This window comes from Pseudorasbora parva, chromosome 4 (assembly GCF_024679245.1).
Source record: "Pseudorasbora parva isolate DD20220531a chromosome 4, ASM2467924v1, whole genome shotgun sequence".
Lineage (NCBI taxonomy): Eukaryota > Metazoa > Chordata > Actinopteri > Cypriniformes > Gobionidae > Pseudorasbora > Pseudorasbora parva.
The window spans coordinates 12079819-12203444 of NC_090175.1; the positions used below are offsets into that span (position 1 = coordinate 12079819).

Sequence of the window (123626 nt, forward strand, 5' to 3'; positions counted from 1 at the left end):
GATATGGAACGACAACAGGGCGGCAGAGGAAGAGTGATGGGAAATATTCTGCTGGGAAACCCTGGGTCTGGCCATTCATGTGGACGTAAACTAAACACTGTTGCAGACCATGACAATGGTGTTCCCTGGTGGAAGTGGCCTCTTTCAGCAGGATAAAGCACCCTGCCATATGTTTGAGGAACACAATGAAGACTTCAAAGTGTTGTCCTGGCCTCCAAATTCCCCAAATATCAATCTAAGTGAGCATCTGTGGGATGTCCTGGACAAACAGGTTCGATCCATGTGGGCTCCACCTCACAATCTACAGGATTTGAAGGATCGGCTGCTAACATCTTAGTGCAAGGGACCACGTGTCACCTTCAGGGGTACTGTAGAGTCCATGCCTCAGCAGGTCGGTGCTGTTTTGGCAGCACGTGGAGGACCAACAGCATATTAGACATGTCATAATGTTTTGGCTCATCACTGGTTTACATTGTGTCTAGATAAAGACAATTTAAAAGATATTTTAAATAAATGACACAAACCATTGACATTAGTTCCAAGTTATTTCATGTGCACGGCTATTGAATATTGCACTGATTTTACAATAAAATGAATAAATAAAACTGGACAAGAACATTACATGTTATATCCCATCCTGAATTATTCATCCCTTCACTGGCTCCTTGACAGTTTTTGTGATGGGATTCCATTAATGTCTGCAGCTCTTGAGTAAACATTAATACATATTTTACAGCAAAACCACATGTGGTCCAAATAAAACAGACAAGATATTTCCCTTGTGGCCAAATAATCAGGAGACCCTTACCAAAGGATCTTACAAGAAAGAGCTGTAGCCTATATATTGCGTTTGAGATTATAAATTAAGAAAATAAGATCTCCAGTCTTACAGTAGGAGCATATACAACAATGAGAATACAAATACAACATGAGGCAAATACATCATAAGAATAATGCAAAATAATCTATATAAACTACCCTATGTATACAGTTATATATGAGTGATTGATAAGAGTGTGGATCAGCTGTCTAAAATACAGCTGATCCACAATCTTTTATCAATTATAAAATGTATGTAATTTTAGATATTAACTGTGTCTGTGTGTGTCCATGTGTGTGAGTGGAAATATTAGACTTCCCCCAAGCTAAGGCATGGGTTCCTGGTTTAGTTTAGATGAAATCTGTTATTTTTTCATTGACTGGCAATATGTTCCTTTGAACAGTGTTTAAGTGTTAAGAGGGTGGATTGTCCACCTGACAAAGACAACAGTGTCAAACTAGATGGTAGAACGTGCCGTATCCTAGAAACATGTCACACATAGAAATGAGTAAAAACAGCTGCTATTCTTTCTCTCTGAGCAAAGTCCATTATGGTGCTTCACACAACCACTTTGCTGGATCACGGTGGGAATATCACAAACCCCGTCAAACATGTGCCATATTTCACCCCAAATTCAAAATAATGTCATGCAGAAAGAAAATGACCCGTTTGTTAAAACAAATAAGAAATGTGACATTTATTTTATTGGATAATGATATAATATACTGTATACCAACGTACGTATGTGTGGTCCTGGTAAATCCTATATGTTGTGGGGACCAGTCATTTTTATAGAAGTAAAATAGTGCCAAATATTTTTTAAGCAAAAAAATCTTGTTGAATTACACTACTTGGAAAAAAATATGTGCATTGCATTTACCATGCTTGCATTTTAATGCATTGTATTTTGAGGGCTTGCATTTTTATGGGCTGAAATTTAACATGGTGGTAAATTTAAGCTGTGAATATTTCAATTCAAAACATTTCACACACATTTTCACTATTAAAAATTCAATAATCCATCTTTACATCTCAGATTTCACTTCCAAAATATTAGTTCTGTTTAAACATACAACCTATAATATTCGACAGGCAAATTTCGGTCCATTTTATTTGCAAAGTGAATTTGTAAAGCGAAATAAGATGGACCGATGGGGGCTGTGATGGTGGCAGTTTTTTGTCACAGCCCTACCAAAAATTCCCAGTCGAATATTAAAGGTTCCACACAGTGCATGATCGCCATTAAGAATGATAACGCCTAATGTCTATCTACAGTGCATCCAGAAAGTATTCACAGCACTTCCCTTTTTCCATGTTTTGTTATGTTTCAACCTTTTCTCCCATTCCTCTTTGCAGGACCTCTCAAGCTCCATCAGGTTGGATGGGGAGCATCAGTGCACAGCCATTTTTAGGTCTCTCCAAAGATGTTAATTTGGGTTTAAGCCTGGGCTCTGGCTGGACCACTCAAGGACATTCACAGAGTTGTCCCGTAGCCACTCCTTTGTTACCTTGGCTGTGTGCTAAGGGTCATTGTCCTGTTGGAAGGTGAACCTTCTCCAGTCTGAGGTCCAGAGTGCTCTGGAACAGGTTTTCATTAAGGATGTCTCTGTATATCGCTGCATTCATCTTTCCCTAAATCCTGACTAGTCTCCCAGTTCCTGCTGCTGAAAAACATCCCCACAGCATGATGTTGCCACCACCATGCTTCACCGTAGGGATGGTATTGGCCAGGTGATGAGCTACTCCCTGACTAAGGCCCTTCTCCTCTGATTGCTCAGTTTGGCCAGGCAGCCAGCTCTAGGAAGAGTCCTGGTGGTTCAAAACGTCTTCCATTTACGGATAAAGGAGGCCACTGTACTAATCGGGACCTTCAATGCTGCAGAACCTTTTTTGTACCCCTCCCCAGATCTGTGCCTCGATACAATCCTGTCTACAGACAATTCCTTGAAATGTATGGCTTGGTTTGTGCTCTGACATGCACTCTTAACTGTGGGACCTTATATAGACAGGTGTGTGCCTTTCCAGTCAAGTTGTAGAAACATCTCAAGGATGATCAGTGGAAACTGGATCCCATCCATCCATCCAACCATCCATCCAGGCTCAGACTATGTAAATACTTAACTGAAAATGACTCAGTGTGTTAATTTGCATGTGTTTCTTTTAACATTAAATGGCACACTGGTTTTCTCACACATATTCTGTCACTTTCACACACACACGTTCAAAAGCTACAGGCAAACAATGCATTCAGCCATAGAAGAAAAGATTCACCCGCGAGGAATCTGTAATCAAAGCTCTGCTGCTGTAGAAACCATTACATGAGCAAAAGACAAACACAGGAAACTATATCAAATAATCCACAAACACTGAGAACCAGTCAATTTATAATGCATTTCACAACATTTTATATCAGCACCGCTGCTCTCTCTATATAAGAACAGAGTTATGAACTCACTTGGTATACTTCTCTGGTGGGTTGCAACCCAAAAATGGACCGCATATCTGTTATAGCAGGGTTATAGAGAGAATGCTAAATACAAATAATAAAATAATACTTAGGGAATAGCAGGCTTTTCAAAACAGAGGAGAATACAAATTTTGAAAAAATTAATTAAAAAAAAAAGAGTGTACCTTCATAAATAGTCAATACATCATTAATCCTTCTTCCAAAACGTGATCTGTCTTATGCTGATTTACTATGGTAAGCCCAGTGCCCAAAATAATTTTTTTGCCACACCTGCCAATGGGCAGTGAAAAAAATTTCTGGCCAAAAATATTTTTTACCAGCCATGTCACAAAAACAGGCAGTTATGACACCGAATTGTTAAATACTAGTGAAAATTCACTATCCTCTTATTCCAATTTCAAATTGAGAATTGGAACCACATCCAAAACTACTAGCTTAACAAATATAAATGGAATAGCCTATATTTTTAAAGACAAGAAAACAGTCAGTAATAAAATAAGAACAATCAAATTACACAAGCATAGCACAAAAAAAATACAATTCAACAAAGATACAAATGAAAAAATAAACAGGCAGGTCTTATAGTTTTCAGGCACCACAATTAACCCTCTATATCTTCATATCCTTTTTTAAGTTATTTTCCCTTTGTTGTTTGATTAACATTAAAACTCATACAGTAGCAGGATAATTAGGATGCTGTCACTTTAAGAAGGAATGCCCACACGGATCATGCATTTTGTAAGCCTGACAAGCCAGACCCACATCAAGATGTTTGGTCTGGAAACTCACCATTGACAGCTCAATCCGAGGGGCGGGATAAATGGCTGTCTTTCAAACTCCCTCTGCACGCGATAGGATAGCGCTACAACCAACCAGAGCAACGAAGGTGAAGCAGAGCTCGTTGATAGATTAATCTTTTCGCCGTATCCGGTCGGCAAAACTCGAACACATCTTCTTTTCTCAGAGCTTAACTCCAAGTCTTCCAGAGTCGCGGTCAAAGCTGATTCGAAAGACCGCCGTTCGCCAGTTTCTGTGTTTACTAAGCACGCAAACGCAACTCGGCCGTCATCATTATGTTAAGCCCCGCCCACCAACTCTATACACGATGTGATTGGCCCGGCAAGAGTTTGCCGTTTACAGCTCAGAAGGGTATTGAGAGTTGCTAGACGACACTTGCGGCAGATTAGATTTACTGCCGCTAGGGTGCGTCTAGATTTCTAGGCTAGCATTTTGTTTTACGCTCACTTAAAGGGTTAGTTCATCCAAATATTAAATTGATGTCATTAATGACTCACCCTAACGTCATGACGTTTTATTGAACAGATAAAATGCCATATGTATCTTTCTCACAGAGTTGATTGTAAAGCATTATCTATTGTGAAGGGTCCTTATGGTTGTTGTAACCTGTGCTGGAGTTTATTTTCAAGGACGTACCTACTGTGTCTATTAATGGGTAAAGCTACAGTCATGTTTTCAGCTAGTCAGCTTGAGATCCTTTCCATCGAAACTGGTTATATCTCTTAAGTCTAGTAGTTATGTTTTATGAGCAGTATGATGAGCATATTCATCTTTATAAGTACTAATAAATAGCCAATATCCTAGTAATATGCATACTAATAAGCAACTAGTTAATAGTGGGAATTGAACCATAAACTAAAATATTATTTTAATATTTTTTAAAGATGCTGACAGGACACATCAACATAAATGCACACATATTACAGAGCCTTCACAAGCATGCAAGCCTGGCTTACCATCAGGTGAAAGAATTAACATCGACATCTGTTGGTAGACTGTGGAAAGACATTCTCTCTGGTCTCTGTCACTTGAGCCCCATTTAAAAAACAAAACAAAATACAACAAAGCAAAATATAACAATATTATTGTATTAGTGATATTGTAATGAGTAGAATTGAAGGACACTATTCTGAACAAAGCCAAGTGCACTTTGAGAGTCAATTACGGATTAAATTTAATTTTTTGTAATAAATAATGTTTGGAGTATGTTTTTCTTCCTGAACTAAAAGCCATAAATTACTGATTATCAAATTGTAAAGTAATCCTAATGAATGCAAAGAAGTGTCTTTCCGTCACTAAATTCTGTGTCATGCAATGAATTGTTCTTGAAGTGAGTTGGCGGCGCAATAATGCCTAAACCCGTGAGTGCCAAGGACAGTCTGCACTCCTCAGCCTCGGCTGGTGTGATTTACTGAGATAGATCATTAGGTTTGTCACAGGTAAATTATAGCTTAATCAAAAGATTAATGTGCTTTCTCCATTAAGACTTCATAAAGAATGGGTTTAAACATGAAACCTAATTAATTTAGTTTTTTTTTTAAATTACAAAATTGATGTACATGATTTGTAGATGAATCTCCAGTAATACTTCTGGAGAGAGCTATCCATTGACATTCCCATTCCTGTTTACTACAATAAAAAATGTTTTGTTATAATGCACAGATGAGTGATGGAAAAAAACAGTTATCCAGTTAGTATTGATTGTGAGAAGTGGGTCTCAGTGCATCAACGGCAAACAGGATTAAGGGTTTAATGGGGACTCGTGTGTTTCCTGGGTCACCTGATTATTTACAGCAGCACAGCCTCGACTGACATCAGCTGTTAATGTCCTCAGTCAGATCAATCAGGCGTGAAGTATTTAAAGAATGTACATATAATGAGTCAATCCTAAAGATTACAAACTTGATTTAATGCATGTAAATAGTTCTGTAGAAAAAATCTAGATTTGTAATTTTTTTTTGTTGTTGTCACATTTCACATTTATTTGATTGATGTCTAGTTGTGCCTTTTACTATTTACTTTCTTTTGCTTAATTTTTTTTTTTTTTTAATGGATCAGTTGGACAGGATAATGAGCTTTTCTTTTACTATACAAAAAGTATCCCAGGAATCAAGTTATTTAGTAGAAAAATATAATTTATGTTTATTCATTTAGTAAATTGGATGCACTATGTAAAATAATTTCAGTAAAATATCCAAAAACCACTAGGCCAGTGTTATACTGTATATTTTGTTCAACTGAGTCCTTACAATATCCCAAATGTTTCCAAATATTTGTAAATCGTGAGAAAATTGCTATTTTAACCAATGAACCGGGACATCTAGGGAGTCGCCTGTCAATTGTGTTATATCTGCATTACCCTTGGTTTCCGAATGCACAGAGTAACGTCATAACATAATTTTCAACACTCCGATGTATCTTATATGATGAACAGAGCTGCGTTACCTCATACTCATGGAAAAGCGGAAATGTCTCCGGCGACTGTGGCATAATCAAAATCCCGCTGCTCGCGAGGCGTGTGTCGTTCATCTCATTAACAATCGCTCCAGCGGCCTTGCTCAGCTCCTCAACACTCGGTCCTGCTCTGCTTCACTACAGAAACATTAATAATCACATCCATCAACATGATTTTCTGTCATATTCTTTTCTCACCGGCTGTGAGGTGAAGACAGCATGTCCCAAGATTCTGCGCTCAAACTTACCGTCATCAAACTACGCCTTTGTTTTGAATAGGCGACCTCTAGCAGACAAAAAAAATTACATCATGCACATTTAACTCATCACAAAGCGTTCACATTGGCATTTTGAATGCAGAACCCAGGGATATGCTCACAACCTATGCATTCATATTTCATTCGAACCACACAAGAGTTAGTTTGGACCTTCTTTTGCTTCATTATTTTGGACTTTCTTTCTTTTTCAAATGAACCAAGCGAACTGGACTTCAGAGTAAGGTCTAACACAACACAATAGAAACTACCAGTCATACAAATCTACGCTGATCCTTGGGGTTTAACATGGAGTTGGCCCACCCTTTGCAGCTATAACAGCTTCAACTTTTCTGTAAAGCCTTCCACAAGGTTTAGCAACAAGAACAGGAAGGGGCCATTTCCAAACTGTTCCCACAAAGTTGGGATATGAAATGATGCAAACATGTCTTGTTATGCTGACGCATTAAGAGTTTATTTTACTGAAACTAAGGGGCCAAGCCCAACTCCTGGGAAAAAGCCCACACCGTAATCCCCCCTTCACCAAACTTTACACTTGTAGAACACGTCTCCACTGCTCTAGAGTCCAGTGGCAGTGTGCTTTACATAATTGCATCCCATGCTTTGCATTCCAATTGGTGCTGTAAGGCTTGGTTGAGCTGCTTGGTCATGTAAACTCATTCCCTGAAGCTCTCTAGCCAATGTTCTTGAGCTAATCTGAAGGCCACATGAAGTTTGGAGGTCTGTATTTATTGACTCGAAAGTGACTTTCGCACTTTCGAAGGCGACTTTGCACCTCAGCATGTGCTGACCCCGCTCTGTGATTTTACGTGGCCTACCACTTTGTGACTGAGTTGCTGTTGTTCCCAATGGCCTCCACTTTGTTATAATACCACTAACAGTTGACCATGTGATATTTAGTAGTGAGGAAATTTCATGAATGGACTTTATGGATTGAACAACATATCAAAGTACCCCGCTTGAGTTCACTGAGCTCCTGAGAGCGACCCATTCTTCACAAATGTTTGTAGAAGCGTCTGCATGACTTGTGCTTGATTTTATACACCTGTGGCCATAGAAGTGATTGTAAAACCTGAATTCAATGATTTGGAGGGGTGTCACAATACTTTTTCCAATATAGTGTATGTTCGTATGTCATACGAAGCAGCACTCGGCATTCTTAAAATGCAGTGTAAATACAGTTTATACTTACTCCATGAACAAGGAAAACAACGATAGGTGGACCTTTACGCTACAGAGTTGTTTGAAGTTGTTGAATGTTGTGCTTAAATGACGTCACTGTCGACCAGCTTACATTACTTCAGAGTTACTACTGGCGGTCCGGATGAAATCAGGAAAAGGGCCCTATTGGGGGAAATGTAGTTCTTGGGGGACCTATAACATTAGTTCATATAACCACCCGGAGCAAAAGCCCCTTAATAGAGTTAGTGTGAGACTTCCCATCGTTCAAATCCCTTCTCTGTCTTACAGAACCTACTTTGGACTCTTCTAATAGAATTAAACTCAGACGTCTCTGACTGTGCGATCCTGGTTTAGCTGACCTCTGTTGGGCTATCTGTGCCACATCCATTGACGCACACAGATGCTGGGCTAATTTAGGGATTTAGAACGTGTCATGAGGCCGGGACGGTGCAAGCATTATAAAGGAAGGAACGGATCAAACGGCAGCCTTCATGAATGGACGTGTGTCTCAGTGGAGCCTGAAACTTGACTGATACAAAACCTGTTATGTTCAGCTCAAGCCTGTGAAGCTACTTCAACTTCTGTACCTTCAACTCTCCCGAAGAAGAGCCGAGTCGGGAATCATGGAATCTGTGTCGCACACGTTACCTCGCGCAGAAGGATCCGTTCCACGGAGAGCCATAAAGGTCCCGGTTCGTGGGGCCTCCTCACATTTTGTGGGCTCCACTATTGTCATCCTCTCCTCTTACGCTGTAGCGACACTGGCTATGAACTGTGGGAAAAAAATCCAGGATCAGCGAATGGGCACTTTAAAAAACTAAAGCAACAACAGTTATGTGGGACTCAAGAGCACTTTAGCTCTAATGGCTCATAATGCAATTGCCTTATAACTCTGTAAACTCAGTTCATGCGTATGAGCCGGTGTTAAGAGGGTCTGCAGGCTCTGTCGGTGCTACTGAAGAAAATGAACAACTAATGGAGCTGATATTACCATCCTGTTGTAAGTTAAAGCCACGGGACAACATGAACGGATTTAGGACGGCATCCGAGGACGAAGCATCGCTCCTGTGGATGGTCAGCGGGGAAAAGCAACAACATGTTTCCCTAAATAATTTCACAGTTTTATTGTTTTTTTATCTGAATGTAACATCTGGAGACATCCATTACCAAAGAATCCATAAAGTTAATGTTTTATTTGCAAGTTAGAAAATAAAATAATTTAATGTCTTTATTTTTGTCTGCCCTTGTTATTTTAGAATTATTTATATACTAACATTATATTTTATTGTATATAATGCTATTGTAGTATTTATTTAATACTTTGAATTAGCTTTTATTTTTATACTTTCAGTTTTCAAATTAAATTTTAGTTTTGAGTGTTGTTATGTGCTTTTGATAATTGTATTCTTTAATATTTTGCTTTATTTTGATTACAGGTTTAGTATTTTAACTTTTTCATTTTAGTTTTTATTTCACATGTTCAGTTGTATTTAAGTCTTTCTTCCAATATTTATATTTTATTTTAGCTTTCAATATACCGTACTTTTAATAGAATTAGTTAACAATAACAATGGTGATACACATTTAATTAATCAGTGATTGTGTGTTCAAAATATCTTATTAATTGAATGCCTCATTAAAAGAGTGTACCCTCAATGAATAAAGTTAGAGAACAGAGGCATCCGGTCTTTTTGATCTTATTTAACAGAGGTTTAGAATAGAATAGAATAGAATAGAATAGAATAGAATAGAATAGAATAGAATAGAATAGAATAGAATAGAATAGAATAGAATAGAATCAAGGTTTTCAGCCTAAGGGTCAGTGATGGTATAATATAATTCCGACATTAACTACACTGTAAAAAAAATATATGTTCAATAAGTTATGATAACATATGTTTTTACATTGTTTTAACTCATCAAAATAAGTTAAGAAATGTTCAACTTTTTTATTAGTTAAGATGTAACTCATTTTTTAAAGTCAGTTTAACATAATTTAAGTTAAAAAATAACTTAAACATCCAAGTCGATTGTACGGCAAAAGTTCAAAATTTGTCTTTTTTTTTTACAGTGTAGAAGATGTGACCTGACGTGGCATAAATAATAGATTAGAGCAAATGAAAGGAAATGCAGGTTGGCGGTTGCTATTGGTCTAATTACATGAAAGGTCCACACAGCCTATAATGAACACACTGTTATTATTGGATTAAATGCAAACCTGTAAAGACTAAAGTAGAATAGACTAGAACATAAAAGATTATAGTATCAAATGACCATATAGACAAAAGCAGATAGCCTATTTGCCACATGTATGCAACAATGTAGTGTTTATTATATTGTTAAATTATTGTTTTATTTTTATAGTTTTTCCTTTTAATGTATTAATACAGTCTGTACTAATGTAGTCTGTGTTATTCTAATAATAAACATATATTTTGTAATGTTAATGTGCTGATATAGGCCTACCGCATATTTGTATTTTATTCGTGTGCATTATTTGTATTATTATACCAGCAGGTGATTTACATTTATCATCACATTTTATCATCTTGTCTACCTTCATCTGATGGATTATTGAAGGCAGCATAGGCGTATCCTTCGCTGCTTTTGATATCCCACAATCCTGTGCTTTCTGTTTCAGTGAAGCTAACTAACCCTGCGTCTCAATCAGCTCCCTAGTTCACTAGTCAGGGCACTGATCAGGACATAAGTCAATGGGCTGACTCCCTGATCAGTGCCCTGACAACTGAACTAGAGGGCTGACTGAGACGCACCCTAATAAGTAAACAAATGTGGCCTCTGAAAGCTGCGCTTTGTGGTCAGTCGCAGTTTGTTGTCATTACTAGCCAGAAATCACTATTGTAGTAATTAAATATTAAATTAAAAATATAAAAATCAGTTCAAGTAATTTTCCTGATAAGGGAGCGAGCCAACAAGTCACAATATGGATCTGGAAAAAAATTGGACGCGGCCCATGTTATTGTTCCCGGCCTAACCGTGATATTTCCAGGCCGACAGGTGGCAGTATCGCGTCTGCTTTGTGTTCTGTATGCCGCACTACAGCCAGCAAAGAGCAGGACGTTGTGAACCACTCCGGGAAAATAACACGACCTAAACAACGGTGTCCTGGACAAATTCGACTTTTTACATGATGACTGTTGAGTGAACACTAGACGAGCTCTTATCGGCTCCTCTCACGGACAAATCGACCTGTTTTACGCGGATACGGTGTCATCATCCGGAGCCGGTTACAGTTGTGTCAGTCACCGATGAGAAGAGTGAAGTGAGTGTGTGGTTCTGGTCCTCAGGGATGTGTCATGGCATCGGTTCGGGTGGCAGTGCGGGTCCGGCCCATGAACAGACGGTGAGTGGGTGTTAAACACACACATAAACTAATAAACTAACACGTCATAAACATGTCCGCGTGAACAGCTGCCGAGTGAAATACCTGGCAGTAGTAAAGCACAAATATTAAACCTGCCTAAGAATTACTATTTATTATTTGAGTCATTCTATATTTAGGGTAACTTACATTTCATGTCAGGCGAAAGTCAGGAAATCAGTGTTATTTTTTTAGTCAATAATATTTGCTCTTAATGTGCTAAATTAATTGTTTGGCAAGGTTTAGTTCTAATTACTGTTTAAATATGTTAATTAAAATAAACTTTTGATTCATTATTTTGTCAACTGTGAACATTACAGACAAATACTGTGTCATAAATCCACAGTATGCTGAATTTAGTATTATTCACCAACCATTTTCAGAGATATCTCTATCTATTTTTCTGACAGTGTAGTTCACACATTTAAAATATTTTTGAAATAAAAACCAAGCATAACACAGAAAAGTAAAACAGTTGACAGAGGAGTAACACCGTTGACAGGACACTAGAAGGCAAAGAGAACACTCTTTAAAATTATAGCTTTCTTTTTATTCATCAAATTTAAGTACAAGCAATTAATTATTTTAATATTGAATTGCCAACATTAGCCCTATTCGGACGGTAATTGTTTCTCATGGGGTCGTAAGGTATTTTCCTCATTTACAGGGGCTAGTCTGTGATTTTATTGTCGTCAGAATCCAAAATGTCAGTGTTTTTCTCCCACCATGCGTGAAAATCCCCGGCTGAATTACCTACAGTTTTTTGACAAATATCAAGGTTAAATGAAATATGATTTTATACGTATTATTACAAGCACATGCCATTTTTACAGCAGACGGTAATAGACTGACCACGCGGTAGCGTTCCCAGGTGTGGAGGATCACATAACTTCGCTCCTCCACCGGGAATAAATCACCATCCGAATGCATGAGTTTTATTACTGAGGTGGCAAACAAATGTATTTTTACGGACGTCCTGAGACATGAGAAACAATTACCGTCTGAATAGGGCTATTGTCAACCATGTGAATCCTTGTCAACTGTTACAGTTGATGGGTAACAGTTGACAGGTAACACAGGTGACATTTTGGCCATTTTAGGGCCTTGTGCAAACTGCTGGCCTTGGACTAGTTAGTAGTTGACCTTGATTAACTTATGTTTTTAAATTATTTCCCTACACATTTAAAAATATAAATATCCCCAGAACATGTTGATAACACAGTTCAACGGTCAATTAATCTACTCTATGTGCAGACAATAATATAGATCATATATTGAAGAGGAGAAGTTATGCATTAGCACACTGTCTTTAAAAGTCCCTCCAAAAAAGGAATGACATCAAGTGTTGTTGGACATGTGACTTTAGAACAAACCATTGGTGATTTATAGTTTTTTTATAAGGAATAACACAGTTGACACTGATTTCTCGGACATACACAAAATGGATGATTTAATGGATGGACTGCATTTATATAATACTTTTAACAGACCCATAGCCATCCAAAGCGCTTTACATCTTGCCTCACATTCACCCATTCACTCTCTCATTCGCCGTCGGTGTGTGAATGAAAGAGGGTGAATGTGAGGCAAAATGTAAAGCGCTTTGGATGGCTATGGGTCTGTTAAAGCACTATTTAAATGCAGTCCATTTACCATTTAATGTAGCCTGACATGGTCATACTCAATTCTAGTCAGAATATGAGTCTGAAACTGCTCCATTGGGCTGTGATTATGGGGCGTGTTTCAACCAAACCAGGAAAGACATCAATTGGATAGAGCTACAACCAATCAGAGCAACGAAGCGACGCATCGTCAAATGTCAACAGATCTCAACTGCACTGTGTTGCTAAGTCCGCAATTTTTTCCCCGCGGGTTGCTTTCTATGTCCGCGGGTTGAAGCGACTATTATGTGATATATAGACCCATGAGTGTGAATTTTAGCAGGCAACCTTGCCAAAATAACACACATTTTACCCCCCAAACGCCATTTTTCCCCCGGAGAACCCCCCGAGAAGCTATTGTTTAGGGATAGTAGTTGGCGGGGTTTGTTGTAAAAACTTGGCAACCCTGTCTGCACACGAGCTGAAATCAGGCTGGAAGACACGATCTTTGCCAGTGTTGTAAATAAAATAAAATAATTTAATAATACACAGAGTACTTACCCAACATGATCATCATTTCTGAGAGAAATTGTGAAGTTGAATGCAGATACAAACAAGCTCTCCGTTTAGGATTCGAAAAAAAAAATATCCAAGCCCCTTTGATGAAGTGATGATTACGTTCCTGTTGATCATCTGTCCGTCATCGTCTAAAGCCCGCCCTGATGATTTCATTGGTCCGAACAGTTTCTGTTCGGGGATTATTACTCCTCTATGCCGCAAGGCCAGACCGAACTGCCCGACCTAAACATTTTGTGGGCGGGGCTAAGTTCGGCTGGCATCCAGGCTACATTTAATGTGGATGCATGAGCAAAATATTTTTTAAAGGACCTTCTCATAATTTTATGTTTTCAAATTGTATGCAAATTCATTTTGCACAGCACTAAATTTATTAACGCGCGTTAACGCAGCGCGCATTTTCTGTTTGATCCGTGGCATAGCCCGTAGTTGGAAAAAGTGAAAGCAGCCAGATGCAAAGGATGCAGCAGCAAACATTAACAGAGAAAGAAAATGGTCGACATTAACATTACAATGCGAAAACCAAAAGTGCAGTTATTGCCTACATAAGCTACCATATTTTCTGTTGAACTTTTATTAGACTCCAGGTCTATAAGAAAGAAAAGTGTGTTTTTTCACTGAGCACATTCTCTGGAGTCCGAGCGCGACGCACTGAAGCTCACTCTCACTCATGTCTGAGCCTCTGAGGTAAATCATTTTATTGAACTAAATACATTACAATCGGCTAAAACGAATGCAGAGGTTACTTTTCTGAACAAGCACGCTCCCGAGTCCATGTTACTCACAATGTTCAGGTGAATCGCGGCACAGTTCGGCGCGCACACGCAAAATACCGGCAGTTCAATAGGGAACGCAGATCTCTTAAAGGGGCCACACTATATTCCTACTGGTGGAATACAGGCCTCCTCCAGGTATGGTGTGGTTCTGGTGCGCTCAGGTCCGCATGACAGCTTTCACATTACCAATTTTTCATACGAACTGTGCCCTGCTCCGAATTAAACTGCCAGTGTAAAAACTCCCTTATATTCTTAAAATGAGAGAAATCACTGCTTATTCTTAATTTTTAAATTTGGGCTTAAGAGACATGAACAATTTCTTTGGTAAACATCTATGACCTTTGATACGTCTAGTCTTCATGGTGTATTATTGATTATTATTGACTAAGTATTGTTTCACTATTAATAAATGTACATTTGCTTAAAGCATGCATATTTGTCTATACCCATGTTGATAAAGTATTAAAAACTTAATTAAAGATACATTTACAATTGCTAAAAATGTGTTTAAATTGCGATTAATCGCGAGTTAACTCATGACAATCATGCGATTAATCGCGATTAAATATTTTCGCCGATTGACAGCCCTAATATATATATATATATAGTGACTCCAACCTCATGTTGATCGCCATAGGCACGTTCAGTGTCAGCATAATGCTGTCTAAATAGGCAGATAGGTGTGATTTGTCAGTGGAGTGTACTTAAGACACGGATAAACATTTTCACATATGGCTTTGTGTCAGAAGAATACTCCATTGTTTATATGAAGGACAGACGGTTATTTTAATTTTCACTTCCTCTGCATCAGTTGTTTTCCTCAAGAACGTCAGGTCCCTTAACAAAAGTACACACACACATTGGTGGAAAACTTCGCCATTTGTCCCATCCATCCAGATCCAGATTCTCGCCTTCAGTGGAAGCTAGAGAGGATGATGAGGGTGCCACAACAAAATCAGGATCTGACTCTCTCGAGTCTGTGGTGTCAGAGGGAAAAGGCAATACATCCTACTGCTCGCTGGAGAAGTCAGGCTGCATAATCATTTCTAAAACTTCGGTACAATTCATGTTGCTCGTCTCACCATCAAATGACCAGCAGGAAGGCATGCAAGTGGTTAAATCCACTTATCTTTTTTTGTTGTTAAGTCTGCCATCAAAAGGCAGCAGGTGTATAAATACATTTACTTTGTTTTGGTTTACTCCATGTAGTTCTGAGAGCTGAGGTGCGTATTTTGATTTTCTCAGACTCTGTGCAAAGGACACACACACACACACACACACACACACACACACACACACACACACACACACACACACACACACACACACACACACACTGATACATATCTTCTTCAAGGTTGGATTTGATTGAGCTCTAGCTCTGTCCAGGAAACTTTCCCAAAACATACTTATTAGATATACTTTCTCAGTATATTACAGACACAGTATATTTCTCGGTAAGAGGTTCAGGCAATATTCTGCATTATTATTCTCTAGTGATTGAAGAAGAAATGTGAAGTAAATCTTTTAACTGAAATAGTCAGTAGGCACAAGCCTGAACGACCCCCAGTGACCTAGGCTCAAAGGATAACCCTGAAATATATACATTTTATATATTTACAAACTTTTATGTTATATGTGATTAACCGTGATTAATCGATTTGACAGCATAATTATGATAATGAATGGAACATTATTATGACATGAAAATATCTCATTCATTTAAAGGGTACTTCAGCGCTGGGAAGATGAATGTGTATTCAAACTGGGTCATTACATTTTTTACATTTGCTGCCTTCTAGACTGAAAAAAGCATGATCATTTGAATGTACTCCCTGGTTTCTACTGATACAAAGTTTAATGCTAAATCGCTGAAGTAACCCTTTAAGTATCTCAATATTAAATTGTAAAGTGTTTATTGTTGGTTAATTTATTATAATTTATAAACTCCTTCATTAACCAGCTTTAATTCAGCTCTTAAATCCTAGTTGTTCTCTCTGGCTTTTGATTAGATTACTAAAGGATTTAAGTATTTTTTTAATTAAAAAAATATATATATTGTATTTATTTTTATATACACACTTTGGTGCAAATCTGTTGCTTTTAAATGTGCTATAGAAATACATTTTGACTTTATTTGACTTGGTGTAATTTCTAGTTAGCTAGGTGTGATTTCACTAGTCTATTTAAAGTCTATTTAAAATAATGAAATTATTCAGATCAAAAGTGAGCCAAATGAAAAATGGCCCAGTTCTCTTTGGTTTTATACTGGCCCTGGCCTTTTCAGCCACTCTTTTTATTAAACTGTTGCTTTCATGATCCCAGACCAAATATTTATTATCATATTTTTATAATAACAACACACAATGATTATATATTATTATTAATAATTATAATATTTAAATTGTAAAGTATTTATAATATTATTGGTTTATACTTGAAGGATACTGATTTTAATGAACGTATTAAAGTAATGTGAACGTAAAGCTATCATTAATGAGAATTATAAATAATCTGTGAAGCTAGACTGTGAATTTGTGGTACTATAATATGCCAATAAACCTGTGCGTGCAGTTATACAGCTCATTCTCTCCCGATCATCTCCTGATCCCAGAGGCGCTGCATCTGTATTGTAGAAGAGCATAAATATGTCTCATATAGCTTTCATTTTATTTCATATTTTGTTCCTGTTTCATTCGGATGGTACAATAGTGTTCAAAAGTTTAACTAAAACGATACTAAGATCTGAAAATCTCTGAAAAAATTTCAAATATTTACTCTTAATTGTTGTGCTGATAATATGATTTGCAATTAAAAACTTTTTTGTCAGCAAAAAAAACCTAGTGGTCCTTATATATTCTGCTTTCCATCTTAAACCGCTCATAAAAGCATCAAGTAGACAATAGACACCTGCTTTGATCTGTTGATTGGTCTAAATTAAATCGCTTTTGAAGATTAAATCGAAAACTTGGAGATTTACACTGTGTGTCAATAATAAATGAAGTGCATAAATATGTTTTATTCATGTATTATTGATTTTTGACCCAGGGAGAAAGACCTGTCTGCCAAATGCATCATCGAAATGGAAGGCAACAAGACCACCATCACCAACTTAAAAGTATGTTGTATTAAGCGACTCTAAATGATTGAGTTCCTCAGAAACGGTCATTTTTAAGGCTTATTGTGTTGTTTTTTATGTCAGATACCAGATGGAGTGACTGGAGACTCTGTAAGAGAGAGAGCAAAGACTTTCACATATGATTTCTCTTACGATTCGTCGGACTGTAAGAACACCAGCTTTGTCTCACAGGAGAAGGTCAGTGGAAAGTGAACGCACTGTCTGCTGAACATTGTATAATTAACTGTTGTTAATTAACTGCAGGCAGGGCTCTAGACTAAGTCACCAGCACCACTAAGTTTGCAGATGGTGTCGCCGAAAGAAAAATGTATCAGTTATTAATTTAATAATAAAATGACTATTGTTTTTGCATGGCTTTGTTTATAAGTGCAGTTACTAATAATATTAACTGTTTGTTTATTGGAAATTTAACAGTGAAGCACTGAGCTTGAATTGATATGCAGATTAAATGAACTTTTATTAACAACAATAAGACCTCATTTTTTTAAGGAAAAATTAAATGTATCATTGTTCTTCTATAGAATCACACTGAACTGACCAACAGCTTCAGTGATAATAAAAGAAGCATTCTTGTTTTCTGAGTAATTCAGTCACAATTGTAATAAACTTTTTTGTTTTTCTTTGTGACTTTGTACTTTTTTGCCACATATTAAAGAGTAAAAATTGCTGGTCAATAAGTGCTCCTATGCTGCCATCTACTAGCTATAGTGATAATTTCATATGTTTAAATAAGTGTTTGTTTTCCACAAGGTGGCCTACACCTTAACATTTTTAGTTTTGCAAAACATCACATTTAAAAAGTAATATTGAAAATGTATAATACTTAGAGCTTTTAAGTGCTGGAAAGAGTGAAACCCTTGAAAAGTGCTTGAATTGTACCCTCAAAAGGCTGTACAATGAATGAATTATTTCTTCCACAATACCATGGGGTGTTACTGCATTAAATCCACGGTGAATGTTTATGATTTGTGGGATGAAACCTCTGAACTTCGTTCATACAAGAATTGTTTCTCCTGGTTTCCACGTTTTCCAGCGCTGTTTAATCTGATATCTGTGTTTTATAACAGAGAATTCAGCATGAACACTAGATCTGACAGTAGCGATGTTATTAATTCTGTGGTGAATTTAAACGCTTCTCACTGGTTCTCCAGCACTGTGTAGTAACGAGTGTGGCACGATCGAGATCGGCCCGTGTATGAGCTTGCGCTGCGCTGTCTATTATTGGTCTGAGCTGATAAATGACCCGTGCAGCACAGCTCAAACAAGTAGCACGGTTCAATTCTGCTTTCATTTCGTTTGACATTTGCTGTTTCTCATATGTAACAGAAAAGGCAACGTGTAAATCGTACCAGCGGGAAAAAGGGTGCAGTCTTGAGAGATGACTGTAAGCAATTAGTCCTGAGGCTGGGAGATCAATATTTATGTTTATAATGTAAAAAAAGAAACCATAAACATAATATGAACCAAACAACTGAATGTAAATAGTAAAATATAGCAACACATAAATTATTGATATAAATGTCTAATATTTTTTTAATTCCTGTTGGTGCCCAGAGCATGAGCTGGACATTGATTTCTTTTTTACTGATAATGCAAACAAATAAAGTTGAATCTGAGTTGTGGATTGACTGAAGCAGACAGTTTGAACTATTAAATCAGAGATGGATGACTTGGATGAAAGCGTCTGCCAGATGCATAAATGTAAATGTAGAAGAGATGTGTCTTACTGCACAAGATCCCAAAACTTTTAATTACACAACTTAATGGTAAATAGACATGTTTCAATTCCTCAATAGATATTCATTTTTTTAACTCCAGCACTAGTCAAAAGAGAACTTTTTAATGAATTTGACCCAGTTTATGCATTATAATATCAGATCTGATTAGGAATTAATCCTCTTAGTGTTTGTGTTCAGAAAGGTTTGTAACTCTGGACTAAATGTGACAACAATCGTGTGTGTTGTGCTGTAGAGTAAAAACTGAACTATTATTCACGGCTTGATTCCCAGATCTTGAATCTTAAAGGAACTGTAAATGCCCAGCTGCCATTAACAGTACAGTTGAGAATATAGCTTGACTTAATGATCAGATTTGAGCTTTTTCCAGGTTAGTTTTGCATTGTTGCATATTTAAAAAGTATGGTAATGTCACAGGCATGATATATGTGTGTTTCAGGTGTTTAAGGATCTAGGCACTGATGTGTTGAAGTCGGCATTTGAAGGATATAACGCCTGCATCTTTGCTTACGGCCAGACTGGATCGGGGAAGTCGCACACTATGATGGGCATCCCCGTAAGCTCTTTTCTTTTTAGGTTTTGTCATTTCAAATATGCTTTACTAAATCTCTCAGGCAGTTGATTTATCACCCTCGACTGCTTCTGTAATGTTGAATATTAGCTCTGAATCATGACTTGCTGTGCCGTAGGGTGACCTCGGGCTGATCCCACGGATCTGTGAAGGATTATTCAGCCGGATTTCAGGAATGACTCGAAGAGATGAAGCCTCTTTCCGTACAGAAGTCAGGTAAGTTGAGTTCAGGAGTCATATGTGAAAATCCTGCTCTGTGCGATAGCTAAAACATGATGGTCAAATGATAGCCATTCTTTACAGACACAGATTAAAGAGGATCTATTATGCCCTTTTACAAAGTCTTGATATTGTTTTTGGGCTCTACTATAATAGTAGTTAAAAAAACACATTATTTGTCACATATTATTCATTGCTGCACCTGCTTCTGTGCTCTGATTGGTTGGCTGGAACAGTGTGTTTTGAGCGTGTTTGGGAAATGTCACGGCACTTTCCATAAGCGCAAATTTCAACACGCAACTAACTCAATAATAGATCATCTTTAAAGGTGATTTGCACAGTTAGGGGGAGCAAACAGAAGTGCATGAATATGACTGTTGTCAAGCAGTCCCCTATGCATTCATTGTTTGAGTCAAATAAACAGTTTGCACTTCCACTTGGTGCCTCTAGTTGCACAGAAATGATAGACTTCACATTGACTACTTTAAAGTGAAGAACAGTTGCAGTTTGCGTACAGAAAACCTGTTCTTACTCTTACATTTTGGTTATGCTGGCAGCTATTTGGAGATTTACAACGAAAGGGTGCGGGACTTGTTAAGGAGAAAATTGGCTAAGACGTATAACCTCAGAGTCAGAGAGCATCCTAAAGAGGGACCCTATGTAGAAGGTAAGACCATGACTTCAAACCTTAACCGGATCTTTGCAAATTGAAGCGTACGCTTAAACATGGTCACAATAGTAATATTTCAGTAGTCAATACCAATGCTAATGAAGTTTTACAATTTCGCATACTGATTTCACAGCAAACATTTATGTTTTATGGATAACATACCTGAGATTTTTTTTTAACATTAATATAATAACACAATCAAAACAATGGCATGTATTGTTTAATTAAGTAAACATTGTTTGAAGAAAATCTGAAATAAATATTGGGAAAATATTGCAATATAAATTACATGAGTGTAAATTGTAACATTAAGTTCATTTTCTGAGAATTTTCTGAACATTTTAAGTAAAAAATAAATAAATTAAATATTAATTTTAAGTAAAAATTCAATCAGTGTTGCACTATCATGTAAATATTGCAATATGTAAAAAAAAGCAAACATTGGGTTAATATTGCAAAATCATGTAAACGTTTAGTGAATATTGCAATATTATGTAGACATTGCATAAACAATAAGTAAATACTACATTATTATCTAAATATTACAATATTATGTAAACATTGAGTAAATGTTGCATTATCATCTAAATATTATTTGAGTAAATATTTATTGCATTTTGTAACGTTGAGTAAATATTACAATATTAAGTAAATATTGAGTACTGCAGTATTGTGTAAATATTGCACATTAAATAGTTAGGTAATATTGCAGTATCATGTAAACATTATGTAAATATTGTAATATTAAGTAAACATTGTGTAAATGTTGCATTATTATTTAAATATTGCATAAACATTAAGTAAATATTGTAATATGTAAATAATATTGTAGAGTAAATGTTACTTTATCATGTATCGAGTAAATACTAATATATTATATCAATATTACAGTATTATGTAAATATTGCATGGATATGGCATATACAATAGTTAGGTCATATCTGGGTAAATATTACAATATTAAGTGAACAGAGTAAATGTTGTATTATCATGCAAATATTGAGTAAGTATTAACTGTTGCAGTATAGTGTAAACATTATTTGAACGTTAAGCATAGCGTATAAATATTATTATTATTATTATATTATATTAAGTAAATAATGCATTCGACGTTGCCTTCAAAGGTGTCTGCATTTCCAGTCGCTGTGAGTTCTTTAAGATGTTTCCTCACTGATTTCAGACCTGTCAAAGCACCTGGTGCAGAACTACAGTGATGTGGAGGAGCTGATGGAGGCGGGAAACATCAACCGTACGACGGCCAGCACCGGCATGAACGACGCCAGTAGCCGCTCGCACGCCATCTTTACAATCAACTTCACACAGGTGACGCCTTACACATGTAACCACACCGGAACCAGTTAAAAAACCCAGCTAAAGAAACAAGATACCTTTTCTAGTAAGCGCTAACCTGACACCGTCATACTAAATTCTAGTCAGAATATGAGTCTGATGCTTCTCCATTGGGCTGTGATTATGGGGTGTTTCAACCAAACCAGGAAAGACAATTGGACAGACCTACAACCAATCAGAGCAACGGAGCGACGCATTACGTTAGTTGTCAAATGTCAACAGAGCTCAACTGCACTGTGTTGCCAAGTGTTGTTTTCCATGTCCACTGGTTAAAGCGACCTCAATTATGTGATATATAGACCCAGGAATGAGAATTTTAGCAGGCAACCTTGCCAAAATAACACACATTTTACCCCCCAAATGCCATTTTTTTCCGGAGAACCCCCCGAGAAGCTATTGGCTGCATCCAAAACCTGGAAAATGCTGCCTTCGGAGGACACATTTCAAGGCAGGAAGGCATCAAGCAACGTCCGAATCTAATGTTTGCTTCACTTCCTGTCTCCTGAGATACCTTCATCTGATCGATTTTTGAAGGCAGCATACATGTATCGTTCGCTGCCTTTGATATCCCACAATCCTCTGCTTTCCATTCAGTGACAGTTGAGCTTGGAAAATAAGATGGCGTCCGAAAGTTCCGTTGGCTGGTCAGTTTGTGTAAATGTATGTTTTTAGCCAATATTTTCCACTTCTGGTGTCATTTCTAGCCATCTGTCCATCATCGTCTAAAGCCCACCCTGATGGTTTCATTGGTCCGAACAGTTTCTGTTCAGGCATAATTACTCCTCTATGGATCAAGTCCAGACCGAACTGCCTGAGCTCAAATGTTGTGGGCGGGGCTGAGTACGGCTGGCATCCAGGCTAAGTACACACTGTAATATCAAACATTTTGTTATTGTTCCCTTCTTCTCAGGCTAAGTTTGATGCTGAGATGCCGAGTGAGACGGTCAGTAAGATTCATCTGGTGGATCTGGCAGGAAGCGAGAGGGCCGACGCCACCGGGGCCACTGGTGTCCGACTCAAAGAGGGCGGCAACATCAATAAATCACTGGTCACTCTGGGAAACGTCATCTCTGCCTTAGGTGAGAGGAACTGCTGTGCTCTATCGCTCCTCTTATATATGAACATGCAGATGAAAAGGCCAGAACTTTCTTGAACACAAATGTTCTGTCTTTATAGCTGATCTGTCGCAGGAAGGAGGGAACAGTCATTTGAAGAAGAAGCAGGTGTTTGTTCCTTACAGAGACTCAGTGCTCACATGGCTTCTGAAGGACAGTCTGGGAGGAAACTCAAAAACTATCATGATCGCTAGTAAGTGAGCAATCATGTGACACTCACAATCTTATTTATTTTAAAAGTTGAATTTTCAGCATCATTACTCCGGTCTTCAGCATCACATGATCCATCAGAAATCATTCTAATATGATGATTTGATGCTCAAGAAACATTATTTTCCTTAATATTTTTGTGGAAACCATGATAGAGTTTCCAGGATTTTTTGATGATCCAAAAGTTCAAAAGAACAGCATTCTTCTAAAAGATTGAAATCTTTTGTAACATAAATGTCTTCACTGTCACTTTTGGTCAATTTAACGCATCCTTTCTGCATATATATATATATATATATATATATATATATATATATATATATATATATAAAATCCTACTGACCCCAAACTTTTGAACCATAGTGTGTTATGTTGGCAACGATAACAAATAGAAACCGTATAGCGTTATACCATGAATACAAAGAGTATCTCTGAGGAATATCACTATTGTGACATCTCAGCATATTTTCAAATGTTTTTGTCCAGCTGTATCACCTGCGGACATCAACTACGGCGAGACACTGAGCACACTACGCTATGCTAACCGTGCCAAAAACATCATCAACAAACCCACGATTAATGAAGATTCAAACGTTAGACTTATCCGAGAGCTGCGGGCAGAGATTGCTCGGCTGAAAGCGCTGCTCGCACAGGGAACTCAGGTCTGAACGTCAACTTGACAATTGTTATTTACCATAAACAAATATGAGTCTTTTATGCCTTTAATGAATTTCCTAATAATGTTATTTTTGTCTTTTTCAGATAGCACTGCTTGATTCTCCCACAGCGCTAAGTATGGAGGAGGAACTGCATCATAATGAAGCCAGGGTAACATGCACCCTTTCTTAATCACATAGCAACAGTTCCTGTATGATCTCTCAGCTGATGCAGTCACATTGAATAAGCAGTTTCTAAATCTACTCATTGTCATACACTCAAGCCCATAATGTGGCTACATTTTTGCTAATACAGGGCTTGATGCATACTTTTTTCCTCAAGGATTGAAGACATGTAAGAGTGCATAAAGAGCTTCAGGGGTGCAATTTAAATGGACCAAATCATTTGTTTGTTCATAATAAAGGGATATGAGGAGATATTTGCAAGCAAAATTTGGTAAAATGGTATTTGCGCCCTTATTTAAAGGGGTACTTCAGCGCTGGGAAGATGAATCTGTTTTTAAACTGGGTCATCAATGCATTAGAAATGTGAAATTATTTTTGAATTTGGTGCCTTCTAGACTGAGAAAAGACAGAACATGTATTTTTGTCTCATGGGGATGAAAGACTACAATTCCCAGAATGCTTCGCTGCCCTGTGAGGCCATCCCCAAAGCCACCAACTTGATTACTGTGACTGAGTTAGAGGAAACACAACAATTAAAAACTGAACGTGTCTGTTCAATATAATGAGCAAGTCACCGCGCGAGTATCACAGCACTGAGCACTAACTGCACGAGTGATGAGAGCTGAGCTAATCGAGACTACACTAATGTAAGTTAAAAAACTTACATTGCTCACCATAGCTCCGTTTAAATGAGTGCCTGCAGCTGCTAGCTGAGCTGTCCCTGCAAGCTGAGTGTGATCTCCATCCCCCATGCGCGAGTTCAAAGCATGCGGAAATGGCTCCCTCTGCTGGCTGTAGTCTTTAGCCTTTGGGCAAACATTCCTCCTATGATGCAAATATCGTCAATTTGCATCATAGGAGGAATTTTTCCAGAAATCAAATGTATAAATCTCTTGTCTCAGGGGGATATGAGGGGGAAAAGCACAATCATTTGTATATACTCCAGGGTTTCTACTGATAGAAAGCCATATGCTAATCGCTGAAGTAACCCTTTAACGCCCAAAAAATGTCTTAACCGATTTTGCAGCTGACATGCGCATTCTCAGTAAATCAGCTGCACTACTTTCCACTCCCATCTGCACATTTATTAGATTGTAGCCGTACACAAATAATAAATCTGGCCCCTATTGGCACAAATGTGCGGTATTCATTTATCGTGTTTTTCTTAACTATACATTTATGTGGTGTTTTGGGGGATATGTGGTACTTTTTTTAACCTATTATATACCTATTATATCTTAATTATAAAGAAATTGTGTGTGTGCGTGCGAGTGTGAATATTTCTGTAAAATATTTTCAGATTTATGCCAAATATTAAAATTTTATTGAAAAATGTAAAATTAAAAAACATTTATTTTTTTCCTTTGCCCATTCGTTTTCAATGAAAATGAAGACCCTGAGTGTGACTTAAATTAAATTTTAAAAAAAATGTTTTAATACCGAACCAAACCTGTTTTTTTGTGTTTAGATAAGTAATTTAACAAAAGTCACAAAATCTCATGCCACTGAGATAAAGGGAAGCATTTTTTTTGAATGAGGTAAACATCAAATGGGTTCGAACAGACACCAAACACCATATGAAGAGTTAACCTACTTTTTATTACACATATATATATAAAGTGTGTGTGTTTGTGTGTGTGTGTGTGTGTGTGTGTGTGTGTGTGTGTTTGCTTGCACACACACAACTAAGTTTAGTCTGTTAAGCCTTGTAATAAATGACACGTGAAACTCAAATGTACGTTTTGTCAGGATATGAAACGACACTCAGTCTTGTGCATGTTTTTTCTGTGACAGGTGTTGGAGCTGACCAAGGAATGGACGAACAAATGGAATGAAACTCAGAACATCCTGAAGGTTTGTCGCAGTGATCACACAGCTGTCACACCAGCGGCTAATTTTTGCCACCTCATCCACTGAGGCAGACGTTGAGTGTTTATGACGTGTGTGTTGAACAGGAAGAAACTCTTGCTCTGAGGAAGGAGGGAATCGGAGTGATCCTGGACTCTGAGCTGCCTCATCTTATTGGGATCGATGATGATCTTCTCAGCACCGGCATCATTCTCTATCATTTAAAGGTAATGAACATTACAGAGTTTGTACAGTAGGCTCTAATTTTTACCTGCCACTGCAGCTAAATGTATTCATCAGTCTGTAGTGTACAGTAGAGTGTGTATTGAGTGAATGTGATTGATTGGTTTGTGTTTGTTTACAGGAGGGAAGGACATACGTTGGCCGTGATGATGCCACTAATGAACAGGACATCAGTAAGTTCACAGTCTTATGTGTTTTCGTTAACTCGGCTCTCTCTCCTTCAGTTCAGTTACTGTTAAATTATCATACTATACTGTCTTAATTTTTTTAAATTATTTGACTGGGTAACAGTCTCCAGTTTTGTTGTTGTCAGAGTATCCGAAGCATGAGCTGTAAAGGCTCCACCCTCTTCTGGAAAGGGGCGGGAGCAGTAGCTCATTTACATTTAAAAGGACACCCATAAAATAGTGGCAAATTTGACATGTTTAATAAATTATATGTTGGGGTATTTGGAGTGGAAACTTGTAAACATCTTGTAAAAAAGGACATGATAGGTCCCCATTAAAATGAAAAGAAAATAATTTTCCTGTCGTTCCAATTAAACATCTTGTGCATCATATCATGTAATTTATTCTAAAACATTTTGAATACATATGGTACTTTAGTTATATAAATGTCTTTTCATGTGAATCCCATCCTTAATTGAAAGTACAATTCTGTTTGCTGCCTAAATTCAACATCAAACTGAATTGTATTGAAATGTAGTTTTTGATTGGCACAACCCTGTTACTCTCGTTCATAAAGCCTGTGTAAGTGTTTTCTCTCCCTCTCTCTTTCTCTCTCTGCAGTTCTTCATGGTCTGGGTCTGGAGAGTGAGCACTGTCTGATAGAGAATCGCAACGGGACGGTCACTCTCATTCCTCTGAATAACGCTCAGTGTTCGGTCAATGGAGTTCAGATCATTGAGCCCTGTCAGCTCAACCAAGGTCACATATATAACCATTTCTCACATTGCAAACTAGAATCTTATAAAATAAGGATTCTCATTTTCTAAGGCAAGTCACCACAAGTGAATACAATAGACATCCCTATACAGTGCCTCCAGTAGTTTTTCGCGATCCCTCAATTCAACATAAACAGTCTTGCATAATTCGTAATTTCACCGTAAAATGATCACACAAATTAAAAAGCTCTCACAAAAAAAATTATAATTATCATATTGAATTATACCTTATTTAATTAATGTTTTAATGCATTATTTTCTTGAGGATACAGCATGAAACTTTCTCACCTGCAATCTTGTGTAAGTCCCAAGGCAAAGCAATTATTCTAATTTATTACACAAGAGTGTGGTTCAATTGTCTTGCAGTCCTATAAAACATGTAACTATATATCCTGTATACACTACCGTTCAAAGGTTTTGAGTCAGTAAGAATTTTGCATTAATTTGATCAAAAGTGACAGTAAAGACATTTGTAATTTTACTTAAGAATGCTATTTAAAATAAATGCTGTTGTTTTGAACTTTCTATTCCTCAAAGAATCCTGGAAAAAAAAAGGTTTTACACAACTGTTTTCAACATTGATAAATGTTTCTTGAGCATCAAATCCTCATATCAGAATGATTTCAGAATGATTATGCGACACTGAAGACTGGAGTAATGATGCTGAAAATTCAGATCACAGGAATAAATTACACTTTACAATATTCAAATAGAAAAGTTATTTTACATTTTAATTGTTTTTTTGTGTATTTTTAATTAAATAAGACACTTCTTCTAAAAACATTCAAAATTTTAACGGAAGTGTTAATCAGGTCAGGAGTTTTCAAACTGGGGTCCGGGGACCCCCAGGGCTCCTCCAGAATGTTCTTAGGGGTCCCCAGAATTTTTTTTGATAATTAAAAGATAAAGCAAAAATGGATCAAGTCTACCGACCAGTCTAACTGTTTAATTTCGAAACGTTTCTCACCTTGTTTGCCGTATACATACCTTTCAGAATTGTATATTTTTGCATCGTATCTTGCTAGTGAATTTTTCTCACTATAGTCCCCTTTATTTTTTTCACTGGGTTCGTAGAGCAGATTTCTTAATGCGGTACGCAAGCTGCTTACCAGTACATACATTTATTGTGAAAGTTGCTTATACAAGCAATTTTTAATTGAACACCTTCTTCAGGTTTAGACGTCCAACATTCAGTATATCCAATTTAAATTTGGAAACAATGTTGTATTTAAAACGTCACACTTACTATTTATCTAACAGTTTAAGTGTTTTTTTCATACATAAAAAACTATAGATGGATTTAAGGGGGTCCCCCATAAATTTGCATCATATTTGGGGGTCCTTGGCATCGTTAAGTTTGAAAACCCCTAAATCAGGTGAATAATACATGAACAACCCCCTCTGAAATAACCTTCAGACTAAATATAGGAATAAAACTAGTTTAAGTGGAGATTTGTGGTTCGGTGCAGGTGAAAAACTCATTTTGAGAAAATGGCCTTCAAAACAATTTACTGTAATTGAATTCTACTGATGCAAATAGATAAAATGTAATAAAGTAAACTCATGAATGTTTTGATTTTTTTCTTCCCCTTACCGTTTTTTGAAAGAAGACATGAATAGAATAGCCCAAAATCTCAACTGACCATTGCATGAAAAAGTACTAGGTTTGCTTTAGTGTCTTTCCTTGAACAGTGGTTTAATTAGTGCATTTTTGTTTCTCAGGTGCTGTCATTCTCCTCGGCAGAACCAACATGTTCAGATTTAATCATCCTAAAGAGGCGGCTAAACTACGAGAAAAGAGAAAGGTGAAAGAAATTCACACATGAGACTTGAGCATTAGTCACACGGTTGTTGAAGTTGGCATGTCACGGAAGTTGTCTTTTTTTCCCCTATTGTGACGTGTATCCGAGTCAAAATGCTTCCCGAACAAGAATAAATGTAGAGCAGGGCTTGATTTTGTCCATTAGGAATTGGTTGGATGATTGTGGTTTGCTATTGGTGGATCTCATGTGAGTGACAGGTAGGCCTGTCGCGATAGTCGATAAATCAATTAATCACACGATAAAAAAAATGACCTTGATCATTTTTCCGGCCGTGATAATTGCCATTTGCATGCTTTTTTTGTTTTCCTCGTCTCTCTCGTTGACTGCGCACGCCTCGTCCGTTTGGGGAGGTGTTTATTCTCGACGCGCAGACCGGGTGCGCTGTGATGAGACGCCATTCTCGGGCAGCAGATTCGTCTGGAACTCATGGCTCTTCAGTTGCGGAGCCACACGCAAAGCTACGAAATTTGACAAGCAAAATGGGGTTCGGCAAGCGAAATGGGGTCACGCGCACTCCACGGCGATGTCATTTTTGCCGCGCGCGCTCGAGCGGACGAGTCATGTATAAACGAGGCTTAAAGCTACACTGAAGTTTGATAAACGCAAGTTAATTCTTGAGTTCAATCTTTGTGTGCTAAAAAGGCACATAAGTTCCTGTAGAGATAGCAATACACATTCTCCTTTTTTTGCCAAATAAATGAAAAGCATGTCATGTCAATGTCTTCTCTCTTGCTGTATCAAAATATCACTGTCCTCAGAGATGGTCAAGTTCAGTTTGTGCATGATTAGGCTATGATATAACAATTTTTTTTATATACTGTTAACCGTGGGTTTTGTGAACCGTGGTGCCCCTAATATGCACCTAAAACACAATCATCCGTTGCAGTTTTCATCCATTTTATTTATTGTTTTTGGTACTTATTTAAATGCATTTTTTTAAACAGACTGAGAGTCCTTTTATTGTTTTTGGTTGTTTTGTTCATTTATTGTGGTTATTTAAAATGTTTTCCATTTTTAGTGTTAAATAGTCTTTAGAAATTAAAGTTTATTGATATTTGAAAAGGTGTACCTGCATTTTTATACCATTATTATTATTTTAGATGAAAATGGTTTATCGCAATAATTTCTTGGCCAATTTATCGTCCAGCAAAATTTGTTATCGTGACAGGCCTAGTGACAGGTTGCTCCGCCCTCATCATCAGAGAAGAGAAGAGAAGAGCAGAAAGAGCAAGGGGAAGTTATTTTGAATCAAGATTGAGGCACATGAATTAAAAACAATGATGTGGACGGATACATTTTTTATAATAAACACGGCAATATTCCATGCAACAAGAATTGTCAGTTTTGATTTCATGGTGACTTTAATGCTCTTCTTGTTCTCCAGAGCGGCCTCCTTAATAGTCTGAGCTTATCCATGTCGGATCTGTCCAAATCCTGTGAGAACCTCTCCACAGTCATGCTGTATAACCCTGGGTAAGCCATCCATCGCCTGTGTGTGCATACTTGTGCGTCAGAGCGAGTCGTATCTTCCTCCCCATGCCGCTTCCTCTTCCTCAGCCCTCCTCCCTCTCTTCCTTCCCAGGAGTCTCCTCTTCCCTCCTCTCTCCATCCTCCTCTCTCTTCATGCCCTCCGCCGCCATTGCTGGTACCGCTGATGCCCAGTGCATTAAAACAGCTGACAAAAACACTAATTCAAACCCCGCTTGCCAGATCACCAGAGATGTACGATGTATCAATCACCATTTTGCTATTTAACAATGCAGGATATTGCGCATAATTAAAAGTTTTCTTAAACAATTTCGTATTGGACAAATATTCAATAATGACCACCAACAGCCAATAAAATGTCATTTCAGTAAGATTTTAATGTATGTATTTTATTGTTTTAAATTAATACTTTTATTAAGAAAGGATGCATTGTATTGAGAAAAGGTGACGGTAAAGATATTTATAAGGTTTTAAAAAAGATTTATATTTCAAATAAGTGCTGCTCTTTTGATCTATTTTTATTCATCAAAAAAAAATACATTTATTATGATAATAATACATTTTCCTTGAGCAGCTAATCAGCATATTAGAATGATTTCTGAAGGATTATGTTTACAAGAAGAGGTGCGCCTATTTTTTGAGAGTGGTTCCAAATGTTGCACCATAATGATTGTGATTATTATAATGATATAATGATAATGATTTTAATCTAAATTATGTGGTTTGATTTGGCCAGTAATGGAGGAAAATAATAGTATTTTTTTTTACAATTCAAACGAGTACTAACATGTATGCATTAATTTTGCCGTACACATTTTAATGTTTGTATGCAAGTATTATTTTAGGTTGGACTAGGCTGCTCTAGTGAGAACACTTGTTTAGAAAAATAAACAAACGTAACCACATAGAAGATTTATCGGCTATATAAACGTTTTTTATGTATCAATGCCTCCCTAAAAAACATCAAAACGCATGTTGGCTGTTTGCATTGTCGGATGGATGTACAGTAAAAATGAGTTAATGATGGTTTTGTTGGTGAGGTTCTGATCTGCGAACACGCATGAAGATTGGCCCGTAAAACCCTTAGCGGTTGTGATGTCATGACGGATGACCAACCTGGGCGATGACTTACTAGACCAGGGGTTTTCAAACTTTATGATGCCAAGGACCCCCAAGTATGATGAACTTTTATGTGGGACCCCCTTCCTAAAATCCATCTATTTTTATTTAGGCATAAGAAAAAACATTTAAAACTGTTAAATTAAAACACAAAAACACATCAGTTGTGTGACATTATAAATACAAAATATGGTTTCCAAACTTAATAAATTGGCTATAGCCTACTTTAATGTTGGATGTAAAAACATAAAGAAAAATGATTTGTACAATAAATGTATGCAAGCAGCTTACGTACTGCATTACAACCCCAGTGAGTGAGATAAAGGGGACTCCGAAGAAAGATACAAAGCAAACATTTACAATTCTGGAAAGTAGCCTATGTACATGGCAAGAGAGGAGAGAAACATTTAGAATAAAACTGAATGTTTGGTAGACTTTATCCATTTTTGCTTTGTCTTTTTATTCTCTTAAATTTTCTGGGGACCCCTTAGAACCTTCTGGAGGACCCCTGGGGGATCCCTGGGACCCCAGTTTGAAAACCCCTGTGTTAGACTAACTTCATGACTCATGAATGAACGCCAACCACTCTCCATTTTTACACAACTACGTGTTTTTTGTTGTTGTTTTTTTTTTTTTTAAATAAAGTTGTTTATCATTTATTCTTTTGAATTTGTCGTTAAATATAATTAATTGAGACTAATAGCTAGGATTTGTGCAGCAGTATTTAGTAACATTTCCTCTTTCTGAACTTCTTCATGGCAGTCTCTTCACTGAAAAGGGTCCCATCTTTCTCAGGTAGAACCAAAGTACAACTAGTGTTGTTCTCATGTTAACTGTCGTGCTATATATATAATATTTAACATCAGTATTTGTGGGTTCAGTCTCTCACATCATCATCATCCTCATAACACTTTAGTTGAATGTGTGTTTCCATCTCTTTTTTTTAAAGTATTGTTTTCTGCAGCATGTGCTTTTAGTTGCATGTGACTGCTGGATGCTCATAATAATGCAGACCCTCATCCCAAGTGCTGGAGTGAGTTTGCTGTGGTGTGTTTGTGTGTGTGTATGTATGTGTGTGTGCTCTAAGGGTGGAAACTAATTATGTTTTATATGTCCCAGACTGGAGTTTGAAAGGCAGCAAAGAGAAGAACTGGAAAAACTGGAAACTAAAAGGTGTGCTTTTTTTATAATTTCAAAGTTTTTTTGTTAACATTAGTTAATTACATTAGGTTGCATGAACTAACGATAAGCAATACTTCTACAGCATTAATTAATCTTAATGTTAATTTCTACCTTTACTAATACAAACTTAAAATTCAAATGTATCTGTCAACATTAGTTTATGAAATAACATGAATAAAATGTATTTTTATTAACTAACATTAACAAAATGCTGTTAAAATATGTTAAAAAAGAGATCTTGTTTTAAAGTGTTTCCCAATTTTTCCAAAAAGGGCAATAAATGTATCTACAGTGCTATATCATGGTATATACTTTGCACATTATAACTAAAAATCATACAAAATACAGTTTTATGGATATGTAATTCCATTTCAATGGCCACTGGTTAATTTTGGGCCCTGGCCTGTCCAATCACCATCCTTCCCTTTGTTTTCTTTTGTGGTCCAGGCGGCTGATAAAAGAGATGGAGGAGAAGCAGAAGTGTGAGAAGGCGGAGCTGGAGCGCATGCAGCATGAGGTGGAGTCTCAGAGGAAGGAGTCCGAGCAGGTGCAGCTGCGCATTCGCAGACAGGAGGAGAGTCTGCGCAGACGCAGTCAGGACATCGAGAGCCGCCTCAGGGACCTGATCGCTGAGAAAGAGCGATTCCAGGTCAGGCTGCTGATCATGAAGTTGTCAATTATAATAACAAGACGATTATATTTTATTGCCATAATGGAGGAATTGTTGTGTTCTTCCCGCTCATAAAATCCTAACAGTTATTTCTCCACAAGGCAACACAAACTCATTAGTTTGTTCTTTGGTTAGCTAATCTAATCTCCAGCCGTTTCCACATTAAGAGCTGAAAATCACCTCAGACAAGAGTTTAAATCGGAAAAAACAATGCTTTCTTATGAACCATCTTTGAATGTTAAGGCAGACTTCTTTATATGCTATTGTCTGTTTTTATTCAGGAGGAGAGACACAGAGAGCAGAAGGACCAGGAACAGCAGAAGCGACTGCAAACGAAGCAGAAGCAGGAGGAGAAGGAGAAGGAGCTGCAGGAGGGAGATCTGGAGGAGGATAAAAAGACTCAGGCCCAGCGAGAGCGAGCAGAACAAACCGAGCTCTTCCGTGAGCTGGAGCGGCTCAAAAGAGAGCGCGAGGTGCAGGCCGTCAAACTCCAGCTGGAACGCAGGTGAAAAAACCTCAAGACTTTTACCTGTTGGTAATGCCTGACTTGGAAAATATTTTTTATAATATAACTAGTCTGAGAATTGCATATTAGTGTGAAGGCAATTCAGACCAAATTGCAAATAGATTTATTTAATATTTAAAAATTAAAAAATGTTTTTTTTTGTTTTTTTTTAACTTAACTACAAAAATAAAATGAATAATTGTATTAGTAGTTTAAAATATTTTATATTTATTGTTTAATTATTATAATAATTTAATAATTAAATTAATAATAGTAGTTATTTGAAAATGATATATGTTAAATGTTGTTTTTACACTTAGTTTGGTTCACAAGTAGTTTGGTTCGTTTGGTCCGAAGAAACAAAACATTTAGTTCTGGTCCGCTTAGTGTTCACATTGGCATTTTAACACAGAATCTAAAGATGCTAAACCTAAAGGTGTAGGGATACTTTCACAACCTGATCGGTCGGCTTTTATTACATATATTTCACAACGTAACTCACTGAAAATCCAAAACAATGCTGTGTGTGGGGCTAATCACGCTCAATGTATGTGCGTAGCTCACGTATGATGGTATTTTGACCAGCTGAGAACTTATAAAATGTGTAAAGGTGTCAAAGCAGCGGCAGGAATTCCTCCGTCACACACACAAACTAAGATCTGCTGCAAGGAGGCGCGGTTCTGATGCCTGTACCGAACTGTGATCGCAAATACGACAAGAATAAAACAGGAATGATTGAGCATTCTGTCCTTTTTAGGGTCACATCTTGTGACATCCCATTTTTGGTTCGTTTACATGTCTTTGGTCCGCGTTGCGTTCATATTTCAGTTGAGCTGCACAAGTGTTTCCGAGATCCATCTTTACAGCGGTCAGTCCATTTGTTTGGTGCGCACCAGGGTTCGGATGGCAGCGTTCACACTTATTCAAATGAATAAATTAAAGGAACTGTATGTAAGAAATGTATTTCAGTTTATCATAAAATATACCGCTCTACAGTCATTTAAAAGTGATTGCAGTACCAGTTTTGGTCACAATCCTACATACACTTCCTTTAAATAATAAACAATGAAATGCTATATTATTAAGATATCATATATTTATATTTACATTTTAGTTTAGTTATATTGACATTTTTATTACTATTTTTGAAACCGTGTCGGAATGAATGTCTTCCAGGCGTCTTGAGGAGCGAGAGAAGGAGCAGCTGAGTCTGGTTGGCCGTCTGGAGGAGCAGCTGAGGGAGCGCAGCGAGGAGACGGCCGCCCTGCTCACTCCGGATGAGGCACGGCGACTGGAGGAGGAGAGACGGACACTCACCGAGCTCAGGGAGGAGCTGCTCAGAGCCAAGGAGGCACGCATTGATGGAGAGGAGGAGAGCGGGGAGGAAGCTCGGAGGAGCGCGCAGGCACGCTATGAACATTTCAAGCAGACGCAGGTGGAAGAGCTGGGTTTGCTGGAGGAGTCCCTGATCCAGCAGAAGGACCGACTGGAACGGGAGGTGGCCAGTGAACAAACGTCTCTCGGCCTGCTGCTGCACACGCACAAGGACAAACAGAGACAGGTAGAGCTGTCCGGATTTCAAAAGCACACTGAAACCAGAGGAAAGCACATTTGTAACTTTTTGAATAGGTCTATTATTTGGGGATGTAATTGTTTATCATATAGAGTCTCATCTTTAGAGGGTTAGTTACCCAAAAATGAAAAATCTGTCATTAATTCCTCATCCTCATATCGTTCGACACCCGTAAGACCTCCGTTCATCTTCAGACACAGATGTAGATATTTGTGTTGAAATCCAATGGCTCAGAAAGGCCTTCATTGACACCAATGTAATTTCCTCTCTCAAGACCCATAAAAGGCACTAAAGACCTATAAAGTGGGTCACACACTGAATGAGAAGCACAAACATTGTTAATTTATACTATGGGGATGTTGAATGCTTGAATCTGATGGGTTGAAGAATGTTCTAAGATATACAGTTATTTTCAGGGAAACGCTAAAGTAGTTCAAGGCAGGTCTTGAATGCATTACAGTTTCGTATCACCTCGCCAAAAGATTTCAGTTATTTCAAAGGTCCTTTCAGTCTACAATAGCAAAACAACCAAAAATAATATATAGTATATAGTAATATATAGTAAATAAGAGGATAAAAATTACAATAATTTCCATGTTTTTTTTGCCACAAAATTAAGTTTTATTATGTATGGAAAGCACATAAATGTCTCCAACTCAAACAAACACACACACACCCAGTAAACCCAGCCCAATCTGCTGGCGATTTGATTTCGCCCTGCAGCTCAGGCTGGAAACCTGTACATATTTCTATTTCTATCCTGCTTCTGTTACAATTTTCTGGGGACCAATCACAAACCGGTTTATCCACCTGCCTCGCTATTGTCGGGTTTAACACAATGACGGATAGAGAAGCGATGGATCGTTGGTCTGATTAGTTGAAGGACTGTCCAATTGCATACAGAGTCCGTTGATCAAGCCAGTAAAACTACAGAGCGGACTCCCTAGACCAATGTTCAATCTTAAAAGATTGAGCTTGATCTGGTGAGAGCCAGACAAGTATGGACACACACTCTCACAGAAACATGTGGTCTGACAATTTTATCTGAAAAAAAGTCTATCAACTTAAAAGCTACATGACATTTCTCACTAGCGAGGTAATAACGGCGCTGTTCTTTAAACAGACATATGTACCGTTTTGCTATTAGTAGAGCCTCTTAATCTCTCTCTCTCTCTCTCTCTCTATCTATCTATCTATCTATCCATCCATCTATCTATCTATTGCTCTCTAATAACTACATTAATCTGCCATCAGTGGCTGAAGCCTCTGTTACTAGCTCTAAAATTACTTATTGCAATTAGCAACAGAGGTTTAAGAAATGAGTCCTAAACACGAGTGTTTTAAGGACAAAAACATGACATTTCATGTCATCTGATCAAAGAACCGTGAATCAACACAATTAGTGTAGCCCTATTCCTGACACAAATTACTAATATGAGTTATAATAAATACTTCAAATGTGAGTAAAAAGAACTTTAAAACCAAAAGAACCCAAATCAAATCAAGACTATATTTTAAAATCGAATCGGATCTAGAGATTCAGTGCGTCTCATCCTGTTCTCCTCAGGTCCGTGACATGATGGAGCGTGGCGTTCAGGACGTGTCCTCTCTGGGTCAGGAGGAGGTTCTGATCCAGCAGGCCGAACACAGGCTGCAGTTTAAAGAGAGACAGCTCCTATATCTCCGTGAGAAACAGCTCCCCTCTGTCTCCGAGGAGCGACAGAGAACCAGAGAGCTCCTGGAGAGAGTGAGAAGCGGAAGAGGCTCTTCTGGTTTGGACAGAAGTTCAGAAGAAATGGACAAAGAACTGGACGAGACTCTGTATCAGGTAACACTCGGAAAAAACTGGTCAGTCAGGTGGTCTGTTCCTAACACTACTTGGCCAAAACAGCTGCATTGTTTTTGGTATTTCATATAACTTTAACTTGTGAAAAACTTAACTTAAATCTTACAAAAATTTGAATTGTTGTCTTAGTACTAAAATGTCTAAAACTGAAATAAAAGTAAAGCTAAATAGAAATGACAAAAGCATAAAATTACTAAAACTCAAATTAAATTAAAAACGGACAAATACAAGCTAATTCAAAATATTGAATACTATAATAGTGTAAAAATGATACCAAATAACACTAATATTGCTTTTAAATATTTTTGTGAATTTAGAAACAGTTCAGCTTTTTTCAAAACTGTCTAGCTTGCGCATTATTTTTGTCCAATGAATAACGGTTTGAAGTTCATTGAAATGAATCAAAACTGATTGACCAAATCATTTGAGCCATTATTCTAGTTTTCCTATAAATCCCAGCATGATATTTTAGAAATCTCCTCTGCCATTTATAGTAGAGACATGAATGATAATACTTCACATTGTGCAGGTGGTTTAGAAAATACTTATTATTTTCATATGCCTGATGATAAAATAGGCAAAACAATTCCTGTACAGCAAGATACAAGAACTCAAGATTTAAACCTTAAAGGGTTAGTTCACCCAAAAATGAAATTTATGTCATTAACTCCTCCCCCTAATGTCGTTCCACACCCGTAAGACCTCCGTTCATCTTCAGACACAGTTTAAGATATTTTAGATTTAGTCCAAGATATTCTGTCTCTCCATTGAAAACGCATGCACACTATACTGTCCATGTCCAGAAAGGTAATATAAACATCATCAGAGTAGTCCATATGAGACATCAGTAGGTTAATAAGAATCTCTTGAAGCATTGAAAATACATTTTGTTCCCAAAATAACAAAAACTACGACTTAATTCAGCATTGCATTCTCTGTCTTTTTTTTTTTTGCAGGTTGAGAAGGAGCTGGAGGAGAAGGAAGAGCGTTTGTCTCAGTACAGCGCGAGCGCAGAGCAGTTGCAGCAGCTGCAGCAGTCGTACGAGTTCACTGCAAACGTGGCCCGGCAGGAGGAGAAGGTTCGCAGAAAGGAGAAGGAGATCCTGGAGTGGAGGGAGAAACAGCAGCGGGAGGCCCTGGAGCAGGCGGTCGCGCGTTTGGAGAGGAAACACTCGGCCTACCGCAGGAGCCTCAGCCTGGAGCCGGACACTGAAGGACCCCGCAAGAGGTCACAGTCCGCACATGGACAGAGCACTTCCAGATTTACAGGAACACAAGACCTGGACCAGGACAGGTGTGGAGTTGTTTTGTAATAGCACACTAGCACAGAGGTTTTCGTTTTCAAACTTTTTGATGCTTAGTACCCTAAAATACGATGATCCTCTTGTGGGACCCTGTTTATAAATATAAAGGTAGCTGAGCTGTGTATTTTTCATGTTTAAAAAAAATACATTTATACTGTGAAAAAATGATTATTCATTAAATATACAGAAAAATAAACCACTCATAAGCATCAAGATTCATCAAGACAATTTATGTTTACATATTTATAAAACAAAACAAATAAATGTAAAATAATTCAGACATGAAATATAGCATCCTTAAATTATATATTTTTAATAAATAAAAAATATTTTAAACCCTAGGACCCCTTTTTGGCCCCCAGGGGTCTTTATAAATGAATGCGATAAACCCGGAGGTCTTATCCTCATGATTTTATCATGAATGTTTCTCAGGATGGAGCGAGAGATTGCCCAGCTGAAGCAGAGGATCAGTGAGAGTGAAGGAAGTGTGCGGAGTCTGAGTGTGAGCGGGGAGGACAAGAACAATGTGAACCAGTCGCCTGTCAGCCCCATACAGACCCTCCCCACCGTACTGTCTATAGGAGACGAGAGGTGCGCACACTGATTAATGCTCTCAAACAGGCACTGTGTAGTAAAGACTAACTGCTTGGTTGTGATTTGGTTAGTAAGTAATGACAGAACTTTTATTTTTGACTGAATTGTTCCTTTAATCAGTCATTTCTTCCTCAGGATAAGTGCGTATATTGAAGAAGAGGTGCAGCGGAGGCTGCAGAAACTGAACCTGCTGAACAGAGAGAATAACAACACACTCTCGCTGTCCTCAGACTCACTGCAGGTAAATGACTACAGCTCCCACAGGCACTCACTTTAAACTGCAACAGCCATAGTCTGGACACTAAGAATTAAGGCCAATAATTAATTATAAAAATCTCCAAAAACTTTTTTTTTTCTTCTCAAACTTTTGTTTTGTGTGTAAAAACTATATATATATATTGCAAAATTAAGTTTTTACTCAAAAAAAGTATATATTTATAACAATATCAAGTTATTGCGCCCTCCCAGGATTCTCTCACTTAAAAAAAAAAAAAATTCACACAAGGCTTCAGGGGCGTCGCACACCGGACGCAAAGCTCAGCGCCGGACACGCACATTATATAGGCCTACGCGCAGGCTCAGTTTTGAATCCACTTCTGGCAGAAGCGCTGCACGATATGTGCATCTTGTAGCACAGGATGAAATCAGTACATTGGCGCTCTGATTTTGAACAACTTCCTGAGTCGCCGCATACAGGTGCCGAATGCCGCCTCCGGTGTGTTCACTCATTGAAAATAATGTGTTTGAATTTTAAAGACGTGGCACGGTGCTGTAATTACTTTTGTATGACCTGGCAATAAATGTGTAGGCCTATATAATGTTTATATATATATTAGTATTCTAGTATCCTTCTCATGGCCATTTAAGTGAGTTATGTCTCTTATTTGGCCAATTTTTTCTTCTAAGCACTCAAATTAAAAACTGAAATAAAAAACAAAGCTAAATAGATATGATAAAATAAATAAGTAAATTGTCAAATGATAAAAGCACATCAAATTAATAAACTAAAATTAAAATGAAAACTGAAAACGTAAAAATAAAAACGTATTCAAGATGTTATAAATGCTATAAACGTATGTATATTAATGATACTACAAATAACACTGGTGTGTGTTATCCTGTACTGTTTTTTACTTTTACGTATTTACTTACCACTATTTCCTTCTGAAAATCGAGTAATTTCTGCCGTAACTGCTATCTCACAACCAGAGAAAAATAATGATAAACCAATAATAAATACAGTATTCAGTGGAAAACAATTCAGTTTAATTGGTTATAATCGTTTGTCCCACTCAAGAATACTTGACCATGCAGAAATGCATTATGTTCAAATGTTGTCTTTAGATTGTAGATCATAACTTGTTCTCATTATTCTATTAGAAACGTGTACATGCTATTGTAAAAGCCTCTTTCTGTTTGGTTTGGATGCTTAAAAACTTTTTTTATTTTTTTAATCTGGGCCAAACTGAAAATATATAAAATATATAAATATACAGTATTTTTATTTTTACACAATTTCTTTAACATTTTATCCACAGAGATTTCTGTGCAGGCACACTTTCAGTTTAAATAGTTGAATTTCATCCTTGTCATGCTCAAGAGATGCATTAAACGCACAGGATTGTTCTTGGCACCAACGCGGTTGTTTAACTCCACAGGAGGAGGAGCAGGATAGTGACAGTAGCTCTGTTAGATTGACAGATGAGGTAAGCACAGGCCTCAGCCAATCAGCACCAGCCGAGCTGGCTGTGGTTTGCATGGATCCAGTCTTAATAATTTGCCTATTTCTCACAATCTCTGATGCCAGTAGATTGGGTCTATCCTCTGCGGTTTTCCACTTTGGGGTGCTTTTAAGGGAGGAAACATTCGGAGTATGGGTTACCATACTTGGCCTTCACATGTCACTTTCACTTTGGGAGCATGCAGCCTGCCCACTGATGTCTTGCATAGGCGCATTTCATCTGTTGCTGCAATGAAACTGTTTGTTGTTATTGCTACCTCAATAGCTCACTGTTTCCATCCAGTCGCCAGGATTTTGCCAAGTAAGACATGTTCCTGGGTCAAAATGTCTCCTGTCCAAAAACATAGTCAGTCCTAGCCATAAACCTACCCCTACCTATTAACCTATACCTACAATCAGAGGGAAATTAACATTGATGTAGAAGCACCTAGTCCTGGTTGTAAGCCTAAACTTGACATTAACTATAAACTTGTCTCTCAAATCTGATTGGTTGATTGGAATGTTGTGCCAGGATCAGCAAAGGTGTTGATCCAAGAACATGTACCTATTTTTATGCACATTTTAGCATAAAAATTCTGGATGGAAACGCCAAAATGCGCATAAATTCTAAGTGGATGTGATTAGATAACTGGATTAACCAGCGGACCAATCGCATCGCACAACATCTCAGATGTTGGTTTGGTTTGGTCGTTCTGAAATGCATAAGCCAAAGTCTGTCATCAGAATGACTTTGAAGCAGTGCTTTATTCACAAATGTTTTATGTGATATTCCAATTTAATTCCAAGTTAGAACATTGGATGGAAACATGGCTATTCATGGGAAATGACAAACAAGTGCTTGCTTAATCCCTGAAATCAAGTGTGTGTGTGTGTGTGTGTGGGCATGTTTTTGTGAAATATGAGGACACAAATGTGTATAATGACATGGGTATGACGGGTATTACAAGGAGAGTGTGAAATATGAGGACACAAATGTGTATAATGACATGGGTATGACGGGTATTACAAGGAGAGTGTGAAATATGAGGACATTGGCCATGTCCCCACTTTTCAAAATGCTTATAAATCATACAGGAGGAGTTTTTTTGAGAAAGTAAAAATGCAGAATGTTTCCTGTGATGGGTAGGTTTAGGGGCAGGGGCAGTGTAAGGGGATAGAAAATACGGTTTGTACGGTATAAAAACCGTTACGCCTATGGAATGTCCCCACAATTCACAAAAACAAACGCGTGTGTGTGTGTGTGTGTGTGTGTGTGTGTGTGTGTGTGTGTGTGTGTGTGTGTGTGTGTGTGTGTGTGTGTGTGTGTGTGTGTGTGTGTGTGTGTGTGTGTGTGTGTGTGTGTGTGTGTGTGTGTGTGTGTGTGTGTGTGTGTGTGTGTGCGTGTGTGTGTGTGTGTATATGTATGTATGTATGTATGTATGTATGTATGTGTATATATATATATATATACATACATACATACACACACACACACACACACACACACACACACACACACACACACACACACACACACACACACACACACACACATATGTTTTTCTAGCCTGGTGGGGACTCGTGCCACTGTGGGGACATAAATTGAGGTCCTCATGGGTACAAAATCTTATAAATCATACAGAATGAGTTCTTTTGAAAATGTAAAAATGCAGAAAGTTTTGTGTGAGGGGTAGGGGTAATGTAAGGGGAGAGAATATACAGTTTGTATATTCAGTATAAAAATCATTACGTCTACGGAGAGTCAGCAGAAAGATTTTGTGACCCTAATAAGTAATTTCAATCTCTCAGGACAACGATAAAAAACGCACGGATCCACGCAAACTGAAATACGAGGTATGATCTTCCGGTATATGTTTAGGGATTGTTATATTAGCACGTTTTCTGACTGTCACTGTCTAATCTTTCCACAGCGACTGGTGTCGATTCCTCTGGATCTGGGTCCACAGAGTTTTAAAGATCCAGTGAAGATCAGTATTCCACGTTACATCCTGTGCGGACAGGGCAAAGACGAACACTTTGAGTTTGAAGTCAAGGTTTGTCTGAGTTTTGTACAGTCTCAGTCAGCGCACTATCTAACAGACTTGTCGAATTTACCATCCGGCGACCTCTGTATCTCTGTACATAAAAAGCTTTGATGGTTCTGTGTTCAGATCACTGTTTTGGATGAAACATGGACACTGTTTAGAAGATACAGTCGTTTTCGGGAGCTGCACAAATCTCTGAAGCTAAAATATCCAGAGGTATGACCTGCATTTACACAATGTGACACAACAAGCGCACAAACCCCCTCACTTTGCTCCGGATGAATATTGTTGGTGCTTGAATTTCGGCATGATTGTTTTTTTATAAATTATATTTCAACCCAAAATAATTATATATTATGCTTAAAGGAAATTGAAGCATATTTTTAGGACCATCAATTTAAAAAAAAATATTTAATCAATTTTCTTCATGCAATTACAAGTTGTTCTGGATAAATGCAAAATATTAAACTCATTTTAGATTAAGTTTATTCATGTAATATATATAAAAAAAATCAGTTTTTTAGTTATTAAGTTTAGTTTAGTTTACTAAATTTAGTTATGATTACTAAAAATATATTTCACTCTAAAATAATTCTATATTTTGCAGATGTAAGCTAATTTTTAGGATCATACATTTATTATTATTTTTTTCACTTGATTTTATTTAAATATGATCTAGACATGTTTTCGTGAGATGATTCATATTCAATATTTAAATTCTTGAATGTCTTGTGCCAGCTGGCAGCTTTGGACTTCCCTCCCAAAAAGATTTTTGGAAACCGAGACGAAAGAATGATTGCGGAGCGCCGGAGTCAGTTGGAGGTGATCAGATGTGTTTACTGTCATTCACCTTTGAATAATGAGAAGCTGTTTTTCTAATGTAAGATGCTGATGAGGCCATTATGTGTTTTCCCAGCAATACCTGCGTAACTTCTTCCATGTGATGACGACGTCATCCTCCTCTTCTCCTCTGAGAACGGACGAGTTGGGATTACACCTCTCGAAACACGCCGTGTGCGACATCTCTCCTTTCTTTAAGAAGGGAGTGTTTGACTACAGCAGTCACGGAACGGGCTGACACATACACACTCACACTCGCACTCACAAACTCTCTCTCTCTCTCTCTCTCTCTCACACACACGGACGCACACTCCAATAAAACACATAAACACTAATTTACTTGCACTTTATGTAGCTCTCTTAAACACACACATAGACACACACACACTCACAATCACACTCCAATAAAACACATAAACACTAATTTACATGCACTTTATGTAGCTCTCTTACACACACACACACACACACACAAACACACACACACACACACACACACACACACACACACACACACACACTCTCTCTCTCTCTCTCTCTCTCTCTCTCCAATAAAACACATAAACACTAATTTACATGCACTTTATGTAGCTCTCTTACACACACACACACACACAAACACACACACACACACACACACACACACACACACACACACACACACACACACACACTCTCTCTCTCTCTCTCTCTCTCTCTCTCCAATAAAACACATAAACACTAATTTACATGCACTTCATGTAGCTCTCTGATACACACACATGGATACAAACAGACATTTCACCCTAAAAAAAAAAAAAAAAAGAGGAAATTTTAAAAATTTAAATGACATTATTTGCATGACAATTAAGCACATTTTACCTTTATATTTCATTACATTTTTACTTTTTTTGTAGTTTGTTATTCTAGTGTGATTCAAAATGTTTACTGTACTCACATTACAAATTACTCAAATATTTTTCATTTAAAAACACACTTTTTTGCATATTGTCATGAAAATAATACAATAATGGAAATAATCCTAATAATAAAAAATAGGCTTTTTTTTTATTTATTTTGAGGTGAAATATGACCTAGAGTCACTCGTATACACATGAACACACTCAGGAACGCTGGAAATCAGGTGAAGCAGGAATGAGAAATGAATGAAAAAGGATCTCCAGTAGATGTAAATAGTTTAGATAGTGCCTTGTTGGCAGTAATTGAGCTTTAAATGGATCAAAGAATCCGAAATATGGAGTTAATCTGACAACAGATGGTCACCATAACCTGCTTCAAATCATTTGTGTTTACATCGAGGACCAAAAAGCCTGTTTCTGTGGACAAACAGGGCGTCCTGTAGCTGCTACTTGGGTTTGTGATTGACTTTAAATCATCTTCATGTTTAAGTTGCTGCATATAATGAATCGCCACTGCTTTACTCTGTTGTAACTGCCATTAATGAGAACGGAGGCCTCTGATTGGCTCCAATCCATATATGCTCATTATCATCCGTTATACTCATGCTAACATTTAGCAGATGTGTTTTTTAATAACCACTAAGAGGTCAAAGCTCACAAATGGCACATATACTATGAGCCAACGTCTTCCAGAAACAAAAAAACGAATGCATTTGATTGAATATGATCGTCCTGCTCACTGCCCTGGATGCGGTTTAAGGGCTTTTAATGTAGAATATGCTGTAATTTAAATTTAGATCAATGTTCAGCACTATAAAGCCATATGAATATGAAGAATGTAAATGTATTGTATACTTGATCTGTACAGAGGAGCTCATTCTCATGTTTGGAGGAAAAGGGATGGTACTGCTATATTAGCCGCTAGGGTTTAGTCGGACTGTAGAACACTAGTTTTCTCTCTAGTAAGATGAATACATTTTTAAAACAATATTGTCATTTGCTTTTTTATTTCTGAGACTGAATGTAATCATTTTTGAGTATCAGGATTTGTTTTAGAGAGTAAAACAAACTTAAATTCATGGTTTATTTATGTTCGGATACATTTTGTCAAACAAGCTTTTGCTAAAATACAGTTTGTTGATGCAACAATTCAGTGTAATCGTGTTCCTTCACGTAAAGCAGATCCTTCGGAGCACACGGGTTGATTCGAGGGATAAAACTTCTTTCTGTCCTAGGACTTGTCATTGGTTTTCTGGTGGTCGGCCTGAAGTTTGTCTAGTTTTGACAAATCGGCAAACGAGACATTCGCCGAACCCCGTTTTGCTGGTTTCGCCTGTAAATTCAACACAAGAAAGCAAGTCAGAATCTGAATAGTGGAGGAATGTGATTGACTGGTTTGCTTCATTACGACCAATGAAAATGCAACAGACCTGAGAATCGTGAGGCTTCCAGCCAATCATGTAGAGGATCTGAAACGTAGCTGGAACTGAGCCGTCTTCACTGCCGTACATCTCTAAAAGAAATGACGTTAATAGAATTACACTTCGATTATATCTAGCGTCATCAATCTCATTTAGGTGAGAAAAAAAATTGAGGTCAACCTTTTTGACTAATGTTCAGAGACGACACTGCTATAATGACAACTTCTTATTTTTTCTTCCAGTAACTAGGAGTGGCAATATAATTAAAAGAAACTAACTTTATTATAAATAGTTAAATTCCGTAATTCCAAAAAACAATGTTCTTCATAGTTTTAATTTTTGATTACCAATAAATGTACATGACATTTCTTGTTTAAATAGCATTTTTCTGCTTGTTTTGATTACATTTATATAAACTTACATATATAAATTATATTTATTATAAATGATTTTTCCATGTCTATAAATCACTTCTGAAAAATGTCCTCGTGTACTGTAGTATAACCAGGTTGTCCGAAATCATCATAATTACGTCTTACATCATGACAATATTCTCAGTCGGCGGTCTCACCTTTATAAATGGCAGCTGCCGCCAGTATGGTGTCTCTTTGCAGGAGTGACTTCCTGTTCCACGCACAGTTGCTCTCACCCATACCTGAAGTGTATGAATAAACCGTCAACACATTCTCCTTCAATTTTACAACAAATCACCAAATTTATAAAATGAAGAGTTTACCTTGTAAATCCCTCATAACCTCCAGTATATCAGGGTAATGGACCTGAACTTCATCAATGTCCTGGATTACAACACAATAATGAGCCTCGATATAATCACTCGCAACTCAAATCAAACAGATCCCTTAAGATGCAATATATAAACAGTGACTGCCAGATAATTTACAGTAGTGTCCAGAGGGGATATTTGTTCTAAATGACCCTACGAGCCCCATCATACACCCGGCGCAATGTGACGCAAGTGTTTTCTGCTAGTTTCAGCCCGACGCAGTTATCATTTTCATGTTCAGCACCACATTGTTTAAATAAATGGGTACTGTTTGTTCACCCATGGTCTGATCTGAAAACCAGGTGTGTTCAGGCACATTGTTGGCGCGTTGCTATTTTGAGGAACTGAAATAGACTGTGCCATTAACCAACAGAAAACTGGTCTAAAGTTAATAGCGTGGTGTTTTCTTTATTATTTAAAGGCCGCATTAGTAATATGCGCATAAAGGCAGGCGTATACTCTGCTTATTTCACACAGAGATACGCAACATCACGCAGACATTTTTAAAAATTAAAGGATTCCTCTCTGGAGAAGCATTCAGTCTTTCCGCTAGCCTAGAAATCAAGACGCACCCTAGCGGCAGCAAATCTAATCTACCCGCGAGTGTCGTCTAGCAACTCTCAATACCCTTCTGAGCTGTAATCGGCAAACTCTTGCCGGCCCAATCACATCGTGTATAGAGTCGGTGGGCGGGGCCATAATGACGACGGCCGAGTTGCGTTTGCATGCTTCTAGTAAACACAGAAGCTGGCGAACGGCGGCGGTCTTTCGAATCAGCTTTGGATGCGACTCAGGAAGACTTGGAGTTAAGCTTTTCTCTGAGAAAAGAACAAAGAACGGCACTGAAGTCATTCTTAAAAAGGGAAGATGTGTTCAGGGTTTTGCCGACCGGATACGGCGAATGTTTAATCTGTCAACTAGCTCCGCTTCACCTTCGTTGCTCTGGTTGGTTGTAGCGCTATCCTATCGCGTTTGAAAGACAACCGTTTATCCGCCCCTCGGATTGAGCTGTCTATGGTGAGTTTCCAGACCAAACATCTTGATGTGGGTCTGGCTTGTCAGGCTAGCAAATTCCGCATGTAAATAGTGACTGGCTTTTAAAGGGATACTTCACTGCTTTTTCATATTAAACTATGTTATTCCCTTAACTTAAACAAGTTGATACATACCTCTGTCGTCTCAGTGCGTGCACTTAATCTCTCTGATGTGCAGTGATGATCTGATAGTATTTAGCTTAGCCCACTAAGCCCAGTTCATTCACTATGGTACCAAACAGAGATCAAGTTAGAAGTACCAAACACCTCTCTTCCCTACTTAAATACAGTTACACAAATAGTTGAACGATCAAGTATGGTGACACAAAATAAAACGTGGCGCGTTTCTAAGCGGATTAAAAAGGAGAACTATAATGTATGGCGGATTAGCACTTCTGAGAGTACTTCGGCTCGGCGCAGTAAAAAGTCCCGGCCGAAACATCTTTCCTCACATCTCCCCCTCACTCTCTCATTTCTGTCAATAGGGAGATGTGAGGGAAGATGTTTCGGCCAGGACTTTTTACTGCGCCGAGCCGAAGTACTCTCAGAAGTGCTAATCCGCCATACATTATAGTTCTCCTTTTTAATCCGCTTAGAAACGCGCCACGTTTTATTTTGTGTCACCATACTTGATCGTTCAACTATTTGTGTAACTGTATTTAAATAGAGAAAACGTGGAGGTGTTTGGTACTTCTAACTTGATCTTTGTTTGGTACCATAGTGAATGAACTGGGCTTAGTGGGCTAAGCTAAATACTATCAGATCATCACTGCACATCAGAGAGATTAAGTGCACGCACTGAGACGAGAGAGGTATGTATCAACTCGTTTAAGTTAAGGGTATAACATAGTTTAATATGAAAAGGCAGTGAAGTATCCCTTTAAAGGGAATGGGAGATGAGACTCTGATTGGTTTATTGCACATTACAACTAAAACACACCTGTGACTCAATAAGAGAGTAGGGACAACCCTTTTAGACCATGCACCTTCTGCCCTGACCATTTTTTCCCATCGTTAAAGTAGCAAAAGCTCGGATGCCCTAAGTGCACATGCGCTTTAGAACATGTGCTTAGATCGTTAAAATAAAAGGGCCGCACACTTGCTTAGATCCTCATACCCTTAAAGTTTGATTAAACCATCAAAATATGAAGAAAAGAATTTCTATTTTTTTAATATGTTATAAGAACAAAACTCTAATCTTGGTTCTGACAAAATTATTTGTCAAAAAAGGCAAACTACATCTAGGTTATTTTACCCTGCTAAAAACATGCATAGAAAAACCAAACGCCCAGGAAAAAGCATGCATTTACTACAACATAATCAGTTATTAATATTTCATTGGTTCTCTCTTGTTTTCATAATGTTAAATGTCAACAATTATATCAGCAAAAATCTGCATGTTTCATTGCATTATCACAAATAAAACAATTGACTCCAAGCACAACAATGCAATATGCTTTCTAGCCCTAAGCCCCATATATTTAACACTCGTACCACAGTGAGCATGTTGAAGCCGGCCTGGCCCAGCAGGTTACCCAGGTCAGTGACGGCTGTGTAGGGTGAGATATGGGGCGCAAACCCCCCCTCCCTCTCCAGCTCCGCTAACTGCAGAGAACATCGCAGCTCGTACAGCGTCTCGCCGCCAACCATTGCTCCAATGAACACGCCGTCCGGCTTCAACACATGGTGGATCTGGATGACAAAAGAGGGTGTTTCGGTTGATTACTTATGCACCACAGGGCTGCACACTTGCTTAGATCCTCATACCTGTCTCAAAGCTCCAGGAAGGTCATTGATCCAGTGCAGACTGAGGAGACAAATACGGGTTTATAAGTGAGAGTTCATCCTTACATTTTCCCATCATGCACTGGAGTGGTACAGTACCTCAGGCTGCTGAGCACTAGGTCAAATGTGTTTGCTTTAAAGGGCAGGAACTCCTCGTCTGCCACAACACAGTGAGTAGGAATCTCACATTTTCTCCTGTTCCTCTGAAAAACAACGAAGAGAAAGAAGGTTCAAGTACATGCGAGTGTTTAAAAGTGAGAGGTCTGGAAGATTTTGTTTTATGTTTTTGAAAGTCTCTTCTGCTCACCAAGGCTGCATGTATTTGGTCAAAAATACAGTAATGTTGTGAAATATTACCATTACCATAATCAGTTTTCTATTTGAATATATTTTAAAGTGTAATTTATTCCTGTGATCTGAATTTCCAGCATCATTACTTCAGTCTTTAGTGTCTAATATGATGATTTGATGCTCAAGAAACATTTATGATTATTATTAAAGTTGAAAACTACGTTATATTTTTTCTGGAAACAGTTTAAGGATTATTTGAAGAACAGGAAGTTCAAAAGTTCAGTATTTATTTGAAATAGAAATGGTTTGTAACATTACAAATGTCTTGACTGACACTTTTGCGCAATTTAATGTGTCCACGCTGAATAAATAAATGTATTAATTTTTTTTTTTTTAATAATCGTACTGACCCAAAACATTTTAACGGTAGAATCATAAGTTACACAATACGTTCCAACTGTATCAGTGAAAATAAAGATAAAATAAAGACATGAGCAATCTTTTACCAGGGAAGAGTCTGAGATGTCTGTCAAGAAGAGACGTTCAACAACCTCCTGAGAAGAGAGAGAATCAGTGTCGCAAAAAGGATGGAAAAACAGAGAAGGAATAATTAACTTGCCCTCATGTCGTTCCAAACCTGTATGACGTTCTTTCTTTTGAAGAACACAAAAGGAGATGTTGTAAAGAATGTTCAAGCTGCTCTTAAAAATTAGTGCTTTTTTCCATTTTGCAGTAAACGCAGCATCCGTTTTTTTCTGTCATCCTTTGGTTATCGTCAAAATATATTCATGCTTTTAAACCATTCAAGCACAACCAGATGTTATTTTTGAGCCTAGTAAATGTTGAAATTGATAGCTTTCAAATATACTGTAATCTTGAATCTGTCATTAATGTTTAAAAACAATCTGTTTCATAAAAAAGAAGCCATTACAACAAATATTTAATTAACTTATAAAAAATTTAGTTTTTTTCTACATTGATTTAGAGTAACTGTGAAGCTATTACAACATAAACATTTTTTAAATATTATGTTTTTAATCACGCTTAATTACAGAAAAAAATGCAAATAATGAGTTACTTTTTTTTTAATCGATTGACAGCACTAATAAAAATACATGGTTATGAGGGCATGTCAAGCTTTTAGTGTCTTAAAACCAATACAGCACACCAAGAGCTTGGCAGCCCTAGTCTCCATTCCCTTTTATTATATTTCTGTCATGACAGCTCTGTGTTTGGCATGGTAATGGGTATGACAATGTTAAGATATTTGGTCTTGGTGGAATTGATCTGCTACACTGCTGCTGCTGCTGCTACAGATCAAGTACGGGACTTGCTACTGCCGATACATTCCCGAAACACACAGTTGGAGCTGGAGAAGGTCAGCAAATGCTGACCAAGTATTTGAAGTTAGAGAAGCGAGCTCATTGGCTACTGATACAGCAGGAACCAATCAGCTATGCTCTATAGAGAATGTGATTGCAAGCAAGTTGAGTCGAGGACCGATCAGCCTGGGCCATCTAGAGTTTCATGGCTGAACTTTGTGTGAAAAAGAGTAATGTGAACATTCGTCAAAATATTCAGTAGTACATGAAGGTAAGTAAATTATGAGAAATCTTAATTTTCCTTTAACAATGCCATTCACTGTAACATTAAGAACAGTTCTACCTTACTCAAATGCTCTGCGATATGACTCTTCCCAGATCCTACATCCAAAGCCAAAGGGAAAGTCCTGCGATGACATTTAGGGGATCAAAAACTTAAAAAGTCAAAATGTATTCAAAACCCACATGACTATATTTGTTCTGTTTGACACAAAATAAAATATCATTCAAAATGTAGGATTTGCTGTTACTATGAAAGTGGATGGGGACTGGAGGTCTTAAGCTCCCAAAATGCAATAAAAAATAAATTAGTCCGTTCATTAACCAGAGCTATTTTATGGCTTTAGCAAACTTGAAATATAGCACACAAGTCTTATGGACCACTTTCATGGTGCTTTTTATGGAGGGTCATCAGCCCCAGTCCCCAGTCACTGTTATAAAAAGCAGATCAGACATTCTGCTCGATATCCGCTTCTCTATCCCACAAAACAGAATAAAGTCAAATGGGTCTGGAACATGACGACATCAAGTAAAAAATGACTGTTTAAAGGGTTAGTTCACCCGCAAATGAAAATTCAGCCATCATTTACTCACCCAAAAGTTGTTCTAAACCTGCATGAAGAGCACAAAAGAAGATATTTTCAAGAATATGGGAAACCATACAGTTGATGGGCTCCGTTTTGACATCCATAGTATTTTTTTCTTCAATACTTTGGAAGTCAATGCTGCCCCACAACTGTTTGGCAGAGGCGAACAGTGGAGTATTTTTACTTTCTACGTTTTTTGTTTGTTTTATTATGTACTTTTACTTCACAACATTCCAAAACATGATATTGTACTTTTTACTGCACTGCGTTTCAGAAAGTACTATATGTTTAATGTAATTAAGAGTTAAAGGTTTAAAAAAAATAACTTTTATTTATGAAATGTAGTGTAGTAAAAAGTATGACATTATATTGTATGCTTTGGAATGTAGTGAAGTAAAAGTTTTACAAAGAAAAACACTGATAAAGTATATACGTAAATAATATAAAGTAAAATTCCTCCACTACTTTCCGCCTCTGCTGTTTGGTTACAGACATACTTCAAAATACCTTATTTGGTGTTCAGCAGAAAGAAGGAACTTACTGCAGGTTTGGAACAACTTGAGGGTTAGTAAATGATGACTGAACTTTCATTTTTGGGTGAACTATCCCTTAAACATGCCTTTAATATGTGCAGTGACCTTGAGACATCATAAACCCTGTCTGCCACTCTGCTCCCCACCTGCAAACACAATGAAGCAGAGGTTCAGACACACCGTTTGAAAACAAACGCAGGTATCAGAAGGTCTGTCATCTCACCTCGTCTCGAAGGTAATCGTATTTATCGCTGTCCAGTAAAGATGATGCCCATTCCTTCTGCTTGCGCTTCATGCTCCTGTCAAACACGTTCATCGCGCCTCCCTGCCTGGAGGAGAAGCACCTCCATCCTCTCCACACACACCGGAGGCTTTTCACTCTGATATTCATGCTTCCTTGCTCACTCTCATTTTAACACGCAGTTCTTTCTTGATCACACAACACTTTCAAACACATTTCATCGGTGTGCCTCTAAACAGAGCTCAGCTTTGCGTCATATGACACAACAGGGAGATATTAGGTAAAACGTGGACTGGATCCGTACACTGGACTGGGACATGAACTGGAATCGGTTTAAAGTGATTGTTTTAATCAAAAATTACTATTATATTCTATTCTACAATGAAAAGCAACATACAGAAAATAGGAAAGGGAAAAAACTTTTACATACTCAGAACAATTGACAAACATAAAAAGTGTGACTTTATTTCAACATATTTTTTATTATTATTTCAAGGTAAATAATAATAATAATAAAGGAACGAAATTAAAATATGTTATATTTAGGAGTTATATTTGGTCATGTTTTGAATAATGGAAGTGACTGAAGACTTTCTTATTTGTATGTTTATATATTTCCAGCTATAAGCTCAATTAAACAATTCAGTGTTATTTTAGTAACATATCTATTATAGTTTTATTTTTTATTTTAATATTCTCGGTTTTCTTTCATTTTTTTTCTTTTTCTTTTTTTTGAGTTGTTCGTTTTTTTTCTAAATATGTCTATAACCTTTTTTCAGTTTTAGTTATTTTAGTATATCAATTTAAACTAAATTAAAATGAGAAAGGTTGCTTTGGCAGCTAGCTGAAATAAATCCTTGAATTGTTTTTGATTTTATTTTGTATATTTTGGTTTATTTGATGTATTTTGTAATGTTTTTTAATGACATAATTATTGAACTATTTCCCACACAGAGCAAAGACTCTCGCGTCTGGTGTGTTTTGAGCTTTTCGTCTCGCCGTAGGAAAAAGAAGGCGGGGTTTCAAAGAGGTCACGGAAACACTAGTGAAGCATCACGGGAAAACACGTGTGGAACTGTGCAGCATCGCTCAACAAAAGCAATTAGGTCAGTTTTAGCTTTTAAATAAGTGTTTTAATGTCGTGCAGTCTGTTTTGTTCTGACTTGTTTCACGTCCTGTGTTGTAAATTAACGGCATATGCTCAGTGTTTTAGTTACTGCATTATACAGTCATGTAAAATGGTACAAAATGAGCTGTGTTGTGTAAGTTACATCACAGACAAGAACGATAATACACTGTAAACAAATAATCACGAAAACAAGAAACATGACAGCCTAATATGACGAGTATACATTATAAAATATAGTGCTCTGTTATTTTAAATAAAAAATAAATCTAGCCTAAAAAGTACTGCTGTAAAAAAGGTTGACATCTTGCCCTAACCCTTCCATATTTGTCTTTATTTGGAAGTTTGTTTTGCTGTAACATCACTTGTTTAAATCAGTTGTTAATTATTTCACTATAAAGAAACACTCAAGATGAACCACATTATTTTGGCTTGCCTGTGTTAGAAATCGTGACATTTCTTAAAATGGATATACTGACCTTTCCTGTGTTTTCCACAGGTAAATACTTCCATCTGGTTCTTCCAAATAATCACCATGACTTCCAAAAACACTGTAAGCGGTGACGACCGCTTCTCCAAGGTTAAAAAGGACCCTCGCTTCTGGGAGATGCCCAACAGAGAGCGCAAAGTCAAGATCGACAAGCGTTTCCAGTCCATGTTCCACGACCAGCGCTTTAAGCTGAAGTACACGGTGGATAAACGCGGCCGACCCGTCAACCACACGTCCGCCGAGGACCTCAAGCGCTTCTACAAGCTCTCGGACTCCGAGCAGTCGGACGAAGAGCAGGAGGACGAGAAGACGGAGAAGGAAAAGAAAGCGGTTGAGCAGGAAGATGAGAGTGATGAATCTGAAGACGAGGAAGAAGCAGAGAAGGTCCTGAAGTCTGAAAAAGCTAAGAAAACTAAAGAGCCGTTGATAAAGGGAGTGAGAGTGTTTGAAGAAGGTAATGCTACAGAAACGTTTGTTACTGGCTTAATTGTCATTGCTGATCTGATTATGTAACTTTTTTTGTTTTGCATTGTGCTTGTTTTGGATCATCTTAAAGTCATTTTGACAAGCATGTTTATACACTGCCCAGGCAAAATAAGCAAATGCTTAAGAGTAAATGATTGGGTCATTATTGCAGTGAATAGTATGTTTCTAGCATGTAATATGTTTGGCAACAGATCTTCTAACCCCACAGCATTTATATCCATAGAGGTGCATCAGTTTGTGGTCCAGATCTTGTAGTGTCAGTGTAAGAGTCCAGCTCTCTGTAAAGTCTCCTCCAGCACGTCCCAAAGACTCTCAGTGAGTTTAAGCTCTGGACTCAGAGGAGACAATTCATGAGTGAAGATGATTCTTCATCCTCACAACCATTCCTTCAGTCTGAGCTGATGAATCTGGACATTGTCATCCTGGAATATGGCCATGATGGGTCTTCCTACATGGATGTTTAAATGAAAAACTACACACTCCATCAATGAGGGTTAGAAGAACTGATGCCAAACATATAACGTGCTAGAGACATAATAATCACTGCAATAATGATCATCAATCACTGACTCTTATCATTGATTTAACATTGGTTTGTCTGGACAGGCAGTGTATATTCTTCTGAAGATTATGAGTATTGTTTATTTGGTTACTTATGGCTTGATGCCGATTTTTATTGGATTTTTCAGATGAAGATGAGAAATCTGGTGTTGAAGAGGACGAAGAAGATGGTTCTTCTGAAGGTGATGAAGATGAAGAGGAGGAGGAGGTTGATGAAGAAGTTGAGAGCGAGTCAGATGAAGATGGCGACGATGGACCTGATCTGGCCAGAGGGAAGGGTAACATTGAGACCAGCTCTGATGAAGATGACGATGATGAAGAGTTGGAGGATGAGGAGATTGAGCATGACTGGGGAGAGATGTGGAAAGATGCTCCACGGAGTGACAATGTGAGATTTCATCCAAACACTTCTTTAATCATATACACTGCCATTCAAAAGTTTGAGTTTTTGTCTCTCCTGCTCACAAAGGCTGCATTTATTTGATCAAAAATACAGAAAAACAGTAATATTGTGAAATATTTTTACATTTTAAAACAACTGTTTTCAATTTGAATATATTGTAAAGTGTAATTTATTCCTGTGATCTGAATTTTCAGCATCATTACTCCAGTCTTCAGTGTCACATGATCCTTCAGAAATCATTCTGATATAAGGATTTGATCCTCAAGAAACATTTATGATTATTATCAATGTTGAAAAGTTAAATAAATAAAAAAAGAGACATTTGAAATAGAAATATTTATTAACATCATAAATGCCACTTTTGACCAATTTAATGCGTCAATTTCTTCTTTTTTTAAATCTTACTGAACTTTAGTGTTTAGTATTATGTTAGTATATTTATTAAATGTTATATTATTGAAATATATATATTTTAATTATTGAAAATCGCAACCAAATAAACATTTTTGAATAACGCACTTAAAATAATTACTTTAAAAAGTATTTATATTATCACATTAGTGTTTGCTGCCGGTGTGTTTAGTGTGTTCTTTCCTGTGTTTAGACTTCACAGCGGTTGGCAGTTTGTAACATGGACTGGGACAGACTGAAAGCTAAAGATCTGCTGGCTCTCTTTAACTCGTTCAAGCCCAAAGGAGGCGTAGTACTGTCTGTAACGGTAACTATCCCTTCTCTTCCTGCTCTGGCTCTTTCAACAATCACATTATTACTTCCGATTGCGCTGCAGCTGTGAGTCTGAATCGTTGGCTTGCATTTGTCAGATCTATCCGTCTGAGTTTGGGAAGGAGAGGATAAGTGCAGAAAAGACCCAAGGTCCGCTGGAGCTCATCAGCCTCCCAGACGACCCCGACGCCGACACAGAAGAGCAAAGGTACCGCTTTTCATGACCTTTTACTGGCTCTTATTGGTGTTTGCCTGGACACCACTGAGGGTACGGCTGGGCGTTAAAACGATAACGATAATTATCACAATATAATTTTCCTCGATAAAACGATAACAACCGGTCGATAATTTCTCAATATATGCGTATATAATTATATAATTTATATAACTATATACGATATAATGATATAATTTCGTGCATGCGTATTGCAGACCGGGCTTTTGGGTGCTGCACGCGCTGTTGTTTACAGTCAGTGACTGACAGGATTGGAAGTTTGGAGTGAAGTGGAGCGATACAAATGAGCAGTAGTGAAGAAAACTCAGAGCTCACGACAAGCTTGGATGACACGGATATCGTTGACAACTTAGTTCATTCAACTTCAGTGGTTTGGAGATATTTTGGCGATCCCAGCCGACATAAAACAGAGCGACTTGCGTGGGCTGCTTATCATAGGTTCACGAAATTTCATTAAATCATCGTGCTTCTTCAAAGTTTTTCCATATAACATTGAGCCCAACACAGCAGTAAATCTACATTTACTGCATTCACGCACAGCAGGCTTATCACCTTGTTAGTTGTAGTGGGTGACTTGCAATCTAACGCTACCAAACTATAATCACTAAAACATCGGACTTGTACATCGCTATCATTATTATTTGTCTTTGGTGATGTATTAATGACTCAGCATCGCATGTATCAAAAGAGAAATAATTTCTTCCGATGTTTTAAATGAATAAAATAGACTAGACAGAGCTCTGGAGATCTGCAAATACTGAACTTTGCTCTCTCCCGACCAACACACTGTAGGTGAGGTGTGTGAGTCGGTGAGATGGGCGTATGTGTGTGTGTGTGTGTGTGACAGAGAGCGATGCACGGTGGACCAATCCACTGTGAGGCAAGAGAGGGGAGACTCAAAATGTTTCAAAACTTAAAACCCCTTTGTACCCGTTTGTATTTTTAGTGTTTTACTACTTACACAATTAAGTAATAATAATATTGATATACATTGAAGAGTAAAAAAATGCTTACCACAATAAATATTTTAATTAATAAATCTACCTCAGTTTTAATAAATTGTTCGACTGTTTGGGAAATGTTTGTGATGTTTTGACAATAAAATGTAAAACCACAGTTAACTGTCTGTTTTCTACATATTTCACTCAGGAGCAAAAATATGCCTTTAAACTTTAAAGAAATAAAGATGTTACATTTATCGTGATATTTATCGATATCGACTGATATGGACAATTATATTGTGATAATTCTTTTGGGCCATATCGCCCAGCCCTAACTGAGGGCAATAGCAGAATGCATTGGAAACAAACTTAGTGACAAAAAATATGTCCTAGATGGCTGACAGTGTTTTAAAACATACTAATGATGTGTATGTTCTTAGCATTTTAGCTAGTTTTTAGCATTTAATACTAAAAAAGTCTATAAAAATAAAAAACTGTACTTAGTGCAGTGTTTTTATGGTAAAGATGTTCTGCATTGCATGCTACATTGATAGATAAAAAAAGTTATCAAATGCTTTTAGCTGTGGCTATAATGCTGTTCAAAAAGTTTGGGTCAGTATTTTATTGCATTCAATTTATGACATCTATAATGTTATAAGAGATAATTATTTTATGTTCTTTGAACTTTCTATTCATCAAATAATCCTGACAAAAATGTATCACGGTTTCCACAAAGATATGAAGCAGCACAACTGTTGTCATCATTGATAAATAATAATCAGAAATGTTTCTTGTGCATCAAATCCTCATATCAGAATGATTTCTAAAGGATCATGTGTCACTGAAGACTGGAGTATTGATAAAAAATCTTCTTTGATAACAGGAATAAATTACATTTTACTATAAATTCAAATAAGAAACGTTATTTTAAATTGTAAAAATATTTAACAATATTAAAGTTTTTACTGTATTTTTCAAACAAAATAAAATAAATGCAACCATGTTGAGTATAAGAGTGTTGTTTAAAAAACAAAAAACACCCAAACTTTTGAATGGCAGTGTATTTCACTGTATTTTTCGACCTTTTGATAATATTGGATGTCTATTTTTATAATTACTCTGAATGGTTTTAAACGACAGTGTTATCTTTTTCCAGTCAGAGGAACCATCATTTTCACCAGTTATTTCAGCCCAGTGTTTTATGATGTGTTTTCAGGATCTACCGAGAGAAGGTGCGTGACTATCAGTTCAAGCGTCTGAAGTATTACTACGCCGTGGTGGAGTGTGACTCTGTCGAAACAGCGAAACACATTTATGAGGAGTGTGACGGCTTCGAGTACGAGAGCAGCTGCTCGACGATCGACCTGCGGTGAGTCCCCTCCATTTCCAGAGACTGTTTTTAAACTAAGTCTCCAAGAATACAAGAAATGAAGAATACCAAGAATACAAATCTGATGGCATTTAAGAACTTAGCACTTGAATATTTAAAAAAATGGTAACATGACTTTACAATAAGGTTCATTAGTTAACATGAACGAATAATGACCTGCACTTATAAAGAGCATTTATTTATCTTTGTTAATGATAATTTCAACATTAACTAATGCATTATTCAAATCATGTTAACATTAGTTAACGGATGGTGAATTAACATGAACAAACCATGAACAGTTGGATTTTTATTAACTAACGTTAATAAAGATTAACTAATTCAAATGCATTACTCATGGTTAGTTCATGTTAGTTAATACATCAACTAATGTTAACTAATGAAACCTTATTGTAAAGTAGAGTTGTCAAAAGTACCGACCACGATACCAAATCGGTACTGAAATGTTAAAAATGTGACGCTTGGAGCGCTGTTGAGCGGAATCGTAAACACCTCTTTTTTTTTTTTTTTTTTTTTTTTTTTTTTTTTTTTTATTGACATACAGACATACAAACCACAATAGTGCAGTAATTGACAATCGAGTAATTACATAATTCTAGAAGTGAAATAAAAGTGTGTTAATGTATAAGGTGTGTGTGGGTGAGTGTAGGTGTGGGTGTGTATTCAAAAGCAAAATTACACATTTATTATTTATTATATTATCACTACCACTTATCATCATCATACCATCATCATCATCATTGTAATAATCAGTGTCCCTTTTTTTATTTTATTTTTTATTTTCCTATGTAATATTTATCATTGTCACCACTTTCAATGGGTCAATAAGTTTCACATAGTATAATAATAATATAAGATAATCCTCCCCCCACATCTTTTCAGTCCCTATACTTTTTATTTTATTTTTTATTTTATTTTTATGTTGTGTGTAGTGTCTAAGGTGCATTAAAAGAAGGGGGACATTGTGCGAGTGTCTCAACTTAGGACAGAGATGCTGTCCTAGAGAAACCATTTCTCGCCTGTCCTACCTGCCTTAGTGTTTATGAGGTTTTCCAATTTAAATATACATACAAACACACATTTCTCTTCTACATTGTGGTGCATTAAAAACACATGAAAAGATTAGGGGGAAAATTAGAAATAATCAATCGATTTTACTATAGTAGTAGTGGTGACAATGAAAACCAGGTTTGAAATTCCAAAACAGCAATAATAATAGTTGATGATAATGATGATGATGATGATGATGATGACGACAATGATGAAAGCAAAGACAACAATGGAAACAGCAACAATAATAAAAATAATAATAATAAATAATAGCAATCATAACAATAACAATAATGAAACAATGAAACAATATTGACAATAATTGGAATTATGCAGTAATGCCTGTGGATTGATTAAGAGATGGGAGGAGACGGAGTTACGGAGAGAGAGAGGATTCAGAGTTGTAAGAGGTCAGAAAGTGTTGGATGGCAGAGGTCGCTTTCAGATGAGGGATTATAGGGGAGAGATGTGTATTCCATTGTAATAAAGTCGGTGAGAAGATTTTTCCAGTGGTTAATGTGTATTTTGTTACGAGTTTTCCAGTTCATGAGGATAGTTTTCTTGGCAATGGTTAGGGCTATGAGGAGAGTTTTAAAGTTTATAGTTTTATCTGTAATTATTGTGAGGTCCCCAAGCAAGCAAAGAGAGGGCGATAGTGGGATGTGGCAGCCCACTATAGTGGATAGTGACTGTGTGACCTCTTCCCAGAAGTGTTTGATTGGAGTGCAGTGCCAGGTTGCATGGATGTATGTATCTGTAGATTTCTGACTGCAATGTGTGCAAATTTCTGATGTGAAACCCATTTTAGCTAATCTATTGGCCGTGTAGTGTGTTCTGTGAAGTGTTTTGTATTGTATCAATTGAAGATTAGCATTTTTGGACATGAAATAGATGTTTTTACAGATTTGGGTCCAGAAGTTGGCATCAGGAGCTATTGAGAGATCGTTTTCCCATTTTATTGTTGGTAAGTATATGGTCTGAAATTGATTTGAAATGATTTTGTATATTTTGGAGAGAAGTTTCTTTGGAGATGTAATGTTAACCAAGTCTGATATTGCTGGTGGAAGTTCTAAATTTGTGGCTCGGATGTTTATTTTTGCCAGAACAGAAGATTTGAGTTGCAGGTATTTTAAAAATTCATTGCTCCTGATGCCAAACTCCTGGGCCAAATGCGGAAATGTTGTTAATGTGTTGGATTTGAAAATATGGTTAATATGAGTGATACCCTTTTCAGCCCATGTGTGAAAGTTCAGTATTTTTTTATTGCTAATGAAGTCACGGTTGTTCCACAATGGGGTGCGGATAGATGGAGCTAGTACAGAATTTGTGATTTGGTGAAATTTCCACCAGGCTGTCAGAGTGGAGGCTATAGTTACAGCCTTAAAACATGTGTGTTGTTTGATTGTTTTTGTGAGGAATGGTATGTCAGCTATATTTAATTCTTTGCAGAGTGATTGTTCTATATCTAGCCATATAATATCGGATTGGGTGGGGTGGGTCCATTTGTATATGTATTGCAGTTGGTTAGCTATCGAGTAATAATAAAAATTTGGTGCTTCTAGTCCTCTTAATCGTAAACACCTCTGACTGGTCATTGTGCTCACGTGCTCATCGGATGTGCCTGTGATTGGCTACAATGATCAACTCACGGCAGCGGTTTGAAACAACACGGAAGTGTTTGAAAAGTGTTTTGAAAGCGGGAGCGGGAGCGTTTGAAAGCGTCGACCAGCGGACCGGTAGGCTGATAGACACCTACATTCAAACGCTCTGTGTGTATCTGTGTAAGCGCTCCGTGAAAAGCGTCATTGATGTATTTTTACAACATGTTTGTGAAGCGCTGATCAAAGTAGCCAATCATAGAACTATTTGATAAGCGCGTGAGCACAATGGCCAGTCAGAGGTGTTTACGATTCCGCTCAACAGCGCTCAAAGCGTCATATTTGTAACATTTCAGTACCGAATTGGTATCGCGGTCGGTACTTTTGACAACACTATTGTAAAGTGTAACCAAATAAACAAACATTTCATCATCTGTGAGAGCTTTATTTGTCAGCTGTCATTGGTTCATGTTGGTGGCTGTGTGCAGGTTCATCCCCGATGACGTGACGTTTGACGATGAGCCGAAGGACAGAGCGACCGATGTGGATTATGCTTCCTACAAGCCCAAACTCTTCACATCAACGGCCACCACCACAGCCAAGGTCTGTCAAGCTGAACATTACACAAGATCTGAGCGGCTGAACTGGATGTAGAGTAACGTCTGTCTGGTGTGTCTGCTGTCCGTCATCAGGTTGAGCTGACTTGGGACGAAACGGATCACGACCGTGTCACGGCTCTCTGCCGGAAGTTCAATAAGGACGAGCTGTTGGACATGGACTTCAAGGCTTACCTGGCCTCTTCCAGTGAGGACGAAGAGGAGGAAGAGGCAGAGAAACCGACGGAAGGTTAGTGATGAGTATCTCATCTATCGAATGGAAAAGAGCAACAGCATCAACTTCCTGTTAAAGGGGTGGTTCTGTGTTTTTTTCCTAGGCTTGGTTGTGTTTATGGGGTGCAGTATAACATGTCTTAACGCCGCATTCACACGGGGCGTAGGCGTTAACGCTTGACGGAGGGCGTGGCTGAAGCTGGGTGCTGACGCGATCGTCATAGTGACAACAGCCAATCACATTACCTTGCCGCTTGGACAAAAACACAACACAAAAAAGCACCTTTTTATGACAGCTAGTCTGTGAGACGAAATGGATGCCGATTTGGTTGTATGTGCGAGTGCGATTGCCCGTGTAGTCGTTGTCAGCGCACTGCACAGGTGCATGAAGGCGCAGCTCACGGGGCTGTAATGAACGCAATTGGCTAGCGTCTGCTGTAGGATATTTGCATACGGCGATCTGATTGGATGACGCCTGCGCTGGCGCTTGAAAAGTTGAGAATTCTTCAACTTCTGCCGCTTGGAACGCGAGTGAAGCGCCGCGACGGAACCCACAATTCAGTTCGGCAACGGATGATGTCACCCATTCAAAGTAAATGGGAAGCGTTAACGCTTACGCCCCGTGTGAATGCGGCATAATACATTTTTTTTTAAATGCCATATTTTTCTTATACCTGACCTTTATTCCACACCGCTGTCTCCACTGTCCTTTGAACGGCTCGTTTGCTTCCTGCTTCTATGAAGCCCATGCCAGATGCCAGCAAGGTTTTCCAGCCCAAAACTCGCAAAAAAAAAACCGCCCAAAAACCGCCCATTTTTTTTTGGCTCGTTTCTCGTTTAAATAGCCTAACATTGAAATAATTTACAAGCTTTAAAATTACCCATGTATCGACTAGCCTATCCGAATTCAGAAACAACATTCAATGAAATTAATGCAACATTCTTTGTACTTTTGTGTCCAATTCCTTTTTCGTTTTTAACCATGGAAAAAAATTATTAAATGGAATGGTTGTTGTATTTTTAAATACTATTTTGAATAAAAACTTTTGTATCAAAACGTAGGCTAGCCTATACACAATTTCCATGCGCACAAAATAAAATAACTTTTTTATAATTTTTTTTTTATTAGCTACGTTTTGCATTTTTATAAACTAAAAACGAACAGATTCATATAAAAAAGGTACATTTACAAATGTTCTTTTGCACAATTATTTCCAGATAAAGAAAGGATCAGTAAAATGAAACACAATAAACTTACAAATAATGATTAGGCTTACAAATTAAAAAACGATCGGAAAAGTCGTCCAATTTTCTAATACTATTATTTGATGACAATATATTTGGAAAACAAAATCCAGCCATTTCTGCTTTTTTTCTTTTAAACAAAAAATCAGGCTGCACCCTTTTTTAAAATTACATATTTAATTCCGAAATAGAATAATAAATGAACAAAAACGTACACAGACTTTCTATGCCTCTGTGCGTAGTCATTCTATTGATTCCATGAAACATATTCATGAATAACATTACATGAAAATCGCGCTGACCATATTATTTATAGAACGTGTGTCAGTCAGTGCGCTCTATGCAGAAGCAGAACGTTTGTGCATGGCGGGCCATCTACACAAAGCACGTCAGCCAGGCCAGAGCTGTAGCCTGTAGTGTGTGTGTGAGTGAGACTGCTGCCTGTTGAACAGAGGGTAACAGGAAGAAGGATCTGAAGTGCCGGTGTTTCGGCTACAAAAAACCCGCCGCACTGATCCAAAACCAGCCCAATTTTTATCCACCCGCCCAAACCCATTTTTGCCTGCAAAATAGATTGCGAAACCGCCCAATTGGGCGGGAAACCGCCCAATATGGCAACGCTGCCCATCCCTCTGAAAAACGCAATGGTCTTAGATTGGTTAGATGGCCAAATGTAGTTTCCTGTATTTTTATTGGCTGAAGTGCTAAGCACAGGTTGTCCAGAAACGCCGTTGTCACCATTACGGGCAGAAGTCACATCTGCGGAGACTAGCGAGGGTTTATGATGTCACCGACCCAGGAAGAAGCTCGTTGTAGTCCAAACCGGCCGTTTTTGTATAAACTGCCGTAACTTTAAAAGACAATATCTCCGTTTGCACTGAACTTTGCAGATACTGTTTATGCTCAAGCAGCAACATTACACACTAACTAAAGTTAAAAAAGTCAAATTGCATGCAACCACCCCTTTAAATGCCTCCTTGTGGAGGTGAACGTGAAAGTCTGGCTGTCCTTGAAATGTTTTGTTGTATTGAATGTCTTGTCAGCTGAGGAGCCGGCTGAGCCTCTTCTTGTGGAGAAGAAGGGCAGTAAGGGGAAGAAAAGCGCAGAGCAGATCGCCAAATACAGAGATCTACTGAAGAGCATTCAGGACAAAGACAAGGGGAAGGACGACGGCATGGACATGGAGATCACATGGGTACCAGGTATGACAGTTTCATGTGCGGATTACTCACAAGTTTATTTATTATTGTTTTATATTATTAATTTTTTTAAACCAATTTTTACATTACACATATTAATATTATATTATTACACCTATTAATATTATATTATTAATATAGTAAAATATATATTTTTATTAAATAATGCTAAATATATCACATAAAATATGTATTTATATATGTATGCATATAATTATGTGTTTTAATGATTGCAGAAAACTATTCTCTATGTATTATTTTATATATCAAAAATATATTTTATATATCAAAAACAAATAAATATGATATATTCAATAATTTATATATTATATATATTTGATATATATGTTAATGTTTTTTTGGTGTTGTCATTTTGTTTTTAGGACTGAAGGAAACGACCGAGAAGCTTGTGAAGAAGAAAATGTTGGGCAAAGATACTCTGAGTCCGTGGGAGGAGTACCTGCAGAAGAAAAAAGACAAAAAGAAACAGAAGCGGAAAGGAAAGAAGGTAAATGTGTGACTGAGGAATCTTTTTGTTGGTCCTTCATTACTGTACTTCTGACTCAACGATGCACTGTCCTTTCTGGTGCAGGAAGCAGCGGAGGCGGAGCCTGGGATCAGTGATGATGAACTTCCTGCTGATGTGGACCTCAGTGACCCCTTCTTCACAGAGGAGCTCGGCGCATCAGGTTAGCCTGCACTTTATTCCCCTAACGCTTTATTATATTTAACATGAGGGAGATTAAACAATGAGGTCTGTGTTGTCAATTCAATTGCAGGATCCCTGGTAAACAAAAAGAACAAGAGCAGGAAGAAGGATGAGGAGAAGACACCAGAAGAACAGGAAGAGCTGGAGAGACGGAGGGTACGTTTCTGACTGTGACAACGAGAGGTGTTTATGGGTAATGTGTCATGGTTTACCAACTGTGTCTTGATCTCTAGGCTGAGATGGAGCTGCTGATGGATGACGATGAAGACGGCAAGCACAAACATTTCAACTACGACAAGATCGTAGAGCACCAGAACCTGAGCAAGAAGAAGAGGAAGAAGCTCCTGAAGAGCAACACACCACTGGAGGCCGACGACTTCCAGGTCAAAACACCTTCCTTCACTTGCACTCTTATGCTGCGTTCACACCGGGCGCGAATGACGCAAATAAATAAAAGTTAGGCGCGTGAACATTTTGAATCCATTCGCTTCATTCCCTACACAACAGACACGAATTCGCATCATGGGAGGAGCTTCTGCCAGGCAGTGGCAGTCGGACTAGCCGAGTTAAGGCTGCTATCACAGGGGTTAATGACCGCCGCTGATCGCCTGGGTCTCACACCTCTGAAAACGCCTGATCAAATTTTCAAATAGCCGCTCTCTTAAAGCTCCCGTTCTTTGCGTGTTTTCGAAGCTTTGATTGTGTTCACAGTGTGCAATATAACATGAGTTATATTGCACACTGTGAAAAAACACAGTATTTTTCACACAATTGACTTATCTGTACAGCGCTGTTTCCTCTGTCCTAAAACGGCCTGATGATTTCCTTGTTCTATGAAGTCCCTCCTTCAGAAACACGTAACGAGTTCTGATTAAGCTAGCGTTTCGCTGTGATTGGACAGCAGCTTAGCGCACGTTTCCCGGAAAGGTCCCGCCTCTTACCATAACGGGGAGATACGCGTGCTCAATGTTATTGCAAACATGTCTATATTGCCTTATCAATTTGAGTTGGAATCAGACCCGGAGAATATCGAAGAGGATCGATTACAACCTGCTCAGGAAAGACTTTTGCAGGATGTTTCTGAATGAATTACTACACTTTTATATGCTAAGTTTTTCGGATTATTTTCAACTACCATCTAACGTTAGTTAACAAAGCTAAACAGCGTTGCACTTTGTGTCATGAGTTACATAAACTGTTAAACGGACCAACTTAAATAATAAAATACAATTACCGGTTGTGGTCCATAAACAACGCCTTCTCCAGACAAAGAGGGAACTGCGTCATCTTTTAAGAATAATCTTTCTGCGAATCCAGCATTAAACTGATTGAGATTAAGGAAGCAGTCCTCAGCAAAATGTGCTGCACATAGTTTTAAATTGTGATTATAATTTTCCGGAACCGAGTTAAACATGAACTGTAGCCATTGATCTCTACGTACAGCGTCCGTGGGAAGGCCAAACAAAGGTGATTTGACTCCGGGATGAAAATAACAGCGTTTCAATGGCATGGCGACAAACACACTCTACAAAAACAACACTTCTATTCTCGACGTGCGAGAGCAAAAGGACCACGCCCCGAATTTGCGTGTTCTTGTGGGCGGAGAGTTCGTCAACAAACGGTTTTAGGTGCGTCATTAAACCTGGAAGTGCAGGGCTGTAGTCCAAACCGGCCGCTCGCTGTAGGCTTTGAAAGGGAACTTCTGTTAAATAAAATATCTCGCTTGGCATTGAACTTTGAGCTTTATAATTTTACAGGTATTATTTATGCTCTAACAGCAACATTACACACTAACTAAAGTTTGAAAGATGGAATCGCAAAGAATGGGACCTTTAATAAATAAACCACATATTTGAGCTTTAAACAACTACATTCTTGCCTGAAAAACTCTTAAAACGAAATTTTGTGACACAATAACAGTAGTATTTTTTAATTACTCTGGCATCGGGGATTCCCATCCGTCACTTCACCACGTGACAGCAGTAAGCAGGCTCCTCATTGGTTAACGCAGCGCGAATATCCGGCAAAGTTCGTGAGAGTGGTTCGCGTCATTCGTGCGAATCGCACCACAGAATGCCTATTTGCGTTAGCCTGACAAGCCAGACCCACATCAAGATGTTTGGTCTGGAAACTCACCATTGACAGCTCAATCCGAGGGGCGGGATAAACGGTTGTCTTTCAAACTCCCTCTGCACGCGATAGGATAGCGCTACAACCAACCAGAGCAACGAAGGTGAAGCAGAGCTTATTAAACATTCACCGTATCCGGTCGGTTCTCAGAGAAAAGCTTAACTCCAAGTCTTCCAGAGTCGCGGTCAAAGCTGATTCAAAAGACCGCCGCCGTTCGCCAGTTTCTGTGTTTACTAGAAGCACGCAAACGCAACTCGCCCGTCGTCATTATGGCCCCGCCCGCCGACTCTATACACGATGTGATTGGCCCGTCCAGAGTTAGGGGTATACAGCTCAGAGGGGTATTGAGTTCCTAGACGACACTTGCGGGCAGATTAAATTTGCTGCCGCTAGGGTGCGTCTAGATTTCTAGGCTATATTTGCGTCTCTGCATTGACTTAACATGTAAATCAGTCGTGCGAATTGCGTCATTCGTGTCCGGTGTGAACGCATTTCATTTCATAGATTTGGTGACTATATCCGACGACTCGCTTACATCATCTTTTAAAAGCGACCTGTATCCGATATTTCCATTTACACTGTACACTGGCAAAACAGCCCAAGACGTTCTTAACTAGAAAAGGAACTAAAACGGCACGATATGCAATGAACGCAGACGAAATTATTATTCAATGTTTTGATTTCCGCACTTTTCCACACATCTTTAAAGGTCAGCAAAACATTGATCTTGTAAGGCGGAGAACAAGTGGAGAGTCCTTGGTCGCAGTTCGTGTCCACCTGAGTCGACGTCATTGAATCCAACCCTTTTTCAATGACGTACGACTCTCGTTTACTGGGGAATATCCAATTTTTCCGCTTACTTGGCAGACGCAAAAGCACGTATCCGAATCATATCGGATTTATTACCACATATGAGTGAGGCCTGAATCCGATCTGAGGAGATCAGAATTCATGCCTTTTTTTCCTGCTTAGACGTTCACATGTCATATTCGATCTGTGCCACATGAGAGGAAAAAAATCGGATTTGGGTCACATGAACCATGCAGTGTAAATGCGGAGAGCAAAAATTCACTGAATCAGAGTTTTGAAACAATTCTCTGAACTAATTCTGTGAAATGAATCAAACTTCCCAACTCTCACAATTTGATAATGTCAAATATTATCAAAAGGTCGAAAAATACACTGCCATTCAAAAGTTTGGGTGTTTTTTGTTTTTTAAACAACACTCTTATACTCAACATGGTTGCATTTATTTGACTCCATGCTTCTCCAGGTGGACGTTCAGGACCCGCGCTTCCAGGCCATGTTCACGTCCCATCTTTACAACCTGGACCCGTCCGACCCGGCCTACAAGAAGACCAAAGCCACGCAGAGCATCTTGGAGGAGAAACTGCGGCGCAGAGAGGAGGAGCAACACAGTCAGGAGGAGAAGCTGAAGAGCAGAGACACACAGGAGAAGCTCAAAGCAGAGACGGCATCCGCCACTAAAGCCATGGACCCTAATTTATCACTGCTTGTCAAATCCATCAAGAACAAAACGCAACAGTTTCAAGCGCGCAAGAAACAAAAGACAAAGTAGACTGGGAATGAGAAACTTAGGTTTGGAGTAAATTATTTACTGGATGTGTTTTTGCTTGGATGTATCTGTCATACAAGACAAAAATTAAAAGCTGTTTGATAATAAACTTCTAACTTTAAATGCAATATGATTAGTGCTGCTATAAAATCATCTCCTGGCTCAAAATCATTAAAACATCTATTCAGACATTCATGCTTGACCTGCCATTTTTGGACAAAAACATCATTGTTCACAATTACATTGCGCAGTAGTCAGTATTTCCAATCTTTTCTAATATTACCATGATTTTTATTCTGCAGAACAAATACATTTTGAAATATTATTTTTTAATTATATAGCTGTGTGTGTGTACAGTATGTATATATATATATATATATATATATATATATATATATATATATATTTCCATTTATATAAAAATGTTAATGCATGCTTTAAGACGCGATAAGAGACAAAAAAGCGTGTTACTAGCATGTATCACACTCGTGCACAAAAAAAAAAGTAATTTATATATGCCTTCAATATTTCAGGGCTCAATTTTTTTGACTGGTTCTGTTCAGATTTTTACTTGCCCTGTCAAAATGCAGAGTTATTGTTTTCCTTGTTTTTGGCCCCATGTGACCTGTGTAAACAGTATTTTAAAATTTTCAGGTAGGTCTAACAGGTAGGATAGGCCTAGATCAGACAGCGGTTGAACAGACAAAAACACACTATTATGCCTCTGTTGAATATCCTCACAAGCACTGTTAAAAGAAGTCTTAAATTAACGAGTTATGAGAAAATGGGATGTGCGGCAGGTCTTAAAGTGACAGTAGCCTAATAAACCCACTGCGGTCTGTCATTAAGGATAATCAAAGAACAAAATGCAAAGAGAAAATCACTCGCTGCTCTTTTCTAAATTACTTTTGTAGATTTAATGAGGAGTAATATTTAATTTATAATCTGTACAGTGAAGTGAAGTGTTTGATAACTTTATTCAATTTCTCTAGGCCTATCCTATCTGTTAGACTTAAATCTTAAAGCGCTGTTTACACCGGTCACATGGGTCAAACACAAGGAAAACAATAACTATTATGATGGAGCAAGTAAAAATCTGAACTAATCTGACAGCCATCAGAAAAAAATGTAGCCCTGATATATACTGAAGGCACAGATGTGACATTTATTACAATAGGTTTATGTAAAGATTGTTGTTCATTTAAATTGAAAAGTGATTTTATTATTTAAAGCCTAATAAATGTTGAAATGAATAGCTTTCAATTACATTGTAATGTGGACTGGCTATAATTAATGACAAGTATTAGTATCAGTGATGCAGGTTTTATTCATAAAAAAGCCATTAAACAAATATTTAAAATATACTGTCTTTATGTTGTGTCTACATTAATTTAGAGATTCTGTCTGAAATTTAAAATATATTAAAATCTTTAATGTCAGGTGCAATTAATTACAGACAAATGTGCGATTAATTCCTTAATTTTTTTTTATAAATTGACAGCACTAATATAAATAATGTCTTATATGACAATATTATTAAAGACATTATTTGAATAAATGTCATCAAAAATGTATACAAATATTCACAATATTCCAGACATTGTTTCAAAAAGTTATTGTATGAGATCTGGATTTATAATGTGACATATTTAACCAATATCATAAAAGCAAGAAAGCTGTTTTCACAAATTTGAGCATGACTGCAAACATGATATTGCTTTAAGAAACATTCAAAAAAAAAAAAAAAATATATATATATATATATATATATATATATATATATATATATATATATAATATATATATATATTAAACTTCATCCTCAACATTATTTATGCATTTTATAATTTACCAATTCAGATGCATCTTCTGCATCACCTCTGTAGTGCAAAGATGAATTTAGTAGTGAATGATTTCATTTGATTGGTAACAGCTCTATATAGGGTAATTATATTTATTATAAGTCATTTTTCAGTTGGTAATGTGGATCTTTATAAATTTAAGGAGTGCCGGTCCTGCCTTGGTCTCGGATTAGGCGGTCTTGACTTCAACACTGATATGTATGGGTGAATATCATCTTTGGGTGAATGTCAATGACACTTTTATGGAAAGACAAGACTGCAAAAGCTGGAGTTAAAGTTAGCTTTATTCATAATGACACAAACGGCGCTCACACATTCAAATAAGTCTGTTGGCACTTTCACAGGCACCTCATTTTCTACATAACAGAAGAAACAGGCTTGCTCAATTGTGCTGTATATATAAAACGGCTGTGAATGAACGAAAATCTCATCATACTTATAACGCCAGTGAATCTAACCAGTGCTCAGAGCATGTAAAAACATCTCAATTCATGGTCCAGGAATATAAAGTGTACATGTAAGAATCGCTTGGGTAGTTTACACCATTAGACCCAATCCAGAAAAGGCACAAATTGCAGATTTTAGAGTTTGATTTGACCAAGTAATAAGAAACTCCGGCCAAGAACACAATGGAGCATTTCAAGAGTGAAACCAACAGAATGAAATGATTCTAGATTGTGCCACAGTGTTAAAAAAATAACAACTACTTGATGAGAAATAGTGCAATTAAGATCTGACATCGACATGTACGCCATTCTGAAAGAGCTTGAGTGGGGTGTCGACGTGTCGTGTTTAGTTTACCACATGTATTTTATCACCACAGTATAATTTTTACAGTTTCTGAAGACGATGCTAAGCTGTTACAAATGATTGCCACATGGTTGCGATGTGTGATTTCTTTCTGGCTCAAGTCATAGATGTCACGCCTATGACATTCTGGTCTCTAGATATGGCTCAGGACACTCCTTCAGTGTCAGAGGTTTTTTTTTTGTAAGTGTGGTTGTTTGGAAAAGTGTCCGAACACCTCAAATTGTGCACCAAAGTTGAATACTTTAATAGAATCCATAACCCTAAGTTTGAGCAATAGCTGTCTTAACCAGCACCACTAGTTATCTCTCTCCTAGTCTTTTCTCTTTGTAAACCCCCTTATAACTTCATGCCACTAACATACAATGGTGTGTTGCACCAAAATGCTAAAAAATATAGGATTACATGAATATTAAGTAGAGAAAATAAGTTCTTAGCGAAACGCTTCAGGACAATTTGTGCTTCACGTGTCGAGTAAAAAAATTATACAAATACTATACATAGAGTTCAGCAAAATACAGTTTTGTTACGATACGACGCACAAGGAGATAGATACAAATATGATTCTGTAGAACAAATCAAGCGTGACTTCACAAATTTGATTAAGAGATTAAATCATCTCTCTCACAGGTAACACAACATGTCTGCTGTTAGTCAGAGCAGGCAGTAAACATCGACGCAATGATCAGTCGCGAGATAATCATGTGACCTGTGAAACAAAAACGAGTGTTTTACCAACACTCACTTCATGAGGATTTACGTGATCTAGATGTTAAGATTCACATGTATTTTTAGCAGACTTGTTCTTAAGTGTTTTCATGAATGCTTTGAGACAAAGATAAATAGATACATTTATCTTGTCCGGATAAATGTGTGGATCTTAGGGGCCGTTTACACGACAGCGATGAACTAAAAACTCAATTTTTTCGCGTGCAGACTACATAAACGAGCAGCATTTTTAGTCATCTTCGCGTTTTGATTAAGTAAACTGACCACTACATTCCAGTCATAAAAAAAATTACAACAATTTGCGCTACACTAGGGAAGAGCGGTCAATTTTATAGTGGAAACTTTTCTGAAATAAGACATCCTTTATAACGAATGGGCCGACAAATGCGACCTCTGAAGGACAACCTTCAAAAATCTGTAATTGACTGTAAAAATCGCTAAAAATGAGACATAGGCACTAGTACGCATGCGCACAACGTCAGTTTTCGCAGATTCGCGTTTTTGTGGTTTACATGGAAATGATAACGATATAATTTTCAGGAGCACTTTGAAACCGGTTTGAAACATTGAAAGCTTCTTATCTTTCATTGAGAACGGTGTCGTGTAAACGCCCCTTTATGCTGCATTCCAGACGAGGTTGGAAGTGGGAATATTGTACATTAAATGTCCCAATTCCAGGCAATCAGACGTGGTGTTCACATGTTGACCACATGATGTCCCCACGACTCAACGAGAGCGTGTTTTTGTGTCAATTACGGCAAAAAACAAAACAAAAAACGGAATAAAAACAATATTAAATAGCTTTAAAAGCAGCTGACACAAAGCAAAAAGAAACGTATTATTATTATATAGACTTTATGTCTTATATTAAAGTTGTTTTTACATTTATGCTCATTGGCAGCAGGACTTGCCGACACTTTGGAGGTGACGTCAGATGACGCAAGCCGACACGCCAAACGTCGGACTTTGAGGGCCGTTTCAGACGTTATTTCCAAACTCCGAGCTGTCTGGAACGCAGCATTAATCTCTGCTGTGTAACAAAATACGTCACACAAATATGAAAATTAGGTTGTTTGCTCAAGCTCATGTCATCTATTTGACTTGTGCACTGTTTTCCAAGCGATCTGAAGTTGTATGATAGCATTCCTTCCAATCTCATTTGCATGTATATATTTAAACTTGCCATCACATTTAGTTGCAAAACTTGCAATAACCAATTGCCTTCAGATTCAACAATGTCGAACATTGTGACGCAACAAATTGGAAAAACTGGAAACTAGATTTGAGAGCCTCAACTGGCCAACAAACTTATCAACTTGCACTACTGTTCAAAAGTTTGAGTCCACTAAGACTTTAAATAAGACTCTTCTGCTCAACAAGGCTGCATTTATTTGATCAATAATACAGTATAAATAGTAAATATTATAACAATTAAAATTATATAATATTTTAAAATGTAATTTATTGTTCGAAATGCTCGAGAAGCATTTCTGATTATTATCAATTTCGAAAACAGTTGTACTGCTTAATAAACCATTTTCAGGAATCGATTAATAGAAAGTTTACAAGAAAAGCAGAATATAAATCTTTTATAACATTAAAAAATGTCGACCATCACTTTTGATCAATTTAATGCATCCTTGCTGAACAAAAGTATTAAATTCTTTGTTGTTGCTTTCTTTCTTTTAAAAAGAAATCTTACTGACCCCAAGCTTTGGTACGGCAGTGTATATTTCACAATGTATATTTTATGAATAACTTTTTAAGATGTCTTAAAGTTCATTTTCTGAAGCCTGACAGCCCCAGTCTTCATCGACCTGATTGAAGAGTAGCATGAACGTCTATGTTTACAGAAGAAACAAAGTCCTACACGTTTGGAAGGACATGAGGGTGAGTAAATGACTGAATTTTCTTTTTATTTTATTTTAGGTGCACTAACAATATAGTCTATAAGATTGTCAGTAAACTCTAATATCCTTGTTGCAGCCTTTGTGCAAAATCTGAGCAGCACTTCATTTAGGAACAAAACCGTTGGGTTTCTGATTAATCAGTTGCGAGCAGGACGCTCTCTCAAGCATAAAATATGAGTTCAGGTATCTGCCCCCCCTGCACACCCGTCCCGTTGGTGCTGTCCGACGAGCACTGGAACTGAAAGGTCACCTTCCCGCACTGGACCTCGGTCATGCCCTCCTGCCCAAAATAACTCAGCTCGTTCCCGTCCAGAACCACGCTGGCCGTGTAGAACGTGTCGGGCTCGATCTGCACCGGGTACTCGAAAAACACGGGGAAGGTGTTGCTGGAGCCGTCGGAGAAGTATTTGATGATGGCGACGCCGAGAGTCACGCCTTGGCGCTTGAGCTCGATCTTGGCCTGGTACTCCGCCGAACCGCAGCTGGAGCCATACAGCCCAAACCCGGCGATGAAGACGCGCTTGTCCACGGCGAACTGGATGCTGTCGCAGCGCCCGCGGTACCGCCACTGATTGCTGCGGTACGCGCACGACTGAAAGCGGTGGCACTTCTGCGGCGTCAAACCTTTCCGCGGTTTGCAGACGAACTTCAGCTCGGGTTTTTTGGCCGCCGTGTACCACAGGAAAATGTCGTTGGTCTCGTTAAGCGTCAACACCCCCGACTGCGCGACACCATTAGCGAAATCATCAAGGGCCATCGCGGGGATCCGTATCAGATAGATGGCCTTCCCCAAAACTAGCCGTTTATTCTCGATGGTGGGTTGGAGTTCCTGTCGGTGACACTCAGCCTCCGCCCAGCTCAGCGCCGCCTCGAACACCACCATCTCCTTGGCGTTGAGCGTCTCGCGCCGCAGGATGCTCTCCAGAGTCTGGGTGTCGATGTCGCAGAAGCCCTCAGAGCGGAGGGCGAGTTCGGCCTGCGCGTCGATGACCTCCCAGCAGCGCTGCGTGAGGTCAGGCTCCTCGAACAGGCAGCTCTGAGAGAGCAGGACGCAGGCGTTTCTAGCGCTCAGACTGGTCTCCAGGAAGTTGACGCAGGCGCGGGCCAAGTGGGGGACGATGTATTTTTTGGCAGCGTACAGTGTGGCGAGGACGGTGTCTGCACACAGGTCGATCTCATCACAGTAGATATACCTGACAAGAGAGCAAAACAATTATATTATAATAATATTATCTACTGTCATTGGAGCAAATGAGAGGCGAACCAAATACTGAGGCACTCTGAAAATCATGTTTATCCACTCCAATTGTTTTGCTAATAAATTTGCATTATATTTATAAATAATTTGCTGTAAAATTACATTATAAAAATAAGAAAAGAAAAACATTTTCAGACCTAATATATATATATATATATATATATATATATATATATATATATACACACACACACACACACATATATGTATGTACATAATATATATACAATATAAATTATGAATTCTATGAGTTTTTATAATCAAAAAAGAGATTTAAAAAGTTTTATTGTAAATTTACTTTATTAGGAAGGAAAATAATTAATATATATATATATATATATATATATATATATATATATATATATATATATATATATATATATATATATACATATATATATATATATATTTTTTTTTTTTAAATAAAATAAAATAGTAAAAATATATAACAGTTAATATTCACTATTGGTCTCAGACTATCTTATTTTTTAATGAAAAAAAGTTACATATCTATATTAAGTATTTTATTAAATCTATAATAAAACATTTATACAAAATGTAAAATATTATAATTTTATAAAATATAAATAATACCAGTGGTCTCAGACGTTTAATATATTGTTCTCTTTAAAGACTTTACAATATATTTATTTAAAAAAATTGTATATAATTTTATATAATATAAAAATGATGTAAAATGACATAATATTAAACGTTTTCTGTCTTTTATTTCATGTTTACTAGCTTTGTGGGTAATGCTCAGCACATGCTTTTGTCTGAAGGTCGTACTTCAGCATGGCGAGGAAAGAAGGTGGCTCCACATCAGGGATCCGGATCTCATCCTTATCTTCAGCCAGCTCTCCGTAGAACATGGCGTGAAATACAGAACTGCCCACAGCCAGGACGTACTTAAAGAGACGGAGAAAATGGATTCAAACAGAGATTATGAGCATCACTCAGTTCTATTAATTCCTGCATTTGCCAACCTACAAATTAAATATTTCTTCTGGAGTTGTGTAGCTCAAACATTAAAGCATGCTGAGGGTCAAGCAAAAGTGGCCATTCTGCAATAAACTGGAGTGATTGGATGTCCATAACTGTGTTAATTCTGTACCTTGTGTCCCGGCACTCTCTGGGTTCCTCCAGGAGGCCCCACCACAAAATGAATATCTGCCATCAGCTCGTTGTTGAACATGACTGAGTTTCTGCAGAGGACAAATGAATAATGAAAAGACTTTTACATACAGTGCAGCATCACATGCTGTCTAGGTAGGCAGCACACTAGGCAGTGGAACAGAGCTACAAGAGGAAGAGTAAATTACCGCTCTCTGATCGTGGGATACAAGCCTTGCCAATTACATCCCTGAATGGTGTTGTTGTTGCTGACGTTCTGCTGTTGGTACTGTTGGACAGCGGTGGCTGTGACAGCGGGCAATTTTTTGGCAGGAAACAGCTCTGCGGCCATTTTACCAACACGTCAATTTATCAGGAGGAGGTCATGGCAGAGGATCTGGCAACCTGCAAAACTGGAAAAGATGGGAGGGAAAAGAAAGACAAAACACTCTAAATGACACAAAAAGCATTTTTAATATAACTCTTGAATATAAACGCTTGAAATTGAATAGCATTCGTATATATTCACTTCTCTCATTAATAACATTTATAGGCTATACATATTATTAATGAGATAGGCTATATTGTCAATTTTAACTGCAATTATTTTATTATTGGCCGTCATTTTCTCACGATTATCATTCCAGTCTTTTTTTATATTTATTTTATGTTTCTCGTCCATTTCTCATCTCAAACTCGTGTATTAAAATGAAGCAGTTCACATACGAAAATAAGTTACTTGACATTCATTGTTGGACTCACATAAACAGAGTTAGCAATCGCAGCTAAAGATGCTATAATCATTTAAATATGCACAGAACAGCAATCCATCTTGTTACACGAGCGTTTAAAAGATCCAGAAGCAAATGCATTTAATACATCCTTTGATATCTGTAAAACAGATGCAGCTCTGAATTCAGATGTGAGCAACAGGAAATAAACAAAAACAGCTACCCGGGCTAACAAACCTTTAAAAAATATATATAGCCACAAAACCTTCAAACTAAAACAATATCACGACATGCCAGCGCTCATCAACCTATAACAGCTCAATAGTGGTAATTACCAGAGATTGATTAATGCAGCAGGTTTGGTGATAGAGTGAAGAAAGTTTGCAGCTGGTTTGCACATCAACATCCTCCATAATCGGAGGATCCGCCTGACGGACTGCGCATGCGCCATACAAACAAGTCCTTTTCAAATTATTATTATTATTAAGAAAATACTACTTGCAGTTAGCAGTAGGTACTACTTTTAACTTTTCATGCTTTGTTCTTTTATTTATATATTTACTATAATATACAATTAAATATTATTATTTTATTTTTTTGCCCGTTCAATAATTATTAGATTATTCTATTTGGGTTGGGATATGTTAATATTTATACTTAAACTGGTGGTTGACTAAAAAGGTGGTTCTCACACACTAAAAATAGTTGCAATATTGTCAGCAAAATTGCTTCCAAATGATTTACTTGCTAAAGAGAATTGTTATTTTTTGTTGATGCTGATGAGTACCAGCAGGTGGCGCCCGATGCAAAGTCTTCAAATATTTCATAACTTTTACAAATTGTTATAAAAAATTCTGTCCTAAACGTCCAAATCGACATATGCATGATTTGTTTATTATTATTTCTTTTATTGTGTATTATAGGCTGGTATATTATTATTTTTACTATTTGTCATAATTTTATAACTGCTAAATTTGTATTTTAATAAAATTATAGAAAATATTATTTATAAATATACAGCTTTCGAAAAAATTAAGAGACCACTTAACATTTAGAAATCAATGTTAAGTAGTCTCTTAATTTTTTCCAGAGTTGTATATTATATTTGTAAATTGACATTCTATTTTCTATTGTATATTACGGTGTAGCCTACCATTCTTTCTTCTTTTTTTAATTTGACATATTATAATTGCCGTATTTTTTATGTAATGGGTTTACACACACACACACACACACACACACACACACACACACACACACACACACCTAATTTATATTCTGCACTGTAAAACTCATTTACATTTTTAGCACACTTTAGTTGAAAAAAAGCAAGCTGAAACTCTGAAAACTAAATGATATTACATCATAATAATAGTATATTTTATTTTGAGTAGAAATTAAGTCCTCTTCTACAATGATGTAGAAGTTTTCATTGCAGCAGATTTTTCAGTTTCCAAGCCGTAACAAGGCGATTAATGGATAATTCCAATACAACAATATTTAGCTCACAAATAACAGGCTAGACTATCTAATAATGTTTTTAAAGTACAGTTGAAATTTTGCAAACATATTTGAATCTAGTCTCTCTTGCCATCATTGACAAAGCACGCATTCCAAAAAGCTTATGGATTTTTGCACCTTATATGCAGACATCTCCTATCCTAACCAAACCTCTGACCTTAAGCATATAGAGGTCAGTGTGTGAAATTCACAGACTGCAAAGAATCTCTCTTATTAGTGATAAAATAACAAATATTCAAACGCATCGCTGGAATCCCATGGCCAGCAAACCTCTGACTGAACATTGACCCTGAAAAGCAGCTTGACTGGAGCTTAACAGCAAAAACAGCCACAGGAATGCAATGCTGCCCTTGTTGCACTGATGCAAAGGCTTTACGTAATGATTTACTAATTACACTATAGACGCTTCGCCTCGGCCGTGGGGGATGCTGGGTAACGGGTCTCTCCGGCAGGCACCGACCTAATGGAGGGGGTCCATAAACAAGCAGCACTTTTATTGTGTGGACATTGATTTGTATCTCTCAGACCTATTCTAGGCCATTTAAAAGCTATTTAGAGGGTTTTAAACCCAGGAAATGACCATTGTTTGCCCGTCTCCAGTAGTTATGGTCGGCTTGAACGCAAAATTGTTCTTTGTGTGGAGTCCTGCTCTATCTTTAATCTTCTATTCATAGATCCATTTGAAGACAAACTTTTTGTTTTCCATAAAGACTGGACTAAACTGCTGTGGTAAAGCTGGGAATATATTGATTTGGTTAAAACATTATGCAAACCAGAATGGGCCCAATAAATATTTGGACAATAAAAATGTCTGCATATCATTGCATTTTCAGAACGTATTTTACTTTTTCAGACATCATTTTAGTTCACACGGGTTTCCAATCAGCAACCTCAAACACTTTCCACTTATATTGGACCATCAACAAGTGTCCAAATATTTAGTATCTTCATTTTCATAACAGTAATAAATAGGCAAAACTGATGAAACATTGAGGTAATCAGTTACATAAATTTTATTAAAATATCCAAAAACCACTAGAACAATGTTATATTATGTTGACTTCTGTTCTTCCAGTATCCCAAATGTTTCCAAGAATTTTTAAATCCAGAGAAATAAGCAATTTTAACCTGGACATAGCAATTTTAACCTTTCAATGACATCATACCCGCGTTACCCTCGATTTATGTTTTTATTTTGTAGAAACCATGGAAACACTTTAAATGGTTACTTCAGCGATTAGCTTTGTATCACTAGAAATCCTGGAGTATATTAAAATGATTGTGCTCCCCTCTCCTCATATCCACCTGACTAGAGATTTATGCATTTTATTTCTGAAAAAATTACTCTGATGACGCAACTCTTGTCAATTTGCATCATTGGAGGAATTTTTGGCCAGAGGCTAAAGACTACAGCCAGCAGAGGGAGCCATTTCCGCATGTGTTACACCCACGCATGGGGATGGGGTCGCACTCACAGCTGCAGCCTCAGGCAGTCATGGAAAGTGCGGCAGAAGTAGCAAAGTAAGTGTTTCAACTTCTCAAATTAATTCCTATGAAAGTTTAGCTTCCAAAGGCATGAACTGAAAACGCGCCAGACTGAACACGCGCTGAGAACTACTGCCGCGAATGCAGTCGCCTTTACCTCAGCTCTCATCACTAGCTCTTACCTCAGCTCAGTCATCATGATGAGTGTGCAATCTGACTCCTGCTGTTAGTGCTGTGACACTCCCTCAGCGGCTAAATCACAATATATTGAACAGCCACGTTCAGTTTTTATTGTAGTGTCTGTTCTCTAACTGATCTGATTTTATCAGGGGTGTAGGAATTACTTTGACATTAGGGGGACATCGCTGAAGTAGCCTATCCCTTTAAAAGACATATGCTAGCTAAAAATGTGTAACGTTACCGTGATGCCTTATTATTCTGCTTGTTAAACTTGTATTATGCAGTTGCCTAACTTACAATATTATTCTTTGCGTGAGACAGTGATTCACCGGCTCGTAGAGAGAGCTTTATTCAGGCCATTCTGTTTTTGGCTGCTTCTGAAACCATAGATAGACTAAGCAGTTCAAGTAAATAGGCATGACCATATTGTAGGTCCCTTAATGGTAATATAGGCACAGTTTTATAATCACTGAGATTCCAAATGTGAGTTAGGGGGGTTCGGGGGCATGCTCCCCCGAGAAAATTTGATTTCTATGATCTATCTACATATGCGCATTTTAAGATGTTCTGAAGGCCAAAAAATTAAATAACAATAGCTTGAAAACCATGTTAGTGGGAAAATATGACTCATTCCATTTCCGTTCCATTTTCATCAGTTGAAGAAAGTAAATCTGGTTAACTGATGTTTATCAGTTTATATCGCACATGCGGCTGCAGTGTCTGTAGTTACGGCACTTTGTAAAAAAAATATATATATATATATTTTGTTTATTAAATGCATAGTTTTTAACTTCAAAGCATTTCAGAATTCAGTTCATATTTAAAAAAAACGAAATTTCACAAAAAATAACGAAATGGTGAAGAATAAAAAAAAAACTGAAATACCATGCAAATTCAAAAATTTCGCTGTTTTAATTTGAATTAATGCTTGGATATGTGGTGGCTGAGATATATAGGCTACATAAACCCACCAAAAGGCGTGGCATACTTTCTGGAATGACTTATCACGAAAGGAAAAAAATACGTTTTAGATGCATTGCAGCGATTAATGGAAACGGCGTCATTTCGCAATAGTTTTTTTCATAATGATCTGTAATGGAAACACGGCTACTGAGAGAGCAGTCCAACTATTTCAAGTGGATTCAGGCCGTTTTGCAAGAGCGTTTGACCCATTCATAATTTAGAAAACATCATGTATTCGTCAAAATGGCCTGCACTATTGGCTCATTTTTGGGGGGGACAGATCCAGCATTTTCCATTATTGGGGGAGGGACGCGTCCCCCCGTCTCCTACGCCAATGGATTTTATGAAGATGAACGCAGTGGTGGTAAGATAAAAGGGATCCAGTAGCGGCGGCTTTGGGAATGGCCTCACTGGGCAGCAAAGCATTCTGGGAATTGTTGTCTTTCATCCCCATGAGACAGAGACAAAAATACATTTTCTGTCTTTTCTCAGTATAGAAGGCACCAAATTAAAAAAATAATTTCACATTTCTACTACATTAATGACCCAGTTTAAATACAGATTCATCTTCCCAGTGCTGAATTACCCCTTTAATACATTGCCTGTTTGGATTTAAATAGGCAAATGCTTAAGAGTCAATTATTTGGATCATTATTGCAGTGATTATTATGTCTCTAGCATGTTTTATGTTTGGCATCAGTTCATCTAACCCTCATTGATGGAGTCAGTAGTTTTACATTTTTTTAAATAACCATGTAGGAAGACCCATCATGGCCATATTCCAGGATGACAATGTCAAGATTCATCAGCTCAGACTGTGAAGGAATGGTTGTGAGGGAGCATGAAGAACAGCTCAACACAGTTAGTCTTAGTGTTTAAATCTTGTTTTCTTGATTTATCATGAGTACCATGTTCCACTATGCCTAATATCGCTCTAGCTCACTGCAGCATGCAAGCATCTCACAGTAGTCGCTGAGCAAACGCACAGAGTAACATTAACCTAACTTTCAACACATTCAGATAATACAACAGAACTGCATTACACATGACCTGGAAAAAGTGGAACTGATCATCTGCGGCAGAATAAAACCTCCATGAAATCAAGCTATGCCTTTGTTTTGAATAAGTAACCTCTAGTGGTGAAAAGCTCCACATTGTGCCTTTAAGGATTTCAAAGTTTAAAGGGATACTTCACTGCTTTTTCACATTAAACTATGTTATTCCCTTAATTAAGAGGAGTTGATACACACCTCTCTCGTCTGAGTGCGTGCACTTAATCGCTCTGACGTGCGGTGACGATCTGATAGCATTTAGCTTAGCCCACTAAGCCCAGTTCATTCACTATGGTACCAAACAGAGATAAATCAAGTTAGAAGTACCAAACACCTCCACGTTTTCTCTATTTAAATACAGTTACACAAATAGTTGAACGATCAAGTATGGTGACACAAAATAAAACGTGGCGCGTTTCTAAGCGGATTAAAAAGGAGAACTATAATGTATGGCGGATTAGCACTTCTGAGAGTACTTCGACTCGGCGCAGTAAAAAGTCCCGGCTGAAAAATCCTCCCTCACATCTCCCCAGCCCTCTCTCATTTCTGTCAATAGGGGGGAGGGGGGGATGTAAGTACTGCAATATAATACATTTAAAATATATCTGTTCTCAAACCAAGCTCATGCTCCACTCGTCACCATGATAGATACCTTACTACAACAACAACATAACAGAAACTCTTGAACTGAACAGATTTTTTATGGAAATGATTGCGGTGGGAAAGTGATCAGTGATTCAGTAGCGGTGGCTTTGGGAATGGCCTCACAGGGCAGCGAAGCATTCTGGGAATTGTTGTCTTTCATCCCCATGAGACAAAAATACATTTTCTGTCTTTTCTCAGTCTAGAAAGCACCAAATTCAAAAACATTTTCATATTTCTAATACATTAATGACCCAGTTTAAATACAAAGCTTGATGCTAATCATTTAAGTAACCCTTTAATATTGCACAAAACACATTATATAATACTTAATTTTAGCATTTACTCTCCCTTTTGGGTGTTATGGCAAAGCATGCCAAGGGAAATTATTTTTTTAAACTATGAAACAATTCAAATGACTTAAAAAGTGTCAGTTTTGTAAACTCAAAAGAACAAGGAAATTCTAAATACTCGTAAAAGTGAATTTGATTGAACTAATTTGTTTGATTTAAGTTGGCTCTACTCAAACCAATTCATTATTTTGAGCGTTGGGGTTTATAGTCTAACAGGGAACGTTCTCCGAACTTTCCAGTAACGTTAAACGAATGTTCATTCAGTGTTATTTGGTCTTTAATATGTACTCAAGACATTAGTACAAAAACATTATTGTTAATGGGACATTTTTTTTAAATGTTACTAATTGTTTCATTTGCATTCACTCACAAAAAAAGAACACAAACGTTTTGCTAGTGATATTTCTTTGGGGATGCAAACATTTTGTGAGGGAACACAAAGGTTTTCTGGGAAATGCAAAGGTTTTGCTAGAGAACTCAAAAGCATTTATAATGTTTGGCCAAAGATGACAATCAAATTGTTTCATTAACGTTAACATAAAGAAAAATACTTTTCATACTTTTTATGTACAGAGAAAGTTCTGAAATAACGTTAGCAAAATGTAAGGTTCTGCTTAAAAAGTGTGCTTGTGATGTTTTTCTTTAAAATATGTCACTTAGTTTTGTATTTTTCTTACCAAGGCTAGATGATTTCCTGACATTATTAAGTGTGTTTATGTAACTTTATATCTTTTAAGTAATAATAACATTTTGGAGCCACTGTATCTGCAATTAATACTGGAGTAACCAATGTGCTGTGGTTAACAGCATATGTTTACATAAGTCATGTGGCTTTGGCATAAATATAAGATATGTCAGCTAGTGAAATCCAATGTTCTCTTTTTCCTCCGTAGTGACGGCGGTGATTTATGCCCCAAGTGGATTGTGGGATATCAGAGTTTCTGAACATGGGGTCGGTAAGACTTTTCCTACTCGTATTGATTTAAGTTCGACCTTTTTGTGCTCGTGTTTCCTTCCTCTATTAGATTATCTGTCACTTTGCAAAACTGATTTTGTGCCATTGCACAAAACATCTATGCTCTTGAGATATTGCTAATCATTACAGCCCACAATAGTACATTTGTTATTGTTGTGATAAAACATAATGAGATTGTTTCTGCTCATGGGTATTTGCACGTCAGAAATATTTTATCAGTGCATGAAAATAGAAACACAGTCAAAAGTTTTGGACAGTACTATTTTAATGTTTTTGAAAGAAGTCTTTTATGCTTATCAAGTCTGCATTTATTTCATTAAAATACAGAAAAAACAGTGTGAAAAATGATCACAATTTAAAATAATGGTTTTAATATGCATATTATGATTTTAATATGCTTAAAATATAATTTATTTCTGTGATGAAAAGCTGTATTTTCAGCATCATTACTCCAGTCTTCAGTGTCACATTAGCCATTATTATGAAAAATAGTAATGTGTCCAAATTTTTGAACAGTACTATATATAATATATAGGCTACAATATTGGCCAAAAGTGATGTCCGGAGAGAATATTTATTTTTAATGGCCCTACAAATTTAATTAAACCATCAAAATATGATTACCTATTTTATTTATATGAAAACCTGGCTATAAAACGATGTGTCTGCACGATTCAATGCATTATCACAATTAATAATTGTCAATTTTTGTGGCACTTTTTGCCACTAACAACTGCATAGCTGTTCATCACATCAATACAGTATTTGACCATTGAAATGTGTGCAAATTATTTAAAAATCGCCCAGCCCTATAGTTCTCTTTTCCTAACGGTCCTATGGTGTCACATTTTGGGGTTGTTTTGCTGTGAACGATGACACATGCATTCAACCCCATTCGCCCCCAAGATCCTTTTCAGATCCTCGAGTGAGCAGATTGGCCAAAGTCAATTAGAAGTCTATTACAATGAAATGCTGTTTATGGAGATAAAGGATGAATTAGCCGTACTAACTCTCTTCATTCACAGCCTCTCTCTTTCTCTTTATCTGTCAAGTGGCATTCATTGAATTGAATAATTCGTCTCATGGCTGGGAACCGCAGCGTTCGGGCTGAACACATGGTGTGATAATGGGAGGCTCTGTATTCATAGGCTGGTCAGTTCCTGCCCCTTGTATTGTGCGCTGGCTCTCTCAGGGCTCAGTGTGTGTGTGTTGTTGTGGAGAAGGAAAGGGTGGTAACAGTGTTTCGTGAAAGGTATTGTAGGGTTTCTTAGCAAGGGCTCTTTTTTGTTCATTTTGGCTGCGAGTGAGAGAAACAGACGGCTGGGCTGTACATCCCAGGTGCATTTTGGGATTTTGTGTCTCTTGATTCAACACCTCCTTTCTCATGTCATGATCTCAAGCAGTGTGTGTGAATCTCATAGACAGTCATTTTGTGCGCGAGAGTCACACTTTTAAACATACCTTTTCCAGAGTTTCCCTAAAAAATAAATAAATAAAAAACAGGCTCTAAACCTGCTGATCCCAAACCAGTGATGTCAGATTTCTTTTAAAAACGCACGTTAAGCTGTTTTTACTGAATGTGCACTGTGCTTGTATAATATATGTGTAACATATTAAAGGTGCCCTATAATGAAAAATTGAATTAACCCTGCCATAGTGAAATAATAAGAGTTGGCATGCATCACATACTGTGAGTCTCAAACACCATTGCCTCCTCCTTCATATGTAAATCTCGTATATCAAAAACACCACGGGAAAAGAAGTGCTTCTCAACATAAACCCAACCGTGACTCAAGCATTGGGGATCATTTATATACACGCCCCCAACATTTGCATCTGTCCAAACATGTTCATTGTCAGGCGGAACTGACGAAGCCGAACCATCGGGACTGCAGGTAAAGACACTTGAGCATAGCAAAAAATGTCTCTCATGACACACGTCATGTTCAGGCTGTGTAGGAGACGTGAGGACTTTTCATATGTCAACAGTCATGGTTGAGGTTTATTATAATCGGATATCACAACAAATCATTTGTTTGTTCGGCCCATTTCAAGCAAGCTTCGCTCCGCGTCTTAAACTGAAGAAAGGGCCAACTGTATTCCTGCAAGCAGTAAGTAGTGATTTATCCACTTATTGACTGTTTAAACAATTTCTGATTAAATTGAAAGTTTCTTAGAGATCGCATTGTCTAGATGACGCAAAATGCTAGTACAGTAACAATAGGAAACTCCAAGTACCATACAAAACTAAATAGTGTGTCTAATGACAAAGGTTAATATTATTTTGCATTACAAAATACAACCGTAGATACGTTGCCTACAGATCGTTCACTCGATCCTTCTAGCAAACGTCACCTTTTCCACCATATAAGTAAAAACGACAGTCATTTGACAAGGCTATTCATTTTGTAAAAATATAAGTTATATATTTATATTTTTGAGAACTGAAGTAGGCCTATGATGTTTTTGCATGCTTGTATTAAGAGTAGCCAACATCACAGTCACTGCGTAGCCTACATTGTGACTAACGTTATTTGAACATGCATCGTTGACGAAAAAAGACAAGTCTAAAATGTAGACTGAATGACACTTTAAGCAGAACATCTCTAATGGAGATTGCTGAAATGCAGCTTACTTGTTTATTGGTGTTTTCAGATCATCCGCGCGCGCAAAAGAGAGCTCGCGTGCATATGGTTGCCAGATTGGACATGTTGAGGTAAAACACCGGATAGTATACGGGTTTCTTTTCACGTAAAAGCTCTGTTTGGGGGATTTAAATCACTGAAATCTGGCAACCGCAAACACACGTTTTTTTTTCTTTCTCGCGCACGGATGATCTGAAAACACCAATAAACAAGTAAGCTGCATTTTATCAATCTCCATTTGAGATGTTTTGCTTAAAGTGTCATTCAGTCAGTCAGGGCGGTCAGGACTCACGAGCCGCTTCACTGAACTGCTGTGAGCTGCTGAAATAAGCCAATCAGAGCAGAGCTCAACATTAATATTCATAACTCTTCCAAATAAGGCAAAAACAGAGCATTACATAGGGACAATTTATAGGGTTGTAAATGGACCTGTAAAACTGTATCTGGACAATTTTTGCCTTTAAATAAGCCACACACCCTCTATGTAGATATCAGAGAACAATTTAACATATTGTTTCAACTCATTCTAGGGCACCTTTATTATAATGTTCATAAAATATATTTTTGAATGTCTTTAACTCAGTTTCGTAATTTCTTGTTTACCTTTATTATTATTATTATTATTAATTATTTGGACGGATAGAATCAGAAAGACAGACGGATGGATAAATGGATGAACAGACGAGTAGATGGATGGATAGATAGACAGACGAACAGACAGTTAGATAGATAGATAGATAGATAGATAGATAGATAGATAGATAGATAGATAGACAGACAGACAGACAGACAGACAGACAGACAGACAGACAGACAGACAGACAGACAGACAGACAGACAGATAGATAGATAGATAGATAGATAGATAGATAGTTTCCATGCATTATGCAGTCATTGGGCTCCCACACCATTACCAAACCAGCACTAACCGGTCTCTGCCTCTGAGTGTTTCTCTCTGTCCTGCAGTGGTCATTCATACAGCCACAGAGACCTGTGTTCACCATCACTGAATAGTCAATAAAGAGCCCATCACTTTACGCTGCATTTGCTTGAAAGAAAGCACCTCAGAAAGCTCTTCTCCGGCCCAAACCGTCACCCCTGCCATCTGTGCTGCGGTTCTCCGCCCTCCTGCGCGTGGTTGAAAGGAATAATGGAGTCTTGAATACGTTTTGAATACTTGAGAATAGACCGTCCCTTATTATCTCCGCCAGCATCTGCTTGCCGCTCCATTGATGTGCTCCGTGTATTTACTCCACTCAATTAAACCACTATAAACTCCATTAGCCACAACAGAGCCAATCAGAAATGGCCACACAATAGGGACGGATGAGGGCCCTTCCCTCACTTCTTCACGGGGAGGAGGTCTCTATTCACATTCTCAATCAGCAGCTGCTGATAATCTGCTTCTCCGCTGCTCACCGTGTCTTTCTTATTGTCGTGTCAATGCTTTCAAACAGGTGTTGCTTTAATTATTGTAGCATTCGTGGGCATTCAGGGGCCCTCTGCTTCATAAGGGCCCTCTGACAAAGAAAGAGCAGCCAAACAGGCATGCCATCACACTCTGGACCGATATTACAGGCATTAATGACTTTAAATGGGGTTTAAAGGAGGCCATTAGGCACATTTCTCCACTTTGCACTCGCTGAAATGAACACACACACATGTTGAATATTAGCAAGTGGTGTTTTTTTTAGATTCTTTTGTATTTTTCTTTATAGAAAAAGAGGAGGGATGGCTCAAATGTTTCTGGAGTATATATATGAAGTGTTTTTCATTTTTTATCCATGAGGATTTCAGGAAATTCTTCAGTAAAGATGCGATGAACAAAACTAACCAGAGCTGACAAAATAAATAAAACGTTTTTTGTTGTTTTTTTTACAAACTTTTTTTACTTTTGAAATAATATTTTCACAACTTGAATGTTAGCACAACGTTCTTAGAACATATTTTTTTTGGATACAGTTGTTAAAGGTGCACTATGCAACTTTCCGTCCACGGTTTGATGACGCAAAGTTTGAGCGCAGCATCTTGGGACATGTGGTCTTTACCTCACAGCCGGTGGAAAATAGGACTCGGGCAGAAATCACGTTCATGGATGCGGTTATTAACGTTACTGTAGTCTAAAGCAGAGCAGGACCGAGTGTTGAGGAGCTGAGCACGGCCGCTGGAGCGATTGTTACACAAATACCCGCCTCGCAAATACCGGGACTTTCATTATGACGGGACGGGACACAGTTGCCGGGCGCCTGTACTGATCCGCTCTTCCGGTTTTGATTGTGCAGCTCTGTTTATCATATTAGATACATTTAAGTGTGTTGAAAATTATGTTATGACGTTACTCCGTGCGTTCACTTGTTCACACTGAGAGTAAAGGGTTTGGGCTCCTGCCAAATAAAACCCGAAACTGAGGGTAGCGCAGATATGACGCCATTGACAGGCGACTCCGTCAAACGCTATGCTGAAACGTCCCGGCCCTTAGTTAAAATAGCAATTTTCTCACAATTTACAAATAGTTGGAAACATTTGGGATATTGTAGGTACTCAACTGAACAAAATATATAACACTGGCCTAGTGGTTTTTGGATATGTTACTGCAAAAATACTGCATAGTGCACCTTTAAGTCCAGAGTTAATAGTAACTTGTCGTTTAAAGTGGTCCTATTAAGCTTCTTTTTTTTGTTACATTTTTACTTCAGTATTACAAAGTACAAAGTCAGTCCAGTGGGAGTTATTCTCTTATATCTATGTCACTGTTTCTCAACTCCATGAAACGCCTCCATTGTAGTCTCAAATTTTATTCCAGGAACGAACATGTCACAATATTGCTCATTTCAATAATTGCTGCCCAAGGCATGTGCAAAAAAGGGAGAAGCCTGGTTGAGTTAGTTAGTTGTGTGTTGAAACTCACAGTTATGGTATGGGGCGTGACTATTTCCCATACATGCTCAAAATGGTTGACCAATCACAACACACGGGTCCAGCCAACCAATCAGAGCATATTATGCTTTTCAGAAGGAGAGGCTTCATAAAACAGGAACTAACCAAAGTCTCTTTTAAGGAAAGTCTGTTCACTCGGCGGCTGTATATTTGCAACTATTTACACTGAACAAAATATTAAACACAACCCTTTTGTTTTTGCCCCCATTTTTCATGAGCTGAACTAAAAGATCTAAGACTTTTTCTATGCACACAAAAGGCCTATTTCTCTCAAATATTGTTCACAAATCTGTTTAAATCTGTGTTAGTGAGCACTTCTCCTTTGCTGAGATAATCCACCCACCTAAAATGTGGTTGATGGGGGTCCCAAAACCAGTCAGTATCTGGTGTGACCACCATTTGCCTCATGCAGTGCAGCACATTTTGCAAATCACTATCTTGATATGCCACATTTGTGAAGTGGATGGATTATCTCAGCAAAGGAGAAGTGCTCACTAACATAGCCAATTAAGGCCAGCCAATACACATGTGCAGTCCTAAGTGCAAGTTTCAGGTTTATATGGGTACAAATGCCCTGTCCAAATACCCAAACTTGAGGTCTTGGTCACTTGAGAGCGCGTACATGTGACAGGACATAAGTGTGCAAGACTGTCACATGTCTTAAAATTGTGCAGTGCCCTTAATGCACACTAAACCTACACTATCTGGAATACTGCTTCGGAGCCAAATGTTGAGAAAAGTATTCCAATGAAAGTTCAATTCATTAGTTATTACATATTTGGTAGTAAAACATAAAATGCCCGGTTTCACAGACAGGGTTTAGATTAAGCAAGGATTAGGCATTAGTTCAATTATGACATTTTAGAAGCTTTTATAAATGTGCCTTAGAAAAAAACACTACTGATGTGGATCTAGAGACAATGGCAGTGACATATTTTTTTTTAAAAAATGTCACTGTAAGATGCTTTCAGTTAAAACTGCTCAAACATGCATTTTAGTCTGGGACTATAGCTTGGCTTTGCATTCGTTTTTTCCGCATTCATCATCTGGTGGCTCTGAATGGTCAAAATGCCCCTCTCAAAATGCTTGTTACGGATGCAAAAAACGTGATTGACACTACATGGAATCATACGAACGAACATTTCGAATGATAATTTCAAAGTGTCCAAAGACCTTAATCATTGTCTGTGAAACTGGGGAAAGTGTTGCACATTTTATTGGTGCAAAGATGAGTAGGCTATGTGTATTTTGTGCAACAACTGCTTTTTATTATCCCTTACTAACACCCGTTTCACACATACTCCGTTTGCAGTGCGTGTGCGGTGCGTATTTTTTTCAGTACCCATGTTAACGGATGACAGCTTTCACACTGCACGCGGATGCTGTCCGTCAGTCCGGTCCAGGTGCGTTGCATCTGCAGCAGTGCACGGATCGTTTTCGTACCGAGTCTATTTTTGCTGCGCTGCGTTGCTGCATTAAAGTGATAGAACATTGTTTGCATTAAAAAAAAAAGTAGGCTACTGACGCGAAAATCTAGTAATTTCACCACAGATGCATATCATTTAAAATATACTCTTGTTTCAAAGTCAACACATGGCTTTTTTCTCAAGTAAAGCAACAAAACGACACCTTACCTGGCATTTAGGTAAAAAAATGTGCCATAATGGATAGCATTCGTACTTTCTTGGAGATGAAAAGCAAAGATCTTTTTGACCTGCAGGATTTCTTTTAAAAGGGTGTAAAAACGAAAGAAAAGACGAGATTCGGCTGTTTTTGAATAGACTATTGTAAGTTTCTAATTTAAAATGTTTGTGATTTAAGGCTATAACCTATGTTTAAATGTTTTGCCACTTGTGTGAGCTAAATCTAAAGTATATGAATATGAATAATGAATATGAATTTAATAAAATTCGTAACCTGACTTCTATTAAAGAGTAAACAAAGAGAATTGGAATTCTGACGAGGCATGTTCAGTAAAAACTTTTGGATTTTAAATAATAAATGCTGTGTTTGTGGTATGCAACAGCGGACCAGTTGCGGACTGCAAACGCAGCATATGTGAAAGCACTACAGGGTGTGAGGCTTCTGCACCGCATACGCAACACGCACCGCACACGCACTGCAGACGGAGTATGTGTGAAACGGGTGTTAGAAGCACCACAATTTGTCTTCTGTTAAATAGTGACATTTAAATAACAGACATTTAGATTTTTATTTTAAAATGCTAAATATTGAAACTAAAAAAGCTCTGTAAACACTTTAAGTGTGTCGAGTCAGGTAATCAAAAGTTCTATACCCACTTGCAGTCTTCACATCCATACTTGGACCATATAGTGGTTAACCGCAAAGACCGCAAGTGTAATAGGGCCTGGAGCTTCTAACGGCAGTGATAAAAGTCAGTGACTGGCTCTTTTTCTTAGAGGGCAGGACGTATTACACCATAAAGCACATTGCAATTTCTCCCATTCATAATTAATAGGTGTGAACCGTCTTTCTATATCTATAGTCTTTGACTAAATAGAGCATTACTGACAGATTGAAGAAAGTTGCTGCAACATTTAACAGAGTAAAATATATTAAAAATAATGTTTTTTGAACATTCAAGGATGAAAACCTATTCTAACAGACACCAAAAACATTGAAAAGGGGCACAATTTGGGCCGCTTTAAGGTTTCCAAAATAGCAAGATATAAGCATTTAGATTATGTTCTCCCTGATCATGTGGGATCACATTTTTTGTCAATTGATTGTTGGGTTGTTAATGTCAAATAAAATGTAATTTTAGCATACAGTTGTACCAAACAGCATGGCTATTTTATTATAGAAATATAATATCTGAGTGGTTATTTCACTTTGGAGAACCTGATCTGCTTACAAAGTGGTTTTGACCCTTAAAACCAGCACTAAAGAAAGACCCACTGGGAAAACTAAAGAAATGGAAAATGTTCTGAAATGCCGCATTTGAACTTATCTTCCTCTGGTGGGAAGCACTAAAGTTAGGGAAGAACAAGGAAAAGAGAGAATATAAAAATGAAATTTTGAAAGAGGTTATGAAAAAAAAAGCGCTGAACCGAGCCATCGCTCACCGGAGGGCCTGAACTCTGGCCCGTGTGGAGACGGTGCATGGCACATTGGCTGGAAACTATGCATTCACTGCAGCGCTGCATGAAGAAGCCATTACCACAGAGAGCCATGGGGAAACAGCTCCGTCCATTATTCAATCAGTGCGGAGACGTTCCTCTTCTTTAACTGTGTGTTGGATCGGATGGCATGCAGACGATGTGAAAACCGTCCGAGGTGCTTGTTTCTTCACTGTATCAGGAATCACAGGTGACTTGTTTTGCAGGGGTTAATGGAGAACAGATCTGAGAGCGCTCGCCGAATACTTCCTGTCTTGCTTTGGGACTTCCTCTCACTTTGACATATTAATGTGGTTTGGACTGGACAAACAGTCTCTGAGCACATGCTGGTTGGAGTATAATACATTAATTTGGCCTTTTATATCCCAAAAAGTGGCATTAATGAGATCCTCAGAGAGGAGAGCTGCTGAGACGAGGAGTGTTTTACTTTTTAACCAATTAGCCTTGCTGTTTAATCATGGTGGTGTACCATTAAAAAAAAGTGATACAGTCGCGGATTTCAGCATCAGTTCTTTGCATGCATGCACAAAAGTTGCAGTCTCACTCTTTCTCTGTGTGTGTGTCTCTTCCCTGAGGCCCATGGGATCCTGAGCTCTTGGTGTCCTCTGCTTTAGGACAATAGGAGGAATGTCCAATCCTTTCTGTGGCTCAAACCGAGCGTCAGGAGAGGAAGTGGCCTCAGTGCGTTCAGCCCATCCACAGCCTCGGGCCACAGGGAGCAGCTTTCTCATCTAATCCCTCTCTCTAATGCTCCCTCTCTTCCTTTCTCCATCCCTCTTTCGATCAGTTCCCCTCTCTCTTTTCATTGTTGCATCTCCATGCTCTCTGTTTAGGAAGAGATCGGCTGTTTTTACAGCATGCTTTGCTACGTTACAGCACCAAGAACGAGCTCACTTCGTCCGGGTCATACTGTACTTCATCATTAAATATATCAACATTTTTAAGAAAATCAAAACTGCCGAGTCACATTGTTTTCACAAAAACTAAACACATTTTGTTAAATTCTCATTTCTGTAATGCAAAAATGTTTAACCATAAAATTATTAAATCATTTCAACCTTTGTTTGTATTTAATATAATTTATGCCAATTTAAATTGTGTTACATAAATACAATAAAGTATCTTCTATAGTATAAAAATAGTAACAGAATAATATTAGTAAAATAAAAAAAGAAAATATTTGCGTTACAGTAATTTGGGAGACGTGCTTATAAATAATAAAATCATATAAATAATCACCATTGTAAAAAATGATTGCATTATTTAAATTGAACTGCATTTAATTGGTGTTTGTTATACTTAATTTAATTTATGCTGTTTAAAATTAAATTAAATTAATACAGTTGGTCATAATATTTATAAAATTAGTAATTTGTGATAAAAAAGTAAAATTAATAATATTTGTATTCATTTAATTTATGCTGTTTTAAATTAACGCAATTGCTCATAATATAAAAGTCATATGAAATGTGTATAAAATTAGTAATATGGGAGGTAAATGTGCTTATAAATAATATAAACAACTACAAAATGTAATAATAAATAATAACACTAAATGATACTAAAAATATTTTATGTTTAAATATGCATTAATTAAAGGCTGAACAACAAATACTACTATATAGAAATGCTTTACAGTTTTTGCTTTTATACCGCTTTCCTGTGGATCCAGGGTGGAGGTGTGTGTAGTTGTCATTAACATTATGTCACAATTCAATTTTTTTTTTAATGTTTCTAAAAATAGTCTTTCATCTCTTTATTCTAAATATATTTTGGGATGAAATGTGCAGGACTTGGACACATTCTTGACAGGCTTTTGAGAGATTCATCCCAGTAGATTAGCATGGTTTACTTGTTTAAATGCCCTGATGGCAAAAGAAAAACTCCAAAGCTCTGAAATCGGAGGAAACAGCCTCACTCATCAGTGGAAGGATTAGATGAGCCTCACTGACTGCAAACAAGCCAGAGAAATACTTCACGTTTGTGTTCTTCAGGGCCGTGTGTTTTAATTTAGTCTGTGTGTGTAAGGGAAGCGGGGGTTTGATAGGTTCCTTCCTCTTTCCTAATAAATGAGCCATTTAGTGGCCGAAAAAGCCAGTTTACAGTGAAAGCCCCATAATAACTAGTCAAAAAACATTGAGATTCACATGAACAAATGTTTCCAACCAATGTAAAGTCACTTAGAGCAATTTATCGTCATTTGCTGTGACAGATGTTTGGAGCGTATACAGTGAGTGGATTTATTAGACACTGAGAACTACAGCGACTCTGAAGCTCTTTTAGACACGGAAGATACCCCTGGCACATGCAAAAGTTTGGACAAAGTACACAACTCTATTACTTGAGTCAAAGTAAAAGTACTACTGGTCATATATTACTCCGTTACAAGTGAAAGTTGTAAAAACAGATTTTTGCTCAAGTAAAAGTACAGAAGTATTTGTTTTCAAAAGTAGGCTACTTAAGTATCAAAGTAAATTTCCTTTTTTATGCTAATGCATTATTTCATTATTGTTGTATAAATGCACACTGTCATCATGGTTTAAGCCATTCAGTGATGCTCCATCTGACGTACTACCATACGACTAACTTAAACTAATTTAAATACTTATTGTGGTGTGACAGGCAGCGTGGCGAGGGACCGTGAGAGCGGGCCGGTGATTAGTGTTGACGAGTGCCAGCTGCATGGCACACCGGTCTCGTCTCGCGGCCATGTGACGGGAGCATAAAAGGAGGAGCAAGGGCTGCGGAAGACGAGAGACGGCCAAGGCCTGGACTTTACGTTATGTTTTGTTTATGTTTTATTATGTTTATGTGGGCAGTCGTCCGTGAGGGGCTGCACCCGGTTTATTGTGTGGGTATTTGCGGGCAGTCGTCCGTAAGGGGCTGCCCGCGGTTTTACTTTCGTTTTGTTTATTTATTTTAAATTAAAGTATGTTGAACGTTCGCCGGTTCCCGCCTCCTTCCTTCCCATCCACGAACTTCGTTACACTTGTATATAAGTTACAAAGCTCTTTACAAAGCTGCTGTCACTTTAAGGCCAAATGCACAGATCCAATACACTGATACACATCTGACATTCTCCCAACTTTACTCTTCTCTTTCTCCCAGACATTTAAATTTTTAATATTTTATAAGACATGCACCAAGTGTATGCCAACTTAACTAATCTTGATTTTTTTTTAGAACTGAAACATACTTTCAAAGTATGGCTATGGGTGCACACACTGTGCCTAAGAACCGTCTTCTTCCGTTTTGCTATGAACAGATCAGTGTTCAAAAAAAGTTGGGGTAATGTATATGACCCTATAAGAGTGATTCCCGACAGACTGTCTGAAACAACAACAACAAAAAACCTTCTAAAGATGGGAAAAATCATCCACCGACTTTCGGAGCTGCTGCAGAAATGACTTTCGACTTTGATAGAAATGTAGTGGAGTAAAAAGTACGATATTAGTCTTTCAAATGTAGTGAAGTAAAAGTCATAAGTTTCCAGAAAAAATAATACTCCAGGAAAGTACAGATACTCAAAAAGTGTACTTAAGTACAGTACTCAAGTAAATGTACTGAGTTACGGTCCACCTCTGGTCAGTATCCAGCAAGGACTTCATTGCTCAAAAGCAACAGATTTAAAGACATGTATAATGTTACCAAATAATTAAATCCAAAGAAAAATGCTGTTCTTTTGAGTTTTGAAAAAAAAAAATTACACCAAAATATTAGGCTGAACAACTGTTTAACATTGATAATACACCAAATCATCATATTAGATTTATTTCTGAAGGATCATGTGACACTGAAGACTGGAGTAATCGATCACAAGGAATACATTACATTTTATGTGTGAAAATATGAAACAGTTATTTAAAAGGGCTATATATATATATATATATATATGTATTTCACAATATTACTGTTTTATTGTACACGGTAAAGCCTAACGCTCAAAATAACTGGTTTGAGTAGGACAAACTTAAATTAAACAAATTATTTCAGTTAAAATAACTGTTATGTATTTAGAAGTTTATTTTTCTTTTGAGTTCACAGCATTGACATATTTCAAGTAAACTGGACTGTTTCATTGTTGTGAGTTAAATGAACTTATTTTCTTTAATTTAGACTAACTTTAGTTTAACTGAAACTGGGTTGGGATTTTGTATTTCCCAGCATGCTTTGCTCATGGCACTCGGAAGGGAGAGTTAAAGCTAAAAATACGTGTTATATAATTTATTTTATTTTTTAGATGCAAGATTAATTAAGGGAGTCATTAATGTTTTGTTATGCTAATTTATAAGAGTTTCTGATTGTGTTTTTTTTTTTGGGTTGGAGAGTTACCATCATGGCACACTGCTTGGTTTGAGAACAGGTAAGTCACATGTTTTAAGTTGCTGTACTCATTCACTGCTATTGTTAACATGTTAGCAAACGTTGCGTTTTCTGAATTAGTTTGTTATAGCTAGAAAAATATTTATGTTTCGATAACTTGATCATTTTAAAGGGGGGGTGAAATGCTGTTTCATGCATACTGAGCTTTTTACACCTTTAAAGACTTGGATTCCCATCCTAAACATAGACAAAGTTTCAAAAACGAATGTTGGACGTTTGATGGAGTATTTCTGTGTTAAAAATACTCCTTCCGGTTTCTCACAAGTTTCGGAGAGTTTTTTTCGAGTATGGGTCTACTTGACGTTAAATAGAGCGGAAGGTCCTTGTATGGGCCGTACGGGCTCTTCTCCCGGAAGGGTGCGCGCGCGCGTGACTAGAGGGAGAGAGAGGAAATGCACGCCGTAAACAGTCTCTCAGGTGCAGATCCAGTCGTCCGTGAACACTTATGTGGCGCGCCGCGCTCCACTTTATTCCTATGGGTGACGTCGAGCGACTTCAACGCTTCAGCATAGCATTCCGGGAAGGCAGCGCTGCATTTGAACCGATTTGAACGCAGAAATGACGGGAAGCTTCAAGGCATCGCTTCAGTCGCGTCGCAAAGTGGATTTCCACGGTCACTGCTGTCACAGGACTTCACCAAATCATAACGTTACCAAAGAAGTGTGTTTTTGACAGAGTGGTCCTGCTTTGGAAGATGCCGGTGAGTAAATCAACTTCAAATGTCTCTGCTATTGGCTACCGTCGCATGAGTAAACATCAGTAAACGATACAATCGCGTGCTTCGTCATTCAAATGCGCTAACGGTTACTCCATTGTTGTTCTGTATAACGTTACACTATTCTGACTCTGACGTGCAAAACCGTTTTGCTTGCTACCTCTAAGGTCTAGTCACATACAATAGACCATAAACCGAATCATGTCCTCATAAACTGCACACAAAGGCCCCTAAATACAGTACATACCACAGAGACGGACGTCCTGATGTTGCCGTTTCTCCTGTTCAATTTATTTCAGCCTCAGATTTGATTCTGGATCATTATCTGTATTAGCTGAGATAGATGGGTTTCTCCACGCTTGAGGACGTCACCGCTTTGCGCGCTTGTCATTCTTTAGCTCCGCCCACACGATACGCCTCCAGGCGCTCGGTTTTTTCCGGAAAGACTCGGTACAGCCCATATTTCTTTTATAAATATGATAAAACTAAAGACTTTTCGGAGATATGAAGGATGCAATACTAGTCTATAGGTACTCAAGATTGACATGAGATTGACTGAAACTGAGTGTTTCACCCCCCCTTTAAGTTACTTGTTTAAATTAGTGTACTGAAATATTTCAAGTTAAGAACAAAAATCTTAACTTTAAAAAAAATTCTCATTTAACTTTTTTTTAGTTCTGACAACTTGTCAAGGTTTACAGTGACATACATATCTAACTTGATTTGTAAGAACTCAAAAGAAAACTTAATTTAATTAACTAAATCTTTAATGTTAACTGCTATCAAAATGTACATTTTAGCTAACTCAGAACTTCAAGTTAGGAGCAATTAACATGCATGAGTACAACAAACTCAAAACTTCTGCTTACTTAAAATTGGGAACATTATAACAAAACCAAAAAAAATTATGTAAGTGTTTACCTCACATTGTTTGAGCTAGGCCTTTTGGGAAAAAAATTATGTTTTAAATTACTGACCTGAAGTGAATTTTAAAAACAAGTGGCATCTGCAAACAAATTAACTTCTGAGCTCTTTCCCCCCCTCAAAAATGACTTTTAAGGCACAATATGTAATTTTTTTGGATTAAAATATCCAAAAACCACTAGAACAATATTATATATTTTGTTGACTTGTGTACTTACATTATCCCAAATGTTTCCAAAAATGTTTAAATCCAGAGAAATAAGCAATATTAACCAAGACCTGGACCGTCATGTGCGTCGCCTGTCAATGACATCATACCAGCGTTACCCTCGATTTACAGATTTTATTTTGATGAAACCATGGAAACACCAAAGATGCTTTAATATGTTAAGTGTTTTATGAGACAGATGAGCAACTGTTTGAATACATTCATGGACAAAAATCGAATCATTGTTATACAGCTCAACACAGTTAGTCTTACTGTTTAAATCTTAGTTTCTTGATTTACCATGAGTACCATGTTTTACCATGGATGATAATATTGATATAGCTCACTGCAGTCTGAACAAGTGTCTCATAGTAGCCGTCAAGCAAACACAGAGTGCCATTAACCCAACTTTCAACACACTCAAAAAGTGTATCTAATATGATAAAACAGCGCTGTGTTACCCCGCATACACGAGCTGAAGAAGCGGAAGTGTTCATCTGAGGCATAGTAAAAGCTTTGACTGCTGTATGAAGTTCACATGTGAAAAAATCATACAAATCATCCATCGTTAGTATCAATGTAGTAGTTCAATGTCCAAATGCTTGAAGATGGTCAGTGCAGAAGACTAAACATATTAGCCTATAGTTTTTGTATTTATCAAGTTTTTGGTTATTTTCGTCTGTCCAGAAATGTGTGCTTTTCTCTGCATACTGTTAATGAATTCAGTGATTTACAAAGCATACCTGTCTCTCTCTCTCTCTCTGTGTGTGTGCACAACGTCGGAAATTTTCCTCATGCATTCGCTAATGGGGCTTGCAGAAGAATGAACCGTTTACACAGCAGAGACCAAACTACTCTGTATGGCCAGCAAGGTGTATATAGTGTCTGTGTCATTCTCTGCACACTGTGAAAGGGCTTCTCAGTTTGGCCAGGTCTACCTGTGTGTGTTTTCCATGCACACTGTGAAATGAGGCCAGAGTTTGCACTGACTGATTTCTGTACACACAAGATGCACGCTGACAGAAAGGCCCCCTTAATCACCTTTAAACTATCAACACACCTTCGCTAGGCCTTGTCTAGCACTGCAAATAATTATAGCCAACTGTTTATCATCATTATATAACACATAGTGAAATATCTGTCTCTCTTTCGCGTCATAACCATCTGAAAGCCCCTCATTTGGGTCTCATGGGATGTTATACAGTGATATCACAACCGAGAGAGATGATTGTTTAGATTAATGGTTTCGTTTGGTTTCCTCTCATGGGTTTGTGGTCGTAATTATTCGCCTCATTTCTCCGTGTGGGATTTTTAGTTGCTGTCTCCAAATCCACATCCACACTCATATAGGCTACATAGAAAATAAGATGAAACTTTAAAAAGTTGTCCACATGAAAATTCTGTCGTCAAAGTTTTAAATCAGTCACTAATGAGGTACTGTTTGAGTTGAGAAGCGCCCTTAAAGGTGCACTATGTAGTATTTTAGCAGTAAAATATCCAAAAACCACTAGGCCAGTGTTATATATTTTGTTCAGTTGAGTACCTACAATATCCCAAATGTTTCCAACTATTTGTAAATTGTGAGAAAATTGCTATTTTAACTAAGGACCGAGACGTTTGCATAGCGTTTGAGGGAGTCGCCTGTCAATCGTGTCATATCTGCGCTACCCTCAGTTTTATTCTGCAGAAGAGCTTTTCTCTTAGCAGTGTGAACATGTCACAGCAGCACCAAGCGAACGCACAGAGGAACGTCATAACATCCTTTTAAACACACTTAAATGTATCTGATATGATAAACAGAGCTGCTTTACCTGACCGGAAAAAGCGGAAGTGCGAGCACCCGGCGACTGTGTCCCGTCCTGTCATAGTAAAAGTCCCGGTACTCGTGAGCCGTGTGTTTGTTTAACAATCGCTCCAGCGGCCGTGCTCAGCTCCTCAACACTCTGTCCTGCTCTGCTTCACTACAGTAACGTTAATAACCGCATGCATGAACGTGATTTCTGCCAGAGTCCTATTTTCCACCGGTTGTGATGTGAAGACCACATGTCCCAAGATGCTGCGCTCAAACTTTGCCATCAAACTACGCCTTTGTTTTGAATAGGCGCCCTCCAGTGGACGGAAAGTTGCATAGTGCACCTTTAAAGGGGTGGCTGCATGCGATTTTGCTTTTTTAACTTTAGTTAGTGTGTAATGTTGCTGCTTGAGCATAAACAGTATCCGCAAAGTTACAGCGCTGAAAGTTCAGTGCAAACGGAGATATTGTCTTTTAAAGTTACGGCAGTTTATTGCCTAAAAAAACGGCCGGTTTGGACTACAACGTGCTTCTTCCTGGGTTGGTGACATCATTAACCCTCGCTAGTCTCCGCAGATGTGACTTCTGCCTGTGATAGTGAGGGGCGTGGCGTTTCCGGACAACCTGTGCTTGACACTTCAGCCAATAAAAATACAGGAAACTACATTTGGCTATCCGACCAATTCTAAGACCATTGCGTTTTTCAGAGGGATGGGCTTCGTAGAAGCAGGAAGCAGACGAGCCGTTCAAAGCACAGTGGAGACAGCGGTGTGGAATAAAGGTCAAATATAAGAACAGAAAAGATGTATTAAGACGTGGTATACTACGCCCCATAAACACAACCAAGCCTAGAAAAAAACACCCCTTTAAAAGGTAGCAAGTAAGCTCACTGAGTATTGTAACAGAGCTCATGTTCTTGCTCTTATAACCATCAACAGTTCATCCGTGTGTCGTAATTTTTAAAAAAAAGGGGGTTTTGAGTTTGAGTTCTGTGACATTTCAAATGATGATGTCATTGCTCTAGGTTCCAGGGCTCCGGTTTCCATCCCAGGGAGAGAATGAACGAGGTTGCCATGGAGATGAAGTCATCATAGTCATCAGTGCTCGCGCATTGTGTGCTCGTAAACACAGTTGTATTCGATTAGCTAGGTTTGCCCCAGCTTTTTTTTTTTTTTTGTCTGTCACTGCTTTTCAACCTCATTTTGCCTTTTATCTCAAACATAACACAATCGCGACCGCATAAAACAATATGAAAACACTGAAGAACACAAACCTAAACGTGTGTTTAGCTATGTGTGTGTGAAGAAGGAAGACTTGTGGTTTTAAAAGAAAATGATGACTAGAACCATTACTTTCTGAACTCTTTTCTAGTTCTTAGTGTGAACCCCATACACACACACACCACCAAGATGGCAATATCCAAAATCTTTTTCCTTGTGGGGACATTTTTAGGTCCCCTTGAGAAAAACATCTTATAAATCATACAGAAGGAGTTTTTTTGAGAAAGTAAAAATGCAGAATGTTTCCTGTGATGGGTAGGTTTAGGGGCAGGGGCAGCGTAGGGGGATAGAAAATACGGTTTGCACGGTATAAAAACAATTACGCCTATGGAATATCCCCATATGTCACAAAAACAAACATGTGTGTGTAAATTAGCATTATTAGGGAGTGTTTGAAGCTGAAGCCGGTGCCCTGGCCTTCATTTCTGGGACGCTACAGCAGATCTGTTTACACCACCATTGTGAAACCGCGGGAAACTTTGACGCCTGAAGAAACACATGAAGCAAGAAAAAGGCTAATTCTGTCATCTCCCCCTCATGCCGTTCCAAACCCGGGTTAACTTTCTTTCGTCTGTGGAAATTAATTAATAGTGAGCTGATTCATTTTAGTGAACCGGTCAAAAAGACTCCAACTCTAATGAATCATTCAGTAAATTAATTCACATAGACCATTTTTAGACTGCCAGCAAAAATCAGATTTTTTTTTTTGCACATCCAGATTTTATCCAGATGTGTTTTTGAAAAATGTCTGGACAGCAGAACAAAAAACACATCAAATCAGATTTTTTTTTCTCCAAATCTGATTCAAACCACATACAGTGCAGTGGTGTTCTGACATGAGTAGACAAAGTCCTCAATTCATCACCCAGTTACATTTAATGTTGTCACATTTCTTCTTGTTAAATAAACATCACGGCCTGTTTCAGAGACAGGGTTTAGATTAAGGATCAGGCCATTGTTCACATTTAAGTAACACTTCTAAACATGCCTTAGAAAAATCTTGAGACAAAACAATGGCACTTACTTAATTAAGATATGTCTAAAACAATGCAAGTTGCTTTCAGTTAAAACAACTCAAACATACATTTTAGTCTGGGATTAGACTTAAGCCTTGCCTGTGAATGTGTTTTATTAGACATGCTACTTATTGGATACATTCATCGACAGAAAACGAATCATTATTATACAGCTCAGCGCAGTCAGTCTTATTGTTTAAATTGTTGTCTTGATTTACCACTCTTGCATTGTGCATTGACAAGAGACTGCAGTGTTTAGCGTTAGCGCGCTGTCCTCAAATGCCGGTGACTAAGGTTCGAGACCAGCTCGGAGCGAGGTGGTTATTTGCGGGCTGTTTGTGAATTTGGGAGGCGGAGCAATGAAAAGAGAGGCGTCAAAGATCAACAGTATTCAACAACATTCTGGGAGATCGCATTCTGCACCGTTAAGTGGGCATTAAGTTTAGTCTTCCCAGTTCCCATTAACGTCATAATTTTGTTAACTCATCGTTTGTTTGATAAAGACATTTAGCGAGCCAAGATGGACGATTCATTTCGTTCTTGTTTCCCCACACGCTTCAAAACAATACCTCAAGCATACTCACCGGGTAGCCGAAGCTCATTAAATATGCAAATCTTATCCAATCCTAGCCGTGGACATTTACTTCTAAGTCTTCAGTGCGGCACACCCATCAAAACCCAGCATGTCTTGAGAGAGGCTCAAAAAAACATGGCAGAAAATAGCCTATTACTTGTTTATTGTGATGTTTTTGAATGTAAAAACCATGCAAACTTCACAAGTGGACCTGAGCTCAGACAAGTGTATATTTAACATTTTTTAAAAAGCCAGTTCATGACACCTTTAAAGTCAATGGGCTCAGGGAAGGCGTCCTGCTGTAACTGTACCTGCTATTTTGGTACAATGAATTATTTCCCATCATTTTGAGGAGGCATTGCCTCCCTTGCCTCCTCTGAGGAAACGCCCCTGATATGGAGGTGTTTTGAAATGCTATTCCAATCATATTTTTTCTGTCGTGTCTCAGCCTGGACGCTCTAGCTGCTCAAATCAGATTTCAAACTGTCTTTTGCCTCACTCAATGCGACACACCATGTAATGTCAAAACGGGTGCCGGAAATATTCATACAATTTTGAAATAATATGTCCAAAGATTTCGGCATGTTCCTCTTATTTGGAGCGTGAGATGATGCACCTCCATTTTTCCTCTAATGATCCGTTTTGACAGCCTTGTCAGAAAGGTAGATGCGCCTACATTGCTATCAAAACAACCCATGCAGAAACAGATAGGTTGGTTATGTCTGGACACACAAACCTTATTTGATCACTTACAATTAACAGTGCAGACAGTCTAACTGAAAATATCTGATTTGAGAAAAGAAATCTGATTACTGCATAGACCTTAGTCAGGGAAATATAATATTTTTATAGTTAACAAAAAAATGGAAATTCTGTCATCATTTACTCACTTTCATGTCGTTCCAAACCCATAAGACTTTCGTCAAAGTCCCTTTAAGTCAAGTCATTTCACTCGGTGGCCATCTTCGAAACTCCTCTCGGACATAAAAGTGCAGCTCCTTTCTCTTTGAATGGGGAAACATCAAATTCTCCAAAACTGTTCGCCAAGCTTACAATTAAATTTCATTTTTGATCAATGATGATGATCAATGATATCTGACAACAACTGTCTCATAAATTTGGTTTCTAAAAACTCAAATCATGACTAAAAACGGCCTTTTTCAGCCTCTACAAATGCGCATGAGCAGTCCAGAAGACATGGTCACTTTATACAATGAACAATTTAATTTTGACATTTATTCACATATAAACACTGCAAACATACACACAGCGCTCAAATATGGTAAACGGAAGCTCAACCATAATTGCTTTGGGTTATTACTAAAGTATGGCACATCTCAGGGTAAAGTTGAAGTGAAAAAGACACAGCGATCCATTTTTCTATAGCACTAATTAATTTACAGGAAATGGGAACGGTGACTGAACCTTTAGCGCAGGGTGGACCGCTGAGAAATGACATGTTAGATTTAGTGAAAACTGGAATGGCATTTCAGTGCGAGGAAATTACACAAAACGGAGAGGAGAACTCGCAATCATTTTCATTGACTAGTGTGCAACAAAACGCTGAAGCCAAGAGCTCTTCAAGCGTCCAATCCAGAGACCGAACCTCCACCCAATCAAAGCTCTCAGAAACATTTTAAATCTGGCACATCCACTCTGTGATTGGTGTGTGTTTGTCAGACTCTCATGAGGGCAAACGGGAATGTGTGTGTGTGTGTGGTGGGGGGGGGGGGATTTTTTGTGACATATGAGGACACAAATGTGTATAATGACATGGGTATGACATAGGTATTACAAGGAGATGGTGACTTATGAGGACATTGGCCATGTCCCCACTTTTCAAAATGCTTATAAATCATACAGGAGGAGTTTTTTTGAGAAAGTAAAAATGCAGAATGTTTCCTGTGATGGGTAGGTTTAGGGGCAGGGGCAGTGTAGGAGGATAGAAAATACGATTTGTACAGTATAAAAACCATTACGCCTATGGAACGTCCCCATATGTCACAAAAACAAACGTGTGTGGTGTGTGTGTGTGTGTGTGTGATGGTTAGGTTTAGGGGGCAGGGGCAGTGTAGGGGGATAGAAAATACGATTTGTACAGTATAAAAACCATTACGCCTATGGAACGTCCCCATATGTCACAAAAACAAACGTGTGTGGTGTGTGTGTGTGTGTGTGTGTGATGGTTAGGTTTAGGGGCAGGGGCAGTGTAGGGGGATAGAAAATACGATTTGTACAGTATAAAAACCATTACGCCTATGGAACGTCCCCATATGTCACAAAAACAAACGTGTGTGGTGTGTGTGTGTGTGTGTGTGTGATGGTTAGGTTTAGGGGCAGGGGCAGTGTAGGAGGATAGAAAATACGATTTGTACAGTATAAAAACCATTACGCCTATGGAACGTCCCCATATGTCACAAAAACAAACGTGTGTGGTGTGTGTGTGTGTGTGTGTGTGATGGTTAGGTTTAGGGGCAGGGGCAGTGTAGGAGGATAGAAAATACGATTTGTACAGTATAAAAACCATTACGCCTATGGAACGTCCCCATATGTCACAAAAACAAACGTGTGTGGTGTGTGTGTGTGTGTGTGTGTGTGTGATGGTTAGGTTTAGGGGCAGGGGCAGTGTAGGGGGATAGAAAATACGATTTGTACAGTATAAAAATCATTACGCCTATGGAACGTCCCCATATGTCACAAAAACAAACGTGTGTGGTGTGTGTGTGTGATGGTTAGGTTTAGGGGCAGGGGCAGTGTAGGGGGATATAATGTACAGTTTGAACAGTGTAAAATCCATTACGCCTATGGAAAGTCCCCATAATTCACAAAAACACAACGTGTGTGTGTGTATAAAAGTAAGGTCTGTGACCTGTGTCCTGCGTCCCTGCTGAAAGCCAAACTGAAGTGGGACGTGGCAGCTGGCCAGTGCACACACACTCTCACACACAGGGTCAGAAAGCTTGGGTTTTTGAACAATGATATTCACCTGCAGGAAAACCAAAATAAATGTAAATAAACACTGTTCATTATCTTGGTGTTGTTAATAGAGTCACCATAAAGCACATTACATGCATTTATTTCAAATATATGCAAGCTCTTCTCCCCAAAGCACTAGGAAACCATTTGAAATTCTGAATGAAACATGTATTGTTATTATTATTTATAGTTGTGCATGAGGTTGCTCAAGTGTTCTGGGTTATTGTTAAGCTTTTGAAAGAAGAAAAAAAAGTTGCTAAATCAAAGTTCGCTTGGGTCCTTCTTTTCATTTTATTTTTTAATTTCCTCATTTATGGTCGTATAACGGGTTATTTATGCTCCAGAGTTTACAGTATACCTACTGAGGATTCTCACAGTCATCACTGCGGCATCTTTTTGATGCTTTATTTGTGTGTCCTATCATGACATGAAAGTAAAATTGAGAGAAACAAAAGACAGAAAGAGTTTCATGCTTCAGAGAGCTGTTTGTTTGCCGTTCCAGAGATCTGCACATAAAAGTGAGCACAACAAATGAGCATGTGTGTGGGCTGTTTGAGCGATCATGTCGTGTGTGTGTGAAAGGCTCTCAACACCAGAGAAAGTGGACAGTATAACACTGAAGGATAATACATAATTTCACAGGCTATGTTTGGAATGGAATACTGTCTTAAAGGGACAGGACACCCAAACATTTATATTCTGTCATTATTTACTCAACCTCATGTGGTCCCAAACCTGTAATGCCTGGTTCAGACTACAAGATATTTTTTGTCTGTTACGATAGTTACTGTGTCAGATTATGCGATTTTTACTCCTTGCCACCACAACGTATTTGTAAAACATCTTTTAAGGTTACATTCCAGTAACGTTACTCGCCGGGTTCCTGAAGGGCTTCCGCTATCGTTCGCCAGCAATTTTCTTATTTGGTTGTGGTAGTCCGTCAATGACACATCGTACAGGCAGGAGTACTGTTGCCACAACTCCACGAACCGTTCCTCCATTTTATAATTCCACCTAAAGTTATCCGCTCCGTCATCTCTCATGCGTTTCGCCGTTTTTGAAAGCTGTGTACGAAAACTGTCTTTGCTCCGGTTGGTCAGCGTCACAAGTGACAGAACCCGTCGTGAGGGACCGCAAAAAAAATTAAACATGCTAGTCTTTCTGTCATGACGTCGTGAACTATCGCAGCATGGATTCGGTTGTCGTATACTATGACACACTATACGAGATGAAACGATCGATTCTTGCGTCCCGACGTCCATTATCGTTTACGAATCCCTACGACACCTTACGTCACACAGATCGTGCCAAATTCGGACTAATATCGTGTAGTCTGAACCAGGCATAAGGCTTTCGTTCATCTTCAGAACACAAATGTTCGATTTCTTGCCCTCCATTGACAGCGCAACTACGCAACTACCAATTTGACGCTTGAAAAAGTGCATAAAGTTCTTTACGTGATGAACCGATTGAATTTAGGCTTTACTGTTCAAACATTTGCGGTCAGTGAGATTTTTCTTCTGCCCACCAAGGCTGCTTTTATTTGATCATAAAACAGTAATGCTGTAAAAAATTATTTCTATTTAAAATAATTGTTTTCTTTGAATTACTCCTGTGATGCAAAGCTACATTTTAGGATCATTCCTCCAGTCTTCACTGTCATGTGATCCTTCAGAAATCATTATATGATGATTTGATTCTCCAAAAAATGTTTTGTTGTTGTTATACTAATCGTTTCACTGTTGAAAAAAAAAAATATTGATCAGCATTTCCTCACCTAATCACTTACTAGTTTTAGTATTTACTGTCAGAATAATTGTGCTGAGAGTAACATTATAATCATTTTATTTTTCTCTCTGGTGGTACTAGAAGGATAACGTGACCTTTGACCTTAGTCATGTGACTGGAGGAGGGTTGCTCCGCTCAGTGTGCACCTAAAGAGCACCGAAACGCCACCAAAACCAATATTTACACTCTTGAAGACGAACAAATGTGTTAATAATGCCCATTTTGTGTGTGTTTAGGCCCAATAAAGTTAGCATGTAGCAGTGTAGCAAGAGAACGATTTCTTAGGCCCTGTTTACTCCTGGTAATAAGATGCATTTTGGTCTATAGGATCACAAATAGATGAGGTAGACACATTCCCGTTTAAACCTGGTGTTTTAATCTGTCTCTTTTGTCCAGTTTCAACTTCTGTCCTGATTTCTTTAAGGGGAGGGTCTATGGGCGGGTAAATATATGGGCTTTTTCAGATCTTTCCATCTGAAGGATTAAATAAGCATACGCAATTTACGTAAGAACGCTCCTGGAGAAAACAGAACAATGTACAGAGAGCATCAGCTTTTGTTGCTGCTGTGAGTGTGTGTTATTAGGAATGATGAGAGAACATTGTGCTTTTCATCTTCAAAGCAAACTTGGGTCTTCAGCCGACAAAGTTTAAATCGTGTCTGGCTAGTGCGCTTCCCATAATGTTTCCGTGTTAGGTCAGTAGGTGTAGAGTAGGCGTCTCTTGTGGCTGTTCGAACACATTCACATCTACAGTCTACACTACGAAAGCAATCTGGTCAAATGCGTTTTCAACTGCCTCTGGAAGTCTTCAAAAGTGGACAAGCTCAAAACCTGTTAGACCCCGTTTACACCTGTATTAAGCGTCATCTACTTTCGATCCGATCGACCAAACCGAATCTTAATACCAGGTGTAAACAGAGCCTTAGAGAAAGAGAAATACGAATCATAAATCAGTTGCCTTGGTCAACAATTCATGGAAGTCGCACAGTTTGAAATCCGTTTTGTGTTTGTGAATTTGTGATTTTCCATCTATTTCCTTTGCTGCATTCAAGGACAGACCATCTACAATGACATTCATCAGCAGGATGATCTAATTTTGTGTTTCAGAAGACTGCAAACACTGTAAACTTTTAATATTATACCCATCATGTTTCAGTTAAAAAATATTTAATCTCTCAAGAATATTTAGAATATCTTAGTATGTAATATCTTAGTGTGTAATTTATGCGGCACTAGAAACCTCAAACAGAACTGCAAAAATTGTCTGTTTTCTGACCATTTGTGACTTCAACCATTTTTTGAACAAACAGGTAGTCCTGGTTTCTATAAACTGTTGCGACTGACCCAGTATGGCTCAAACAAAGACAAATTACAATTCAATTGGTGCCCCTAGTGCTGCAGACACATAAATGGACTTTTTCACAAGGAGATCACCAAGCTAATCTTTTGAATATTTGTGAGGAATTTCAGGGCTGGACATTTCAACAAGATTATCAAACAAATGCACAACTTTCTTTTTAGGAATACGCTGTCAAATCCAGTTTGTGTGCAGAAAAACTGTTTTGACTTCTTTGGTGAAGTGTGTGTGTAATTGAAAAAAGCTTTTTGTTTTCTCATGCAAACTGAATTATGGGGCTATTTACAGAAAACACAAACAACCATTTAAAAAAAGAAAGAAAACACAAACACACAACCTATTAATAAAGTGGTGGCCACAAACACAAGATTTCAGCTCCATAAATACATGATTGTCACAGCTGTTGAGTCTTCTCATTTTGTCATATGGCGACCACTGAACCTTATACATGGATGGATGGACGGATGGAGAGACAGACAGACAGATAGATAGATAGATAGATAGATAGATAGATAGATAGATAGATAGATAGATAGATAGATAGATAGATAGATAGATAGATAGATAGATGGTGGATGGACGGATGGACAGATGGATGGATGGTTGGATAGATTGATAGACGGACGGACGGATAGATAGATGGATGGAGGGATGGAATAGATGGATGGACGGACGGACAGACAGACAGGCAGATGTTCTGTCTCTATCTCTTCTCCAGATGTGATTCTTGAACCTGCTGCAGTGCCGGCTCTGTTTTCAGAGTGTGAAATGTTTTCCTGACACATCAGGGATGGAGGAATTGATCTCTTCTCACACACACAATAGACCCTTACCGAATATCTCCTAAACGCAATGGTTTTCATATAAGCTAATGAAATTTGTTTTGGTCTAACTGCACCCCTAAACTTAACCCTCAAACCTGCTGACATGAGTAGATTTAAAGTAAAACATGAGTCAACTACTGAGGTCCGGCTCACAAACCAGCGGTCGACGGATTAAACTGTATTTGTCACAGACATTTAAGGCCTCGCAAATACAACAAAACCAATGCACACACACAGCTCTTTTCAGATCATATTAATCATTCGCTCACAAATGTTATGTGACTGCAAGTGTTGTGTCGAGTAAATCATGGCGTTCCTGTTACTGTGTAATCAGGAAAAGCTGGTGGAAGCGTCCCATGGAGCGCAGCTGCACGGCCCGCGGTGCAGGGTCTCGGCTCGAGCTGGTCCCGTGTACCGCTCCTCTGGGAACGGATGGGAGCATTGCACCAAAACATCTTCAAACAAAACATGGCCTTCGCCGCATGATGCCTTTTTACCAGGTCACAGATTCAGCAAAGTCTCATGGGAACGACACCTGTCGTGAAACAGACAGCAAACTAGTCCAATTCTAGGAAACTTTTAATGAAATAGTGCTACAGATCAAAAGAGTTGAGTCCCAGAAGTAAAACTTCATATTAATTTTCTCCAAGGGGAAATAGATTTATCACCATGACAACCATGAGAGCAACAAAGAGCTATAAGCTCGAATAAAGCATTGCTAATGACGTAATCAAGTCTCCCTATACACTCAAAAACTAGTTATTGATTTCTATATATATATATATATATATATATATATATATATATGAATATTTTGTACCATACTTAAAATATCCTATTTGCTTTTATTACTTTATTACATCACTTGCATTTCTTTATGGTACGCATCTATCTATCTATCTATCTATCTATCTATCTATCTATCTATCTATCTATCTATCTGTCTGTCTATCTGTCTGTCTGTCTGTCCATCCATCCGTCTATCTGTATATCTATATCTATCCATCCGTCTATCTATCAATGAGAAAAACATATATATATATATATATATATATATATATATATATATATATATATATATATATATATATATATATATATATATATATAATTATTATTATTATTATTATTACCTGTTACTTCTTCTTTAAGAGGCTTCTCTGTCCTTCACTCGTTACCTGTATTAATGGCACCTGTTTGAACTCGTTATCAGTATAAAAGACACCTTTCCATATCCTCAAACAGTCAGACTCCAAACTCGACTCTGGCCAAGACCAAAGAGCTGTCAAAGGACACCAGAAACACAATTGTAGATCTGCACTAGGCTGGGAAGTCTGAATCTGCAATAGGTAAGAAATCAACTGTGGGAGCAGTTATTAGAAAATGGAAGATATACAAGACCACTGATAATCTCCCTCGATCTGGGGCTCCACGCAAGATCTCACCCAGTGGGGTCAAAATGATCACAAGAACGGTGAGCAAAAATCCCAGAACTACACAGTTCACACACCAAGGTAACAAAGGCTACCATCAGTAACACACTACGCCGCCAGGGACTCAAATCCTATAGTGCCAGGCATGTCCCCCTGATTAAGCCAGTACATGTCCGGAGCCATCTAAAGTTTGCTAGAAAGCATTTGGGTGATCCAGAAGAGAATTGGGAGAATGTCATATGGTCAGATGAAACCAAAATAGAACTTTTTGGTAAAAACTCAACTTGTCGTGTTTGGATGAGAAAGAATGCTGAGTTGCACCATACCTACTGTGAAGCATGGGGTGGAAACATCATGTTTTTCTGTAAAAGGACCAGGACGGCTGATCCGTGTAAAAGGATCAGGGGTCATGTCTCATAAGATTTTGAGTAAAAACCTTCTTCCATCAGCAAGGGCATTGAAGATGAAACGTGGCTGGGTCTTTCAGCATAAAAATGATCCCAAACACACCGCCAGGGCAATAAATGAGTGGCTTCGTAGGAAGCATTTCCTAGGAAAGGAAGTGCTGGAGTGGCCTAGCCAGTCTTCAGATCTCAACCCCATAGAAAATCTTTGGAGGTAGTTGAAAATCTGTGTTGCCCAGTGACAGCCCTAAAACATCACTGCTCTAGAGGAGATCTGCATGAGGAATGGGCCAAAAGAAAAAATTGTGTTAGAGGTGGAGCAATGCAATAATGATGAATCATGTATAATACAGTTTTTTCCAACTGCTTACACACAATCTGTTCATGTCACACAATTTTTGAAACCCCTCACTCAAAGTGCAAAACTACACACTCAATTTCCCAAACTATAAGCTGGGGTTTCCCACTGAAGCTAAGCAGGGCTGAGCCTGGTCAGTACCTGGACGGGAGACCAACTGGGAAAACCAGGTAGCTGCTGGTAGAGGTGTTAGTGAGGCCAGCAGGGGGTGCTCACCCTGTGGTCTGTGTGGGTCCTAGCACCCCAGTATAGTGATGGGGACACTATACTGACAAAGAGCACCGTCTTTCGGATGAGACGTTAAACCGAGGTCCTGAGTCTCTGTGGTCATTAAAAATCCCAGGATTTCTTTCGGAAAAAGACTAGGGGTGTAACCCCGGCATCCTGGCCAAATTTGCCCATTGGCCCCTGTCCATCATGGCCTTCTAATAATCCCCATATCCTGATTGGCTTCATCACTCGGTCTCCTCTCCACCAATCAGCTGGTGTGTGGTGAGCGTTCTGGCGCAATATGGCTGCCGTCGTATCGTCCAGGTGGATGCTGCACATTGGGGATGGTTGAGGAGATTCCCCCCTTCAATGTAAAGCGCTTTGAGTGCCTTGAAAAGTGCTATAAAAATGGAACGCATTATTATTATTATTATTAAGCTAATTCTCAGCCTTCAATTTTATAAAACACCTTTTTTTCAAAACGGTACACACAGTTCTCTACCTAAAACACAAAAATCTAACAGGACGTGACTTGCTTTCCTTTTCCAAACACTACCAATCAAAATGCTACACTTATTCACCAGGTCACATACACACTCCTCACATGTGCAAACATTAATCGCTTAACTGATCACTAACCAATCCCTGCTTTACTGTAGAATAGGCCTATAAATAGGTCAAAGGTCAGATTACCTGTTTTGAACAATAGATGCTAACAATGGAAAGACAGCAAGAGTAGCAGGAGGGAGAGGCAGGGGACAACAACGAGGACATTCAAAGACGAAGAGTTGGAAGAGGAAGAGTAGGAGGAAGAAGGCGAGGGAAAAGAAGAGAAGGACAGAGAGCCATCTCTGATGAAATTAGGCAACACTTGTTGATCATGTGATCAACTGAGATTCCAGCCCAACTTGTGTCGATTTACAGTGGCGTCCATAATTCGAACCTTCAGAGAGCAACAATCTAATGATTATTTTAGCACTTTTCTGGATGCAATTTACACAATGCTTGTCCCTGATCCAGATCAGGAGCCTGCAAGATTTGTGGTTATATGAGACAATGTTAGTTTTCACCTGGATGTTCTGGTCCAAAACTGGTTTGCCACCAATCCACAATTTGTAGTTTTGTACCTTTGTACCTACCCCCATATTCACCTTTTCTTAATCCCAAAGAGGAATTCTTCTCTGCCTGGCGCTGGAAAGTGTATTATTGTCAACCCTACACTCTAAAAAATGGTGGGTTATTTTAACCCAATGTTGGGTCAAATATGGACTAACCCAGCAATTGGGTTGTTTTAACCCAGTGATTGGGTTGTTTTAATCCTGCGTTGGGTTAAATATTTGCTTAAGACAACCCAGTCGCTGGGTTAAAAGTCCCGTTCTTTGCGTGTTTTCGAAGCTTTGATTATGTTTACAGTGTGCAATATAACATGAGTTCATGTTTCGCTTGTAAAAAAACACAGTATTTTTCACACAATTGACTTATCTTTACACCGCTGTTTACTCCGTCCTAAAAACGGCCTGATGATTTCCTTGTTCTATGAAATCCCTCCTTCAGAAATACGTAACGAGTTCTGATTGGGCCAGCGCTTCCCGTGTTGTGATTGGACAACAGCTTAGTGCACTTTCCCCCTTGTGGGCAGAGGGTTATTCAACAAACGGTTCTAGTGACGTCAGTCCTGAAGGAAGTGCAGCGGTGTAGTCCAAACCGGCCGTTCGCTGTAGGCTTTGAAAGGGAACTTCTGTTAAATAAAATATCTCGCTTGGCATTGAACTTTGAGCTTTATAATTTTACAGGTATTATTTATGCTCTAACAGCAACATTACACACTAACTAAAGTTTGAAAGATGGAATCGCGAAGAACGGGACCTTTAAAACAACCCAATTGCTGGGTTAATGCATTTTGAATTTTTAGTTTACATATGTTTAGGGTTTTGTTGTATGCTACTGTACACAAAAGTAATGTTGGCCAAATAAATATTTTCTGTTTCTACATTGCATTGGTTTACAGTGTACTTACCCCTCTCAGCAGATTACTTTCACTGTAGAACATTGTATTGAAATGTAGGTATAAGCCTATGAAAGACCAAAGAGCTTTAGATTTAGAACTACAGTGTTTACATGGTATATATGGTATAAAACGTACAATAATGAAAGAAAAGTTTGCCATTTGAGGAAAATGCTTAATGGCATTTTGAATGCAATGTTACAGTGTTGAAGGAGATGTGAGGTATTGTGCCTTTAGCGTGTGCAGTTTTGGGAATTGTGTGTAGAGGTTTGAAAAAAGGAGACAGTTTTAAAAACATGTGCAGTTGGAAAAAACTGTGAAAAAGTGTTTGTTGGCATTGATCTAAATGGGACTAATATGTAGACATCAATTAAAAGGTGAATTTTAAATGTTCGAGTGCCCGTACTGCTCTTGTTTTCAAAGTTTTGCCAAATGTGTAAACTTTAAGCTGTGGCAGTAATTGTAATCCTTTATTATACAGTCTTGTTCAAAATAATAGCAGTACAATGTGACTAACCAGAATAATCAAGGTTTTTAGTATATTTTTTATTGCTACGTGGCAAACAAGTTACCAGTAGGTTCAGTAGATTGTCAGAAAACAAACAAGACCCAGCATTCATGATATGCACCATAAGGCTGTGCAATTGGGCAATTAGTTGAAAGGGGTGTGTTAAAAAAAATAGCAGTGTGGCATTCAATCACTGAGGTCATCAATTTTGTGAAGAAACAGGTGTGAATCAGGTGGCCCCTATTTAAGGATAAAGCCAACACTTGTTGAACATGCATTTGAAAGCTGAGGAAAATGGGTCGTTCAAGACATTGTTCAGAAGAACAGCGTACTTTGATTAAAAAGTTGATTAGAGAGGGGAAAACCTATAAAGAGGTGCAAAAAATGATAGGCTGTTCAGCTAAAATGATCTCCAATGCCTTAAAATGGAGAGCAAAACCAGAGAGACGTGGAAGAAAACGGAAGACAACCATCAAAATGGATAGAAGAATAACCAGAATGGCAAAGGCTCAGCCAATGATCACCTCCAGGATGATCAAAGACAGTCTGGAGTTACCTGTAAGTACTGTGACAGTTAGAAGACGTCTGTGTGAAGCTAATCTATTTTCAAGAATCCCCCGCAAAGTCCCTCTGTTAAAAAAAAGGCATGTGCAGAAGAGGTTACAATTTGCCAAAGAACACATCAACTGGCCTAAAGAGAAATGGAGGAACATTTTGTGGACTGATGAGAGTAAAATTGTTCTTTTTGGGTCCAAGGGCCACAGGCAGTTTGTGAGACGACCCCCAAACTCTGAATTCAAGCCACAGTACACAGTGAAGCATGGAGGTGCAAGCATCATGATATGGGCATGTTTCTCCTACTATGGTGTTGGGCCTATTTATCGCATACCAGGGATCATGGATCAGTTTGCATATGTTAAAATACTTGAAGAGGTCATGTTGCCCTATGCTGAAGAGGACATGCCCTTGAAACGGTTGTTTCAACAAGACAATGACCCAAAACACACTAGTAAACGGGCAAAGTCTTGGTTCAAAACCAACAAAATTAATGTTATGGAGTGGCCAGCCCAATCTCCAGACCTTAATCCAATTGAGAACTTGTGGGGTGATATCAAAAATGCTGTTTCTGAAGCAAAACCAAGAAATGTGAATGAATTGTGGAATGTTGTTAAAGAATCATGGAGTGGAATAACAGCTGAGAGGTGCCACAAGTTGGTTGACTCCATGCCACACAGATGTCAAGCAGTTTTAAAAAACTGTGGTCATACAACTAAATATTAGTTTAGTGATTCACAGGATTGCTAAATCCCAGAAAAAAAAAATGTTTGTACAAAATAGTTTTGAGTTTGTACAGTCAAAGGTAGACACTGCTATTTTTTTGAACACACCCCTTTCAACTAATTGCCCAATTGCACAGCCTTAAGAGCGTGCATATCATGAATGCTGGGTCTTGTTTGTTTTCTGAGAATCTACTGAACCTACTGGTAACTTGTTTGCCACGTAGCAATAAAAAATATACTAAAAACCTTGATTATTCTGGTTAGTCACATTGTACTGCTATTATTTTGAACAAGACTGTATGTCATTCTATTGGGCCTTTTGTGTTGTTGTCAAATGTCTTTTGTGTTTCCTTATCTAGTATCTGTGGAAATTCACAACAATACATTTCTAAGCTGTGCTTTGCCATTTTTTTGTTCTTGGGAATCTTGCCTTATCAGTAACAATTGGTATGTGTGAGAATATGTCCTCTATTACTTCAATGTCCAGCTAGAAATAGAAAACTGTAGAAGCTGCAAAAATCTTTCATTTAAGACAATGACAACATCTGGCTAAAGTTGGAGAGATTTGAAATGTGTTCATCATGTGGTCCAGTTGTAAGTATTTACAGTGTCTGGCTTGCGTTGAGCTATTTAATCTTCAGAAAACAAAGAGAGACTTGCAATTAGCTGCGTTTTCCCTTCAAACAAACTCTTTCCTCAAAGCTTTCCTCAGCACGCACACAAACATTGACAATCTTTTTTTTTTTTTTGGGACCAATATATAACAGGGCTGAGAGGCCGACCAGTAATGACCAGCGCTGGGCATTCCAGATGTCCTTATACAGGTGCTTATAGATAATAGTTAATAGTTTGAGAGCTGATAAAACTCAACCATCAAAAATGATCATTTAAAGTGCCTATATGTAGAATTCAGAAACTCTTGTTATTGGCGACACTGGTGGCCGTTAAGTGAACTGCAGCCAGCAATGTGTTTGCACTTTGCATTGTGCACACGCAACGTATAGGAGATTGAAAGTAATTCAAGGCCCCGATATACTCACCATTAGTTATTTTTCATTGTTTTCTTAGAAGTAAAAACAAGTTGAGCAGGCCTTTAATGCAGCCTACTTTTAACAAACTTACTGCCGTCATCCACCCTGCTGAGAGCGATGGTTAGATGAATATGTAAATAAGTGCTGCACGCTTTCCTCTAAGTGACAAAATAAACGTACAACAAAAATGACAGCAGTGAGAAAACAGCAGTAAGAAAGCATCTGATCATAGCGATATGTTTGCACTAGCCATGTAATTCACTGGCATCTTGACAGATGAGGTAAGTAAAGTTGTTTTATGACATTATGTGTTATGATAGTTTGATTTTTAAGTAGCCTATATTTCTGACAATATATAGACTATAATTTAAAATAATCTTATTTCTTTGCATTTCACATTGACATTATGATAGAGAAGCATGGCTCCTTTTGCATTTTTCTGAACATTGTAGCCTATTAAAAATGTAATTAAAAAATCTCAATAAGAAATCAATTAATATTAAATGTTCAGTGCCCTAAAAGTAGACAAATGGCTATGGGCAGAGGTCATGTAAGCATATAACAACAAATATAATTCCATTATATTTATCTTGAAAAAGACACACACACAAAAAAAAGTGGTTTAGGGGTGAAAACAAATTACATATCTTACCTATATCCTATCTTAATATACTAAAATTACTTAAATGGTTCTTAAATAAAAACCAAAATATTGCACAAAATATTTTTAGAAAATATATTTAATTTAATGTTTGATTATGCATAGTACATTTAATTAATTTACCAATAAATATATGTAATAAATATATAATTTTTTATTGCATTTGCAAATGTTTTTCTAGTTTTGAGCATAACTATATTAAAATATGTATATAAAAGAAGCATATATATTTTATTTACAAAATATATTTATTTACAAAATATCATATATATATATATATATATATATATATATATATATATATATATATGATATTTTGTAAATTATATATATCTAAATTTAAATAATAATAAATGTATGTATATATTTATTCATAATTTATATATATATATATATATATATATATATATATATATATATATATATATATATATATATATATATATATATATATATATATATGAAATATGTCATGTTTTAGGAAAGTTTACTGGAACAAATACAAGGCTGATTAAGAAAAATATATATCTTTTTTTTTTTTTTGCTGTGCTTGTGAGAAATCTGAAGGACAGAAGCATTGCAGATCTAATATGTAACAATAGTTGCTCATTAACTCTTCTCTTTTTTCTCACTGACATGTTTCGCAACGTCGCTCCTGCAGGGAAATGACACACAGGTCAGAGCAAGAAAGGAGAGGAGAGGCTGTGGGAACTTCTGCTCGTACACAAACACACACGCACACAAACACAGGCCGAGCACGATATTACTGTAAAACATCCCAGTTATGAATGATCAATCTCCAAAAACTAAGTCAAAGGTAAACAGATGGTGAGGTAAGGTAAACAAACATGCAAATGAACAAAAACACAGACTGATAAAGTTTCTCATGAGGGTGAGGAAACCCTTGCCATCGCTCATGCATGAATAGAGAAGGCGTGAAGATACAGGAAAGTAAACCTGCTCGTGAAGCGTAAGGGGAAAGAGTAACATACTGGCGGCTTGACAGCGTTTCACTGCCTGTGGCTACACGCCTGTTGGGATGCTAATATCGGTTTTGGTAATCGTGGTTGAGGTGCAATGATGTCACTGGCTTTATGGGTTCTGAGGAATTGGGAGAGTCTGAGATTCCTTGATAAAAGACACCTGGATTCGTTTTTTTTTATTGGAATATGTTCATCAGTTTCAACCCACTGAAGTATCACTCCGCAATTTTGCCTTGACCAAAAAGGGGTATGGAACAGAGATGTCAGTATGCCAGCAAACAACATTCACTTTTTGCCTCTGCAATGCACTGTATTTTAAAGTGGAATATTTGCATATTTGAGGAAAGAAAAACAAAACAAAAAATGTATCAATTAGGCACAATGACATGAGTAAATAGGGTCAATTTTGAATTTATGGTGTGAACACCCTCTTGCAATTGCTGTGGGCCCGTATTTATCAAGCCTCTGAGAATTACTCACAAGAACACTGCTAAGAATGGACAAGAGTAAAATAATTCTTGGCTCAAAGCTGCGATTAAAAGTTAGTTATCAAGCATCTCAGTCATACTTTAAGTGAAGAAGTGGACTAAATCTTAAGTGTCAGTTTTAGTGATGATGATTCACGATACTTGCCACAAACAGGATTTTAGATGACGACATAGGCATGGACTAATCACTGAATACATTTCCTTATTTAAGAATATTCTCAGATGAAATTACATTGGATGTTTACATTCAACACACCATAAAGAATTGGCAAGAGAATACATTATGATATACACAGTGTAAACGAAAGATAAACACGTTTTCCACCATGTCCTACAAATTACACATTTTAAACCGGTGTGCTACTAACTGACCTGCCTATAGCCTAGATTTTACGATATAATCAGCCACCATGGATTCCAAAAGAAAACCGAACTGACGCGATCGCTACTGCTTGCTGAATTAGTCAAACAGTGAATTTAACAAATATATCAGTCCAGTTCAGCCCAACATTAACCAGGCCTGAAAAATATGATGGCTGCTCTGTCCAAACGATACTGTTTGATTAAAGGTGCACTATGCAACTTTCCGTCCACTGGAGCAAGGTTATTATAGTTTTGCTTTTTGAAATTAGTTTTTATTTTATTACCGTTTTCAATTTTGCTACAAATTTCAGTATAGTTTTAGTTAGTTTTACAAATGGTTTTGCTAGTTTTAGTTTAGTTTTTATTTTGCAAATACATTTCTATTTAGTTTTTATTTATTTAGTTTCAGTTTTAGTTTTAGTAATTATAGTTTAGCAGAGTTACCATAATGAAGTGTAGAGACCAAATCAAGGTTTTTAATTTCAGCAAAGTTTAATTTTTGCACAGATTAGAGTTTAATCTTACTAAACATCCTTAAGTGAAATCACTTGATAAACGAGCATTATTGTTTAAACCCAGGACGGTCTTACAAAACATGCAGTAAAGTTGGGTCTTCCCCTTTGAGCAAAAAAGCTTGAGGCAAACTATGACCTATACAAACAACGATCTGGAGATTAAAAATTAAATAAATTAAATTTTGATATTAAAAAATTATATTTGATATTTTTGACATAGGCTTATACTCAGAGGATCTATCTTAAAGAACAAAATAAATGCAACGTAAAATATAAAAGTAAAAATTATAAATTCCAGACAAACTCATTCATAACAAAGATGAAATATTGTTAAACAATTAAAAGCTTATTTTAATTTCTTCAGTAATACAATGTAGGCTAGCAGTGTAAGACCACAGCTAAAGTCATCTGAATACACCCAACACACACTGTTGTGCTCTCTCTCTCTCTGTGTGTGTGTGTGTGTGTGTGTGTGTGTGTGTGTGTGTGTGTGTGTTGTGCTATAATTGTAAAGGGGACCAATGTCCTCACTTATCTAGTAAAATATTATGATAACTGACTAATAAGGACATTTGACTGGTCCTCACTAGTTAAAAAGGCTTATAAATCGGCCAAAACATGTTTTTATTTAAATCTATTGTTTTGCACGTTCTTGGGATGGGTAGGTTTAGGGATAGGGATTGGGTTAGGGGATATAAAATATCATTAACCTGATATAAAATCAATGGAAGTCCACGCAATGTCCTCACTTATATAGTGAAACAGACGTGTGTGTATGTGTCCTGGTATTCCCTACGTTGTGGGGAAATGTCTCCACACAGATAATAATATTATTAGTAGTAAATGATTATGATAACACCTTTGAGCCTGTCAATATTATGCAAACATGAAATCTCAAACGGACAGTAGGCTAGTACTTGCTACTAGTTGCTGACTTTTGCGCCTGCGTCTCTCGTTGTGTAAGAAACGGCATTCTAAAACAGTGAGCTTAAGTTAAAAGAAGTTCAACGTGCATCTCATTACCTTGTGTTATTTCCCCTTTCACTGCCACGGATGCATTGATTCTTTGTGAACTCCCGTTTAGGACTAGCGATGTGTTGCCTGTCTGCACGCGTCCGTCACAGGACAGCGGTTAATCTCCTCCTCAGATCACTTCACGCGCACTAGCGCAATATACAGACACTCGCTCAACCGCCACAGTCAGATTTTCCACCACATTAAAGAAAGCTTATTAATAACGAAAACGAATATTTATTTTTGCTAATTATTATTTTATTTCAGTTAGTTTTTTAGTAAGAGTAGTTAGTTTCGTTTAGTTTTAGTTTTTTATTTATTCAGATTTTTTAATTTTATTTCAGTTTACGAAAATGTTTTTTGACCAATAGTTTTAGTCTTAGTTTCAGTTTTTGTTTACGAAAATAACCTTGCACTGGAGGGCGCCAATTCAAAACA

The 123626-nt window shown here is 37.8% G+C and overlaps 4 protein-coding genes and 2 long non-coding RNA genes across 12 annotated transcripts in view; 4 read left to right on the plus strand and 2 right to left on the minus strand.

Annotated features, from left to right (window-relative positions):
- LOC137072915 (uncharacterized) overlaps positions 1-3012 on the plus strand; it is a 4686-nt gene extending 1674 nt beyond the window's left edge. Inside the window, exon 3 of the long non-coding RNA XR_010904705.1 lies at positions 2177-3012. This is a non-coding gene — a long non-coding RNA (uncharacterized lncRNA). The remainder of the gene's footprint in view (positions 1-2176) is intronic.
- An 8032-nt stretch (positions 3013-11044) lies between these two features.
- Positions 11045-44461, plus strand: kif16ba (kinesin family member 16Ba). 5 transcript variants are annotated; one of them, XM_067440920.1, is made up of 32 exons: positions 11045-11360; positions 17380-17449; positions 17534-17647; positions 19646-19762; positions 19896-19993; positions 20554-20663; positions 21847-21989; positions 22927-23095; positions 23193-23324; positions 23828-24003; positions 24104-24169; positions 25978-26037; positions 26139-26258; positions 26396-26447; positions 27063-27200; positions 28940-29022; positions 30425-30513; positions 32410-32442; positions 32767-32820; positions 33277-33478; positions 33781-34004; positions 35181-35565; positions 37145-37405; positions 38380-38717; positions 39160-39318; positions 39457-39562; positions 40980-41027; positions 42851-42895; positions 42973-43095; positions 43213-43302; positions 43825-43908; positions 44003-44461. In XM_067440920.1, exons 1-32 carry the CDS (start codon positions 11314-11316, stop codon positions 44162-44164), a joined length of 4098 nt encoding a protein of 1365 aa, XP_067297021.1. In that variant the 5' UTR covers positions 11045-11313; the 3' UTR covers positions 44165-44461. The 5 variants fall into 5 exon arrangements, with proteins under 5 accessions (XP_067297021.1, XP_067297023.1, XP_067297022.1 ...); XM_067440922.1 differs by lacking the exon at positions 40980-41027; XM_067440921.1 differs by lacking the exon at positions 32410-32442.
- Positions 44462-45895: 1434 nt separating this feature from the next.
- Positions 45896-53381, minus strand: ndufaf5 (NADH:ubiquinone oxidoreductase complex assembly factor 5). The gene is made up of 11 exons (XM_067440926.1): positions 53085-53381; positions 52967-53007; positions 51806-51869; positions 50647-50694; positions 49949-50052; positions 49832-49871; positions 49559-49756; positions 46983-47043; positions 46818-46901; positions 46256-46338; positions 45896-46158 (listed from the first exon to the last, which is right to left on the minus strand). Exons 1-11 carry the CDS (start codon positions 53250-53252, stop codon positions 46057-46059), a joined length of 993 nt encoding a protein of 330 aa, XP_067297027.1. The 5' UTR covers positions 53253-53381; the 3' UTR covers positions 45896-46056.
- Positions 53382-54064: 683 nt separating this feature from the next.
- Positions 54065-69910, plus strand: esf1 (ESF1, nucleolar pre-rRNA processing protein, homolog (S. cerevisiae)). Its single transcript, XM_067440927.1, has 14 exons — positions 54065-54208; positions 54728-55172; positions 55894-56153; positions 56773-56886; positions 56990-57099; positions 59284-59436; positions 62594-62708; positions 62798-62951; positions 65224-65382; positions 65763-65887; positions 65972-66068; positions 66159-66244; positions 66322-66471; positions 69492-69910. Exons 2-14 carry the CDS (start codon positions 54764-54766, stop codon positions 69795-69797), a joined length of 2238 nt encoding a protein of 745 aa, XP_067297028.1. The 5' UTR covers positions 54065-54208; positions 54728-54763; the 3' UTR covers positions 69798-69910.
- A 2012-nt stretch (positions 69911-71922) lies between these two features.
- btbd3a (BTB (POZ) domain containing 3a) lies at positions 71923-89056 on the minus strand. 3 transcript variants are annotated; one of them, XM_067440930.1, is made up of 5 exons: positions 88951-89056; positions 77683-77886; positions 77475-77565; positions 77150-77268; positions 71923-76295 (listed from the first exon to the last, which is right to left on the minus strand). In XM_067440930.1, the coding sequence occupies exons 2-5, from the start codon at positions 77823-77825 to the stop codon at positions 75263-75265; spliced, it is 1386 nt and encodes a 461-aa protein (XP_067297031.1). In that variant the 5' UTR covers positions 77826-77886; positions 88951-89056; the 3' UTR covers positions 71923-75262. The 3 variants fall into 3 exon arrangements, with proteins under 3 accessions (XP_067297031.1, XP_067297029.1, XP_067297030.1); XM_067440928.1 differs by lacking the exon at positions 88951-89056 and adding an exon at positions 78540-78644; XM_067440929.1 differs by lacking the exon at positions 88951-89056 and adding an exon at positions 78236-78449.
- LOC137072921 (uncharacterized) lies at positions 81209-103281 on the plus strand. Its single transcript, XR_010904706.1, has 4 exons — positions 81209-81246; positions 85294-85356; positions 98425-98461; positions 103145-103281. It is a non-coding gene; the product is annotated as an uncharacterized lncRNA (long non-coding RNA).
- Positions 103282-123626: the final 20345 nt, after the last annotated feature.

Excerpts from the sequence above, each read along its gene's own strand:
- kif16ba (XM_067440920.1), top strand. The coding sequence starts at position 11,314 with ATGGCATCGGTTCGGGTGGCAGTGCGGGTCCGGCCCATGAACAGACG. Across the intron at positions 19,994-20,553 it reads TCTTTCCGTACAGAAGTCAG|CTATTTGGAGATTTACAACG; the intron begins GTAAGTTGAGTT and ends TTATGCTGGCAG. Across the intron at positions 23,096-23,192 it reads AAACGTCATCTCTGCCTTAG|CTGATCTGTCGCAGGAAGGA; the intron begins GTGAGAGGAACT and ends CTGTCTTTATAG.
- btbd3a (XM_067440930.1), bottom strand. The coding sequence starts at position 77,825 with ATGGCCGCAGAGCTGTTTCCTGCCAAAAAATTGCCCGCTGTCACAGCC. Across the intron at positions 77,566-77,682 it reads TATCCCACGATCAGAGAGCG|AAACTCAGTCATGTTCAACA; the intron begins GTAATTTACTCT and ends TGTCCTCTGCAG. Across the intron at positions 77,269-77,474 it reads AGAGAGTGCCGGGACACAAG|TACGTCCTGGCTGTGGGCAG; the intron begins GTACAGAATTAA and ends CGTCTCTTTAAG.
- esf1 (XM_067440927.1), top strand. The coding sequence starts at position 54,764 with ATGACTTCCAAAAACACTGTAAGCGGTGACGACCGCTTCTCCAAGGTT. Across the intron at positions 56,887-56,989 it reads GCGTAGTACTGTCTGTAACG|ATCTATCCGTCTGAGTTTGG; the intron begins GTAACTATCCCT and ends TGCATTTGTCAG. Across the intron at positions 66,472-69,491 it reads TGGAGGCCGACGACTTCCAG|GTGGACGTTCAGGACCCGCG; the intron begins GTCAAAACACCT and ends ATGCTTCTCCAG.
- ndufaf5 (XM_067440926.1), bottom strand. The coding sequence starts at position 53,252 with ATGAATATCAGAGTGAAAAGCCTCCGGTGTGTGTGGAGAGGATGGAGG. Across the intron at positions 51,870-52,966 it reads AGGGTTTATGATGTCTCAAG|GACTTTCCCTTTGGCTTTGG; the intron begins GTCACTGCACAT and ends ATGTCATCGCAG. Across the intron at positions 46,159-46,255 it reads GGAAGCCTCACGATTCTCAG|GCGAAACCAGCAAAACGGGG; the intron begins GTCTGTTGCATT and ends TTGAATTTACAG.